At 39.6% G+C, this 144,179-nt stretch overlaps 5 protein-coding genes across 7 annotated transcripts in view; 4 read left to right on the top strand and 1 right to left on the bottom strand.

The window, feature by feature from the left end:
- The window catches only part of Ms4a7 (membrane spanning 4-domains A7), an 11,246-nt gene extending 6,610 nt beyond the window's left edge, over nt 1–4,636 (bottom strand). Inside the window, exons 1-2 of the mRNA XM_052760087.1 lie at nt 4,207–4,636; nt 336–470 (exon numbers count right to left, since the gene is read on the bottom strand). Of these exons, the coding sequence (XP_052616047.1) occupies nt 336–470; nt 4,207–4,305 (234 nt within the window). The 5' untranslated portion in view covers nt 4,306–4,636. The remainder of the gene's footprint in view (nt 1–335; nt 471–4,206) is intronic.
- Nucleotides 4,637–53,105: 48,469 nt separating this feature from the next.
- Nucleotides 53,106–72,692, top strand: LOC128095140 (membrane-spanning 4-domains subfamily A member 4A-like). Its single transcript, XM_052713873.1, has 7 exons — nt 53,106–53,252; nt 57,865–58,027; nt 62,228–62,356; nt 66,636–66,692; nt 68,072–68,230; nt 69,983–70,084; nt 71,909–72,692. Exons 2-7 carry the CDS (start codon nt 57,881–57,883, stop codon nt 71,969–71,971), a joined length of 657 nt encoding a protein of 218 aa, XP_052569833.1. The 5' UTR covers nt 53,106–53,252; nt 57,865–57,880; the 3' UTR covers nt 71,972–72,692.
- Nucleotides 72,693–77,567: 4,875 nt separating this feature from the next.
- Nucleotides 77,568–90,386, top strand: LOC128094906 (membrane-spanning 4-domains subfamily A member 4D-like). Of its 2 annotated transcripts, none has more exons than XM_052713506.1 (6): nt 77,568–77,702; nt 79,687–79,806; nt 81,815–81,871; nt 83,185–83,298; nt 88,470–88,571; nt 90,226–90,386. In XM_052713506.1, the coding sequence occupies exons 1-6, from the start codon at nt 77,568–77,570 to the stop codon at nt 90,370–90,372; spliced, it is 675 nt and encodes a 224-aa protein (XP_052569466.1). In that variant the 3' UTR covers nt 90,373–90,386. The 2 variants fall into 2 exon arrangements, with proteins under 2 accessions (XP_052569466.1, XP_052569465.1); XM_052713505.1 differs by having other exon boundaries at nt 83,185–83,307.
- A 7,012-nt stretch (nt 90,387–97,398) lies between these two features.
- Nucleotides 97,399–110,897, top strand: LOC128094423 (membrane-spanning 4-domains subfamily A member 6B-like). Of its 2 annotated transcripts, XM_052712801.1 has the most exons (7): nt 97,399–97,510; nt 99,512–99,674; nt 100,858–100,992; nt 104,783–104,839; nt 107,738–107,941; nt 109,479–109,580; nt 110,330–110,897. In XM_052712801.1, exons 2-7 carry the CDS (start codon nt 99,528–99,530, stop codon nt 110,423–110,425), a joined length of 741 nt encoding a protein of 246 aa, XP_052568761.1. In that variant the 5' UTR covers nt 97,399–97,510; nt 99,512–99,527; the 3' UTR covers nt 110,426–110,897. The 2 variants fall into 2 exon arrangements, with proteins under 2 accessions (XP_052568761.1, XP_052568762.1); XM_052712802.1 differs by lacking the exon at nt 100,858–100,992.
- A 29,074-nt stretch (nt 110,898–139,971) lies between these two features.
- The window catches only part of LOC128123779 (membrane-spanning 4-domains subfamily A member 4D-like), an 11,284-nt gene continuing 7,076 nt past the window's right edge, over nt 139,972–144,179 (top strand). Inside the window, exons 1-2 of the mRNA XM_052760086.1 lie at nt 139,972–140,106; nt 142,083–142,202. Of these exons, the coding sequence (XP_052616046.1) occupies nt 139,972–140,106; nt 142,083–142,202 (255 nt within the window). The remainder of the gene's footprint in view (nt 140,107–142,082; nt 142,203–144,179) is intronic.

The following is a 144,179-nucleotide window of genomic DNA, read 5'->3' as shown; positions in this document are numbered from 1 at the left end:
GTGGATTACTCTTAAAATGGGTAGAATCTAATGGCCTCTTCAAAGACCAAAAGAGGGCTGTAATAATATCCCTCCTGTCTAACAGGATGTGGTGTCAGATAAGAAATGTGCTGATATACTCAGTGTGTTGTCTTCTCCTCCTGCCTCCTGTCCTAATCAGATCCCTCCTGAGGTGCTGATTTTGAATAGGTGAGACAGGACATGAGATGATGACAGGAATGTTGAGCTGGCTCCCTCTTGCATTCTTTCCTCTTGAAGAGGAAGCTATTCTATGACTCAATGCCTGGTGTATATTTAGGAGGCATAAATGCTTTCGGAGATCAAACTTTACTTACACACAGGGATCCAACAAATGGGTACCCGGACATCAAAGTGGTGGAGGCTGCTGGGTTGAAGTAGGGAGAGTAGGAAACTGACACCAAAATGACCCCCAAGCCTGCAATCATCAGGGCACATAGTATCTGGATGGTCTGCAAAGGACAAGACATGGACCTCTAGAACATGTTTTTAAGTAGATGCAAAGAATTATTTGAATATACACTGACTTATAAGGAGTGTAAAATATGTTATGATTTCCTGTATTAAAAGGGGTAAACCCCACAAGTACCAAATATGCCTATTCTAAGAGAAAAATAATCCAAAATTTACCTCTTTTATTTTTTGAAAGGCTCATTAAACTCAGAAAGTGATCATGTGAATGTTGTAATTCTGAGAAAACTACTTCACAAAACATTTCTTTTTTGGGAAAAGTTGTTTGGACTAGAGCACAGTTAAGAAAATATGGAGAAGGAACTTCCCACTGGAGTGTCAGTGCAGGCCTCAACTTCAACTGAGAGTCGGCGAGCATCGTATTTCTAGTGCTGTCTCTCATCCTTTTTTATTTGTATTTTGAATTTAAAAATCACTCTGATTGTCACAGCACCAAGTATCAGACTAGTTAACATGTTTAAAGTGTTTGCATTCTCAGCAGTATTCATCACATCTGTGTTACAGATGAGGAGTTAAGTTGTACAAAATTGCACAAATGTCAAAGACCTGGTGGAATGTTTTTTGGACTCTCTAGTTTGAATTGGAATCCATATTCTTATTCACTGCTGGGTATGTGTTGTAATTTACACACAAACAAAGTAACTCAAAAGTACGAGATGTCATCTATTACCACAATTCATCATTGAATATCCACAATTCATCATTGAATACCCATGTACCAAGAGGCAGGCATGAAACAAATGAAAGTCACTGTGGTAGAATCTTACCTCTTACATGTACCATGTAAAGAGAAGTTTCATGGCAACTGGGATGAAGTATTACTGGAGCATGTTATCAAGGATGGGGCCATCAGGAATAGAGATTTGTGGATAAATAGATGGGAGACATTGTAATAGAATAGAAGATCCAGAAGAGAACACACATGGATATAGCCACCTAATATTTAACAAAGGTGTCTTCAACAAATGGTGTTGGGGAAACTGGAAACCCACATGTCAAAGAATGAAGCTAGAGCCCCATCTCTTACCTGCTCATAAATAATTCAAAATAGAACAAATATGTTAAGGTAAGATCTGAAGCTCAGAAACTGCCAGAGGCAAACATCAGGAAAACACTTCAAGATGAAGGGATTTTATGAAAGGGAACCCAATAATTCAGATAACAATGGGAAGAATCAACAAGATTACTTGGGATGGAAAAGTTTCTGCCTAGCAGTGGAAACAAACAGGAGAGTGAAATTACAGACTGAAAAATGGGAGAAAACCATTGATGACTATATATCCTATGAATAGGCCCCAAAGTTAAACACTAAGAAAACCAAAACAACCAATAAATAGGCTCGTGAGTGGAATAAACAATTCTCAAAACAAATAAAGATAGACTACAAATATTTTTAAATAACATTCAGCATCCTAATGACTAATTAGAGCAATGTAAATAAAAGCTGATTTCAGATTTCTTCTCATCCCAGTCAGACTGGCTATCATCCAGAAAACAAATGACCACACATCTGATGAGGATGTGAGGAAAGAGGAACTGTTAAATGCTGCTGATGGGAACATAAACCGGTGTGGCCACTGTGGAAATCAACATGGTGGTTCCTGGAACAACTAAAACTAAATTAGAACCAGCGTATGATCCAGAGGATGACTTCTGGGTATGTCCCCAAGGGAATCAAAGTCAGCATATCACAGAGAGGCCTGCACAGCCAAGCTCATTGCTGTACAATAGCCAAGGCATGGGACAATTTAGATGTCCATCAGCAGCTGAATAGAAAAACAAAATGTGGTCTTTACACACAATGTAATTTTATTCAACCATGAAGAAGAATAAAATAATGTCATGGAAATGTGTGGAACAAAGGATCATCGTACTAAATAAAATAAGACCAACTCAGAAAGACAAATAATGTCTTTTCTCTATCATGAAAAATATACATTTAAATATATATGTATGCATATATACATAAGCATGAGAATGGAAGAAGCACTACTAGGGAGGAGGGAGTGGTCCAAGAGGTGGGAGATAAGAGAAAACAATGAGAGGGAAAAGACAAGTGCCACGCTCTCCTTTCATATATAGAATCTGAAGTTGTGCACTGTAGGTACACACACACACACACACACACACACACACACACACACACACACACACACGCACACACACCTTTTCACACACGCTCATGGTAAAAAAGCAAAGAGAAAATATTTGGCAGAGAAAGAAAACCATCAAGAGGTGGGAAGCAATCAGGGATGTAATCAGCAGGCAAGTATGAGTATATATATATAATTCTATATATATTTCTATCTTTCCATACATCCTCTATCTACCTATATGTCTGTCTATCTATCTATCTATCTATCTATCTATCTATCTATCTATCTATCTATCTATCTATCTATCTTCTATCTGTTGAAAGCAGTGGGAGTGATATAAGGGCCAAGGTCTTGGTATGCAGGTAGTGAAATAATCGCCGAGTAGGATGACATGAGTTTCTAAAGTGGGAATTTCCAGGGGTGAGAAGACAGCTAAAAGATTGATCTCAGAGTCCTGAGAAGCAAAGACAGTGCTGACTTCCTTTCAATGACTTGGGGTGAGAATTGTTGACAGAGTGTCTTCTGGAAGCAATGTGCTGCTGACTCAACAAAGAAGAGGCATTTGGAGAAAAAAAAAAGATGGATAAAGAATCTAATGATTAATATTTAAGATGTGGTAAGGAATTATGCTGGTATAGCTAAGTAGCTATAGTAGATTATTTTCCTAAGACCCGTAACCTCACTAGTCTCAGGAGGCTGGCTAGGTTTCCCCTCCCAGGCACAATTTCCCTCCTGCTGAATTGGCCTTAAGTCCAATTAGATAGCTGTCGGTTGCCGCTGACTTGTGAGTGCCACTTATTTCACCTCTCTTCATATCTTGTTATGCTGGTTAGTTGTGGATCATAGTATTGCAGTTGGGTAGGACTGTTTGTTTCCTTTCCTTGGCATAGTATTTTCTGGAAGCATGGAAACTAAACCAAAGAAAAGATGCTTTTAGAACCAGCTTGAATCACCTGAGTCCTGTCTCCTAAGTCCACAGTGTCTTCAGCAGTAAGGACCCTCCCCCAAACCATGAGAAGCAACCAAGGGGCTACGTCAATTATCTATACTGTTTTGGGAGTCACTGAGTCTACCCTGCTCAACCCAAACCCCAGAAGACACACTTGGTAAGGTTTCTGAAAATGGGAAGGAATAGAGTTTGGGTCTTAATAGGAAGTATTTAGAACCCAATGATGAATAGGGTCCAGCTCATGAGGAATGTTGATACTTGGATGTCTTACAGCAGCTCATGTGGACACAGAGAAATGTGTGGATAAAGGCAATCTAGATGGTGTCATCTGAAAATGTTTGAGAACCAAACTTCAAGTAAGAAGACCTAATTTAATCAGACTAATAAAATCATGTGTCTAAGTCAGAAATCTGCACTAAAGACAAATGAGAAGAAACTAATTTCTTAATTATGCAGTTTTCTGGTGAAAAAGGCACGAGTGGGTTTAATTACTTAATTATTTAACTAAATGAAATCCCCTAGAAGAGTATAGTTTCTGGAACAGCTGTATTTCACATTCTGGTTAGCTTGTGGAGTCAGCCAGAAACAAGTCAAGGATGCTCCCAGACCCACTAAACCTCTGTAGTTTCTGTATATCTCTTCCGTGTTTTCCTTCCAACAAGATGGACTTACCCCAAGAACTGTGGCTTCCTTCGGCACACCAACCAGCAGGTCATCTCCTTTTTGGTATGTGTGTCCAGCTTTCTCTCTTTTGTGGATAACGATGTCCATTGGAAGGCAGGCACCCAAATCCCAAGCCGTAGAAGTGTGATGCTGATGAGGCTAGAAGAGGCACTGAACTCATTAGTTCCTAGGGCTTGACTGACAGACACTCACAGGTACCAGAGTCTGCAGGGAGTGAAGAAGGATCACTTTTCTTTAGATGAGAATTGGGTACATGTAGGGTCTGATGACCATAGACTGGCTTGTTTTCTACAAACAGAACTGGATCTGAGTTTCAGGGAGAGCATAGGAGAGCTAGTCGGTTGGCTGCACTTCATTCATGATGAAAAAGAAACATGCTATTGGGGAAAATTGCAAACATTTCAAGGAACCCCACAATTTGGAGGTTAGTAATTCAAACAGAATTTGCTCTGCAGCCCTGAATGTATTCACCTCACTGCTTGCCCTGCAAAGCCTTTAGTTTTAGGTCCCGTTCTCTACCTCTTGTACCCCTGCTTCTTTTATAGTACAATCCCCTGCCACATCTCCCAGAACCTTATACTGAAGCTACATTTATGCTGTCTAATCCTCCACTGTTCATTTTCTCTCCATTAAATGATTGGATGAGTGCTTTTCTGTCTATAAAAAAGAACACATCTAATCTAGAATGTGCATCACTTTTGTTTTTTAAAACTCACGTTGAATTCCAGGCACTGGAGCACCAAAGGTCTTACTCCTTCTAAGAGTCTTACATCCTAGATGTTAAGTCCATTTCATTACCAGCTCAGAACTACTAAGTTCATTTCATTAACTGAAAGACACAAAAAGCACTTACCTGCTGCATCACATGTGTTTAATACATTGGAGCAAATATAATTATCGTTAGTCTGTTGTTTGCCTAACTTGCATGTACCTGGGCTGTGTCTACTGGGCTCGGGATCTTAACAATATTTTCCTCTATGTGACAATAATTTCCTCTCTGTGACATTTCACCTTGCCTTTTCTTTCTTCCCGATATTGACAGTTCTGCCCCAGGAGAAAACAGTGCTCCACCAGGTCGACAGTACTGAAATGAACTCCAGACTCTTGTTATTCGTGGGGCAGGTGGAGATGGTACTGCAATGGAGGTCATATGCTGCTTGCTTCTGGAGCATTGGCTGTCACTCATGAGTTCAAAGTCTGCCCGTAGGAATGGCAGTGACCCTGGGGAAGTGTGTTAAAGGTGTCTCTTTCCTGAACTGTTCCCATATTGGGAAACCTGGATTTTGACTTGATTTTTGTTGTTAAATACATCAACGCAATCCCTTTCACCCAATCTAATAACTAATCTCTCTGGTTCTGATTTCTTTCCTGGGTTTGCCAGGTCTCCTATCCAAGAACTCTATCTCATACATTATTCTAAGCTCTATGTTAGGAACTGGAAGCCTAGTTGATTCTCTCTAGACTGTCAACATTGTATGCATTCGTTTTCTGTTATTCTTAAATTGACCGATTTGTTTTTTTTGTTTTTGGTTTGTTCTTTGTTTGTTTGTTTGTTTTTTAGAGAACATCAAACAACAATTTCAACTAAAAAGAAATAAAGTTTGCATGAATCTAAATATTTCTGACTCCCCAACAATTAATATGAAATTATCAGTTTCACAGTTTACTTTATGTTCCTTTTTCCTCACATCGCTTCTCTCTCCTCTTTGTGTATTATTTTACCCAAATTATAACACCATATAAATGGTCATTCCATCCATTTAGAACTTCTTTTCACTGATTTGTCGGTGGACATCCTTAATTAATATAAGAGCCTTAAGTATAAAAGCCAAATGCTAGATTCTGGCAAAACAAAATATGCAAAGTCATTCAGTCAGAGAAAGTCAGATGCTGTGTGGTTCTACTTATGAGGTACCCTGACTACTACTACTTAATTTTGGAGAAAGTAAAATGGTAGCTGCCAAGGACTGGGGAAGGGCTGAGGAGCAGCTGTTTAGTGGATATGGTTCCACTTTGTAAAGATGACCAAGTTCTGGAGTTGGATGGGAGTGAGGGTGTCACAACATGAATGAACTTGATGCCACTGAACTGCACACTTCCTGCAATTAGAATGCTACAATTGTGTAAGCAGTTTAACTCTAATTAAAAATTCAAATGAATGCATATTTCTGGATTCATTAAACCTGACACATGTCCATGAGCATTTTGGTTATTTCTTTTTTTACCACTATGAACAATGCTGTAAGAAACATCTGTGCACTTTAAAATATTGTAGAATTTGTTTATTTTATCTATTAAATTATATCCTTATGATAGCATGTAGAGGTGGGTTTTTTTAAAAATAGAATTGAAGCTATTGTATTTAAATTTGGATATATGTAGTTATTGTAGGAACAACTCTAAAAAATGAAGTGGGTTTTTTTGAGTTGCATATGTCTGCCAACTGACACCATCACCTCCAAATCCAACAATGGAGAGGGGATGCTTTGCCCTTTGGCATTCGTTATAACGAGGTGAATGGGAGTGGCCCACAGCTTTTGAAAAAGTTCAAAAATTCCTACTATTCAGGCAAACAGCTCTGCACAATACTTTTCTGTGTTACGATATTAGATTAGAACTATAGTTTTCAAATTCAACATTTGATCAAATCCCAGTCTTCCTCGAGAACATGTTTTTGTAAGACTGAGTGGCTACAGTGAGGAAATGCAGGCAGCTCTAGAAGGTCATCACTTCAAATCTCAAGTGAAATCAAAGGGTAGTTTGCCTTTTGGCAGCTAAGCAAGTGAAGGCCCCAAATGGGCATCTGACTCACCAGTTCATGCAGGTGGTCAGCAGAAAGGTCAGGATGTGAATCTAGTTCTTTGGTTGTCTATCCAGAGCTCAATCTCCCCCAGTGGTTACAATCCAAACCAGGGCACCAGGTGGTCAACAGAAAAGACAGGATGAGAATCCAGTTTCTGTTTGTCAGAAGCACAGTCTCCCCCAGGGGTTCTAACTCAAGCTGGTGTACCTACCTGTCCTCACAGCCCTGTGCTGTGTGCTCCTGTGCCTGCTCACTAGGTCCCGGGAGCTCTCAGGCACAACCTCCCACCAGCTCTTTCCTCCAGAAGTTTTGAAACTCAGGCGGTCTGTGTGCTTTCCCCAGAAGGTATTCATGATTACTCAGGATGTGAATTTGTGGTCATTACAAGCAGTTGGCAAATGAAAAGCTGCTCTGCTTCCCCTTTCTGAATTTTGAGGTTTGGGAAAATAACACAAAATGAAAGCATCTCATGAAACAAAGAGTTCTGTGGGAAATAACCCCCCGCGCTTCTATATGTAGTGAAGGAAGCACATTGGTGATAGTAAGTCTTTCTTCTTATCTGCTGAATGAAGGATGGATATTAGTAATTCTGCCATCTGGCTGTTGCAGAAATAATGAGAAAGGAAGAGTTTATAAAAGAGAATTATTGCTAATAACAATGGTACATTTGGATTTGAGAGAATTTCAAAATTTTCTTTGTGTAATCCTTCTAGACATTGAAGAAAGATATTGAAGAAGACACCAGAGGATAGAAGGAGCTCCCATGCTCACGGATCATTAATATTGTGAAAATGGCCATCCCACTAAAGGCAATCTATAGATTGAATGCAATCCCCATCAAAATTCCAGCACAATTCTTCAACTTCATATAGAAATATAAAACAAGTCAGTATAGCTAATACAATCCCGAATTTAAAAAAAAAAAACTACTAGAGGCGTCACCACCCCATATTCCAATTTGTTTTACAGAACTATAGTAATAAAAACAACATGGTATTGGCATGAAAATAGACATCTCAATCAATATAATAGAATTGAAGACACAGACATAACTCCACACAAGTATGGAATACCTGTTTTTTGACAAAGAAGCTCTCTCTCTATATATAAATTATATATTTATATATATATATATAAATTATATATATACAGCATCTTCAATATATGGTGATGATCAAACTGCATGACTTCATGTAGAAGAATGAAAATAGATCCAGATCTATTACCCTGCATGAAAGTCAACTCCAAATTGATCAAGGATCTCCAGTGAGCATGTGTATGTGTTTCCTGTGATTTTCTTTTTTATTTCTTCTGTTTCCTTTGTTTTATTCTGTTTGTTTTCTAAAGACAGAAAGAAGATGTGGAGTTGCATGAGTAAGGAGGTAGGGGAAATCTGGGAGAAAAAGGAGAGGAAACAGTGAATATATTGTAGGAAAGCAAAATTTTGTTTTCAATAAAATATTTTTAATAAAAAAGAAGTCCCCAAAATAAATAAAAACAAAAACAAATAAACAGAAAACCAAAACCACATCCATTTTGTTAGTCTAAAAGAGGACTGACTATAAAGCAGAAGAATACTGTAGAGATGAAGAGAAAGACGGAGATACCAATACCATGATCGATGTTCATACACTGCTAGTGTACTTGAAACTAAAACTGTTGTTACCATGGCCCTAAGACATTCTGAGCAGACAAAACCACTAATGGTCAGGCTTTATGTGGGCCCTTAGTATGACTTTGTTGCAAACATAAGCAAAATTAATTTGGTTTGTTTGTTTGGTTTTAATTTCATATGATAGCACACACCCTTAATCTGTAGTCTTGCTTTCTGTGGTTTCTTTACTCACAGTCCACTGTGGTTTAAAATGTTCATAGGTAACTGTAAAAACAAATATTCATTAGTTTTAAGTTTCTGTTCCCTGAAGTGTGGTGAAATTGTACCATAAGTGAGACAGACAGACAGACAGACTGACTGAGAATTTATGTTAACCACAGCATATTGTACTATATTGTATATGAAAAAATCTAGGTTATGTAGGACTAAGTCATGCAGTTTGAGAGCCCCCCCACACTGCTGATCGTGACATATATCTTCTGAGAACCAGGTTGGGTGGGAATGGGCCCGATGTTCCCGAAGTATCTAACAAACCTACACTTATAGCATTTTCTTTTTTAAAAATTCATCTATTTATTTTATATCCCCTTCCAGTCCCTTCCTCCTTACCCACCCCCACCCCGCTCCCAACCCCCAATCCCCTCTTCTCTATCCATCTAGGAAGGGGCAGGTCTCCTATGAGTATCAATAAAACATGGTATATCAAGTTGCAGTAAGACTAAACAACTCCCCATGTATTAACGCTGGATAAGGTGACCTAGTATAAGGAAGAGGGTCCCAAAAGTTAGTGCAAGAGTTGGAGACAGCCATAGAATAGGCATTTTCTAATAATAAAAAATAAGATAAGCAACTGTATAAGTATAACCAAATCTGCTTCACTTTGGTGACTGCCCTGTGAAAGCCCTACAAGGCCCCAGATGTTCCTTCAATGGGGCCACTGACCGTCTTTAATTTGGAGCTTCACAAATCATGACTACAATAAAATTCTCAAAATTTCATCATGCCTCAATTTACTTTAAAAGCATCCTTCATAAGTCACCCTCACTCCAGTAGAAGGCCATTGTAGGGTTAAAAGAGACAGTGAAAGAGCACCCTGGCTCTGAGACCAGAGACAAGGAAACACACCCTGCCCCTAACCAACTCAGGAAACAAAATCCAACCAATCCCTAAGCATAAAAACCAACCAGTCTTCAAGCACAAAATCCAACTAATCTCTGAGCTTGTCTCAAGCTCAGGAATTGATATCATACCGATCCCTACTGTTGTGAAATATTATTTTAACTGTGTAAAGGTGTGTTACATTTGTTTCTGCTGCTTTTGTTAATAATGCAAAAATGTTGCATTTTTTTGATTAAATAAAATACCTAGGGGCAGGAGGCTGAGTCAGCAACTAGCTGACAGGAAGTGGTAGGAAGGAACTAAGTGTAGCGAGGGTTCTTTAGTGGGGCCTGAGCAGGAGGACGCCCCTTTTTCTGGAGACAGGAGCAAGGACAGAAAGTTAGCTATTTGCTATTCAGCCTTTCTGAGCTAGGAGGATTTCACCTCAACCTTTGAATCCTAAGTTCTATAGAAGGATAGAGATTTAGACAGTTTCCTTTAGTGGCCATGATAGAGCTGGTGTCTGAGTGAATAGAATTCCTGCCTGACTGCAGCTCTTATGGCTGGCCAAACCACTGCTGGTAGCTGCGGAGTTGCAATTGCCCTTTGGGACAGCAGTTGCTTAAGGTACAGCCCCTGTATTGAATGCAACACAGCACCCCACCCTGAAAATCTCCACCTTAGAAAGCTCTGCCCCCAGGAAACCCAATATAAGCCCTGTACCTGTTCAGTTTGAGGCTGCCCTTTTCTACCTTTCAGAGGCAGCCACTCTCCTGCATTCCCCCCTCCCAATAAATCTCTTGTGTGAAGTTTGTTGTAATGTCTTTCTTTCACTGGAGTGGAGCAGAGATGTAACAATTTTAGCTGGAGTAGAACAGAGCTGTAATGACTCTTGCCAGAGTGGAGTGGAGCAGAGGTGGAGCAGAACAGAACTGTAACACTTTGGCTGGGGAAACTTTCCCTTACTAGAACAGAGTTGTTACACTCTGGGGAGCTGAGCCAAGCTTTAACACTTGTCCAGAGCAGAGCAGAGCAAAGCAGAGCTTTAACAACCAGGCTGGGGAAACCCTCCCCTGTTGCAGCAGAGTTGTTAGGCTTCATTGGGGGAAACTTTTCCCGGAGCAAGGACTGAAATACTTTGCTGGGGAAATTGTCTCTCACCCCGCCCCCCTCCCCGCCCACCAGAACAGAGCTGTAACACTTCTGCCAGGGTACCTTTCCCTTCAGAGCTATAGGTATTTCTTGGCTTCTAACTGCCAGGATACCTTTCCCTTCCAAGCTGTAGGTAGGTATTCCTTGGCTTCTGACTGCCAGGACACCTTTCCCTTCAGAGCTGTAACACTTACAGGTATTCCTTGGCTTCTGACTGCCAGGATACCTTTCCCTTCAGAGCTATAGGTATTTCTTGGTTTCCAATTGTGAGGATACCTTTCCCTTCAGAGTTATAGGTATTCTTTGGCTTCCAACTACCAGGATACCTTTTTCCTTTAGAGCTATAACACTTACAGCCATACGTTGAAGAATATTTGGGCAGCACAAATTGGATTTGTTTAGAAAAATAAACAAATGGGCACAAAGTTAGGTGGGAAGGGAGGTAGGGGTGGGTCTGGGAAGAGTTGGAGGAAGGTGAATGTGATCAAAACACATTGTATGAAGTTCTCAAAGAACTAATAATATATAGTAAAAGAAAGATGCTTCAGACTACATGCCACTGCAGACTAAATCCTAGTCCTCTGGATAGCACAAATAAGCTGTTTGAAACAAGAATATTGTCCAAAGTTTATTTCTCAGCTTCAGCATGTTGGATAGGGTGAAGTGAGACTGTCATCATATAGCCTTCATCCAGTAACTGATGGAAGCAGCTGCAGAGATTATGGCCGGGCGCCAGGCCGAGATCCAGGAGTTCAATCGATGAGAGAGAGGAGGGATTCTATGAGCAAGGAACATCGAGATCATGATGGGAAAATGTACAGTGATGGCCAGCCAAACTAGTGGAAACTCATGAACTGTGGACCAATAGCTGTGGAGCCCCCATGGTACTGGACTAGGCCCTCTGCATAGGTGGACAGTTGTTTAGCTTGAACTGTTTAGGGGGCCTCAAAACAGTGGGATCAGGATCCGTTCCTGGTGCATGAGCAGGCTTTTTTTTTTCTCATTTTTCTTTATTAAGAAATTTTCTACTCACTCCACATACCACCCACAGATCCCCCCTCCTCCCTCCTCCCACCCCCATCCCTCTCTCCCAAGCCATCCCGCATCCCCACATCCCCCAAATCAAGGTCTCCCATGGGGAGTCAACAGAGCCTGGCACACTGAGCCTAGACAGGTCCAAGCCCCTTCTCACTGCACCAAGGCTGTGCAAGGCATCACACCACAGGCACTGGATTCCCAGGCTTTTTGAAGCCCAGTGCCTGTGGTGGGACATGTTGTGCAGCTTTGGTGCAGGGGGAGGGGCTTGGACCTGCCTCAACTGAATGTACCAGGCTCTGCTGACTCCCCATGGGAGACCTTGCCTTGGAGGAGGTGGGGATGGGGGGGGGTTGGGGGGAAGGCTGGGAGGAAGAAGGAGAGAGGAAAGGGGGATCTGTGGTTGGTATGTAAAATGAATAGAAAATTTCTTAATAATAAAAATTTTTAAAAATGGGAAAAAAGGTTCAGGATTGAAAAAAGGGTGCAAAAACAGAAAAAAATGATGAAACAAATGTCACTGAGGTACATTTTGCATGTCATTGTTTTGGAAGGTAGATGTTGACCACACACAAGTAAAATTTTAAAACATTATAACTAAAACTCTCTCTCTCTCTCTCTCTCTCTCTCTCTCTCTCTCTCTCTCTCTGTGTGTGTGTGTGTGTGTCTCTCTCTCTCACACACACACACATATGGTGATATTTTATTTGTATTAAAATGTTATTTGTATGTTAATAAATAAAGTTGCCCGGGGGTCAGAGCTATTAGCAAGCCATAGGAAAGCAGGGCAGTGGTGTCATATGCTTGTAATCCCAGCACTTGGTAGGCAGAGCTGGGTAAGTCTCTGTGTGTTCAGGGATATAGCCATTATTGGATACACATGCCTTTAATCTCAATACCAATCATGGAAAACCTGGAGGCCTATACAGACAGGCCGTGACGAGGCAGTCATGTGGTTGGGTTTACAACCAATGAGAAGGCAGAACAGGAACTCTATATAAAGACTTTAACACAGGGGTAGCTCTGGTTCGGAGAGGTAGGACCACTGCAGGAGGAAGGGTAAGGTTTTAGCTCTTAGGTCTGACCTCTTGGCTTTCTTCTTTGCATTGGTTCTGTGTTTCTTATTTAATAAGAAGGTTGGTTACATCTACATATGGCGTCCAACGTGGTGGCAAGAGTTTCCACCTAAAAACTGAGAAAAAAGATTCTAAAATGGAGCTAAAAACAGCTTCCTAATTGTCTCTCTCAAATGAGCGGCAGCTGCCAGTTTGAGCTACTAGTGGGTTCCTGGTGTGCGCGCTCGATCTGCAGTATGGCGGGAATGAGGCCTCTGCAAGTGGCACATTAAGCTGCGTGGTGGATTTAGCCTTTGCTAGTGCAAAACAAAAAAAGAGGTTTCTGGGCTACACACTGCTTGGATAAAAGCATAGATAGACCCACGATAGCTCCCAGAGCTGGCGGTAAACTACCACTGCCATGTTGGGAAGCTGAAGTGGGCAGAGCCAGCAGCCACAGCTGCTACAGTTTAAAGCAATAGATTCACAATAAGACAGATTCAGATGTAATAGTTTACAATGTGTGTAAAATATATGTAGGCTTGAAAGAGACAAAAAAGGTGATATACACAGTTAAATAAACAAATACATAGTTTTAAAAAATAAAGTCTTTAAAGAGACAATAAAATTAATATAAAAAATAAGCCATGTAAAGATGAATATTACACAGAGAATCTGGATTGTGTTGTCTTTGGGATTTTTTTTTTTTTTTTTTTGGTTTTTCGAGACAGGGTTTCTTTGTGTAGCTTTGCGCCTTTCCTGGAACTCGCTTTGGAGACCAGGCTGGCCTTGAACTCACAGAGATCCACCTGGCTCTGCCTCCCGAGTGCTGGTCTTTGGGATTTTTAACTGCAGAAAAACATTTGATTGTAAAAGCTGTTGAGTTATGCCAAAATGTATATTTTAAAGGTACCTTGACTTCAAAATTTGGATATAAGGATATGTTGCTTTGGAAAGGAGACTCTGCTTTTGTTCCCACAGAAAGTCAGAGGCTATGGATTTGTTCCAGATTAAGATACATCAAGTTTGATCAGCCAAGACCCCCCTGAAAGGTCTCTGATGACACCAATACCCAGATGATCCAACATCCAGAATGGTTTGAAGGCATCTGGCTCAGACAATACAGCCTCATGGACTATTCCATAATCCTAAAATTTTCTTTGTGTCCCCATAAGATACAGCGCCCCCCTCCAGCAGGAAGTAGTAAGAGAAGCTACGCCCAAATTCCCAAATTATATGTAATTTTACTTTGTTAAGGTTAAAACCTTCCTTTTTGAAAAAAAAGGGGTGGAAGTGCTGTGGGATGGTCTGTATGTCAAGTGTGTTGCTGATTGGTCAATAAATAAATCACTGATTGGCCAGTGGCTAGGCAGGAAGTATAGGCGGGACAAGGAGGAGAATAAAGCTGGGAAGTAGAAGGCTGAGTCAGAGAGACACTGCCAGCCGCCAGGATGACAAACAGCATGTGAAGATGCCGGTAAGCCACGAGCCATGTGGCAAGGTATAGATTAATGGAAATAGATTAATTTAAGCTATAAGAACAGTTAGCAAGAAGCCTGCCACGGCCATACAGTTTGTAACCAATATAAGTCTCTGTGTTTACTTGGTCGGGTCTGAGCTGCTGTGGGACTGGTGGGTGACAGAGATTTGTCCTGACTGTGGGCCAGGCAGGAAAACTCTAGCTACACACACACACACACACACACACACACACACACACACACACACACACAAGCAAATGTTTTTAAAATGATGACATAAAGGGGCTGGAGAAGAAAGGGATCAACAGTTAAGACTGCTGTAATTGTAGAGGACTCAAATTCAGTTCTCAGCACTTATATCAGGTGTCTCACAACTGCCTGTAGCTACAGTTCCAGAGGGATTGATTCCTCCAGCCTCCAAGGGCATCTGAACTCAATGTACATATACTTACACACACATACATACATACACACACACATACACACACACATACTACAGATGATTAAAAATAATTAAATCTTTAAAAAGGAAGTCAATTAAAAATAATTAAAAACTGAAACATAAAATCAATCGATAAAATGATTTTTTAAAAATTTAGCCAAGAGCTAGAGAGATGGTTCAATGGCTAAGAGCACTAGCTGCTCTTCCAGAGAACTTGGGTTGAATTCCCAGCACCCACATGGTAGCTCACAATTGTCTGTGACTCCTGTGCCAGAAGCCAATACCCTCACACAGACATACATACAGGCAAAACACCAATGCACACAAAATACAAATAAATAAATTATTTTTAAAAATTAGCCAACATGAAAATCTCATCAGCTGTGTATTGAGTCAGAAGTTTCACAAAATTGTAACTCTATTCTGACAAGATTCCATGCTCAAGTCAAAGATTAAAATAAAAATCATTAGACTTTAAAATATATATGTTAAAAAGCTCAATTAATCTACTATAAATTAGCATTTCCCCTATTTGAACTTCAAAAAATCTTTGTGATTTATAGTGGAGTAATGCAGACTCAAAATATATGAAGAGACAACCTCATTCTCCCTGTAACTGTCCTTTTTGGACACATTTTAGTAGGGAATTCCTCACTCCTGTTAAAATCTAAAGTAAGTTCTTTTCAACCAGAGAACTAGTGTTCAGTCTTATATAAGAATCAAAACCAGCTATTACTTAAAGCCCTTCTTCTTTAATTGGATTTGCTTCAGACTGGATCCCTGGAGCGGGGACTAGAGAAGGATGGATGTTCTTTATCTTCTTCACCTCTTCTTCCTAGTTTTCTGAGTTCCTTACAGAGTCAAGAACAGGCATGAGAAGAGGGAAGAGGCAGTGAATATCTTCTCTAGTTGGTTCTTTCTGACTGGATGTCAGCATTCTCCAGGCTGTCAAAAGCATGTGTGGTGCCATCACTGAGGCTCTCTGCTAGAGGATTCTTGTTTCTTTTTCTTTTAGTAATTTTTTGAGAATTTCATACATGAGTACTATATTTACATTGCTTTTGCCCCTCCAATTCCTCCTTTGCCCCCTATACTCCCTCTCAAATTCCTAGTCTTCTCTTTAATCATTAAAATTATATATACAAATACATATATACAATGTGTTTTGTAATTTTATATGTATATAAAATATGCACAATGCAAGTATGTGCATATATAAATATAATCTACCAAGTCCATTTAGTGTCACTCATATGTACATGTGTTTAGGGCTGATCACTTGAGACTGGGTAGCCTACTGGGGACTCCTCCTTGGGGAAGACAGATTCTCCCTCTTTCAGAAACCATTAATTGTCCATAGCTCCTCATCTAGGAGTGGGGCCTTTTGAAATTTCCCCATGTTGGCATAACAACTGGTATTGTTATTGTGTTCATCTTCTGTAGGTGACCATATTGTGTAGCCAAATTTCTAAGCCATCTTATTAAATAAAAAATATGGAGCCAAATGTTGGGGTGAAAGCCTTAGAGATCAGGGAAATAGTGAGAGCCACCAGTCAACCTTACCTCACCAGCTCTGTAGCTTCCAAAATGCCACGACTTCCTGTCTACCCAGGCTTTTATTGCCTTGCTGTTCAGACCTCTCATTTGCTTTTAGCCCAGGTACCTCACTTCCTTGTCACTGCCTGTCTGTACAGACCTCTAGGTCTCTATGGTTGGTACTGGGATTAAAGGCCTGTGTCACCATGCTTGGCTCTGTTCCCTAGTGTGGCCTTGAACACACAGAGACCCTACCTGCCAAGTGATCGGATTAAGAGCATGTGATACCACTGTCTGGCTTTTGTTTTTACTTAAAACGGCTTGCTATTTCCTCTGATCTCCAGGCAAACTTTATTTATTAACATACAAATAAAATGTCACCATAATATTGTTGAGATTTAGCTACTCATATAGATGTTATCCTACCCCTTGGTGTGAGTCAGAAAAATTTCCAGCTTCATCCTTTCCAGCATTCAGCATATGCTTGCTCAGCCTTCATATTCTCTTTTCGAAAGTTCTAAGACCACTCAGGTGAAGGATCTTTCACACGGCCCACATGCAGAAGTAAACACTATCTTAAATATAATCTACTCCTCTTGCTCAGCCGTGGGAGACTCTAGGGTGGCTTTTCCTTACTAGTTAGTGTTCAGCTCATTTGCATTGTTAATAGAGGCAAGGCCTCTATGACTTGCTTGACAAGTATAAAGTGCTAGAATGTGTGTGATTGTGTATATGTGATTCCATGGTTTTATTAGAGACAGTTGCAGAGCTATATTCTATTGATAGATTCTCATTCTATCTCTTGCTACTTTGAAAACCCTGTCTGTCATGTCACAGTGCTTTACGTAGATGGGCAGCTGTTAGGAACTGAGTGTGCCTCTAGTCAATGGCCTATATGAACTTCCTGTCAACACCTAAAAGGAAATAAGGCTCTGTAGCTAGAGTTTTCCTGCCTGGCCCACAGTCAGGACAAATCTCTATCACCCACCAGTCCCACAGCCGCTCAGACCCAACCAAGTAAACACAGAGACTTATATTGCTTACAAACTGTATATAGCTTCTTGCTAACTGTTCTTATATCTTAAACTAATCCATTTCTATAAATCTATACCTTGCCACATGGCTCATGGCTTACCGGCATCTTCACATGCTACTTGTCATGATGGCGGCTGGCAGTGACTCCTTCCGCCTTCTTGTTCTTTCTTTTCTCCTCTCTGTTAGTTCCGCCTATACTTCCTGCCTAGCCACTGGTCAATCAGTGTTTTATTTATTGACCAATCAGAGCAATTTGACATACAGACCATCCCACAGCAAGGCTCTTTGTCCTACAAGTGCAATGAATTGAATTCTGTTAGTAGTGGTGCGACATTGGAAGTGGGACCTTCCCAAGGCTGGCATCATATTAGACCTCAATTCTCCAAGCATATTGATCACAGTCTAGTAAGGCCCTGAAGCTAAGCACCTCTCTGGCCATGTTCAGAGTCTGAAGCCACAACAATTTAATGAGAATTAATGTGTCAAACCTCTCTGGTTGTGATTATTTTTTGTACAACAATAAAAAAAAATGGACCACAGAGTAAAAGGCCCTGGTCTTGATTTCGTTTTGTTCTTAAGAGAATGTTGGGCATAAGTCTATCATTTCCACAAACTGGGAAGGATTCATGTCAATCTTCTCACTTGCTCCCACTATGGCCTCTTATCTTAGAGGTGGAGTTGAGGGGAGTTCTTCTATGGTAAGAGAAAAAAGAAAAATCACATACAACCTCAATAATTTTCTCATTTTGTTTGAGACAGAGTCTCTGTGCAGCCCATACTGGCCTTGAACTCTCAGAAATTCTCCTACCTCATCCTTCTGAATGCTGGGATTATAGAGATCTGTCACCAGACCAGGCTCAACAAGTTTCTTCTAAGGAAATTCTCCAGTAGCATTCTCAAATAACATTATGTCTCTAAAGAAGCTAGCTCCCAAATAATGACATAGAGATTTCTTATTAATAATGAAAGCTCAGCCTTAACTTAGGCTTGTTTCTAACTAGATCTTATAACTTAAATTAACTCATTTCTATTAATCTATATGCTGTCACATGGCTTGTGGTTTTTTACCATTCCTCCTGCCCATCCTGCTTCCTCTGCATCTGACTGGCAATTCTCCCTTTCTTCTTCCCAGAGCTCTCTCTGTTCAGAAGCTCTGCCTATACCTCCTGCCTAGCTATTGGCCATTTAGCTTTTTTCTTTTAAACCAATCACAGTGACATATCTTTACACAGTGTAATCAAATATCTCACAACATTTTCCCCTTTTTGTCTAAATAAAAAGGAAAGAGTTTTAACTCTAACATAGTAAAACTATATACAATAAGAACAATTATCAGGCAGTTTTATTTACAATATCTAGTCCATTTGTATTTTTCAAATTTGAAGCAATTACTCTATTAACTATATTATCTTGACAAGTTCAAAGTTTTATACCTAAAACATTTTAATCGCAACTTGTATTACTAACCCAAAACTATCTTCTTAGACTTCAAAACATTTCCTTAGATAAACAATTTAAGCTTTTATGTTTCTCAACCTCATACACTTTATACCTCTTTTGTGAGTTTCTTCTCTGATTTTGATAACAAAGGAAACTGGAACTATAACTATTAAATCTTCATCTCCATCAGAGACCTGAGAATGAGATAATATTACCTGAGTAAACAGGAAGTACAGAGCAAGCAACTGCCAAAACTATAGAAATGACAAAAACAGCTGGCGGACTGGACAGTCACACAAGGTTCCTCTGTAACATTGGGACGTCCATCTTCGGCTTGCAGGCCTAGAATATCTGACAGACTTTTCTCTGAAGCAGGAATTTTTAAGGACTGTCCTAACTTGTCTTGGCAAAGCTTTGCAGTTGCCTTCTTTTGTGTCCTGCTGGTCCAGTTTGGACAGCATACTATCAGCAGTTGAGACAAAGACAGTTTCTTGCCCAAATATGGCCAGCTTTGCCACATTGAAAGCCAATGCCATATGGGATTCTTTGATGCCCATCATCCTTTTTTAAAGTTAATTGGTGCTGCCAGGAACAGATGTGTCTCACTGCCATGAAAAGTCTTATGTTATTAAAACATTTTAAATGTCATATTCTTTAGGTCTTTGAAGTGTTTTAAAATCACCTATCTATCTAAAATATAGCTCTGTATGACCTTGAAAACATACCTAACATGACTACAAATTGATTGTTATAGATGCCTAACTACTAACCTGTATTCCTTTATTATCCCAAATAGCTTTTAAGGACTAGAACTATACATTACATTGTTAAATGAGGTGCATAGCTACAACACCTTAAACAAAAGTTTTGACATATATACATTATAACAAAAATAACCTTAAATTTGTATCAATATAAAAAAATCCATACCAATGTAAAATATTTGAGACTAGTGGTTGCTCAAAAGTAGACTCAGCAATTCATCCTTTCATTCCATCATTTCTATACTATATCCCCCCTTTTCCCTTCAGAAAGAGATCTCTGAATCTAATCCCCTTTGTTCAGCTTTTTTTCTGTGACCAAAAACAACTTGTAACCAACCCCCCTAAATGATGACAAATATCCATAACCCACTGAATGACCAAAAATCACCCACCCCATCTCCTGGGAATGTGAGCATCATGTTCTCTAGACTGCTTCCTGTTGTTTGGGGGTAACAGAATCTTTAGAGGACCCTGAGGAAATTGGGATAATGGTCAAGTCCTGGTAGAGGACTTTTTTGTTTAGTCTCTGTGTGATGGGAAAGTTCAGAACTTATCTGAAGTCTTGAATGGATAACCTGTCAGACTGGACCATCTCAGCTAGCAGCTTTGAAGTTGTTCCACATGTAGACTTTTGAGGAAACTGTAACACAGGCATTCCAAGGGACTATATCACCTAGACTACTTGTCTTTATTGGTGCCTGGTTCTTTTTTTCTGAAAATACATAAACTTTTAAAGGGATCATATATATCTGTATTAACACAAGTATGGAATGTGCAGTGTGCACAAGTCAGTTAAAGATAATTTTTGTTTTATGTTGAGCATGTAAGGACACCTGTCAACTTTATAAGTCTGTTTGGATTGTATAACCAAACTGTAATATAAATCTCTATCCAGCCATATGAAAGGATGGAATGTAATAGTAAGTCATGAGGACTATGTAGCCAACAATAGTTGGACTGACTCATCCAGTCTCAGAGCTGTTCCCATGCAGAGGGATCAGCATATATGTCACCTGTCCTGTAGTATTTTTTTACTTTCCCCCCATGTCTGTAGTCAAGATCTTCAGGAGCTCTTCCCCAGTCGAGTCTGATCTCGATTAACTTTGAAGGAATCCACAGTTTTTCATTTCCTTTGGAAACAAAGGCATAACCTCTCCCCCAACACCTTGTCAAATTTACATTTTGAAGCCTAGACATCCCTAAAGTGTATAGACTGGTTTTAATTCAGCAGTCCCTTCCACAGTCCAATGTCTTTCAGTAGCTGCTATTCTTTGTTCATTAGCATTCAAAATATTCAAAGTCAACAAAGCACCATTCAGAATCCAGATGTCCTGTGTATTTCCCATCTTTACATGACTTTAAAAAAATATTACTTTACTCTCTCTTTAAAGACTTTATTATTTTTTCTTTTCTTTTTTATTAAGAAATTTTTTATTCATTTTACATACCAGTCACACATCCCCCTCTTCCCTCCTCCTGTCCCTCCAGCCTCCCCCGCAACCCACCCCCCATTCCCTCCTACAAGAATACTTTATTATTTTAAAACTATTTTTTCTACAACTGTCTATACCCATTTTCTTTTCATTCTTCAGCATCTAAGCACATTTTTTAAGCATGCTGTACTGTTTTAGAGGTTTTCTATGTCTGGACCCGTCTTTACTAAGCACCTGCAGCATTCTCTGACCACATGAGACAAATCTTAAACTGTCATCAGCCATTGTGTGGCTCAGCTTAGTGCAAGGTGCTGGCACAAAGTGCTGGCAGCTGGCTCCAGTGCTCAGGCAGCAGTGAGGAGCTGTGTCTCTGTATGCTGTGACCTGTCTGAGAGATTGTGGGACTAGGAAGCTATGTCTGGCTCCATGTTTGTGTATTTGGAACTTTTCTTTTTAAGCTTTCTCAGTTCCTATGTGGAAATACGTGCCCCCATGTTGGACACCATATGTAACTAGTCTTTCTCTGTCCCACCAGCCAGGTCCTAAATAATGACAGACTTCTTATTAATTATGAAAGCTTGGCCTTAGCTTAGGCTTGTTTCTAACTGGCTCTTATAACTTAAATTAACCAATTTCCATTAATCTACGTGCTGCTACATGGCTTATGGCTTTTACCTCTCCTCTTGCATGTCCTGCTTCCTCTGTGTCTGGCTGGTGAGTCCCCCTTTCTTCTTCCCAGAGCTCTCTCTGTCCAGAAGTCCTAACTCTACTTCCTGCCTAGCTATTGGCCATTTAGTCTTATTAAACCAATCACAGTAATATATCTTCACACAATGCAATCAAATATCTCACAATAGTCTCTTAATCATTAAACTTTGTTTATAGGCAGATACAAAAAAATCATTATTTTGGTTATTTATTTTGTGTTTAATTTTTGTACATTTTTTTTGTTTTTTGTTTTTGTTTTGTAAATTACCATCTCTCTGCCTACTAATAACAAGAAATGTAGAATTGGTCCCTCAAGTTACAGAAGTAAGGGTCAGTACTAGATTCAGAAAATTTAAAACAAGCTATTTGCCTTTTAACATTCATATGTAGATGATTCTTAACAATACTGGTAATAACAGACTTCTCTCAGGAAAAAAAAAGTAATGTTCTGAATTGTAATTGTTTCAGTAGCAGATTCCACTCCTTCCTTGCCCAGTCCTGGTGCTAGCATGAGTTTCTGTTGTCTATTGTCCTTGAACCTCAGATAAAACTGAACAGCCTCCCGCCTATGCCCTATCTTAACTGGATGGACAGTCGGGCCTCTAGTTCTGTTTCCTTGTATGAATAAAGTAGAAATGGCTGTTTGGTACCAAGGCGCTTTGCTACCATCTGCTGGGTAATTGCTGTAAAGACTGCAACAATCCATGAAGGTTGTAAAAAAGCATATAAGGTCTCCGAGCTTTGGGGTATTGACCTGAGCACTCATGTGTTGTGGCACTCTGTGTGCATTTGTGTGTGTGTGTGTGTGTGTGTGTGTGTGTGTGTGTGTGTGTGTGTGCATGTGCATACACCATGAATACATCTGTGCATACAAAATTGATGAAATTACATATTATCAAAGATACAAAGAATCAGGGCCACATGTTTTGCACCATGCATTATTCTCCTTGTTTGATCTAACAAGAGTGTATGAAAAAGCTCTGTGAGTGACCTTGAGGATGCTTATTGTGCCTATTTATGGTGATGGGAGAGAGAGGGGAAGAGATACGAGTTTTCCTGTGTTGTATAGAGCTATGTGTATGCTTTCTTCATTCTATTCCTTGGAGAACTGCTATCCAGCTGTCTGCATTCTGTAGACATAGAGGAAGGCACTGAACAGTTAAGAACTCTACCCAGAAAGAAGCTTCATACATGTGGGTGATAGAATTATGTGGCTTCTGGGAGGAAGGGTGTGTATGCACCTGGTCTATAGGGTTGGACATCATGCTTATTTTCTCAGTGAGGATACGATAGACATCACTGTTGATGGTAACTTTACTCATATGGCTTAGGTAGTAGACATCAGGTTCCTCCAGTGTAAATCTGTTGATTTGAAAAAAAAATGAATGGTGGTATATCTTAAGATGCCAGAAAGGATTGTCCACAGAGAAAGGCTCTAAGCAGACCCTAAGGAGAACAATCAAGATGTGGAAGTTACTAGAGCTGACGAAGCCAGAACAAGACATGCAACACTGAGCCCTCTGCAAGATCAGCAGGAAGAGACTGGAATCCAAGTTCCAAAGGAGAAGATGTGATGTCTGTCACATCTGTGGTCAGTTTGGGGCCAGTGGTGAAACCCAGGCCCATCTGTGTGCTGTTTGTGCCTATTCAGTCACAGCAGTAACAGCTGTGCTGCAGGTTCCCAGCAGGGCATTGGTATCTTGCTTTCAGGGCTGGAGGATGCCCAGGACAATTGAGGAAGGCTGAATGATGAGGTGGGACTTCAGAGTCATATATCTAGAGATTCTCCATCAAAAGCATGTCCTGAAGACCCAGACCCAGAAAACCTCAACACAAGGGCTATCTTCTTCCTGGAATAGTAAAAAATAATTTTAAAAAAACCAATTTAGCTTTAATTTATGTGTAAATGTGTGCATGACACATGGGTGTGGATGCCCAGAGGCAGAAGAGGGAGTCCCATTCTTCAGAGCTAGATTTACAGGTAGTTGTGAGCTGCTTGATACTGGTGCTGTGAACGGAACTCTGGTCCTCTACAAGAACAAGTGTTTTTAACCACAGAGCCATTCTCCTAGCTCCTATTTTATCCTTCATTAATAGCTACTTTCTTAATTCTTATATGCCAGTATGCCGTCTATTATTAAATATTTATATAGTCACCGGAGCAGGTCAGTTCGGGCTGTCTCTTGACCACTGCCAGCAGTCTATTGTGGGGGCATCTTTGTGGATTTCTGTGGGCCTCTCTAACACTTTGCTTCTTCCTATTCTCATGTGGTCTTCATTTACCATGGTCTCCTATTCCTTGTTCTCCCTCTCTGTTCTTGATCCAGCTGGGATCTCCCACTCCCCCAAGCTCTCTTTCCCTCGACCCTCGCCCTTCATTACCCCAACTCACGTCCAGGCTGTTCATGTAGATCTCATCCATTTCTCCATCATTGGGTGTTCCCCGTGTCTTTCTTGGGGTCCTGTTTTCCAGGTAGCCTCCCTGGTGATGTGAGTAGCAGTCCAGTCATCCTTGTTCCACATCTAGTATCCTCCTATGAGTGAGTACATACCATGTTTGTCTTTCTGAGTCTGGGTTACCTCACTCAGGATGATTTTTTCTAGATCCATCCATTTGCCTGCAAACCTCATGATGTCATTGTTTTTGTCTGCTGAGTAGTATTCCATTGTGTATATGTACCACATTTTATTTATCCATTCTTCAGTTGAAGGGCATCTAGGTTGTTTCCAGGTTTTGGCTATTACAAACAATGCTGATATGAACATAGCTAAGCAAGTGCTCTTGTGGTATGATTGAGCATTCCTTGGGTATATGCCCAAGAGTGGTATAGCTGGATCTTGGGGGAGATTAATTCCCAATTTTCTAAGAAAGCACCATATTGATTTCCAAAGTGGCTGTACAAGTTTGCATTCCCACCAGCAGTGGAGGAGAGTTCCCCTAGCTCCACATCCTCTCCAGTATAAGGTATCTTCAGTGTTTTTGATCTTAGCCATTCTGACAGGCGTAAGGTGGTATCTCAGAGTTGTTTTGATTTGCATTTCCCTGATCATTAGGGACGTTAAGCAATTTCTTAAATGTCTTTTAGCCATTTGAGTTTCCTCTGTTGAGAATTCTCTGTTTAGTTCTATAGCCCATTTCTTAATTGGACTGTTGGGCATTTTGATGTCTAATTTCTTGAGTTCCTTATATATTCTGGGTATCAGTCCTCTGTCAGATGTGGGGTTGGTGAAGACCTTTTCCCATTCTGTAGCTGTCGCTTTGCCTTGTTGACTGTATCTTTGCTCTACAAAAGCTTCTCAGTTTCAAGAGGTCCCATTGATTGATTGTTTCTCTCAGTGTCTGTGCTACTGGTATTATATTTAGGAAGTGATCTCCTATGCCAATGCGTTCAAGACTACTTCCTACTTTCTCTTCTAGCAGGTTCAGAGTAGCTGGATTTATGTTGAGGTCTTTGATCCACTTGGACTTAAGTTTTGTGCACGGTGATAGATATGGATCTATTTGCAGCCTTCTACATGTTGATATCCAGTTTTGCCAGCACCATTTGTTGAAGATGCTTTCTTTTTTCCATTGTACACTTTTGGCTTCTTTGTCAAAAATTATATGTTCATAGGTGTGCGGATTAATGTCAGGGTCTTCAATTCGATTCCATTGGTCCACATGTCGGTTTTTATGCCAGTACCAAGCTGTTTTTATTACTGTAGCTCTATAGTAGAGCTTGAAGTCAGGGATCGTGATGCCTCCAGAAGTTGTGTTATTGTACAGGATTCCTTTGGCTATCCTGGGTTTTTTGTTTTTCCATATGAAGTTGAGTATTGTTCTTTCCAGGTCTGTGAAGAATTGTGTTGGTATTTTGATGGGGATTGCATTGAATCTGTAGATTGCCTTTGGTAAAATTGCCATTTTTACTATGTTAGTCCTGCCTATCCATGAGCATGTGAGATCTTTCCATTTTCTGATATCTTCTTCAATTTCTTTTTTCAGGGACTTAAAGTTCTTGTCATATAGGTCCTTCACTTGCTTGGTTAGTGTTACCCTAAGGTATTTTATATCATTAGTGGCTATTGTAAAGGGTGATGTATCTCTGATTTCCTTCTCAGCCTGTTTGTCAGTTGTATATAGAAGGGCTACTGATTTTTTTGAATTTATCTTGTATCCTGCTATATTGTTGAAGGTGTTTATAAGCTGTATCAGTCCCTTGGTTGAGTCTTTGGGGTCACTCAAGTATACTATCATGTCATCTGCAAATAGAGAAAGCTTGACTTCTTCCTTTCCAATTTGTATCCCCTTAATCTCCTTATGTTGTCTTATTGCTCTGGCTAGAACTTCAAGTACTATATTGAATAAGTATGGGGAGAGTGGACAGCCTTTCCTCATTCCTGATTTTAGTGGAATCACTTTGAGTTTCTCTCCATTTAATTTGGTGTTGGCTGTTGACATGCTGTAAATTGCCTTTATTATGTTTAGGTATGTTCCCTGTATTCCTGATCACTCCAAGACCTTTATCATGAAGGGGTGTTGGATTTTGTCAAATGCCTTTTCTGCATCTAGTGAGATGATCATGTGGTTTTTTTTTTTTGAATTTGTTTATATGGTGTATTACATTGACGGACTTTCGTATGTTGAACCACTCTTGCATCCCTGGGATGAAGCCTCCTGGAGTTGGGGGCTGGGATAAAGCAATGAGTGAGGGGAAGGGGGTTTGGAGGGAAAGATCTGTGTGACCCACTGGATGTGGGGGCAGAGTGGAAAGGGAGACTGCAGCAGAAGGTCTGCTACAGAGCTGGGGGTGACACTGGGGGATTAGATTTGGAGGAGAGAAGGGAGAGGTGAAGACCTGCAGCTAGCCCACTTGCTTCTCTGGCCAGAGTCTGATTGTGACTTTCAAAGGATGAGATGATAAAAATGGCTGTCATGGAACCCCGGTGTAAGCACTGGTGGGGTCCCCAGAGAACTAACACTCATCAAGGTTCACTGTTAGTCGTGAGTCACAGACTCTGTCCTGGGCTCTCTTCTTTTCTGAGTAGTACTGACGAAAAATGTTCTGCTTTTCTTTAGACCTTTACATTCTCGCCTTTCCTCTTGGCCTTCCTTCCTCAAATATTGCCTCACTAAACTCATGCTGGCTCAGCCTTTGCCATATTTTCAGAAGCATTACTCTAAGCCCTCTCTCCTTTGAGATATCTTGAAACTTACGGTTTTTTTAATTTAAAAATTTAATTTGAAGGATTTTATATAAGAGTACAATATTCATATCATTTCTAACTTCCTGCCCCCAACTTCTACCACGTTTTATCCACTCCTTCTTAATTCATGACCTCTTCCTTAATTAATATTATACACACACACACACACACACACACACACACACACACACACTCACACACACACACATACACAACCTATTGAGTCTATTGAGTGTGCTCATATGTATTTAGGGTTGGTCAGTTAGAACTGAATAACGTCTCAGGGAGCTTGTACCTGGAGAAGACTGAAACTCTCAGCAGTCATTGGTAGCCTATAGCGTTTACCTAAGGGTGGGGTCTTGTGAAATTTCCCCTATCCACTTTGGTATGTCAACTGGTACTGTCTTGTTGGCCTTGTTCAGGCACTCATAACATTGAAATTCATGGGTACAGCTTTCCTGTCACATCTAGAAGACACTATCTAGCAGAAAGTGTCTTGGTCTTCTGGCTCTTTCAATCTTTCTTTCCCCTCTTCCATAATGTTCCCCGAGCCTTCAGTATAGGGACTGGGTCATAGATATATCAGCTTGTGTTGGGTACTCTACAGCCAGTTGTTCTCTGCATTTTGACCGGTTGAAGATCTCTGTAATAGTCTCCATGTGCTGCAACAAGAAGCTTCTCTGATAAGGGATGAGAGGCACCCTTACCTATGGGCATAAGAATATGTATTTAGAATACAGTTAAAAATTAAAAGAGGCAGTTCTGTGTTAGTTTCTTTCAAGTTGCTTTTCTATAAGCTTAAAAAAGATAATCCAAATGAATGGAAACACATGAACTATGAACCAATGGCTGAGGGGTCCCCACTGGATCAGGCCCTCTGAATGGATGAGACAGTTGATTGGCTTGATCTGTTTGGGAGGCATCCAGGCAGTGGGACCAGATCTTGTGCTCATTGCATGAGTTGGCTGTTTGAAACCTGGGGCCTATGCAGGATTGTTTGGCTCGGCCTGGGAGGAGGGGACTAGACCTACCTGGACTGAGTCTACCAGGTTGACCTCAGTCTGTGGGGAAGGCTTTGCCCTGGAGGAGATGGGAATGGGGGGGGGGGGTTGGGGGGAAGGTGAGGGGGACGGGAGGGGGGAGAACAAGGGAATCCGTGGCTGATATGTAGAACTGAATTGTATTGCAAAATAAATTAATAAAAAAAAAAAGAAAAAAAAAAGATAATCATCATTATTGCCATTAACCAAATACTTCCTTGTGTCATTCATTAATCCTTATTATTCCACAGGATAATTATTGCTAAGTCAGTTGTATGACAGAACATTTATGATTTACATTGTATTAGTCAGGGCTTTCTAGAGCAGTAACAAACCCAACAGTAAATATATATATATATATTTCCCCCAAGGAAAGGAAACATCCTCAAGGGCCCTTGGTTGCCTTTCTTTGGGTATATGATGAACTGACAAACTTAGCATTGCATATATCTTCTCCTTTTCCTTTAGATGCAAAGCTAAAGTCATGAGGAAGCTCATTGAGGAGTTGTTTGAAACACACACACACACACACACACACACACACACACACACACACACACCCCTTATAATAAAGAGGTGCTAGGACTAGGTTGTATCTGAGAGATATAGAACAGTGGATGGGAGGAGGGGGAGGAGCTAATCTTTATATATTCTTTCTTACACTAAAACATGAGAAAGTATGACCCAAGGAAAGAGACTTGTGTGCTAGAAAGACAATGAATGCTTGTTTTCAAGCCACTGTGCCTGACTTTCTGTTTTCTGCTTCCTTTCCTTATACCTGACATTAACATGGTGTATTTAATTGATCCATAGGAGGGAGGTGGTGGGCAAGAATAGGTTCTCTGAATTCTCAGCTAACCTCTGGTGACATGGGAGGTTGTAGTGAGAGGCGTTAAGACACACAGCCCTGGCTCTGGACAGTGGCATTCTCATGTTTGGGTGGGAATATTATAGACATATTAATTCATTTAATTGAAACTCAGTTTTAAATGTATTGCTCATGTTAAAAGTTATTTGTAAGAACACTCGAGAATGATTAAATACTGATTATCAAGCTAAGTATGATGATGACAGACATAAATACAACCTTGAATTCCAAAGAGTGATTTTGGTTCCTTCCACCTCCATCCCATTCTGTACTCTTGGTAAAGATAAGGGAATCTACTGGGTTTTGTCTCTTATTTACCCTGTTTCCTTTCCCTTCTTTCATGTTCTTATGGCATAAGTGCCAGAAACTGAATTGTGGTCCTCTATAAGAGCAGCAAGTGCCCTAAGCACTGAACTATCTCTCTAATCCTAAATGTATTGATCGTATCCACTCTTCACTCCATCTTTCTGACTCATCCCCAGGTTCTCCCCAACACATCCCCCTTTCAACTTCATGTCTTTTTTTTTTTAATCTACTGTTTCCAATTGGGATGTAATACCTCCCAGCATTAGGAAAGCTAGCCAGCAGGGATGAAGCTTCCAGGTCATTAACAGCTTGACTTGGTCATGTTTTTAATTCAAGTGTGTTTTGTCTTCAGCAATAGGGTCTTACTGTCAAGTTTTGATATATAGTCAAGAAATATGGCAATAGCCTGCCCATATGCATAAGGATAAAGAGTCATCTACTGAAGCATGAAAACTACTAGTGGACACCCATCAAAGAAAAATTACTGTCCTTCCCCCAGCAGCCATGAATTGCTAATAGCTCCTCAGCTAGGGATGGGGCCTCAGGAGCCCCTTTCTACTGTATGCTGAAAATTTTAGCCTGATTGATCTTATGTAAGTCCCATGCAGGTAACTACAGATTTTATGATTTAATATGCATAACAGCTACATATGTCCAGAGCACAGCATTCCCCAGCACTCAATGCTATTTTTCATTCTGAGATTTAAGGTATTTTATCTAAGTTATAAAATCTGTGGGCAAAGCACATGTTAGGAAAGTATGAGGACCTGGATTTTGATCCCAGACCCTATGCAGAAATGTAATCTCAGTACTCTTGCCATGAGATAGGAAGTGGACACACAAGCCCCGAAGACTCGTGGGTCAGCTAGCCTGACATCTGCAGCAGGAAACAGGAGACCCTGTGTCAAGAAAGGTGGAAGGTGAGAACTGATGCCTGAGGTTGTCCTTTTACCTTCACATATGCTGTGGCATGTACATGTGCAAATTTACATACATTAACACATGCAATGCATCACACACACAAATAGAAAGAGCAAGGAATTGCTAGTAGTTAAATTCATTCTATAAGTTTAATTAAAAAAACCTCTAGAACAAATTAAACAGTATGAGCTAATTTTTTAAATGGGTAAAATTCTTACACTAATAAGGGAACTATATGTGGGCATTCCCACAAATTCAGAATGTAACTCAAGTTTAAAATATCAGGCTCCACTGACAAGTGGAAATGGGTAGGTTAGAATCAGAGATGTCTCTCAAGGGTGACAGATTCTATTTATCTGGAGATGGAGAAAGAGAATGTTTAGAGTTTCAATTTGATTTGCCTCACATTTACAGCAAGACTTGCCGTTTGAAGAACACAGATGGGGACCCACTTTGGGTAGTGGTGTACAACTATGTACCTATCAACACTAACGCTAAAACACTGAATCATGTTTTACCAAGTGTGTTGTGCTCTGGGCACTCTACTGAGCATTTTATTGTACAATTCCATCTCAAACAATCACTCAAGCTACCATCATGGTGTGAAGAATCTGGGGTTTCAAAGTGTAAAACACAGGAGCCCGGAACCACTCTGCCTCAAGAACAGGACCCTCACGAGCCTAACCACTTTGCTTTTCTGATCTTGTTTTCATTTCTCGTTTGTGACCACAGAATAGGGTGTCTACACAGTTCACAGCCACCCATATTGAATTCTTTCTCAGGAATCGAGAGAGCTCTGGGTGTCAACCACGGTGTCACTCAGGCTCTGACAGATGGGTACCACCCAAATGAGCCTTTCCTCAATTCTGAGAACTGTGCCAGCATTTTTTCTAACCACCGTCCCACTTAGTTTCCAGTCTTATCTGTAAAATGTCACCTTTCTCTCTTTGATGCAGCACAGCTACACCTGTGGCTTGTCCAATGAGCTTTGACTTACGTACTTTCCACCTTATAAGAAACCTGTAAAATACCTTCACAAGAGTCTGGTTTGTTTTTTTTCCTGGCTTCTCGTGTTTACTTTAGGTACTTGGAATATTTTTATTATGTATCCTTCACATTCTTAATGATAGACTTCTCAGATGCTTTCTATACATTTTGCTATTTTAATCAAGATTCTCTATTCAATTCTTAAAAAGTCAAATGCACATTAGCAATTTAAATATTTGCATAATTTCTTTATAAATTTTTTTGCTAGTTATCTTGCTTAGTTTCTAATAGCTTTAATTAGTTTTTAGTTAGTACTTTTTAGATGTTTGCCATATAAGTTTCACTTGTATTTAAATAATAGTAATTTCAAACATTTAGTTAAAATCTTTTCCTTAATGTTTTCAAAGTAGTATCATGGGATCTCTCCATTTTTATATTGATCTTAATTTTAGTAAAACACATTGACTATTTCTCTTTAATTATTTATGATAAAGGGTTTCAGACCAAGACATATGTCCACACAGCATGATTAATGTTCATCTATGTTTAGATGAACAATAATTTTGAATAATAGAGAAGCTTCATTAGCATTGTAAATATATCAAGTTGCACATAACTTTTCCCTTAATTTCTTTTTAAAAGATTTATTTTATTATTTTTAATTTATCTGTTGGTGTGTGTTTGTGTGTGTACATGTGCATGTCTGTAGAAGCCAGAAAAGGGCAGATCTGAGTTTACTGACATGGCTATTGGGAACTGAATTCTGGTCCTCTGCAAGAGCAGCAAACCCTCTTAACCTCTCAGCAAACCTCTCAAATCCCACTCTTAGTTTTATAAATTTCGATAGTATTTCCACATTACAAGTATTTGTATGTTTACACTTGCCAGTTTTACATTAGTATGGCGAATAGCCATGACAATTAACTTGTGAAGAGAGAAGTTTCAGTCATCCACTTCCCCTAACTCTTTCAACTTTTTTGCTTCTTCTTTCACAGTGATCCCTGAATCTTGGGAGAAGGACGTGTGATATAGATATCACATTTAGAGCTTGGAAAGTCTTCAGTCCCTTATCCTTTGCACACTGATCAGTTGTGGGTCTCTGTGTCAATCACTGTCTCATGGAAAAGGAAAAGGAAGCCTCTCTGATAAGGGTTGACATGAACTCTTTTCTCCTTTTGTGGTGAAACTACAGACATAAGAACAAGAACACAAAGATGGGGGTGTGGAGAAGAGGGAGTGGATCTGGGAGAAGTGGGGGCGTCTTTGTTTCCTTTAACTCCCAGTTTTGAGAGGCACCAGTCCATTGTGAAATGTTCCCATTCGGGGTGGGGAGGTCTGCACCCTGACAGCACCTCATGGCAGAGAGCCATCGTGGAGCAAACTGTTGACTCTGTGGTTGGCAGGTCAGAGAGAAGGAGGAAGGGTGTTAGTTGCTGTTCTCATTTTGAGGGCACACTACCAGTGGTCTCAGACATCTCACTAAAGCCACACTTCCTTAAAGTTTCACACCCATGTGATAGTACCACAGTGGGTGACAGGTTAACCCTAGGCAGCCTAGAAATTCCTGATGGAACTACATGGTTCTGTAGTATTTATTAAATTTTTTAAAGTTCATGTTCAACAGGAAGCAACCCCTTTACAGTCTTTGGTAATCTAAGTGTTCACCTTGATATTTCTAATTATTTGTAGCAATGGTTTCTCAACCTGTGGGTTGTGACCCCTTGGGCTGCATATCAGATATTTACATTATGATTCACAACAGTAGCAAAATTACAATTATAAAGTAGCAACAAAATAATTTTATGGTTGGGGGGGTCACCACAACATGAGGAACTGTGTTAAAGGATCTCAGCATTAGGAGAACCACTGTTTTATAGCAATAGAATTGCTGACTAAGCTGCTCTTGGTCACATTCTTAGATAACTTGGAAAAATACTGTATTCTCAGGACAATCTTTTTTATATTATATTATCTTGGCCAAAGATTTGACTGTAAGAGGTGGCAAGCTTCCAGACCCCAGGTTTGTGCCTTTTCTCTTCTTCTGAGGCAATTAATAGCAAGCGTTTGGAACCTGTGTCCTCTACTCTTCACAGTCCTCTGCTAGGAATATGTTTTCGGGGTCTGGATGGAAGGGTACTCACCTTATTTCTGTATTGCTGTGCTCCTCTCTGCCTTGTGATACAAAGTGATCTGTTACAACCCCATTTTTTTGAAGATGTCTGTTTTTGTTGCACTGTAATTAACTCTACAAACAGAGGCTAAAAGAAAGTGTTTCAAAAGCCTCTGTTTCTGTAGATCAAGACTCCGATTTTAGCTTAGCTGGGTCTTGGCTTAAGATCTGACAAGAATTTTCCCCTTGGGGTTGGCTCTGCTGTAGTCTCACTGCTTCTGATCCTTTTCCACGGTCATATGAGAAGATTCATTTTCTCTTTCATGTAGAAACTGTAACAATTTACTTTGACAAAGTAAACAAAGGGAATACAAAGCTATCAATTTTTTTTTGGATACTTTCCAAAAATTCCTGTGATTTGTGCTTGTTGATACAAAATCACTGAACAGTGGCTCACTCATAGAGGTGGTACCTACCCTCTCTTTATGTCCCACCCATTCATTATGCATAGCATAAAGAACAAATGAATAAAGAACAAATACTTTTCATGATTTCTGTTCTAAAGTGTGGTGATATTGTGTCCCCCAATATATTGTGCACCCTAATAAACTTATCTGGGGTCAGAGAACAGAACAGCCACTAGACAGACATAGAGGCCAGAAAATGGTGGCACACATGCCTTTAATCCTATCACTTGGAAGGCAGAGATTCGTGTGGATCTCTGTGAGTTCAAGGCCACACCAGGAACAGAGCCAGGTGTGGTGGCATACACCTTTAATCCCAGGACTTGAGATCTCATGTCTTGCTTGGGAAAGACACATGTCTTTAATCCCAGGAAGTGATTGCAGGAAGCAGAAAGGTATATAAGGCATGAGGACCAGGAACTAGAGTCTTTTTAAGCTTTTAGGCTTTTGAGCAGCAGTACAGCTGAAATCCATTCAGATGAGGACTCAGAGGCTTTCAGTCTGAGGAAACAAGACCAGCTGAAAAGTTGGCAGGGTGATGTTGGGTCTGGCTTGTTCTGTTTCTCTGATCTTTCAGCATTCACCTTAACACCTGGCTCCGGGTTTGCTTTTATTAATAAGATCTTTTAAGATTTGTGCTACACTAAAGGACATTCCACCCTTGAGTCCAGACCAGGGAGGAGTTCACATCTTAGAAGTCCCCAGAAAGTGCTGGACTTTTTTTCTATTTACCATAACTGTTCCTGGCTACTTAAGAAATGTTAGTGATTAAACTCCTTTATCAGTTTATGCACACCCATCTGTCCCTGAGACATCCAGCAGATTCTTATGACTGTTAAAAATAAATAATATTATACGCAGAAATAGAGAAGTGGAAATGGGAAGAGAGAAGAGACCAAAAAGTAGGTCATTGCAAAAATATGTCAGGTGTATTCTCCAAGCATTGCTGGTCCTAGGATGAGGAAGGGACTAGGAAAATCAGAGAGCTGCTCTTCAGTCTTGTTTCCCACAGAACCAGGGATAGACTTGACTCAGAGCCAATAATAAAATAATGGCATGAGAAGAGTGTTCAGCACCAACAACAGAAACAACAGAAAATTTGAAGCTGGAAGTTACTAAGCAGGGCGCATTATTGCATCAATTTGTACCTCTTTGCTTCTTCGGGGCTCTCAGACAGGACCATATACTGACCTGTCAGAGCAATACAGACAACACTACTTCCTGAAAACACATACAAAATATTTTCCTGATGTGATTGGGTTGTTGCACATATGAACTCATAGTGGTTGTCACAGCATGTACAAGACTCACACAAGATCAAGCCAAACAAAATTCCAGCATGGAAGTGGGAGGGGCTTATGAAGTCCCACCACTGGCTGAGGAGCTATTGGCAGTTGATGGCTTCTAGGGAGGGAGAGTCACTTTTCTTCAGAGGTAAGGACTCTGAGAGGCTGCCTATCCATTGCTCCAATAGATTGTTCTACACTCATGTACATACAGACAGTACTAGGTGGACTTGGTGGGTTTGAAAAGGAAAGAATGTGAGAAGTTTGGAGGGAAAAGTGATGGGGAGTTACAGAAAAATTGGAGGAGTGGCAAGGGGCCGTGGATTTAGTCAAAATGCATGTGTAGTAAGAAATTCTCAAATGACAGAAAATTTGAAGCTGGAAGTTAATAAGCATGGCACTTTATTGCTAAGGCTCAGAAAAATGATACCCTAAAATCTAGTGTCTTGACATTCTCGATAGATGTTTAATGTTTTTCCACTGATAATCTTTGGATGGAAAGCATTCTTTATATTTGATGGACAGTTTTCAGAAAACTTCGATCAACAAGTGTACACGAGTCATGTACATCCAGAATAGAGCAGTTTAAATGTTAGGCCTCAGAAATCTGAAAAACAGCAAAGAATGTGGGTTTGGAAAGTATGGTCTGGAATTGCCTCTCAGATTCTGAAGAATCCGTGTTTCAGCTTTGGATTACAAACCCCATTTATGATTTTTAAAATATACTTGAAATAAAATGATTAAAATGAATTTTGGTCCGGTGACATTACTTTGCACTTCAGTTTTTTTGTACACAATTTTAAAGTCTTAATTTATTGCCAAAATGTTGTGTGGCGCTACAGTGTATTTAAAGGTTATTAGAGAATTCCCCTTTTCTGTTCCCTGTACTGTGATCTGTGTTCCTCTGGTTTTATTCCTCCATTGGGGTTGGGGTAATTTAAGGCAGTTGAGCACCTGTCATAAATGTGATAGATATAAATACAGACCTTCTGGGGTATGCACAGCTTTAATGAATTAAATTTATTGGGCTCAGTTGAAATAAGGGGATTCAAAGTTGTTAAAATGAAGTTTGCCAAATTACCCTTTGGAATAGGGCCAAAATTGTAAAGTGTTGAGTTACTACATTTTCTTTCTTCCATAATATAACACAACAAAACAAATCTGTTGTGACATTCTGAACTAGACAAACTGTTTTAGAATTTGGGTCTCTTTGACCCACCTGTTTCCTCTTTATCTAAATCATGTCTGGGTTTTTTAGTTTTCCTTAGAAGCACAGAAAAGGCTTAGCTGACCATGGAAGTTATCTTCCCAGAAGGAAAATAGTTATTGTGAAAACTTATTAGCCAGCAAAGATAAGATGAAAATCAAATACTACATCTGCAGTTGAGAGGAAATTTTTTGGGGGGAGCTGTCTCTTCTTTGAGCCCATCTAACTCTCCTGAAATTCACTCAAGACCCTCAAAGTTACTTCCACTCTCCAAGTTCCCTCACCCTTGTGAAGAGTATATGAATTTCTTTTTTATATTAAAAAATTTTATCATTCATTTTACACATCAATCAAAGATCCACCTCTTTCCTCCTCCCAAACCCCAGCCTCCCCCTCCCAACCCACCCTCCGCTCCAACCCACAAGAAGGAAAGGCCTCTCATGGGGAGGCACATTCAGTAGAGGCAAGTCCAAGCCCTTCCCCCTGCCTCAAGGCTGCACAAGGTGTCCCATCATAGGTAGTAGGCTCCAAAAAGCCTGCTCATGCACCAGAGATGGATTCTGATCCTACCGCCAGGGGGCCCCCCAAGCAGATCAAGCTACACAACTGTCTCGCCATGCAGAGGACCTAGTCCAGTCCTATTTAGGTAGGCTCCACAGCCATTGACCCAACTTTCATGAGTTCCCTCTAGTTTGTTTTGGTCATCCCTGCATGTTTCCTCATCATGATCCTGATGTACTTGCTCATGGAATCCCTCTTCTCTCTCTTTGACTGGATTCCTGGAGCTCTGTCTGGTGATATCTGTGGATATCTGCATCTGCTTCCATCAGTCACTGGAGAAAAGCTCTGTGATGACAGTTAGAATATTTACTGGTCTTGTCTCTGGGGCAAGCCAGTTCAGTTCAGGGACCCTCTCCACTTTTGCTAATAGTTCAGGCTGGGTTCATCCTTGGGGATTCCTTGCAACTTCCCTAGCACCAGGTTTCTCTCTATCCCCATGATATCTCTCTATCATAGTATCTCTTTCATTGCTTTCCTCCTCCCTCCAAGTTCCAGCTCAACCATCCTATTCCCTTATGTTCTCATCTCCTATTCCCTGCCCTCCATTGCCCACCACTCATCCCTAGTTTACTCATGGAGATCTCATCTATTTCCCCTTCCCAGGGCAGTCCATGTGACCCTCTTTGGGTTTTCCCTGTTAGTTAGTGTCACTGGAGATGTGGGTTGTTGCCTGATTAACCTTTGCATTATATCTAGTATCCACTTATGAGTGGGTACATACCATGTTTGCCCTTCTGAGTCTGGGTTACCTCACTCAGGATGATATTTTCTAGTTCCATCCATTTGCCTGCAAATTTCATGATGTCATTGTTTTCCTTTGCTGTATATGTGTATATACTCCATTGTGTATATGTACCACATTTTCTTTATCCATTCTTCAGTTGAGGGGCGTCTAGGTTGTTTCCAGGTTCTGGCTATTACAAATAATGCTGCTATGAACATAGTTGAGCATATGTCCTTGTGGTATGATTGAGCATTTCCTTGGGTATATGCCCAAGAGTGGTATAGCTGGGTCTTGAGGAAGATTGATTCCCAGTTTTCTGAGAAACCGCCATATTGATTTCTAAAGTGGCTGTACAAGTTTGCATTCCCACCAACAGTGAAGGAGTGTTCCCCTTGCTCCACATCCTCTCCAACATAAGCTGTCTTTAGTGTTTTTGATCTTAGCCATTCTAACAGGTGTAAGATGGTATCTCAGAGTCGTTTTGATTTGCATTTCCCTGATGACTAAGGATGTCTTTCAGCCATTTGAGATTTTTCTGTTGAGAATTGTCTGTTTAGCTCTGTAGCCCATTTTTTAATTGAACTGTTAGGTATTTGGATGTCTAGTTTCTTGAGTTCTTTATATATTCTGGAGATCAACCCTCTGTCAGATGTGGGGTTGGTGAAGATCTTTTTCTATTCTGTAGGCTGTTGTTTTGTCTTATTGACCATGTCCTTTGCCCTACAAAAGCTTCTCAGTTTCAGAAGGTCCCATTTATTAATTGTTGCTCTCAGTGTCTGTGATACTGTTGTTATATTTAGGAAGTGATCTCCAGTGCCAATGAATTCAAGACTACTTCCTACTTTCTCTTCTATCAGGTTAAGAGTAACTAGATTTCCAAAGTGGTTGTACAAGCTTGCATTCCCACCAGCAGTGGAGGAGAGTTCCCCTAGCTCCACATCCTCTCCAGCATAAGGTGTCTTCAGTGTTTTTGATCTTAGCCATTCTGACAGGCGTAAGGTGGTATCTCAGAGTTGTTTTGATTTGCATTTCCCTGATGATTAGGGATGTTGAGCAATTCCTTAAATGTCTTTCGGCCATTTGAGTTTCCTCTGTTGAGAATTCTCTGTTTAGTTCTATAGCCCATTTCTTAATTGGACTGTTGGGCATTTTGATGTCTAATTTCTTGAGTTCCTTATATATTCTGGAAATCAATATGGCGCTTTCTTAGAAAATTGGGAATCAATCTCCCCCAAGATCCAGCTATACCACTCTTGGGCATATACCCAAGAAATGCTCAACCACACCATAAGAGCACTTGTTCAGCTATGTTCATATCAGCATTGTTTGTAATAGCCAGAACATGGAAACAACCCAGATGCCCTTCAACTGAAGAATGGATAAACAAAATGTGGTACATATACACAATGGAATACTACTCAGCAGAAAAAAACAATGGCATCATGAGGTTTGCAGACAAATGGATGGATCTAGAAAACATCATCCTGAGTGAGGTAACCCAGACTCAGAAAGACAAACATGGTATGTACTCACTCATAGCAGGATACTAGACATGAAACAAGGATGAATTGTCTGCTACTCACATCACCAGGGAGGCTACCCGGAAAACAGGACCCCAAGAAAGACACAGGGATCGCCCAATGACAGAGAAATGGAATGAGATCTACATGAACAGCCTGGACATGAGTGGGGGTAATGAAAGGCGAGGGTCGAGGGAAAGAGAGCTTGGGGGAGCGGGAGATCCCAGCTGGATCAACAACAGAGAGGGAGAACAAGGAATAGGAGACCATGGTAAATGAAGACCACATGAGAACAGGAAGAAGCAAAGTGCTAGAGAGGCCCACAGAAATCCACAAAGATACCCACACAACAGACTGCCGGCAATGGTCGAGAGACAGCCCGAACTGACCTACTCTGGTGATGGGATGGCCAAACACCCTAATTGTTGTGCTAGAAACCTCATCCAACTACTGAGGGATCTGGATGCAGAGATCCATGACTAGGCCCTGGGTGGATCTCTGGGAGTCCAATTAACGAGAATGAGGAGGGTTTATATGAGCGAGAATTGTTGAGACCAAGGTTGGATAAAGCACAGGGACAAATAGCCAAATGAATGGAAACACATGAACTATGAACCAATGGCTGAGGGGTCCACACTGGATCAGGCCCTCTGAATGGGTGAGACAGTTGATTGGCTTGATCTGTTTGGGAGGCATCCAGGCAGTGGGACCAGATCTTGTGCTCATTGCATGAGTTGGCTGTTTGAAACCTGGGGCCTATGCAGGATTGTTTGGCTCGGCCTGGGAGGAGGGGACTAGACCTACCTGGACTGAGTCTACCAGGTTGACCTCAGTCTGTGGGGAAGGCTTTGCCCTGGAGGAGATGGGAATGGTGGGGGGGGGGGCGTTGGGGGGAAGGTGAGGGGGACGGGAGGGGGGAGAACAAGGGAATCCGTGACCGATATGTAGAACTGAATTGTATTGCAAAATAAATTAAAATAAATTAAAAAAAAAAAAACCCAAAAAAAAAAAAAAAAAAAAAAAAGAGTAACTAGATTTATGTTGAGGTCTTTGATCCACTTGGACTTAAGTTTTGTGCATGGTAACAGATATGGATCCATTTGCATTCTTCTACATGTTGACATGCAGTTATGCCAGCACCATTTGTTTAAGATGCTTTCTTTTTTCCATTGTATAGTTTGGGCTTCTTTGTTAAAAATTAGGTGTTCATACGTGTGAGGATTAATGTCAGGGTCTTCAACTTGATTCCATTGGTTCACATGTCAGTTTTTATGCCAGTGCCAAGCTGTTTTTATTACTGTAGCTCTATAGTAGAGCTTGAAGTCAGGGATCGTGATGCCTCCAGAGGTTGATTTATTGTACAAGATTCTTTTAGCTATCCTGGGTTTATGTTTTTCCATATGAAGTTGAGTATTGTTCTTTCCAGGTCTGTGAAGAATTGTGTTGGGATTTTGATGGGGATTGCATTGAATCTGTAGATTGCTTTTGGCAAGATTGCCATTTTTACTGTGTTAATCCTAGCTACCCATGAGCATGGGAGATCTTTCCATTTTCTGATATCTTCTTCAATTTCTTTCTTCAGAGACTTAAAGTTCTCATCATACAGGTCCTTCACTTGCTTAGTTAGAGTTACCCAAGGTATTTTATATTATTTGTGGCTATTGTAAAGGGTGATGTTTCTCTGATTTCTTTCTCAATCCATTTATCATTTGTATATAGAAGGGCTACTGATTTTTTTGGGTTAATCTTTTTTTTTTTTTTTTGGTTTTTTGAGACAGGGTTTCTCTGTGTAGCTTTGCGCCTTTCCTGGATCTCGCTCTGTAGACCAGGCTGGCCTCGAACTCACAAAGATCCGCCTGCCTCTGCCTCCCGAGTGCTGGGATTAAAGGCGTGCGCCATCACCGCCCGGCTTTTTTGGGTTAATCTTGTGTCCTGCCACATCACTGAAGGTGTTTATCGGCTGTAGGAGTTCCCTGGTAGAATTTTTGGGGTCACTTATGTACACTATCATATCATATCACCAGCAAATGGTGAAAGTTTGACTTCTTCCTTTCCAATTTCTATCCTCTTGATCTCCTTGTGTTCTTATTGCTCTAGCTAGAACTTCAAGCATATCAAATAAATATGGGGAGAGTGGACAGCCTTGTCTTATTCCTGATTTTAGTGGAATTGCAATGAATTTCTCTCCATTTAATTTGATGTTGGCTGTTGGCTTGCTGTAAATTGCCTTTATTATGTTTATGTGTGTTCCTTTGTATTCCTGATCTCTCTAGGACCTTTATCATGAAGGGGTGTTGGATTTTGTGAAAGGCTTTTTCAGCATCTAATGAGATGATCATGTGATTTTTTTCTTTCAGTTTGTTTATATGGTGTATTACATAGACAGATTTTCATATGCTGAACCATCCTTGCATCTCTGGGATGAAGCCTACTTGATCATGGTGGATTATTTTCTTATGTGTTCTTGGATTTGATTTGCCAATATTTTATTGAGTATTTTTGCATCCATGTTCATGAGGGAGATTGGTCTGTAATTCTCTTTTTTTTTGTTGCATCTTTGTGTGGCTTGGGTATCAGGGTAACTGTAGCCTCATAAAAAGAGTTTGGTAATATTCCTTCTGTTTCTATTGTGTGGAACATTTTGAAGAGTATTGGAATTAGCTCTTCTTTAAAATTCTGGTAGAATTCTGCACTGAAACCATCTGGTCCTGCACTTTTTTTTTGTTTGGAAACTTTTGATGACTGTTTCTATTTCCTTAGTGGATATTGGCCTATTTAAATAATTTATCTGGTCTTGATTTAACTTTGGTAAGTGGTACCTATCCAGAAAATTGTCCATTTCTTTTAGATTTTCCAATTTTGTGGAGTACAGGTTTTTGAAGTATGACCAGATGATTCTCTGGATTTCCTCATTGTCTGTTGTTATGCTTCCCTTTTCATTTTGATTTTGTTGATTTGGATGCTCTCTCTCTGCCTTTTTGATAGTTTGGATAAGGGCTTGTCTGTCTTGTTGATTTTCTCAAAGAACCACTCTTTGTTTTATTGATTCTTTGTATTGTTCTCTTTGTTTTTATTTCATTGATTTCAGCCCTCAATTTGATTATTTCCTGATGTCAATTCCTGCTGGGTGAGTTTGCTTCTTTTTGTTCTAGAGCTTTCAGTTGTGCTGTTAAAGCACTAGTATAAGATTTCCCCAACTTCTTTATGTGCGCATTTAGGGCTATGAGTTTTCCTCTTACCACTGCTTTCATATTGTCTCATAAGTTTGGGTATGTTGTACATTCATTTTCATTGAACTCTAGGAAGTCTTTAATTTCTTTCTTTATTTCTTCCTTGACCCATTGGTGATTGATTCATTTGGGCATTGTTCAGTTTCCATGAAATTGTAGGCTTTCTGTAAATTTTGTTGTTGTTGAAATCTAACTTTAAGCCATAGTGGTCTGATAAAATACAGGAGGTTATTCCAATTTTTTTTGTATCTGTTGAGATTTGCTTTGTGACTGAGTATGTGGTCAATTTTAGAGACAGTTCCATGGAGTGCTGAGAAGAAGGTATATTCTTTTTTGTTAGGGTGGAATGTTCTGTAGATATCTATTAAGTCCATTTGAGTCATAACTCCTGTTAGGTCCCTTATTTCTCTGTTAAGGTTCTGTCTGACAGACAGATCTATCCAGTGGTGAGAGGGGGTGTTGAAGTCTCCCACTACTAGTGTGTGGGGTTTGATGTGCAATTTGAGCTTTAGTAGTATTTCTTTTACAAATGTGGGTATCCTTGTATTTGGGGCATAAATGTTCAGAATTGAGACTTCATCTTGGTGGATTTTCCCTGTGATAATTATGTAAAGTCCTTCCTGATCTCTTTTGGTTGATTTTAGTTTGAAGTCTATTTTATTAGATATTAGGATAGCTACACCAGCTTGCTTCTTAAGTCTTTTCCCAGCCTTTTTTTTTTTTTTTTTTTTTTTTTTTTGGTTTTTCGAGACAGGGTTTCTCTGTGTAGCTTTGCGCCTTTCCTGGGACTCACTTGGTAGCCCAGGCTGGCCTCGAACTCACAGAGATCCGCCTGGCTCTGCCTCCCGAGTGCTGGGATTAAAGGCGTGCGCCACCACCGCCCGGCTTTTCCCAGCCTTTTACTCTGAGGTAGTGTCTGGTTTAATGTTTAATGTTGAGGTGTGTTTCTTGTATGCAGCAGAAGGATGGGTCCTATTTTTGTATCCATTCAGTTAGCCTGTGTCTTTTTATGGTGAATTGAGATCATTGATATTAATGGATATTAATGACCAATGATTGTTAATTCCTGTTATTTTTTGTTGGTGATGTTGTGTGTTTCTTTTCTTTGGTATTTGTTGATGTGGGATTATCTATTGCCTATTATTTTCATGGTTGTATCTAACTTCCTTAGGTTGGAATTTTTCCTTCTAGTGCTTTCTGTAGGACTGGATTTGTGGATAGGTATTTTTTAAATCTTGTTTTTATCATGGAATATTATGTTTATTCCATCTATGGCAATTGAGAGTTTTGCTGGATATAATAGTCTCAGTTGGCATCCATGGTATCTTAGTGTCTGCATAACATCTGTCCAGGACCTTCTGGCTTTCAGGGTCTCCATAGAGATGTCAGGTATTATTCTAATGGGTCTGCCTTTATATGTTACTTGGCCTTTTATCTTTGCAGCTCTTAATATTTTTTTCTTTATTCTGTATGTTTAATGGTTTCATAATTATGTGGCGAGGGTTTTTTTTTGGATCCAGTCTATTTGGTGTTCTGTAAGCTTCTTGTACCTTCATAGGCATTTCCTTCTTTAAGTTGGGAAAGTTTTCTTCTATGATTTTGTTGAATATATTTTCTGTGCCTTTGAGCTGACATTTTTCTCCTTCTTCTATCCCTATTATTCTTAGGTTTGGTCTTTTCATGGTGTCCCAAATTTCCTGGACATTTTGTGTTATGACTTTTTTTGGCTTTAGTGTTTTCTTTAACTGATGATTCTATTTCCTTTGTTGTATCTTCAATTCCAGAGATTCTCTCTTCCATCTCTTGCATTCTGTTGGTTATGCTTGCATCTGTAGTTCCTGTTCATTTACTCAGATTTTCCATTTCCAGCTTTCCCTCAGTTTGTGTCTTATTTATTGCCTCTATTTCAGTTTTCAAATCTTGAACTTTTTCATTCACCTATGTAGTGGGTAGCCATTCCAACTTTGACCTGGAAGTGCCACCACCCATTGAGGCTTCGGTAATCTTCACACCAACAAGGCAGAGCCGAGGGAGGACCCCTGAAGACCTGAGATCCAGATGGGCTGGCTCTCTTGGTTCCTGGATCCTGGATGCTGGAGGTAGACCCAGCAGAGTTCTCCAGAGAACACTGCTGGACTGCGCTTCACATTTCTCAGACCCTGTTATCTATCCCTTCACTTGTAACTTACCCCACAAAATAAAACTCCCTTTTAATATCAAGGAGTTGCCTTAATATTTAAACCAATACACCTGTTTAATTGCTTTTTCTTGACTTTCTGTGAGGAATTTTTTTGATTTCTTTCAATTTTTGTTTTTCTTTTCTTTGAATTCTCTAAGGGTAGTTTTCATTTCCTTTTTAAAAGCTTCTATCATCTTCTTAAAGTCATTTTTAAAGTCTATTTCTTCTGCTTTTTATGCTTTGGGATATTCAGGTCTTGCTGATGTAGCACCACTAGGTTCTGATGGTGCCATATTGGTCTTTATGTTGTTGACTGTATTTTTTGCACTGGTGTCTACCCATCTCTTCCTCCACTCCATGCAAGTGCTGTCTGAGGGAGCCTCTTTTGGTCTGGTTGATACTTTTGGTCTAATGGGAGCTCTTGGTCTAATCCAGGCTCTTGGTCCAATCTGTTCCCAATTGGTGAAGGGTGTGCTTATGTCTCTGGTTTTCACTGGTATCACAAGTGTTTGTTTTCTTGGTGAGGAGGTGGGGGAAGGCACAGCTAGCTGATCCCAGGGCCTAGGGGCTAGGGACCTGGTCTGCCCAGTCTGGAGATTGTTTATCTGGCCTTGATTTAACTTTGGTATGTGATACCTATCCAGAAAATTGTCCATTTCTTTTAGATTTTCCAATTTTGTGGAGTACAGGTTTTTGAAGTATGACCTGATGATTCTCTGGATTTCCTCATTGTCTGTTGTTATATCTCTCTTTTCATTTCTGATTTTGTTGATTTGGATGCTCTCTCTCTGCCTTTTGGTTAGTCTGGATAAGGGTTTGTCTATCTTGTTGACTTTCTCAAAGAATCAACTCTTTGTTTCATTGATTCTTTGTATTGTTCTCTTTGTTTTTATTTCACTGATTTCAGCCTTCAATTTGATTATTTCCTGGCATCTATTCCTCCTGCGTGAGTTTACTTCTTCTTCTAGAACTTTCAGGTGTACTGTTAAGTCACTAGTATGAGATTTCTCCAACTTCTTTATGTGGGCAATTAGTACTATGAATTTTCCTCCACTGCTTTCATAATGTCTCATAAGTTTGGGTATGTTGTACATTCATTTTCATTGAACTCTAGGAAGTCTTTAATTTCGTTCTTTATTTCTTCCTTGACCCATTGGTGATTGATTCATTTGGGCATTGTTCAGTTTCCATGAAATTGTAGGCTTTCTGTAAATTTTGTTGTTGTTGACATCTAACTTTAAGTCATAGTGGTCTGATAAAATACAGGAGGTTATTCCAATTTTTTTTGTATCTGTTGAGATTTGCCTTGTCACTGAGTATGTGGTCGATTTTAGAGAAAGTTCCATGGGGTGCTGAAAAGAAGGTATATTATTTTTTTGTTAGGGTGGATTGTTCTGTAGATATCTATCAAGTCCATTTGAGTCCTAACTTCTGTTGGGTTCTTTATTTCTCTGTTAAGTTTCAATCTGGCAGATCTATCCAGTGGTGAGAGAGGGGTGTTGAAGTCTCCCACTGTTATTGTGTGGGGTTTTATGTGTGGTTTAGTAATGTTTCTTTTACAAATATGGGTGCCCTTGTATTTAGGGCATAAATGTTCAAAATTGAAACTTCATCTTCGTGGATCTTTTCTGTGATAAAGATCTTTCTCAATCTCTTTTGATTGATTTTAGTTTGAAGTCTATTTTATTAGATATTAGGATAGCTACACCAGCTTGCTTCTTAAGTCCATTTGATTGAAAAGTCTTTTCCCAGCCTTTTACTCAGAGGTAGTGTCTGTCTTTGAAGTTGAGGTGTGTTTCTTGTATGCAGCAGAAAGATGGGTCCTGTTTTTGTATCCATTCTGTTAGCCTGTGTCTTTTTATAGGTGAATTGAGACCATTGATATTAAGGGATATTAATGACCAGTGGTTGTTAATTACTGTTATCTTTTGGTGGTACTGTGTGTATATTTCTCTTCTTTGGGATTTACTGCTGTGGGGTTATCTATTGCCTGTGTTTTCGTGGGTGTATCTGACTTCCTTAGGTTGGAATTTTCCTTCTATTGCATTCTGTAGGTTTGGATTTGTGAATAGGTATTGTTTAAATCTGGTTTTGTCTTGCAATGTCTTGTTCACTCTGGTGAACTCTTGTTCACTATGGTGATTGAAACTTTTGCTGGGTATATTAGTTTAGGCTGGCATCCATGGTCTCTTAGTGTCTGCATTACATCTGTCCAGGACCTTCTGGCTTTCAAAGTCTCCATTGAGAATTCGGGTGTTATTCTGATGGGTCTGCCTTTATGAGTCACTTGGCCTTTTTCCTTTGCTGCTCTTAACATTCTTTCTTTATTCTATATGTTTATTGGTTTAATTATTATGTGGCAAGGGGACATTTTTTTTGGTCTAGTCTATTTAGTGTTCTATAAGCTTCTTGTATCTTCATAGGTATTTCCTTCTTTAAGTTGGGAAAGTTTTCTTCCACGATTTTTTTGAATATATTTTCTGTGCCTTTGAGTTGATATTCTGCTTCTTCTATCTCTATTATTCTTAGGTTTGGTCTTTTCATGGTGTTCCAGTTTTCCTGGACATTTTGTGTTATGACATTTTTGGCTTTAGAGTTTTCTTTGAGTGACGAATCTCTTTGCTCTATTGTGTCCTCTACACTAGAAATTCTGTCTTCCATCTCTTGCATTCTGTTGGTTATGCTTGCATCTATGTTTCCTGTTCATTTGCTCTTATTTTCTATTTCTATCATTTCCTCTGTTTGTGTTTTCTTCATTGTTTCTATTTCAATTTCAGATCTTGAACTGTTTCCTTCACATGTTTAATTGCTTTTTCATGGTTTTCTTGGCTTTCTTCAAGGGATTTATTGATTTCTTCCCATTTTTTGTTTGCCTTTTCCTCAATTTCTTTAAGGGAGTTTTTCATTTTTTCTTTAAAGGTCTCTAGCATCTTCATAAAGCTATTTTAAGGTCACTTTCTTCTGCTTCTTCTACATTGTAATGTTCAGGTCTTGCTATTGTAGGAGGGCTAGGCTTGGTGATGCCATATTGATCTTTATGTTGTTGTATGTATTTTTGCATTGATGTCTGCCCATCTCTTCCTCTAATAGGTGCAAGAGGTGCCTTGTCTGAGCAAGCTGCTATCGGTCTACTCTGTGCTCATTGTATCTGTGTCTCAGGGGGCCCATCTGGGTCCAATCTTAGCTCTTGGTCTAATTGGAGTTGGCATATTCTATATCTCAGGGAGCTGCTCTTGTCCCAATCCAAGCTAGCTGATTCTGTGACTCAGGGAGCCACTCTTGTTCTTATCAGGGCTCTTGATTCAGTCAGAGCTGACAGATTCTGTGTCTCAGGAAGCCACTCTTGGTCCAGTGAGAGCTGGTAGATTCCTTGTCTCAGGAAGTTACTGGGGTCACAGGTGGATGGGTAATGGGGTAGGGCATGGGTCTTGTAGATTGCAGAGTCTGATGAGGAGTTTTGGTGGGGGAGCCTGGCCACAGGAGTTTTCCCTGCTGGCCAGCAACTGAGGCAGAGTTGGGTGGGGGTTCCTAGGGACTGGCTGTGTCCCAGTGCCTGGGTCCTAGAGGCCGTATATGAATTTCTTAATCATAACAGGTCATCAGAAAATTACTTCTCCATTTCTCCTGTTTTTCTTGTGCAATAAAACAAAACATAGTTGCCAAAGCTTAAACTTTTCAACATATTTTTCTTCTTCTACTAATATTCCCAGACTCATAACTGGAGAAGGATTAGATATATTTAATGTAATCCTTGAGAGGTTTTTAAGACAGGATCTTCCTATGCAGATCACACTGGCCTTGAACTCATAATCCTCCTCCATCTACACCTGACAATATTGGGATTTTAAGTACAAATTTCTGCATATAGCTCAATCCTTAAGGTTTTTTTCTTGGTTGTATTTTGTCCAAGGATATAATACAACAATAACAAAAAGAAGATATAAAAATAATACAGGCTAAAATGATTCCATTATTAAAACATCAAACCTAGATGAAACATCATAGGTATTAGAAGCTGAGATTCTGTCCTTGATGGTATAGGAAAGAGCAAAAAATATTCATGTCTTCAGAGCATCAGGTATCTTCTAATTTATTTTTCAATATGGGAAGTAGACATGTACATGAAATTATTTTGTCATAATTGAGTTACACACTTACAATGTCTTTGCTTTACGTTTTCATCCAACTGAAATATTATCACTAAATCTATATCTCAGGCTTTGATCTTGTTTAAAGAAGAACCCAAACTGACCCAAAAATATGGCTCAGAAAGGTTTTCCACATTCCTATGAAAATCAATTACATAGTAAACACACTGATCTGTATGTAATACTTGCAGATTTTAAAAAGCATTAGTCATTCTTTCTATTATTTCTATTCAGGGACAAAACAATGCGCTGAAATTCAGGTTTTATTCCTAGCTAAACAGAAAGAGGCAAATAAGGTATCCACTGATGCAGAACTGAAATGATAATGAAGTTGAATATTACATATTTGTTCTTAACTTTGCCAAGTTCAAGAACTCCAGATGCATCCACTCCTATGCCAGACTTGTTTTGAACCTGTTAGAGTTCTGCTTTATCATAAGTCAGTTGAACACTGCTACATCTAAAGTTTACCAAATGTATATATGTTTGTCCTTCATGGGTTTATCAGATGACAGTAGGATGGTAGCTATTAATCTATACAGACAACACAGCCCATTTATACTGCTAAGTTATTTGTAAAGTAGTGACTCCAAGAGGATGGTTGACAAGAAGTTCTTAAAATTCATCTTTCTTACAAAAAAAAACCCTAAACAATGAATAAACAAATAAAAATTTTCATGGAAACAACTGAAAGAGAACACAGAGCTACAATACAAGGATATTGTAAGTCATACAGAGCACAATTACTCAGATGGCTATATTTTATTTTGGAGGGGGTGTTAATGAAACTAGGACCCTCATGACCTTTGTTGCTCTGCCTTCACAGGAAATGAGTATACACAGCCTTGCCTCTTAGGAGGTAGTTACAGAATTTCCCACTCTGGGATATGGAGTCTTGACAGAACGAAACAGTCAGTCATCCCTCCCTCCCAGTACCTGATAGACATGATGCCTTCTCTACTTGGGAAATAGTACAATTGTTGTGTCAAGCAGTTGCACTTCTAAGACCTTTTTCCTCCTGGAGAACTGTAGGGCTGGCTGAGATGTGTTTATTGCTCTCTGTGTTATAGTGAAGGCCCCTTAAGAGCGAACTCTTTCCTTCTGGTCAAGAGAAATGCAATCTCTGGCCTGGGTGGAGACCTAACATCTGAGTTGGGCAGGTCTATTTCCTGGCTAAGGGACTATTCCTCAGGAAGGTCTTAAGATATGCTAACCATCTTAAAACATGCTAACCAGATGAGATTAATTATTCTCTTAATGAGACAATGTATTTCTCCTTCCAAGAATTCCCGACCCCTGTGCAATGGCTGTAGAGCTGCCATAGGGTTCTGGTGAGTGCCCATCTCTCAGAAAAGCGGACCTTTGATTCTTCTTCTGTCTTTCCTTCAGTTGCTGGTCAGAGCCTAAGTGTACCTTTTCTGGTACTCTGGGCTCCCTTACTCATTCTCCAAATCCCTCATCTGCCTGTTTTTTTTTTTTTTTTTTTTTTTTTTTTTTTTTTTTTTTTTTTTTGTGCAATGAGCCTGCTTATTTTCCATGTGGTAGATGACCTCGGTGCTTAGCTCATTGGCATGGCTTGGGTGTCTCTGTTCCTCTTTTCTCTCTTCTTTCTTCAGGCAGCTGCTGAGATTTGCAGCTGCTGAGATTTGCAGCTTGCTTGCTTCAGAGTGCTGCTTTTGAAATGCTTGTAAAATTGTCCTCAAGCTTTCTTCTTTGTTCTTCAGTTCTTTTATTGGTTTCCCTTATAATATCAAGAGCAAACAGCCAACACACCTTGCCTTGCTATAACTAGAATAGCTGGAATCTGGGCTACAGTGGTCCTCTGCCCCCAGGTATTAAGCAGACATATCACTGAATCCCCTGTTTTCTTGAACAAAGTCATAACTATGTCATGCCTATCTTAAAAATTGGATTCCTGTGTATTTGATCTCACAGGTTTGAATCCCTGCCCTGTCAACCATAGCAGGACTGAGAGTCACCACTGAATGGTACAACATCCTAATGTGCTGCTATTGAGCCCTTATGACTCTCCAGATCCAAATTGCAATTGCATCTTGATGCCCTGAGCCCAAACTTCTTCATTTCCAGAGCCATGTGACTATTTTGCCCCTGCTTCCAAAGTCATAATTATGGATAAACTGTTTCCTGAGCTTTCAGGATGCTTCAGAGTGACAGATCCCGACTTTGTGTGTGGTTGTTAGCCACCATGACAGTTTCAGGTGAAGGCGTGACTGTCCTGCAAGAAAGGGGAATGTTTTAAAGAGATACTTGTACTATGCCCTTGGTAACTGTACTTTTGAAATGGTGGTCCCAAGAAATTGAAATTTTCCCCATGAATTTTGTGCTGTAAAAGGAAGGGGTGAAGTCCTGGCAGTAACAGAAGAGGATCTGTCTCCTGGAAGAGATTTCTCGAAGTTCTGAAAACTTGTCAGACCACCTTGCAGGGGAGAATGGAGTCAAACAATGATGAGTCAGTGCGGGAACCATACTTGGGCCAGGACTGCTTAGATGTGTGCTTTCTTTTATTTCAACTTAAACCTCATGTGGAGACCCAGACAAATCACTTAGGGGTGGGAGAGCTCATTGTACCTCTTGTTTTCTCAATGTAGCTACATGGAATAAATCTTCTTTCTCAAGTCTTTACTATTAGTTGTGTCTTTAATTCACTCATTGAGATGAATCTACCTTGTTAAGACCACGAGGGCTCTAACCTCAATGAGTCTAGTACTAAATGGAGCTTTAGAAACCCCTAAGCCCAAGGTTCAGGATCTGCAGTGACTCTGAGAGCACATGCTTTGTATTCTGCTACTGCTATGACTACAGGGGGTTGGGTCAGATCCAACCCTTAGAGGGGTCATTTCAGCTAGTTCTCACCATTATGGAGAAAGCGAGACTAAAACATCCCTCAAACCACTACTACTAAGAAAATCTTTGTTCCCCTGCCCCCAAACCTTGCTAATAATTTCTACAGCTTCAACCACGGAAGCACCCTCAGCCACTGATGACATTCACCACAACTGAAAAGCCATACAGAGCCTGCACCCCAGCATCCTCTGGAACCAGAGAACCATCACATTTCCTCCAGTCCATCTGCTGATGAAAGTTTTGTTTGGTTAAAGCCCCTTTGTAAAAGTTTGAAAGAATGACTACTGAATCAGTATGTAAGATCTCCCTCCATCCCCAACTCTGTTATGTCTGGTTATCTCATTCATCTGGTCTCCTTTTGGATGTCACCTCTGGAAACTTTCCTCTTTATTTCCAAAGCTGGGGTCACTGGGGTCCGATGAGGCCTCAGTTTGTTCTATGTTACCTTTTAGAGAACTGATTAGCCAGGATTTTAACATGTTTATTTGTGTGTTGACTTGTCTGAATTTTCTGGTAGCTTACAAACCCCTCAGTAGCTGAGTTTATTTATATCCTTCTACACCATCTTATTCATGGCATATTGCTTGGTATATGGAAATTTGTCTAAGAAATTATTGAATGAATAAAAATTGCCAACCACTTTCATTTTTGCTGTGATTTGGATGCAGCTGCCCTTCAAAGGTTCATGAGCTGAATCTATGATCTTCAGTGGGGAAGTGTGAAGGTAGTGGAAACTTTATGAGGTATGGCCTAGAGGTGAGTCAATACATCATCATCTTTCCACCTCTCCATGTGATCTCCACCTCTTAGCCACTTTCCCACCATTTCCCCATTTTTCTTGTTGTGTTATACCCAGAGAGCCCTAACAAAAACCAGCAAGAGCCAAGGTCGTGCTTTTGAGACTTCAAAACTATGAGTGAAGTAAATACATTTTTATATAAATTATACAATACCAACTATTTTGATGCAGTAATGGAAAACAGAATAATACTTCCTACATTAAGTCAAGGATTACTTTGTTTTATCAGTGAACAATCCTAGATTCTGGAGGATGACAAGATCATGTAGTAAATTGTTGCAATTGAATTTGTCTTAAATGCTTCTTTGGCTGAGAAAGGGGTTATTTACTTAATAATTGCAAAGCACTACTTATTTCTTTACAGCCAACATGCTGCCACTTGATGGACATTTATGGTAAATCCCAAACAGTGAGATTTTATAAAAACCCCACATGAAAAGTATGCATAGATAGTTTTCTAGGGAAAGAAAGGTAACATGAAAATGTGTGAAACTGTCATAAACAGGCATTTGTAGTTTTTGCTGTTTTGAGAGAGGTTGTCTCTATGAAGCTCTGGCTGGCTATGAGTCACAATCCTTCAAACTCAGACTCCTGGGTAATGGGACTCAAGGCATACACCACCAACCTTGTCTGAAATGGGCTTTTAAATGAGTTGAAGGGCTATGATGATGACTTTGGCTTGTTGAGTACACACACTGATAGGCTCAGAGAAAGCTGTGCTGTTGTGATCTGAAAGACTGTGACAGACACTGCTTTTTCAGTACATTCCCCCACCCCCCACCCCCCCAAAAAACAACACACACACACATCAAAGAGGCAGAATCATTGGATACTTCTGCTAATAAAAGGGGAACTAGTTGTGTTTCTTAGAGAACCTCCACAGGAACCTTTAGGATTCAGAAAAAGTACAGGACTTAATGCTGAGTGGCACATGGGCTGTGGGCAAGACATCACATCTGAACAAAGAACCTGAGGCTCATTCCTGGAGACTGGTCTTCACCTGATACACAACAGGCTTTCTAATTGAGGGACAAGGTAGGTGCAAACCTGCCTTTCACAGCTTTTTGTGATGATGGTTTTTCATTTCGGATGCTAGGACACCTGGGAGTAGAATAAGGGGGGAAAAAGAGGCCATGTCACATGGAACAAGCCACCGTTCTACATGAAGGGAGGGAAGAGTTCACGTTGACGTGTACTTGTGGGGCATTTGAGGAGCAATCTGTGTTGCAATGCTGGGGGGGCAAGAAAAAAATAAAGGCCTAGTAAAAGCCAAAAGTGGGTTCGGTATTGTTTTGGATGGCATCATCTCTGGAAAGTCTCCTCTTTATTTCCAAAACTGGGGTCATTGGGGTCTGATGAGGACTCAGTTTGTTCTGTGTTACCTTGTAGAGAACTGATTAGCCAGAATTTTAACATGTTTATTTGTGTGCTGACTTGTCTGAATTTTCCAGTAGCTTATAAACTCCCCAGTAGCTGAGTTTATTTATATTCTCCGCCACCATCTTTAAAATCTAAAAAGATCTAAAAGACCTAAAACCTATTTTTAGCTGTATTTGTTCTTCAAAACAGAAAGCAGTACCTTCACCTTTGATCATTTTATTCATTCTGAATGTCCCCTCTTCCACTGCATTTATTCTCTTCCAACATGTGTTATTTCTACGGTTCATCAGTTAAGAAACTACCTGCCACATGCAAAATGTGGTGGAGATGATCTAGGTGAAAGTTAAGACCCCAGTCTAACATACTTAGCCTGATCCTGAGATAGACTGTGAGCTGATGTAGGTTCCCACTAATCTTTGGCACTATTCATGCATGGGACACTCAGGTCATAAACTTAAGCTTCTTGTGGAAAATCTAGGAATGAAAGAAGCCTTGAAGATTGTTTATGACTCAGGTCATAAACTTAAGCTTCTTGTGGAAAATCTAGGAATGAAAGAAGCCTTGAAGATTGTTAGTGTGGCCATTGAAGATTTTTAGTGTGGTCATTGGTTAAGGGTCAGAGGAAACTGCAGAGACTTTCCTCAGATAGATGAATCATACTTGGAAGAAGAAAATGACTAAAAACTTCTATGAGCTTAAACTATAACCCACACTTACTGGATCTTAGTCCAGGACTGGCCCTGCCCAGGTCATCATTTTTCCCACATTACCACCATTATCTCGTACAAAGAACGATCCAGGTTTAGACTTCTTGTTGAATCTCCACTTTATTTATAATTTTGTCCTAGGAGAGGATGACCCTTCTTCTTCATCTTCTTCATGATTCCTTTTAGATCATTCTGACCCATGAAAGAGATGTTCATATAAAAGTGAGGAAACGTGACAGGTGCTGGTGCTGATCCACAAGGAGTTTGATGCTATTAGAAGGACTGGGGCTGCCCGTGTTTCTTCATCTCTCTACTATGGATAAAAAAAATAAAGACACTATATGTGCTAAAAGTCTCATAAATGTCTCATAGATAATGTAAAACCTTGGAAGATCCCTCCGTAGCCTGGAAAACTATCCTTCATGTCTGTGTAATATTCTTTGGCTTTTATGAAAGTTGGAGCACTGAACTCTAGACCATAAAAACACATTTTTTTGTCCTTGAGGAATTTATTTGCCTTGTGTCAAAAGTACATTTTTGTGGTGTGAATATAGGGAGCAGCTGCGTGAATTTACCTGCAGAGTTCCTTAGAAACAGCCAACATCAGCCTCAGATATCCAGAACATGACCCACTTTACCAGAGAATCATGGAAATACTGTAGGAGGCACTGTTGATACAGAGTCTATCCTGGAGAAGCTTCCAGTCTAACTGGAAAGGAGGCCACAAACTCAGAAGAATCCCCAGTTCTGTTTTGCACTATTGCCACACCCACATGCATTGCCAGACACTTGCAAAGGCCAGTGCTTGTAATATCAGTTGTCAGAACAAGAAACAAAGATTGATTTTGAAACTTGGCAGCTCAAGGTCACTGTTATCAACAAGGCCACCTTCTTATGGGTTACCCACACAGGCTTATACAGGGGATCTGTTTGCACATATAACATATGCAGGTGACAAGGAAGTTACAAATTTGGAGTGCTCTGCTTTGCTGATGCACAGGTGGCTGTTGCCTGAAGCTGTCTGATGTACTGGGCTTTGGAAATGTAAAGAAAATATACTGAGGGTTAAGCATTATGGTCGGGTCATTTTAGTTTTCCCGAATAACTAATCCTATAATGAATCATTAGGGTACAAAAAGCATCTCTCATCAAAAACTGGGAAAGTAGGAAAAGGCAACACTCCTCCCAAAATCCAGGGAAGGAAAAGACTGGCAATCTCCGCCTGAGAGCAGCTGCTAGCTCCTTAGAGAACTCCAGCAAGAGGTGAGATCTACTGCAGAGCTCTCAGGAGACTCGTACTGTACCTCTCAACTGTTTTTGCTTCAAACACAGTGATTTCCAAAATTAACCTGAAGCAAGTGGAGCTAGAGTATTTATTTAGTGTGTGTGTGTGCATGTGTGTGCATGCACAAGTGTGCATGTGGGTATAATGGTGATGTGTGCGTGGGTGAATATGTGTGTCCATGCTTACGGAGGCCAGCAGTCAGCCTTGGGTGTCGTTTCTCTGGTTATGTATACTTGTTTTCTTGATACAGGGTTTCTTTCTGGTCTGGAACTTGACAAGTAGGGTAGGCTAGTGGGTCAGCAAGCCCCAGGGATCCACCTGTCTCTGCCTTCCCAGCACGGAGATTACAAACTCATGCCACTGTGCTGGCTTTTTAATTTTTTTTAATGTGGGTACTGGGGATCAAATGAAGTGCTTGCAAGGCCTACTTAGGTTTTAATAGTTAAAATTAGGTAGAATCTACATTTTCTAAATCTTCTAAATGTGTGTCTAGAAAAATAAAGACAAAAAATAAGTGCTAAAAGCAAATAAACCAAAGCACATATTAAATTGGACTGAAAAGAAACATCCATTACTTTCACAACACCCTTTTCTTATATTGCTTATGAGGGAAGTCACACAGATTTCTTTAAACACTTCCTTACCATTGTTGGCTGAGTAACTCATGTGTGGTGGGGAGTTTTGTCCAAAGGAAGGCAGAGCACATGTGATACTATCAGTGCATGAGAAGAGATGAGAATGGACTTTTTGTTGTGGTGGCAAAGCAGAAAAGGGATGTGGTAGAAAAATACTGCAAGGTGGCTGAATGTGCAGTAAATTTGTTGATGTAGAAAAACTTAAATATATCCAATATATCTGACACTTCAAAAATCAAAAGGGGAAAAATAAAAATAATGTTAGAAATATAGATTGGGATTAAAATATGAATTTCTCTTAATAAGAAATTAAAATTGTTTTGCATTTTAAAATGACCAATGTGGTTATGAAGTAGGGTAAGATTAAATATACAAGGATCAAATGGACTCAGGGAATGCTTAAAGATTGTCAGATAGGATGAAGAATTCCTTTGATAAAGTGGAATAAATGTAGATTTGGAAAAATTATTTATTGGACATGGGGGGCAGGTAAGAAGCACTATTGATTTAAAAAAAAAAAGATCAGTTTTCTAACATGGTTGGCTGAGTTAATTGTTGGGTTTCCATGAAGGAAGGACACGTAGATTGCCACAGCACTCTTAGGGGGGACACTGCAAATGCAGTGATTTCCAAAATCAACCCGAAGCAAGTGAAGCTAGAGTATTTATTCAAAGTGTGTGAATTCAATGCAACAAGAAAATTCATGATACAAATAAAAATTTTGATGAAGATTCATATCACAAAAAATAAACAGAACATTTGAAGACCCCAATAAATAGAATTAAGATACAATAGTTTCAATATCAGACTACATCAAGCAGAAATTTAAAATCTGAGACTTAAAAAAATGATTCTTTTGAAATATTCCACAGCAAAAAAAAAAGAATTTTAAAAGTATGACAAGACCCTAAGATGCTATTAGGATGTTAATAACAAATAAATTTTCTTATTATAAAACTAGAAGGAGAAATGATAAAAAAATAAGAATAGAAGATTTAGTACATTAAACAGTTGGTGAGAACCAAGTCCTAAGAGAGACATAAAAATCTAGGTCCTGTTAGCACAAGTGTTCCAAATATATTTTCTCTTACTATAATGAAATTGTCCAAAGCAGAGACAGAAGAACTTTAGAGACATTGAGAGAAAAACATTTCACATACAAGGAAATCATGACCAGCCTTGTAGTGGATTTTTTTCAGCAAAATACCCTGTGGTCCAAGAGACGGTAGGTTGAGGTGCTCAAAGTACTGAAAAAAAAGAGTCCTTGACAGCCAAGACTGTTATAACCAGGAAAAAAGTTTTTCAGAATACAGGAAAAATAAAATCTTTTCCCAGACAGACGCAACCTGAAACTAACTATACAGAAAATATTAGATGGAGATATCCAGGCATAAAATAAGTAATGATAATTATGAGGAATATGAATGAAGAAAATTCACAAGTAGATGTGAGTATACATAATCAAGTTCAGAATACAGAACGTAGATTAGTACATCATCAACTAGAATTATAGCATGGGGTTTCCTTAATTTGCATGTCCTAGCACATTTAACTCAATTGGTATCTATGTGTCATATTGTATTTAGACTCCCTGCTCCCTGTTTCCAGGAAGACACCCTAAATTACATTTCTTCTTCTAGAACTGTTTCTACTGCCATGATAACCATACAAGGAATAGAACACACTGCATTGGAAGCTGGCTATGATGCCCAGAAGGTGGGACAACAGCCTTTATATGTGAACTCACTTTCGTGGAAAAGGATGACAGAGAAGTTCTTGAAGGGAGAACCCAAAATCCTTGGGGTATGTTGATTTTGAGAGAACAACAATGCTGTAAATGCTAAGATTACCAATTTAACACCAACCACAGTGTCCTGCTAGCCTCTTAATGCATCAAATGGTCTTGGAGTTTTTAGTGTTTAATTTGTAGAACTTAGCTTCTGAAAAAAAAGCATTATATTCTGTTAACTTATAGTCTCATTGTAAATCTGACTAAAAGCCAGCAAGCAATATCCATGTACATCCTGAGTGTATGTTGTCTTTTCTATGCTAAGTTAATTAGCCTGTTGCTTTTGTATCTAGCCTCACTCAAAATCTCAGGACATAGAGAAGTTGTCGATACATTTTCCCCAACACATAACACATGTGGCTTCTAGTCTAATTCCCAATACCCTAGGTCAAACCGCATGAGCCTGGTCTGCACTCTATGTTACCGTCAGTATTCTAAGCTCCTATCAGAACCATCAATTAAGCTTGGCGTACACAATGCTTAAGGCTTTTCCAAATTCCTCCTGTAAGCCAGTTCCAAAGGGAAAGTACTACCACGGCCAGGTTTAATCATTTCTCCGCTACCAATTTTGTGTGTTATTTTTGCATCACTATGACATGTGTCACTGGAAAAGCAACTTCAAGGATAAAAGATTTGTTTTGATCATGTTTCTGAGGGTCAGTCCATGGTTGTGTCACTCCACTTGCTTGACTCAAACCTCATGGCATCAGGAGCATATGACAAAAGAGCTTGTTTACCTAATGGTATACAAGGATGGTTTCTACCCTTAACCACTTGGACATACCCATCAGTGAGCGATCTACTTCTTCCAAGTAAGCCTCCCCTATAAAATTTCCAGAACTTCCCCAAATAGCATCCACATCTGAGGAAAGAAGCATTCAACACATGAGCCTGTGGGAGACATTTCATATTCAATCCATAGTTCCAACACTAATATCTTCCTTGCTGTCCTAGTCAGGGTTTCTATTGCTATGGCAAAACACCATGACCAAAAAGCAGGTTGGAGGAGGAAAGGGTTTATTTGGCTTACACTTCTACAATGTAGTCTATCAATGAAGGAAGCCAGGACAGGAACACAAACAGGATAGGAACCTGGAGGCAGAAACTGATGTAGAGTCGGTGGAGGAATGCTGCTTACTGGTTTGCTCCCCATGGCTTGTTCAGCCTGCTTTCTTATAGAGCCCAGGACACCCAGCCCAGGTACGGCACCAGCACAATGGACTGTGCCCTCCCCCATCAATCACTAATTCAGAAAATGCCCTACAGGTTTGCCTACAACACAATCTTATGAAGGCATTTCCTAAGGTTTTCTCTCCGATGTCTCTAGTTTGTGTCAAGATGATGTAAGTCTAGCCATCACACTTTAGTTTTAAAGTTTCCACTACCTCAACATTGCCATGCTGGGGACCAAGCTTTCTGTGGCTGAACCTCTGTGTTACAAACTTAATCTGAACACTGGCATTTTGCAAAACTATTTAGTTCCGAAGAAGATGCCTAATTACCCACCCTTCATGAGACTGTGCCATCTTGAGTATTTCAAATAGGAGTGATGAGAATTCCTGTGGTTCCACAATTGCTATGTACACTATGCTGGCCTGGAACTCACTATGTAATAGTTCACGCTGGGTATCAGCTTTAGAGAACTATAACAATTGAGGTAATTTTGAGTGTCATTAAATTTGTATATGAAGGTGAGGAGAGTTGTTATTTTTTACAATATTGTCTTTTTACCCATTAACATGGAGTCTAGTATATCCTCTCTCTTTGGTAACTTAAGCCATCAGAGGTTTACAATTTTCCTTATAGATGTTTCTATATACTTTGTTAGATTTACACATAACAAACACCAAATAGTACTTAAGTCTGTCATTTCCCTATTTTTATTATTTGACATCTTTTATACATTTATATGATGAATTTTAGCCATTTCCTTTTTCCCTTGTTTTTGAGATTATGATATAATTATATCATTTCCCTTCCCTTTCCCCCTCCAAACCCTCCCAGTATACCCCTCCTTGTTCGCTTTCAAATTCATGACCTCTTTTTTCATTTATTGTTGTTACATACGTATATGTATATAAATATATGTTCCTAAATATAAGCTGCTCAGTCTGAATGTTACTTGTATGTATGTTCTTGGGGTTGACCACTTGGTATTAGATAACCAATTGTTGTACTCCTCCCTGGGGAAAACTATTTTTGTCACTCTGAGCATTCCTTAGCTGTCTGTAGTTCTTTATGTAGTATTGAGGCCTCAGGGGCTTTTTCCTGTCCACTTTGGGATGTCTATTGTAGTCCTAGTTCAGCTCATGCTTGGGAAGACATATTAGGGAGACTTTACAGATGTATTAGATTTTGTCTAATGTTATTTCTGCATTTGTTGATATGTCCTATGATTTAAAGTTTTTATGTGGTAGATTAAATTGATTATTAAAGTTTTAACCAATTTTCAAAACGTGATATAAGCACTAACTGAGTCATAGTATATAGTTATTTTCATACATTGTTACTTTCAGCTTACTAATATTTATCTGAGTATTTTAGTGTATATGTTTATTAGAAATGTTGCTGGATAGTTTTTGTTAAAAGTATTTTGCCTATACTTTATTGAAGGGATAATAGAAAAATACATATTTTTTTTGTTGTCAAGCATTTGGTAGAATTCACTTCTGAAATCTTTGCCCCTGCCTGGTGCTTTCTATTTTAGAATATTACTAATTGCTAATTTATTTTATTTAATTACATTGGCCCATTCAGATTTTCTGTTTCTTGTTCTGAGTTTTGGCACATTGTGTTTTTAAGTTCTCCATTTCATCTGTGTTACCAAATTTGCAGATTCAGATTTCTCTAAGTATTTGTTTGTCTATCTTTTACTATCCATTGATTCTGTAATAATACCTTTTCAACCGTTTCTTTTCTTCCCATTTTTATTATTTTGTTACTTGACAGTTTCATACAAATATATAATATAGTGTGATCATTCTCTCTTTCCCACACTTTCATTTCCATTTTTCCTATCAACTCCACTTCCCATCTTACCAACATAATCTGTTTCCCGGGGCTGTGTCTTCTGTGACCCATTCTGTTTAGCCAGGGCCATCTGACTTGCACATACTACCTGGTATTACTAATGGATGACTTCAGTCTTTTTTTTTCTTATCTGGCCTGGTTAACAGATAATAGATTTTTATTGTGTCTCTTCAGTGAAAAACATAACTGTAGATTTTGTCTTAGTCCATTGGTTTCTTACCCTCACTTCCCAAGTTTGCAGATTAAGTAACACAGATTCACTTTCCCTTCTTCAGCTGCTTTTCTTTCTTGGGTTTCCAAAGACGAACACTTAGGTAGTTAATTTAGATCTGTCATCTTTTAAAAACTCATACATTGTGGTATTATACATTCTAACTTCCATGTATTCCCTTTCTTGAATCTCCCAAGTTTTATAATTTTCCATTCTTTTGTATTCTAATGTAATGAGACTATTTATTATATAGTAGCCATACTTTTAAAACAGATTTATTTTTACTTTGTAAGTGTGTGTGTGTGTGTGTGTGTGTGTATGTGTGTGTGTGTGTGTGTTGCTTGTGGAATCCAGAAGAGAGCATCAAGTTTCCACGAGCTAGAGTTACTGGTAGTTATGAGCCTTCAGAAGTGGGTCCCGGGAACAGAACTCTAGTCCTCTGCAAGAACTAGCAGTGTGTACACTTAACTGCTGAGCCACCTTGCCAGCCCTGGATTCTCCCATTTCAAGGCACTTTATTAACATTTCCCCCCTCAATGCTCCCAAGATCCTAAAGCTATTCATTCTTCTTTTTTTCACTCTATTTAACAAACACTAGTTGTATTTCTTCAAGTTACTTCCTTGCCCCTGCCTTCTGTAATTATTTTCTAATTCCTGGGTCACTCTTGTTTGAGCATGAGACTAAGGAGAACAGCTATGGAAGTAGCATCTTGAGTATCAGAAAATGTATCTTGGGAAAGGCTCGGGAATATTTCTTCTGGTTTTACTGGCATAATGATAGACGTTCTGTGGGGCATTTGGTAAGTTATTATATCCACAGCTACATGGACAAAAAAAAAAACAAAGACAAAATGATCCAGAACTTCACCTTAGTGTATCAAAGATGGAGAATGGGAGTAACTCAGTGGTGGTCTAAGTGTGACATGGCACACAGCTGTGGTCAATGATCTTATTTCTTTGCTGTCATCTCCAGGTTGTGCAGATTGTGATTGCCCTCATGAACCTCAGCATAGGAATCACGATGATAAGTGCTGTTGTGCCAGCCGATGAAATCCTCCCTGTCTCGGTGTATATAGGGTACCCAGTCTGGGGATCTCTGATGGTGAGCTGGATATCTTATACTATAAATGGGTCTAGCATAACATTGTTTATAAGATTCTGAATTTATTAATTTATTGGGGGGTCTTACCTCTTTTTCATTTAGTCATTTTTAAAAAATAGGTGATAAAATACTTGTATATAATACACTGTCCTTACACCTGCCCCCTCACTACCCTCTCAGCCCTCTCCCACCACTACCAACTACTGTCTCCTAACTAGTCTTCCTCCCACCTTCTTTCTTTCTGTCTCTCTCTCCCTTCTTTCCTCACTCCCTCCCTTTTTTCCTTCTTCCCAGGGCCTGTGTAAGCTTCTATATGTTCATGGTTTCAATGGCTGTGTTATATTGAAGATTATACCCCAGCACACTCCTTCCCACCCTTCAGCTCCTATAGCCTTCCATTCAGTCTTCTGTGATATTCACTGGGCTCTCTCTCTCTCTCTCTCTCTCTCTCTCTCTCTCTCTCTCTCTCTCTCTCTCTCTCTGTGTGTGTGTGTGTGACATAGATGTCCTTTTTGGGAGCCAAGCATTTACCAGTCACTTATTCTCAGAACTTTGGTCAGTTTCAGTACTTACCTTGACCATCCTGAACTGTGGAAAGAAGTTTCTATGATCAGGGCTGAGAACTTCACTAGAATGTTTACTCTGCCTTTGTATCTATAGTGTGTGATGTCGTCATCAATAGGCTTTTACTATCTAGTTCTGGTAGGTATCCAGAAACAATGGCAGTAGCCTGCATTGTTTTGGAAGCTTCTGTGGGCTCCCTGGACAACAACCCATGGAATAAGGTCTTATCAAGTATTTCTGCAACTTTGAGAAAAAAAAAGTCTTAAAATTTCCTTTGACTCATATATAACACAGCAATGACAATATAAATGCCACAAGTAGCTTAAAAATTTAGTATGTATCAATGAAGATATATTGCAGTAGTATGTAACCATGAACTCCGATCAGAATAAATTGGACATGTGTTAACATTAATTCTTTCACATGATGAAGGCCAGCAACTTATCATTTCCAGTGTTGTTTAGTTCAGCTGTGCAAACTACTCAATGAGTATTGCTGGTAGATCAATCTGACTTATTCATATATCTCATTTCTGATAGATATTTCAATGCATATTTTCAAAACAGCTGTTAACAAGGGTGAAGGATTTGCTATCAATAACTTGTGCCAATTGTTATTCACTTCTTTAGTTCTCCTTTTGTCAAATTCATGGAAGAATGAATAAAATGAATAGAATATATTCCCATGTGCCTTATTGAGTGCTTAGTTATTTATACTAGTTTTAAGTGATAGTCTTAGATGTTGGCACTGTAAGTTATATTAATATCTAAATAGTTATTTTTTCTGTTTCTTTTTTTAATTTAATTTAATTTTATTTTACAATACAATTCAGTTCTACATATCAGCCATGGATTCCCTTGTTCTCCCCGCTCCAGCCCCCCTCCCCTTCCCCCCAGCCTACCCCCCATTCCCACCTCCTCCAGGGCAAAGCCTCCACCAAGGACTGAGATTAACCTGGTAGACTCAGTCCAGACAGGTCCAGTCCCCTCCTCCCAGGCTGAGCCAAGCAACCCTGTATAAGCCCCAGGTTTCAAACAGCCAACTCATGCAATGAGCACAGGACCCGGTCCCACTGCCTCGATGCCTCCCAAACAGATCAAGTCAATCGACTATCTCACCCATTCAGAGGGCCTGATCCAGATGGGGGCCCCTCAGCCATTAGTTCATAGTTCATGTGTTTCCATTCGTTTGGCTATTTGTCCCTGTGCTTTATCCAACCTTGGCCTCAACAATTCTTGCTCATCACCCAGTGATGGACAAATGGATGAGATCTACATGAACAGCCTGGACATGAGTGGGGGTAATGAAGGGCGAGGGTCAAGGGAAAGAGAGCTTGGGGGAGTGGGAGATCCCAGCTGGATCAACAACAGAGAGGGAGAACAAGAAATAGGAGACCATGGTAAATGAAGACCACATGAGAATAGGAAGAAGCAAAGTGCTAGAGAGGCCCACAGAAATCCACAAGGATACCCCCACAATAGACTGCTGGCAATGGTCGAGAGACAGCCCGAACTGACCTACTCTGGTGATGGAATGACCAAATACCCTAATTGTCATGCTAGAATCCCCATCCAATGACTGAGGGAACTGGATGCAGAGATCCATGGCTAGGCCCCGGGTGGAGCTCCGGGAGTCCAATTAGCAAGAAAGAGGAGGGTTTATCTAAATAGTTATTTTAATAACCACATTCAAGTGTCTTTCTCAGATAATTATGTAGGTTGATACTGAAGTATCCATTATCTTGCTTTTGTTTATTTTCATTTAGTACTAAAGATACAAAATAATGGTCATCACATGGATACCACTGTTTATTGCTAATATTCACCACTACTACCCTTTTTACAGGCTTGCCTCTTAATCAGAAAACCTCTTTCTAAGTCTCACTTCTTAAAAGCACCACCACAATCAAGCAGCACATGATAAGGAGGAACCAAGCCTTTAACACAAAGGCCTTGAGAGACACTCAAGATCCAACCAACAGTACCATTTGGAAGACCATACCATATACTCATAACGTATTTTAGATACTGTGACAAATAGTCTCTGTGTTCACCTCCCACCAACTGTTGATTACATTTACATGAATCAGCTAACATCCTAACATTAGAAATGTGTTGAAGAATAAGTTTTTCAAACTATTTCATTAGTTCACCCATTTTGGAATGAAGACAATGTATTTAAATGTAAAATCAAATGTGAAAAGTTACCTTTGAAACCTATATAGGAGAACTGTGAAAGCAGGTGAGTCCAACTGTGTTGACACTAGCCATTTTAGGTAAACTGAAAACACTTGCCAAGTTGAAAGAACCCAAGTTGCTGAGAGGAGGAAATAATAACCCATGCCACCTGAGTTAAGTTGGCATGGGTGTCAGCCATGCAGTGCCAAGCAGGCACATGGTGGGAGGGATGTTTTAGAGAAAAAGCAATTAAGCCCAAAGTACCAAATAAAAAAGATACTTGGACTCTGGCCAGCATGCATGAAGGAGACAAAAAAGAAGAAAAAAGAAATAGTTAAGTCTTTTCTGAGTCAAGACTCAGACAAGTGGACAGACCTAGTTGAATAGGATTCTGGGAAAGAAAAGCACAGTATGTCATTAAAGGGATAATTATTTCTTCTATCTCTTTAGCATGATTTAAAGTGAGTCATAACTCCTGAGTGGTGTTCCTCTGGCTAGGTGACTGACCAAGTAGCTATTTAAATAAGTGTAATATTTAGTCCCTTTCTTTGTTTAATAAATCCTTAAATTTTGTTGCTATATGAACAGTAATTCACTTTAGAGATTTAGAATTTTTTTTTTTTTAGAAATTTATGTCGCAGGGCTCTTAAACAGTCTTAATAGCAATTTTGGTGTGTGTGTGTGTGTGTGTGTGTGTGTGTGTGTGTGTGTGTGTGTGTGTGTGTATGTGTTTATACTTAAAATTATTAGGAAGAAGAGCTTCAGTGGAAAAGAGTGAATGAGAGAGTGTAATGGGATGAGGAGGTGAAATGACCATCACTTAATATATACATGTATGAAATTGTCAAAGAATTTAAAACATTGATGAATTGTACCAGTGACCTGTATGGTAGAATTCTTCTGTTTTCTAGGAAAAGGGGGTGTTGTTGGTTGTTTTTGCTCTTTTGGGGGCCCACCACCCAGCTCCCAAATAAATCATATATGGAGGCTTATTCTTACTTATAAATGCTCAGCCTTAGCTTGGCTTGTTTCTTGTCAGCTTTTCTTAACTTAGCCTCAGGGCTTTCCCCATTCTCTTACTTCTGTAAATCTTACTCTACTCCATGGCTTGATGTGTAGCTGGGTGACTGGCCCCTGGAGTCCTCCTCCTTCTCTAGCTACTTCCTTTTTCCCTCCCAGATTTCTCCTTCTATTTATACTCTCTGCCTGCCAGTCCCACCTATTTCTATCTCCTGCTTCACTATTGGCCATTTAGCTCTTTATTTGACCACCAGGTGTTTTAGACAGGCCCAGTAACACAGCTTCATAGAGTTAAACAAATGCAACATAAACAAAAGTAGCACACCTTAAAATAATATTCTACAACCAAGTGGGGGGGGATGGGGGGATGGCGGATGGACACTTTCTTAACTTTTGTGGTTCTTTTAATATAGTTAATCTGTTTCACATATATATCAAATTTAGGAGTAGGTTCAATATGTTATAATTTCCAATAATGAATAAAATATTTTAACTTGAATTTTACCTCTTATTTCTAGTTTATTATTTCAGGATCATTCTCAATTGTAGCAGGAAGAAGAACTACAAAAGGTTTGGTGAGTATATATATATATATATTATGGTGTCAAAAGAGGAGGGATATAACAAAGCATCTGTTCTGCCAGGATGTAAAAAAAAATTTTTTCTTAACATCTAAGAAACAAAGGAGGAGTTAGTATTTCATCTAGAAGAATCTTCCTACTAAAATTTTTAGCCAAAAATTAGCCAAGTTCTGACATGAAGTTGAATATTGTGTCACAGTGATTTTTAAAGAGAATCTTGGTACAGGATGTAGAGAATTCAGGATAAGAAAAATCAAACATGATTAATCAAATGTACCTTGAAGTTTACTATCCACACCCATGACCATGACACTAAACATTTGAGTGACATAGCATTTATTGACTGATTGATCAAAATGTGTGTTCTGATTATATTCAGAAAAGATTTTTGAATAAAACAAATTTCACGATGAGTTATTTCTCAGGAAGAGACAAATTTAAAATATAACATGCCAGGATATCTGTCACAAAACCAAGGAAAAGGACTCAAACCAAGATCTCAACAAACGACGCTAGCTAGGACAATACTCGCATTCTCCTTACTCAAAAGAGACACCTCAAACTCTAGAGTGTGTTTAATACAACATTTCCAAATCTGTGCCCCTACACGTCCCTGAGCTGTGACCATCAGTATATAACTACCATGCTATATTCTCACCAAACCACTCACACTTTCCTGGGAAGTTTTGCTTCTTATAAAAAGCTGATATACTTTCAATACTAGAAGGGAATTGTGGAAAGAAATGAACAGCAGAGAAGGAAATATGCAAAGGGGGCAGGGCAATAAGAGGCCAGCAGCATTTATCCGAACAGAAGAAATCAGGGAATCTTGCAGCAGAGAATGGTAAGAGACCAACACATAGAGATCTCCTGCTTCTGCTAGAGTATAATAGACAGCCCAGCGAGATGACTTAGCAGGTGAACGTGCCGAGCCTGACAGCCTGAGGACACACAGGAGGCTAGCTGGGCTGCACAGCTTCATAAATAAAAAGAGACAGCCTACCCCAGCATGGTGGGAGGAGAGAGCTAGCTCCCAAAAGTTCTTTGACCTCTACAGGCACACTCATCCCAAATTAAATAAATAAACTTATTTTAAAAGTATAGTAGTTTTGAAATCCTTGGTAGGAGGAACTTGGAGTATGCTTCGTGTCTCTGTAGGAGTAATCTGGAAAGATTTAGTTGTAGACATGACATTCACATTTTTGTTTTGACAAGAGAGTTGAGTTGAAAATAATGGTAGAGGCAAATTAAGGTACTTTTGAATTAGTCAAAACAGTGAGGATGAAATGTATAAGGAAAGAATTAAAGAGTTTATGGTGATGGGTGGAGATAGACCTGAGGATATTGAATTAATCAATTTTATTCCTTTCTAGGTTCGAAGTAGCCTAGGCCTGAACATCACCAGCTCCGTGTTTGCGATCTCAGGGATCATAATCAGCTCACTGAGCCCAGGCATTTATTCTTTCCATTTCTACTACTGTACATATAGAAGCTCTTCAGAAAGCTGTCTCATGACCATGTCCATTTTAATTGTGAGTGGTTTCTGTTTTCATGGAATTATGGTTGAAGCAAGGCTGGGGCAAACTGACCCAACAAAACTAAGAGTAACACTCCTCAATTGTAGAACCACCATGAGAAGTTAGAAACCATGGAGAACTTGATCAAACCTTTATTTAGGAGTGAGAGTTACATCTCACACTCACACCCCTGGGTACAATGAGACCAAAAGAGAAAAAAAATGCAGGTAAATATAGGGAATCAACATTCTCACTCCCTATGCAGAATAAACTGCATTGTTTTCCAAGTTAAAGTCCATGAATCTTGGGCCCTATTTATTTACACAAAACAATTGCATGAGGGACATTGATAACTAATATCCCCCCTTGAACATTTTAAAAGTCCTTATAGTGAGCAATTCAATCTCTATGCACTCGACCAAAATGAGATACAAATGTTTAGAAGATGGAACAATTTTCCAAAGGCACTCAGAACTTGGCAAAGATAAGTTCTAGAATTCCCTGCCTATAACTCTCCTATTCTATGTAGTTATTCTGATTAATAGTCTTGCTTGCTATTTCTGTAGGCCTGTTACCTTGTAGACATCCAGGGTACAATGATACGAACACAGCTCTAGAACTGAAAGCTGTGTAAGGTACCTTCTTTGGCTATGGGCCCTGTGACCTCACACCATACTTCATGCTTAAAAGAGCTCTGGGCTTGTTATAAGTTCTGCAGTTGCTTTCTTCACATTATATAATGGAATCATCAATTCATCTCAATCAGCCATCTTCTTGTTAAAGTCACGAAGTCTTCTGAATTGTGTGGGTTTTATTTTATTCCTGTTTCATCTTATGTCAGGACCTCTACAAGGAAGGGCCTCATTAAGCTTGAAGTCAAGTATGTTCCTATCTGGGCACCAGGGACATTATTCCACAGACCTTGGAGCACATACACACTTTATTTTCATGTCTGTATTTTGTGTACTGTGCATGAATATATGTATGTATGTCCTCAGGAGTATATCTATGTGTGCCAGTGTGTGTGTGTGTGTGTGTGTGTGTGTGTGTGTGTGTGTGTGTGTAGGCCAAAGGTTGTCATCAGGTGTCTTTCATGATTGCGCTCCACTTTGAGGCAGGATGTAACACTTTAACCCACAGCTCTCAGATTCAGCTTGTCTGACTATTCTTTTTGCTCCAAGAATCCCCTGCCTGCATGTGGGGATTGAATGCAGGTCATCATGCCTACCTGGCACTTATGGGGTGCTATGGATCTGTTGTCTGGCCATCATGCTTGCATAGAAAACACCAGCTAAGCCATCTCCCAAGTCTCTGGAGCCCATAATTATGTAAGATCTCAGGGTTAATATTGGGAGAGTTCAGAAACAGCTCTCTTAGTTCAAGAAGTTCTCATATTCTTGGGGGAAAAGATACATTATGAAGCATGGAATTATAAGCAAAGAGGTCGGATTAGGTGAGTTCTTCATGAGAAAGAATAGGTAGATATCATACTGTGTGAGATAACTGGACTGTACCTCATGAAATTAGCAAGAATCAACTACAGGTGTCCTTGAAAGGCCACAGTTCCACAGGGGTTAAACTAATACATGTGCTTCAAAAAGTGACAGAATATGCAACATTTAAAATGCCAAGAACCAATTAAGGGTCAGGCTGTGCCAGGAGCTGTGTTCCTAGGCTCTTGGCCAGTGCCTCTCCTCTTTCAGTGCAGAAATGTTTGGACTGTGTGACTCCCACCACCCACATGCTTGCATTATGATTTATTGACAGGGTCTGGATATTGTGGTAGTCATTTTAAGTGTGCTGGAGTTCTGCATTGCTGTGTCTCTCTCTGCCTTTGGATGCAGAGTGATGTGTTGTAACCCTGGTGGGGTAAGTTTTGGCTTTCATTTGAATATGTGTCTTCATGTTTTTTGTCACTCTTTAATAAATCACACAAACACAGAAGCTGAACACAATTCTCACTCATTACCTCTCAGCTCCCATGGGTGAAGAATGGGCACAGCTCACCTGAGTTTTCTATTCAAGGACCCACAAGATCATGTTCATGCAGTTGGATGGTCTGTGGGATCCTTTGAAGCTTCAAAGCTTCAAGCTTCTCTTATATAGTCATGTGGTACAATTAATATCCTCTTTAGTATAGAAAGTAGGACAGTGCACTTCTTTGAAGATACTAAGGGAACCAATGTCTTAGGTTCCTTTGGTTCATACAAGTTGAACAGGTTCATTTAGAATATTAATTGACTCAAAGTCAACTGATCTATGGCCTACTCACAGGAATGATATGCTATTCTATTCTCATGTCTTATCCACACTAAAAGAGAGGGTCACTGAGAGACATCCAGGATTTTTGTTTTTATAATGGTCAAAGTAGTACAGTTTTACCATTCTTTTTCTTGCAAGTGACACCCCCTTAAAGTCCAGAACAGAGAACAATTCACATCTTAGAAGTCCACAGAGGGTACCAGATTTACTCCACTCTCTTATCATAGCAGCCTTCCCTGGATATAAAGAAGCACTGGGGAAAAGACTTCTCTGTCATTTGGTATCTACCTGGGCGTTGTCTTACCCTGATACATGTAGCAAATCCTTCTGGCTTCTGTTCAGAAAAATGATCTTACAGAGTGGGGAATGGAATAAGAGACAGAAGTAGGCAAGGACAAAAGTATGGCCATTGTGTTCTTTAAGTATTTTTTAAGTATTGAGAACACTAGCGTGAGTTAGAAGCTAGTAAAACCCTACAGCTGCTCAATAGTCTTGTTGCCCACAGGTCCAGTGATGGACAAAACTCATAGCCAATAATAAAGTGATAATAAAATGATGAGATCACTGGTTATTCATCTATATCCTTCCCTTCCTCTTTCTGGGAGCTCCCAAGAAACATTACATCTACATCTCCACAGGCTCAGTCTAAAGAAAAATATTGGACTAGATCACAGCAAAGCTTATGATGGGTTTGCAATTTAAGGCCTTAGAGTTGTAAGTTTCTTGGGTAGTGCTGAAGTTTTTGTGATTTCACTGAGTGATGAATTTTGGGATAGACAAATTCCTTCACACGTTTCAGACCTTAGTATTTACTAGATGAAAGTCTGTGCTTCTTGTGAACTCTGTAATAGTAGAAAAGCTGAGAAGAATTGCCCCAAAGAGCTCTGAGTCTAGATGTGTAATGGCATGTAACATATAATGCAAATCTAATATTCTCTGGGATCTTCAGCTATTCCTATCAAACTCTGTGTTACATGATTTGCAGAACAAGAACGAGATTTGCTCATGCTTTCAGGGTTCTTCCTGCCACTCCAGGCCAGTCTGATTATCATAGTACTTTACATATGGCAACCAAGTCATGATTTATGTATCCTGCTGCTATCAGCACTAGCAAATTATTTGGGAAAAGAGCTCTGTATTTTCCATAAAAGATCATTTTAAACCAATTCACTGGCACTCTCACTTATATCTCATACTATTCCACTCTGAGACTCAACAGCAGCCAGAAGCTTCTAAAGGGTAAAATTCTACAACTGAATGTATGTCCTAGATATAGCCTGATCTAAGGGATGCCTGAGAAATCCATCAGATTGATGTGAAATTCAGTTCTATAGTGACAGGGTGAACATTGGTGATGGTACAATATGTGGATAAAGAAAAGAATTCATGAGGGTCTGTGAATAATGTAACAACATCTGATTGACTTTACAGGTCGTGGTAATTATGCCATCAAGTCCTCCCACGAAAGAAACACCATGTCCTATATCACTTTAAGGAGGTTTGGTACCACTGGCATACCAAGAGAAAAATGTTCCAGAAAATCTGCAGTGAATTTTTTTTCAAGAACCACACATGGGGAAACACAAGACTTCAACTCTGATGTGGATGCCTCTGTGTGTGTGTGTGTGTGTGTGTGTGTGTGTGTGTGTGTGTGTGTGTGTGTGTGTGTGTGTACGTTTGGAATGACATTCTCATGTTTCCTCAGGAACTTGGCTGATCATTCCATTGGCTTTTCATAAGAATATCAGAATGGAATAAATAAACCATCCATTTACTAGCTAAATAGCACTTGACCATGTTTTATTCATACTTTAGACAATCTAAAAGTGCTTTAAATAAGCAAAGAAAGTTTTAAAGTAAACGGATGAAATGATTTTAATCACATGAGATTTTCACACTGACTACACATTTCTGCCACTTTGTGTAATGTTCTTCCTGTTTGTCTAACTTTGGTTTTTGATTTTGTTTAAAAACAATTTGGCGATGTGTTTTTTCCTTCAAGAAGTACAGAAACATGAATTTTGCTTCTTTTTGTCCTACTTCTCTTGTATGCCATAAAAATGTACCACAGCATAGCAAAGTCAATGTGTGCCAATGTCCAAGTGAGCGTATGTTGGGGCATGTAGATAAGATTCAACTTATTTTTATCTCCCCCTTCCTCTTCTTCCTACTAAGCAGGACAATACCTAATTAAACTTTTATCTTGTGCCATGTATTTCAGGACATGACTAGATATATTTATTAGATTTACATTAAACATGTTTTATTTTTGATTGCAGAACAAACAAGTTAGAAAGTGTTGCTTCCATGTGCTACTGACTACATTCACATGTGATATTAGAGAAAATAATCTAAACTATCAAGTTTGGAAATAGAGTAAAATGGAATAGAATAGGAGGTTTCTGGTATATCACACCATGAGTTTTCATCTTGAGAACCCCCTCTTTCTCACTTGTACCCATAAAAACCACAGAACTACAGCAAAATCTCCCTGTGCCTCACACCTTTTCAGAAGATGGATAAGAACACTACCCAGCCCACCGACCAGTAGCAATTACTTGACAGAACACAGGTAAAACAGCTTGTGCTCTGGCTGTCACATATTGTGCCTCAAAAGTTTATTTTATGCATTTCAATAATTTACATACAAGGTAATGGCTTTGTTATGGCACTTTACTACATACTTGGTTCTAATTTATCTTTCTCCCTGCTGTCCTCCCCTGGTCCCCGATCCTCCCCTCAGCCTTTTTCTTCCCCCCAATCTCTCCCATTCTGCTTTCATATCACATCTATTACCCTCTCCCCAACTTTTTGCAGTGTATGGTGATTAATGTAGATACCCAAAATTAGTCAAAGTGCAGAAAACAAATGTCTCTGGGGGTGCTCAGTAATAAATGGAGGATCTATATCACATCTCTCCCACCAGGGCTCAGGAAACGTGGAAATAGGAGATGGAGACTCTAAGAGCCAGAAGTCTGGGAGAACTGAGACAAAATAGAGTCTTCTAGACATGACAGGGCTATAGCACTCATGAGCACACAGCAACTGTGATTGCCTGCTGAAGACCTGCATGAAATCAAACCTGTCATCATTTCAGCATGGATTGGAAAGGGACCAAGCCACCACCCATAACAAAGAGCTGACAGCAACTGATAATAGTGGGAGAATTAGTTTTCCCCAGGGATGAGCCCCTGATTGGTTATCCAATACTAAGTGGTCAGCCCTGAAGCCATATACACACAAACAACACTACATGGAATTGACACATTATGTTTATATATTTATGCTTTATTGTTACAAAGATAAATTATTTATTTTTTTTTTTTTTTGGTTTTTCGAGACAGGGTTTCTCTGTGTAGCTTTGCGCCTTTCCTGGGACTCACTTGGTAGCCCAGGCTGGCCTCGAACTCACAGAGATCCGCCTGGCTCTGCCTCCCGAGTGCTGGGATTAAAGGCGTGCGCCACCACCGCCCAGCCTTGTTACAAAGATAATTATCAAAGAAAAAGACAGTGAATTAGAGAGAAAATGAGGGGCAGCAAGAAGATTGGAGAGAGGGGACACGGGATGGGTTGGGAGGAGAAAAGGGAAAATAACGTAATTAGATTTTAATTATAATATATATTTGAATGAGCAAATAAGATACTCTGGTGTGGAAATTCAAATGAGGAACAAAAAGTATTTACTTGCCAGGCAGTGGTGGTGCGTGCTTTTAATGCCAGCATTCAGGAAGCAGAGGCAGGTGAATCTCCAACACAGAGAAATCATGTCTCAAACAAACAAAAGGTATATATCTTGCACACAGTAAAAAGAGAGTGCTGGTGAAAATTAAAGACATTGATAATAGTCATTCTCCTCTAGGCCCAAGAAGATACACAGTTATACTAGTATCTGACTTGAACTGCCAGATCTAAGTAAGAAACTCTCACTATGGACTCAGCAGAATATATATGTATATACATAAATATATAGATTATATATATGTGTGTATATAATGTGTGTGTTTCACAATAATTAAAGAAGTCATAATTAGAGAGGGCATGGGAGGGACATGAGAGGACTTGGGATGGGGATACAAGGAGTGGAAATAATGTAAATGCAGTACTGATGTATAAAGTGCAAAAAATAAATTTAGATTACAAAAACCAAAGTAGCCCCAAAAAAGGTCATGGAATTCTTGACAATCTGATTGTAGTAGAAAAATGCTAATAAAGATATAATCTTAGGGATTTCTATGTGAGTTTAGATTTCAAATTTATGATCTTAATACCTGTGCTATTATTTCAACCAAGAAAAAATTACACAGATGTTCTGTCATCCCCACAGGGGACAGAGCAATGCCAATATTCCTATACATTAATTCTACTTTGAAATATGTTTATTTGACAACAAAAGTGGAGTTTCATGTACACTTAGCACATTTAAATTCTATATACACAATTCTGTAGAAAAACACAGTAGCAGCAATGTGTAAATTTTTGCAAATAGATTTTGAAAAGCCATCTAAATGACACTAGTCTGAGTATGTTAAGTATTTAAAATTGTATATTTGTTATATTTTGATATTTATGCTTTATTTAGTTTTGATTTTACTTTTTATTAATTTTAATATACAAAAATGGGTCATACAATTTAATATATCATAGCATTTTGTTTATATTCCTTTGACAGAGTTTTACAAAGAGTAAATCTTCATACTTATCACAATAAACATTCTCACTTTCTATGGAAAAGAAAACCAATTTGCCACTCTTTTTGAGTGTATTTCACAGTAAACTTACACACCCTAGTTGAGGAATCGAAAGTCAGTTAACAGCTTTTGTAGAAAGAGCAGGAAGTAGGTGTGCTTTTCAGAAATTCATACCACAGCCTTTATGATTTAGAAAGGTCATAGAAGCAGCATGCAAATTTCAGCTGAGTGTTGGGTGGGCACTGCATCTGAACAAAGACTCTGAGGAGCTATCCCAGAGCCTGCCCTTCATCAGACACAGACAGCAAGGCATTGCAGGCTGGAAGAAGGTAGGTGCAGGGTTTTGCATCAGTATGATGGCTTTTAATTTACTGGATGAATATAGAACATCTAGATGGTAAAATGAGATCACCTTTCACTACACACATTATTATTTTGAATTAGAGTTGAGTACACATTTAAATGTGCCTTGGGAGGCAGTTTTTTATGAAAATAATAAGGACAAAGAAAAGACAAAGGCTTGGTAAAGTGGCAGCAATATTTTTTCCTCCAGGTCCAGGACCTCACCAGCCATAGGCAGGTGGCTAGGTTGACAGTACCAGGCATGAATTTCCTCCTATTGAGTATTCTGTAAGGCCATTTAGACAGCTGTTGGCTATTCCCAAGATGTAAGTGTCACTATGGTACCCTTGAGGACATCTTGCCATATTTATCCTTAGATGAAGAACTTCAGACAATTACTGGCTATTAAGAGAGGCAGAATCAGTTTTCTCCAACAATGAGTTCCCTTTTGGGTTATCCAATCAATCTGGTTATCCCTAAATATATACATATGAGCAACACTAAATGGACCCCACAGGTTGTTTTATATATATATATTTATATTTATATATATATAGAGAGAGAGACAGAGAAAGACAGAGAGAGACAGACAGAGAGATTATATATAATAATATGCATATGTAACAATAATAATTAAGGAAAAAGAGGTCATGAATATGAAAGGAGTGGGGGAACATGGGAAAAGTTGGAGAGAGGAGAGGGTGCGATGGAAATGATGTAAATACAGTACTCAAGTATGAAATTCTCAAAAGTAAAATAATAACATAAAAAAAGTTTGAAAAAAGACAAAGGCCTCATCTGGACACTGTGTGGGGTTGTTTTGCTTTCTATTCTTTCTCTTTTCCCAGGGTATCAAAAACCTGAAAACAATATTTAAATTATTGACTGATCATTTTACACACTCTTAATAACCTTCTTCCATAATATTCATCTCTGTCTCCTACATATTATCTTGACAATCCATTAGTGAAGACAATATCTGATCCATGCAGGATTTGTAGAGAGGCAGAGGATGGAGCCTGAGTGCCCAGCCTGATAGGCTTATAGTCTGCTTCTGAGATGGACTGTGATCTGAAATAAGTCTCCAAGCATCTTTGGCTTCATTTAGGAGACACACAGGCCATGAGCTAGGCAGACTTTTAGCAGTGTGAAGATCAAAAACAATCTTGAAAGCAATTGTGCCCAATGCACTCTTTCACAGATGCTGCCAAAGTAATCCAGAGAATGTTTAATCAGAAATTCACATCTTAATGAAAGAACTAGGTGTGAACTCCATATTATTGGATCTTAGGCCAGGCTTTGCCCTGCTTAGATTTCATTTCTCTATCATCATCTATTACTAACAAACTCTTGAAATTTAGGCTTTTTGTGTGTGCATCTCTATTTTGTATTTAACGAAAAAGAAACTCACCCTACAGATTCCTCTTTGGTAATTGACTCACAAGGGGAATGTTAATAGACAATCAAGGTCTGAAGGTATTTCTGAGAGGCATGGCAGAGGCCCTTTGTAAAAAGTGAAAAAGTTGTGCATTGGAGTGGATTACACCTTTCATCTTGGGATCCCTTAAGGACATCTTTGCCTACTGGAGTGTGAAAGGGAAGTACCAAATACTGTTTGAATCCTGTCTTGCATTTCAGGTTGAGTAGTACACAGTGGGGTGGGGGGTTGGGGATGTTGTATCTGATGGAAGCCAGAGACTGTGTGAGGAGAGTGAATTTGGGAGCAGATAGTGAGTTGGGGGTCAAACCTCCCGAAAATGAAGTCAACTTGTACAAATGCTTCAACAAGATTTGAAAATGAATTCCAAAATATTTGTTGCTATCTAAAGAAAACATATAAGCATTCAAAATAAGGCTAAGAAAATAGAAATAGAAGAGCTTCTCTTACTAAGAGAATAAAACTATTTTTGTAGCTTATCTAGGCTGGATTTTTTTATTGTAACATAGGAGGGTTTAGTTTGGAATTAATCATTAAGCAGGAACCTGGCATTGAGTCATTTCCAGAAGTTCATCCAAAATTTCATTCTTATTTCAGGACTGTTTCTGCTGCCATGACAACTATGCAAGGAATAGAACAGACCATCATAGAGGTGGTCCCTGGAGATGTTCAGCCCTCAGAGAAGTCTGTTATAAGGTCACAACTGTGGAAAGAGAGCACAGAGAAATTCTTGAAGGGGGAACCCAAAGTCCTAGGGGTAAGATGTGTTTGTATCTGAGCAGAGTATGATTTTGTAAATATCTAAATGATTAAAAAAATAAAAAAGCTAACACCAGGACTATGTCCCACTTGCCTTAGGAGTCATCAACACATCTCAAGATCACTGACATTTGATTTTCAAATCTATCATTTGCAAATGAATATGTTATTCTATCACATCAGACTTCAAATTTAATTATGCTTAAAATATAGGAACTTCAGGTCTGTTCTAAGCTGTGGGTCATCTAAGATGATCATATGTACTTCAGTGCAGAGAAAAAGTTATGCAAGCTGCTGCTGGGATTCAGGCCCATGCTTACCCACTGGTTGATAAACCCATACTGTTCTTATCCGTTTCCAGTGCCTTTCTTTTGCCTGCTACTCAGATGAGAAATCCTCTATTTTCCACATACTTCTGTCTGCAGAAGAGTGTGCCTAAAAAAAATAGAGAACTTCAAAAGAATAACATCCTGGGCAAGTTAAAGGTCACTAAATTCAGAAGGTACTCACTAGCCCAACCTTACAACCACTGGGTAGCTGCCATTAGGCAGACAGCTGTTTCAAATAGTCATTTTTCATGATATACGTTTTGTGTCAGCAGGGAATTTGTATATCTAAATATATCAATAAGAATTTATCAGTTGAGAGCAGTTTTACATTTACAGAAAAACTGAAGGAGAGATAAAGGTAGACACTCCCCAGTGTTGTGAACTCTGAGCTTAGTGTTCTGTGTTCTATTAATTCCTTTAAATATCAATTAGGCGAAATCATAATATTATCAGGCAATATTAATTCTTTTTAAAATGACATAAGACTATTCATAGTGGCTATTTCTTTTTCTGAGACTTGTTTGGTACATTGTATTTTCAGGCAATTCCTCTAAGTGTATTGAATTGGTTGGCCTCTTCTTTTGGTTTTCCACAGTGCTATCCCCTGCATGGTTTCTGAGAGTATTAATCACTTGTCTTCTCAGTTACTTTGCCTAGAAAGTCATTGATTTTATCTATCTTTAAAAGAAAGTAAACCTAGGTTTTGTAAGTTTTATCCATTGATTCACTGTTTTGAATTCCAGTGGTTTTCACTCTATTTTTATTTTTTCCTGTTGATTAAATTTCTATCCATTTTGGGAGTTCCCATAAATTAAAGTGCAGGAAGTTGACTTGGTTTAGATCTATCCTTTTTTTATTTTAAAAAATTAATTAAAATAGGATTATAAGCTTTCCCTCCACCCTTTCTTCCACCCACCCTCCCATGCTGCCCATCCTTTCCATATCCATAACTTCTTTATCTTTAAAGATTATTGCTACAAATACACATACATATGAAATATATATATATATACATAAATATGTAAATGTCTTTTCCAGTCTCTTCCTATAGCCTATACATTTCCTTCTATGCACTGTTCTCATTTCCTCCCACATAACTTCATAAGTAGTTTTCATCTTGTCTAGTCTTTACTAAGGGAGTTCCCCCAATTTTCAGGTCACCGTATTCACATTCCTTCCTCATGCTCCGAGTCCCCAAAGAAGATCGTGTGTGCTGTTCATATTTTCTTCACTCTGCATCTAATTTTGTTTCTTCAAGTGGCTTCTTGCTGGAATAACTTCTTCCTAATTCCCGAGTCTTTCTTATGTAAGCACGTGACAAAGGATAAAACAGTAGTAGAGATGCACAATGGGTATCATATAAGTGCCTCTGGGAAGAACTTTACAAATTCCCAAGTGTGAAATTACTGAAATATGTGTGTGCGTATGTGTATGTGTGTGCATACATGTGTGTGTATGTGTGTGAGAGATATTCCAAGGGAAATTTACAAGTTAGTGCATCCCCCCTGTTTATGAAGACTACTGACAAGAGAATCACATTTCAAAATTCATCTGTGAATATTAAAGGTGGAGATGAAGGGAACTTAGTGGTTTGATAGTACTTAGCATGGACATCATTTTTTGGTGGATAATGTTTCACTTTTTTGTGTCTAGGTTGTACAAGTTATGATTGCTCTCATAAACCTCAGCTTGGGTGTGATAATGATGAATTCAGAACATTCCCTGCAAATCCTTTCAGTGTACATATGGGCCCCAGTTTGGGGGTCAATCCCGGTAAGTGACATATCATCTTATGTAACTGAAGATAATAACACTGTGTAGTAACTCCACTAACTTTGGGTGGAATCCTCTCTCTACTCTTTCAAGTAGTCTATAAGTTTGAGAAGAGTGTATCTAAACCTTATTCAGTTTTTTTCCTTGTTCATGTTGCACTATCAACATATCATTCACATAAACTAGGTGGACTGTTTATTTAATATGTCATTTAGAATACTGTGACAGCATGCAGTCCTGTACACCCACAAGAGTTACTTAAGCATGGGCACAACTAATTCCCTCAGGAGTCCAGAGGCTAGTCATTCCTAGGGTTGGTTATTCCGTGATACAAGAATGTCATCACCTCTTGATCACAGAGCAATTGGACATGTTGATGTATCTATTTCATTACTCATAAATAGTTTACAAGTATACTCTTAAGCCCAAGGACAACCAGCTTGCATCTTTATTTGGGGAAACTGAGACCCATGTCTCTAGCTGGGAAGGGATCACTGAACTCTGAAGCTCCTCAAAGAAGGAGTGAAACGAGGGGGCGGGGTTAGCAAGACAGAGGAGACAGAACTGAGCAGATGATTCACAGAGTCTGCCTAATCAACTCTCAGCGAATTTTTAAAAGTTAAACAAGCTTCCTCTAAGTAAAACTGAAGAGATTGTTTTGTAGTTCAGTGTCAGTTAAGTATAAAATATCAAACATTTTCTTGTATGGTATGAGCTGACAAGTGAAAAATAAAGTTCATAAACTTGGTTATTTTTCAACTAAGAATCCCATTCAAGTGTTGTAAGGTTTCCATTTATTGATAACCTTGAGAATGAGAAAATTTAGTTGTTTTGTAAACCTGATACTTTAATTTTCCCTTCCTATTTGCAACAGGTGTTCAATATTTGAGGAGTGCAAAAAATTTGAGGAATGCCACCAGCTCCCATACTTTTCAAAGTTGCATGGCACTTTACCTATCAATAATAATACCAATGATTATGTGATAATAATATATAATAATATTAATATGATAATAATACTACCCATAACACCAGTAATAGCTTTCATCGCATTATAATCTGGGCCTATTACTAAATGTTTTTGTATGTAATGTTCTTCTTCAACCAATCACTCCAATTTCTGAGAGATTTGCTTTCATCATCATTTATAAATAAAAAAATGAGACTAGGAAAGGGGAATATACTCAAAATCTATTCAGTCCATGAATGAGGACTCAGAATCTCATACATCTCCTCACTATGGTTTTCAGCATCCATCTTTATTTCCTATTCATTATCATCTTGGCAACCAACTCTCATAGTTCATGATGGAGGGTCAAACTCAAGGGGTCAGGCCTGCAGGGGAAGCAATTGACTGACAGCCATCTCCCCAAACTTACATCTACATCTTGATTTTAGTTTCAATGGTGTGATCCTACTGATTCTCTGATTAACTTTAAATCTTCTAAACCAAAATTTGGAAAGCAAATGCAGACATCTGTATATTTAGCTAAATAGTTTAAAGAGGTCAATTCAATCAAGTTGACAGCAGTCATTTAGAATAAATTGAAAATAATTGCCACATTGCTAGACTCAAATGAGCTGCAGTATTCTAGTGATTGTCTAATATAGAATTCAATTTTTGCCATTGTTTTATTTACAGCTTCAAATATATATTTCCAGCAAGAATAATTTCTGGTCTGTTTTTTGGGGGCGGGGGCTAACTTCTTCAGTTTGAGGGTCATGAGGGAAAAATCTTGTTATACAGACTGGGAGTTCTAGTATTCATTGCTTTTAAACAATTTTGGTAGGATGATAATTGCATAGTTAAAAAAGAAAACCTTGATTCTTCAAATGTCTCCCTCTTATTCCCCTGTTGCTGTGGGTAAGGGTGTGTGTGTGACAACTAATACTGCTTTGTAGACAATTGATCACTTTAATAGACCTAGTTGAGTTAGAAGGGAGTGTCAGCATGCTATGATTTATAACTGTATAAAGTTTTAACCTGAATTTTTCCTCTTATGACCAGTTCATGCTGTCCGGGTCCTTGTCCATTGCAGCAGCAGTGAGAACTACAAAGGGACTGGTATGTGTTTGTTTTGTTTTGCCATAAAATGTGAGTGATTTTATCAAGTATGCATTCTGCTAAAATGTAAAGGGGATTGATTCTATTTTCCTAAGGCCAAGGCAAGACTATGAGTTTTAGAAGGATCTTGCTTTCAAAAGTGTAGCTGAGCTACAGGTTCATAACAGGTCTCAACACGTCTGAGTGGATATTGTGTCAAGGCAGATGCTGGGAGAATCTTGGTCCTGGTGCAGTGAATTCTGGAGAAGGAATGCCAGGTAGGGTTAGACAGATGAACCTTGAAACTTCAGATCCAGCCCGTGACAATGAAATCAAATATTTGCAGTGGCAATAACATCATTGACTGACAGGTTAAAATGGCTTCTACAAATGTATCCAAAATGATAGATTTAAAAAAAATTAACAGCGGCCATAGAGATAGCTCAGCAAATAAGAGCACTTATTGTTCTTAGAGAGGACCTGGATTTGATTCCAAGCACCCACATGATGGCTCACAGACCTCCAGTCCCAGGGGATCTGAAGCCTTCTTCTGATTTATGTGGGCACCAGGCATATACATACATGCAGACAAAATTTGTACATATAAAAAAATAATGATTTTAAAAAGACATTTACAGCAGGATTTCTGTCATAAAACTGATAAAAGGCAACAGCCAAGAGTCCAGCAATTATTTCACTAACTAAAAGCTGCGTTTGAGTTTTCCTTCCTGCAATAGGTAAACATCAACTTCTGTAGCACGATCAAGGTGACCTTGCTACACCTGGGCTCCTATCTACCTCCTTAGCATCTTTAACCAGCTTTGACCAGTAAAATGTACCTCATAGTAGAGGCGCAGCAGACTTTCAGTTTCCTGAGTAGTTTTACTTCATACAAAAACTAGTTGTGCTGAACCATGAGAAGAGAATTGTGGAGCCAAATCTACAGCATAGGAGGAACTATGCAAGAGGGAGATGGGCATGAGTGACTGTCAGCATTCACATAAGAATAGTCAGGCGTTTGTAGCAGAGTGTGGTGGGAAATGACAGCCAGGGCTTTCCAGATAACGTGTCAAAGACTGAAATTTTCACTGTGAAATTTGAAGAGTATCTTGTGCCCTTGAAAATCATCTGGAGAATTTAGTCTTAGGAAAAACAATACAAAGCTTTTTCTTTGGCATGGGATTTTAGAAGTAAAGACATCATAAGGAAAGACACAGATTCTACTTTTGGCAAAAAGACGATGAAATGCATTAATAAAGTCATGGTGTATTTCAAATATCGATGGAGCTATACCAAGAATGCGACTGAATTAACTGATTCCTATTTCTTTCTAGGTCATCAGCAGTATAACTTTGAACACCACTAGCTCTGTGGTGGCTGCAGCAACAAGTATAATAGGTTTCATTAGTGTGCTTTCGAGTGCATTTCGTATTCCTTATACAATCAGAGTTCTTGTGGTGAGTATTTCATCACTGATGGGATGCCCCAGTGGAGGCAAGGGTTCACTGACTCTCGCAAAATCAACCATCAACCCTTTGATTGTAAACCACATTGGGGAGGTAGGGATGATTGGGAAGTAGAACAGTTATTTATTTAGGGATCAGGTGACATCAGATTATTTCCCTTCTGTCTATAACTAAGTAAAAAGGAAACCAGTAATGTGGCTAGTTCACAGACATAGGGGCCCATATGTCATGTCAGATCTTGAGTTGGCACTCCAGAGAGATACAAAATAAAACCAAGTTCCTAATAGTGGGGGGTTCCAAACCCCTTGGGAGGAAAGATATATTGTATACCTTATGATTTTACAAAGCAGATTTAAAAGGGTGAGCTCCTTGTAAGAAAGAAGAGATATAGTACTTGTTACCTGGAACCATCAGAATAAGCCACATGGAATTGCCAATGACCAGCCAAAGTGACTTAGAAAAATAACAATCCCTACATCTTAAAGTAGTTTATTATAAACACATATACACCTGCTACTTATGTTGAAAATCTTTCTTTCGTTTTGTTTATATTGCTGTTTTCAGTTTGTGTGTTTGTTTAATATCTCTGGATTTGGGAGTCTTGCTATATGGCCTGGGCTGTCCTTGGATTAAAAATCACCATCTCATCTCTGTGTTGGGATTTTAGTTGTTTAGTTGAGCTACCAGTCCCAGCCTGTTCTTGTTTATGTAAATTAAATTATGTTATGTGAGACTGCTTATGAATCACATAAGAGTGATTAAATATCTGTAAGGGAGAATATGAGGCATACAGACCTAACTTCTGCACTCTCTGACCCTCAAAGAAACATTTAATCTACCTATCTAGATGGTCACATTTCTGAGGACAAGGCTACCATCTCTCCTGCTTGCTGTTCTATCGGGGACTGTGGGGGTCCAGGCCCTGGATAGTCCTCTCCTAGGGTCCGGGAAGAATCTACAACCAGCTGCTAATTAATCTTTGATGAAAAAAAATGAATCTATGTACACGAAACTCCTTAGTCCATATACTTTATTATTTTGTGTCTGTTCTCTCTCTACAAGCTTATACTCTGCTCTCAGTTTTAGCTCCTTTCCTGCCAAATTTCTCCTACACTTATCTGTTGTCCCCTCTAGGTTCTATCTTAATTCCTTCTTTTAGTTCTGCCCCTTCTAGGTTCTCAGCCATCTAGTTCTTGCCCATCTCAGCTCCTCTCCCATCTCCTTCTCTTTCATCTTGTTCTTCCTCATCTTGTTCTTCCCCATCTGGCTCTTCCTCATCTTCCATCTCATTCCTCTAGTACTCTCTTCTAGCCCTTCAATCTAGTTCTTCCCTATCTCAGTTTGTTCCTCTCAAGTTCTTACCCATCTAGTTCTTCCATTCTCTTTTCTCTTCTCCGTCCTGTCGTGCCCTGGAAGTCCTGGTATATATACACTTACAAGCAGTAATCTCTTGGCAGTGCAAAGCCAGGTTTCCAGGGTCAAAAAGAGGGTTGATGAGAATTCCATAGAGGGGCAATACCCATTAATTATCATTTGCAACCACAAAGGGAAGTGACCAATGGGAAATGAATTAACTAAAGGCTAAATTCAGGTAATATGTAAGAAGATGGATCTTATGTGCTCAACTATAGTCTTAAGCGTGATTGGTAGAAAATGTTAAAAATCGATAAATTGCTAGGTCAATGGGAGAAAATAAAACTGCCTTCTTTTTTACTGTGGCTCCTATCTGTCCAAGCTATCTATCATTTTTCTGCAGGGTGGGGGATAGTGTACTCAGTCGCTAGGCAACCTGTGTACAGCTAGATGCCTCTGGTGATAGTTAAAGGGAGATCTGGAACTAGAGGTAAGGTTTGGGAAAGGAGGAAGTAAAGCTTAATTGGCACATCCACCAGGCTTTCTCAAACAGGTAGCCTGGATGCTTAAGTCTGTTCTTAGAGAGTACTGAGTAATCTCTGATAAAGTACTTTCCTCCATCTGGGGATGGACCTGGCCGGATGCTGCCAATGATGATAATTACAGGGAGGCTTGAACTGGGGTTCTGGCTGAGCATAGCTGTCAGCACATTAGGTTATCTAAATATTCCTAGAAGTGGTTAGGTAAGGAGTTAGAGGTCTACAAAGTTAGTAAGGCAGTAAGAAAGGAGGGTCCTATTCTCATGTGGTCTTCATTTACCATGGTCTCCTATTCCTTGTTCTCCCTCTCTGTTCTTGATCCAGCTGGGATCTCCCGCTCCCCCAAGCTCTCTTTCCCTCAACCCTCGCCTTTCATTTCCCCCCACTCATGTCCAGGCTGTTCATGTAGATCTCATTCCATTTCTCTGTCATTGGGCGATCCCTGTGTCTTTCTTGGGGTCCTGTTTTCCAGGTAGCCTCCCTGGTGATGTGAGTAGCAGACAAGTCATCCTTGTTTCATGTCTAGTATCCTGCTATGAGTGAGTACATACCATGTTTGTCTTTCTGAGTCTGGGTTACCTCACTCAGGATGATTTTTTCTAGATCCATCCATTTGCCTGCAAACCTCATGATGTCATTGTTTTTGTCTGCTGAGTAGTATTCCATTGTGTATATGTACCACATTTTATTTATCCATTCTTCAGTTAAAGGGCATCTGGGTTGTTTCCATGTTCTGGCTATTACAAACAATGCTGATATGAACATAGCTGAACAAGTGCTCTTATGGTGTGGTTGAGCATTTCTTGGGTATATGCCCAAGAGTGGTATAGCTGGATCTTGGGGGAGATTGATTCCCAATTTTCTAAGAAAGCGCCATATTGATTTCCAAAGTGGTTGTACAAGCTTGCATTCCCACCAGCAGTGGAGGAGAGTTCCCCTAGCTCCACATCCTCTCCAGCATAAGGTGTCTTCAGTGTTTTTGATCTTAGCCATTCTGACAGGCGTAACAGGCTGGCCTTGAACTCTTGATCGCCAGGCCTCCATGTCCCAAGGACTGGGATTACAGGAAGCAAAGTGCTAGAGAGGCCCACAGAAATCCACAAAGATACCCACACAACAGACTGCTGGCAATGGTCGAGAGACAGCCCGAACTGACCTACTCTGGTGATGGGATGGCCAAACACCCTAATTGTTGTGCTAGAAACCTCATCCAACTACTGAGGGATCTGGATGCAGAGATCCATGACTAGGCCCCGGGTGGATCTCTGCGAGTCCAATTAGCGAGAATGAGGAGGGTTTATATGAGCGAGAATTGTTGAGACCAAGGTTGGATAAAGCACAGGGACAAATAGCCAAATGAATGGAAACACATGAACTATGAACCAATGGCTGAGGGGTCCCCACTGGATCAGGCCCTCTGAATGGGTGAGACAGTTGATTGGCTTGATCTGTTTGGGAGGCATCCAGGCAGTGGGACCAGATCTTGTGCTCATTGCATGAGTTGGCTGTTTGAAACCTGGGGCCTATGCAGGATTGTTTGGCTCGGCCTGGGAGGAGGGGACGAGACCTACCTGGACTGAGTCTACCAGGTTGACCTCAGTCTGTGGGGAAGGCTTTGCCCTGGAGGAGATGGGAATGGGGGGGTTGGGGGGAAGGTGAGGGGAACGGAAGGGGGGAGAACAAGGAAATCTGTGGCTGATATGTAGAACTGAATTGTATTGCAAAATAAATTAAAATAAATTAAAAAAAAAAAGAAAGGAGGGTCCAAGCTAAATTGAGTAAAGCTATTACTCAACATCCACCTAACCTAGGCAGTGACTCCTTGTGGGATTTACATTAAGTCAGGAGACTTGTATGTGGACTGTGATTACTGTTAGTCCTTAAAAGTGGCTAAGGGAGATATCTGATTCCAGAGAAAGCCTTTCCTGAGGCTGTTCTCCAAATACCTGGAATGTGTATGTCTAGAGAGTGATCAGTCTACACTGTTAGCCCTTCTTAGGGAAAAGTCAATTGGAAAAACTGTGAAAGCACACATGATTTTCATAACAGAAGACAGCTGATATTATAACAAGCCAAATAACACCAAAAGCTCCTTGGAATTTGGCTTCCTCTAGAGGAATTCCCTGATCCCTCCAGGTAGTGACTTTGCCATAACCAGCTGAGTTCTTATGATATGTTCCTGCGGCCTGCAGCACTGTTCTGCCCTTGTGCCTGCCACAATGCCTGAAACACAGAGACTACTGGATCTGTTGAGGCAGGAGCAAGGATTAAAACAACAAATGCATATATTCTCAAGGCCCACTGAATCAGTATTTCCATGTGCCAAGCTCCTCATCTATTGACTAATTCACAGCAGAGAGAGCATTTCTGATCACTGAGAGAAAAAGACAGAATATCCAAACCCAGCAGTTCTAGGCACCAGTACAAGGCAAGAGAATTCAGAACAAATGTACTACCTTTGTTCCTCCATTTTGATCCTGTGGTCTGGTGAAGAATCAGACAAAGTCAAGTGCCTTGAATACTAAGGGATATGCTGTTCAACACAAATCAGTTATCATAGCTGTGATGATTGCTACCAATGGAGTGCATAATCCAGATATATTACAGGATGACAGAAGTTCAAAATGAGTCTCAATTGCATAAAATCAAAATGTTGACAGGGCTGTTGTTCTGCCTGGGAGATTTAGGGAAAGGTAATTTTCTTGGCTTTTGTGTTTCTACATTCTGTCTCCATCCCTCGGCTCATCATTCTGTCCTCTGTTTTGAAGGCAAGTACTGCAGCCTCCTCAGGCTCTAGGACTTTGATTCTTCAGCATCTTGCTTCTACTTGTGAAGATGTTGTAATAACTTGGACACCTTGCACAGGCCAGGATAGTCTGCCTATATTATCTAATAAACAACCTTCCTTCCCACTGAAAACTAGTATCTCCCCATTCCAGGGCTTGGTTAGAAAGCCAACCTGAAAGACCATTCTCTTCAAATGTGGAATAATATTATGATTTTTCTCCATGTGAAATTTTTAGCACCAGAGCATAGCAGACTCTGGGGTCTCGAAAATTTTTAATAATAAAAAATTGATAAAATAAATGACATTCAGGAGGCCAAGAAATTGTCTAAGGGTTGGGCCATATCAAAAGCTGGATTTCCAAATCCCTGGCTAGGGTCTTTCCACTTTGGGCATGGTAGTCAAGGGGGAGGACATATTTCAAACTTATAATCTCCACTCACTCTTCACATTCGTTTGTATGAATCTGTTTTTAGGGTATGGATGCTTTGATGTTCATTTTAAATGTGCTAGGATTCTGCATTACCGTGTCCATTGCTGCCTTTGGGTGTAAGGCATCCTGTTGTACCTCCAGTGAGGTAAGTATCAGTCCTTGTTAAATGATGTTCAGTAGATCTCTATTGCTCTGTAATCAGTCACATAAATCTAGCAGCTAGCAAGGACACATCTTCATTGTCTCTCACCTTCCTCAAGTCAAGACCATCAGCTGGGTCCTCTGCTCAGACTTCAAAGGCTTACCAGAGGAACTGAGGTTCCCTTTGGGGTTTTTAGCTTCATTAATAAAAGAGTTTAGAACCAGACTCAGAAGGAAGCTCAGGAACATTTTTATGACATTTTGGGGGAGGGAAAACAACCGGACAGACAAGCTGAAAATATCTGCAGCCTTCAGGCAGAGGGGAGATGGAGAGAAAGATCTAGAAAACACAGAGAGCCTGGGAAAATATGTTTATGATTGCCAAGCCATGGATCTGAGTTCAGAGGTTACACAATTCCAAATCTGTGTGTTTCAGAGAAAAGGACTGTACCAGGGACTTGTGCTTAGAAATAGAAATAGAGACAATTTATTAAGAAAAAGAAAAGTATTCCTAAAAATGGAACTGGGTTTGTAAGGTGTAGAAAGAATCCAAAAGGCTTCCAGCCACAGAATGTAGCACCCTTTACAGGACTGTGAGAGATCCTGCCTCTTCTGTTTGTGTCTCACAGATTCACCGCCAACCATCCCCACCTAGCAAGCTCTGTTCCTTAGATGAAACCCAGGTGGAAAAGTCTTTCCAGTCTTCTTCTGTGTACTGGTTTCTTTCACATGCTAATCTTTATTGTTTGAGAATGTCATAACTATAGATAGTGCGCTTTGATCAAATCCAACTCCTTTTCCTCTACTCTAATCCCTCCTTTCAAGACCCTGTTGTCTTGCATTAAATGTGCTCAGGAAGTTGACTGGGCTATTGTTTATGAGAAACTTTCAGTTCATGCACACATGGCCATTGTCTTTCCCCAAGAACTGATGCAGATGATCTTGAGCCATGAGGAGGAAGAGGGTTACATAGAGATAAGAAAGTGACAGACTTATGAGGAGAAAAAAAGACCAGGAAGTAGACCATGAGGATTATATGCCAGGAGTGTCCTCAAAGCTGCAAGGCTTCAAGTAGAGAAAGGAGCCAGTGAAACCTAGCAATTGCTCCCTAGAGCTGAGCGATGCTGTTCCTGCTGACCTCCTGTGTTAACCCACAAAAGCAGTGGCCTAGGGGCATGTGATGCTTAAGCATGTACATCTTCTTCATTCTACCACTGCCCCACATCACTTGAGTTTGTGAAGGACAGGATTTTCCCAAGTCTCATGACGCTTCTGCCATTCTGGGCCACTGTCGGTGTGGAGAACTTTGTTTGTGTCTGTCAGGTTACAGTATGGATGTGCTGCTGTCAACAGGAGTACACTTGTTTGGAAGAACACCATTGTCATTTTCCACAACACCTTGAATCTTAAGCCATTTACATGGAAAATTCATGCTCCAAGATGTGCTGCAAACTCCAGCTTCTCTGGTGAAACTCTGCTGTAGAATGAGCATCCTATGTGTGCAACACCTGACCTATGCCTGAGACACCAACCAGGGTGATGTAGGATTCAACTCAGTAGCAACAGTGTAGACACTGGTAAAGGTGACATTGTAGGGTAAGGAGAAGGAAGCTCTGAATATACTGGGTGACTCAGTGACATTGTGATTCATTTCACAGGTTGTGGTAGTTCTGCCAGCAAATCCTGCTGTGTCAGCAGCGGCACCTCCCATGTCACTACAACCATTGGTACCACCAGTATACCAACAACGAGATGTTCCAGAAAATCTATACAAGAATCCCACTGGAGGAAGAGTCCAATTCTGATGTGTGTGTGTGTGTGTGTGTGTGTGTGTGTGTGTGTGTGTGTGTGTGTGCATGCCTGCATGCATGTATGTGATTTCAGAATCATGTTCTCATTGTGTGTTTACCTGGGGAATTAATGCTTCATTGTACTGGCTTTTGGTGGGAGTATCAGACCTGTTATAATTAAATAAACCCAAGCATTTACTAGGCCAACAACACCTGAGTATCTTCCATTCATTGTATGTACATGGGTATTGAATTGGCAAAGAAGTTTCAAATGCAAACTGAAAAAAAATGTGTTAGTAAAATGAGGTCTCTGAGAAGTGAAGACTACAGTTCACACTTTATTTGAGGCTTTTGTTAAATAAGTAGATTTAGTTACTCATGATCATGTAAAGACACATAAATTATGTAAGACAATAGGCAAATTAAACCATTAACTATAGCAACCAATTTTAATCTCTATGTGCATGTGCATGACATAATACCATAGTGTATACTTTAATTAATATGGCGAAAAACTACAGTGAAGACAAGTGGTTGAAATCAGGATACCTGATTCCTAAATACACACACACACACACACACACAAACACACACACCTTCACGCATACACTGTGCATCTCTCTCTATACCTCTGTCTCTCTGTCTGTCTGTCTGTCTCTCTCTCTATATATATACATATATATATATACATGTATATCATATGTATGTGAGTATGTATGTATAGTATATGTGTAGTGTAGATACAGGGAGCAGATACACACATATGTATGTATGTATTATATAAAATCTAAAAAAGGCAGTTTCTTATTGTTGTGAATTGAATCTGCAATGTCCCCTACAGATTCACTTGTTTGAACACTTGGTCCCTAAGTGGTGCCACTCTTTTGAGAGATTGCTGAATCTTTCAGATATGAGGCCTACCTTGTGAAAGTGAGTCACTAAAGGTTGGCTTTGAAGGTTCTGCTGCCTTCCAGTTTCTTCATGAGCTTTCTGCTTCTGGGCAAGCCTCACTGAGAGACTCTGCCACATGTGATTGCAGCAACAGCCATGCCCCACCATTCCCCCCTCTACAGACCATACCTGCAGAAGCCATTAACTAAAGTAATTAATATACTTATATAACCTCATTAGTAGTAGTACATTCCAAAGATTATAAACATAATCTAGTATAAAATTCCTACTAAACTTTCTACCACTGTCCACAAAGTATATATTTTTATATGTAAACAAATTACACAAAATTTGTCTAGAATACGATATCCTACATTTATACATACATTCAAATAAATCTTGTTGGCTTATAAATATAGCTGCCTTTCCAGTCTTTTAAGAGTGCTATCATCTAGATGCTTAGGTCAGCTCCCACACTGGTTTCATTTGTGATCTGTTCCTATATTGTTTTGTAATTTATGGAGTTAGTCTAGATTGATTGTTTTGTAAAAATTGCATGTCCTTGAAATTCTTCCTCAAATTCAGATGTTGGAATCCTAACTTGCAGTGTTACAGGGCATTTGTGGGGTGTCTTAGGTAGGAGAGCAGGTCACTCATGAATGATCTCAGTGCCCACAGATGCAGATCCCAGAGAGTTCCCACAGTCCCTTCTACCATGTAGACACAGCAGAAGGCAGTAGATTTTTAGGTGTGCTCTGTAGATTAAAGATGTGCTCTCATTGGACATGAGACTGTGTCAGTGCCTTGATCTTGAAGTCTCAGACTCCAGAACTGTGAGAGATAACCATTCCATGTAAGAAAAGTGTTCTCTACTGGCTGTCATCATGATAAAGATTTATTTGCAAATTCATTGCTGAGAAGTTACCAGTAGACAGATTGTTTAGGCACATGTGGATATTATGTTTTCCAACAAGTTTTACTAAATGATCTTAGCATTCTTAAAATTTTCCAGGGCATTCTTACTTCAGTTACTGTTTGTTGAATGTTGGTGTTAAATTTCTGGTTGGAAGCAAAGTACAGGCTATCAGGCTAAATTTCCCTGAAAGAAATAAGTGTAAATAAATTCTTAGCCAAAATGATTCTAAATATGTGTCAATATTTACAGTTCATTATGGCATAAGTCTAAAGCCTGTGTTAGTTTGGCATAGCATAGTTTAAATTATTTGCATATCTCCAAGCAGCCAGGATACAAACCTCAGGTACTGATGTGTCCCAAAAGGCAAAAACTTACCAAAACCACAAACCTACTGCTATTTCTTTACTTATAATCTTAAATTAACTTTTTAATATAGTATATCAAGAGAGTTCTCAGAAATAAAACCCTAAAAACATAACAAATGGGACTAGAGACATGGCTCAGCACATAAGAGCCCTTGTTGTTCTTGGAGGGGACCTGGTTTCAGTTCCCAGCACCACGTGGTGGTTCACAACCCTCTTCTGACTTCTAGAGGCACCAGGCACACAAGAGGTGCACATATACACATCACACAAAACAACATGTAAAATGAAATAAATTTATCTATAAAAATAATACATTGGACAAAAATGCAAAGCAATTGATTCAAGACCAGTACCAATAAGAAAATGATTGGTCTAAAGCTGTTTCAAGCAAGAAAAATGAGACACTTTCCCTTAGTGGGGTTACTCAAATGCTAGAGAGTCAGACAAAGCCACAGGCGTGCTTCCAGTAGGTAATCTGTCACACTCAGGACAAATCCTAACACTTTGCCCAATTCTGTTGACTTTCAAGTGGTTCTTTCTTGGTTCTTCGGGTTACTTCCTTGTTCTCATTATGGGAACTGAGTTCTCAGCTAAGGATGAGATGTCTCAGTCAGATCATGAAAGTGCTTATGTTACACTCTCACCCTTTGTTCTCTGAATCTGCTCGACGCTGGAGCAGATGGCCAGGCTGCATTCACAACTTTCCTATTTCCCAATCGCAATTTAGTCACGAGACATTATGAACAAGACCAATACTATTGCAAAACAATGCATCTTTTTCTTCTCCATTTGAAGCACTTGGGAATTTTTTTCAGTTCTTTTCTTACCAAGAGAATAGAAAAGAATAACAGAAAATGTAAGTAGAGGAAAGGAAAACATTTTTCCTCTAACTACAAGGTTTCATTTACTAAACTGTAAAGAATTTGTTCAATGTTCTTATTCTGTCTCCAGAATAAGAACTCTTACTCCAGAAGTGTACTTGGGAGAAAACACAATTCTGAGCTTCTCTCTTGAAAGGACAAGATGCTTTGCCTCTAGTGAGGTGATCTACAAGACTGTTTTCTGTCTCATTTGACACAGAAAGATGACAGAAGATAGCACAGCTTCCATATTTTATTGGAACCTGTCTTAGGGAACCCTACTGTCTCCCCACAGGGGCGATTGCAGCTCTACAGTGAAAAGGGCAGACAGTGATACTGAGATCTAAAGGACAAACAGTGCACTGGTTTAACCAGGAAATTACACACATGCGCCAGAGAAGATGCATCTCAAAAATGTTTGGGCGTAGTTCCAGAATCTACTCCCAGTTTCTTGTTTTGTGTCACAGTCTCACACACATTCCTTCTGGAAAGTCATCGAGGAATAAGTTAGCTTTTATTGTATGTCTACAATCATGAAAACAAGGAGGAAGCTATTGGTGAAATTATTAAGGCCACTCCATGTAGTTAAAAGGAAGATTTATTTAGTGGGTAGCTTATAAATGAAGGGATAGTTAGGTTGTGGGGTCTGGGGAAGGTGTATCCCAGTCCAGCAGTGTTCTCTGGAGCTCTGCTTGGTCAACCTCCACCATCCAGGGCCCAGGAACTGAGAGAGAGCTGGCCCATCTGGATCTCGGGTCTGCAGGGGTCCTCCCTTGGCCTTACCTTGTAGGCTTGACAGTTGCTGAAACCTCAATGGGGGTTGGAACTTCCAGATCAAAGCTGGAATGGCTACCCATACAGGAAGCAGACTGGGAATTTAACAAACATAATCGGGCAATATTTGGCTCATAGTTCTTTTTAAAATCTCCAACAACTATAGTTAGGCATTATGTACATCCACCAAATCTACCTCTCTCTCTGTGTCTCTCTCTTTCTCTCCATATACATATATATATATATATATATATATATATATATAGATAGATAGATAGATAGATAGATAGATAGATAATTTTTTAACTTTCTTTTTTTTGTTTTTTAATAAATATTTTTATTTTATAGTTAATTTAATTTTACATATCAGCCATGGATTCCCCTTTCCTCACTCTTCCCACCTCCAGCCTTACCCCCCCCCAACCCTTCCCCCTATTCCCACCTCCTCCAAGGCAAGGTCTCCCCTGGAAAGTCAGTCCAGCCTGGTAGATTCAGTTGAGGCAGGTCCAGGCCCCTCCTCCCTGCACCAAGGCTGAGCAAATTGTCTCTCCATAGGCCCTAGGTTCCAAAAAACAAGCACATGCACCATGGACAGGTCGTGGTCCCACTCCCTGGGGGCCTCCTAAACAGTTCCCTCTGGATAAGTGACACAATTTTCTAATGTTCTATGTGGAAATATTTTGCATCATCACTGATAATGGTTTTTCAAAGACATAAAGTTTTACCAAAAAGATGCATCCTGTTGATTCATCAGTACATTCACTGACACAGTTATTGTTCAGTGGTGATTACCAATTGGTGACTAGTAGGTATTAAGTCACTCAGTCTATTGAGTTGGATAGGTAAAATCAGAGAACCTATGAGTATATCTGTGATTCAGAAAGACATGTGTGATGAATGAATAATAAACTGATGATGAATAAATTGATGAATATGAATTTAAAGGCAGTCAATGGAAATGACAAGAAATGATCATATATAACACATGTAGATAAACATCTACTCCACATTTGGTAGCTCTGGGCATGTGTGCCTAGATCCCAGCACAAGAACAGTCTCCATTACATAGAGAGTTAGAAGCCAACCTGGGCTACACAGGATCCTACATCAAAAGACCAAAGAGGAAATTGGTTCAAGCTGTTAACACCTTAAAAGATAGTTAAACAGACAACAGTTTGACTGATATACTGAGTGTTTGAGTCTTTAATAAAGCTAAATATTGATAACATTGTGGAGGAGGGAAGCAGTGATATAGGAATCTGAATGGTGAAGAGTATGAGAGACTAAATATAGAAGCTTAGTTTTAGATTTTTATTCTGAGATGGTTATGAGATGTGATTATTACATGAAGAAGATTAAGATGCTAGGAGAATTATTTTGAGATAGAATTAAGGCAAGTTAAACTCCACATGCCTATACTTAGAAAGGGAAAATAAGGATCAAATCCAGAAAGCATAGCAACTAGAAAAGCATATTACAAAACATCAGACAGCAGGTAGTCTATGGTGGAGAAGAGTTAAGCAAAGAGAAAATGATTAATCACCAGAGACGGTACATGTTGGCTTGGGAAAAAAGAGAAAACAGCAATCCTAAATGAAGGCAGAATGTGAAGAGGCGTTTCCCATTGGGGGTGATGGGCAGAGGAGCAGAACATTTGCTAAGGTGCTTAGAGAGAATAGGAGATTGTGAATAGTGGAGCCTAGATGACTAAACAGAACATGTTATTGCTAATGATTTTCTTATCTCCAGGTACAGGTGCTGGATTCTGAGGGTATAAGGGCAGGATGGAACTAAGCTGAGACTAGAGAGAGCAGCTTTTTGTCCAGAGTGTAAAAGTCCCCTCTCCAAATAAAGCACAAAAGCCCTAGGATGGGGAGAAGAGGAGATTGATGGTGGAAATGGATGGATGGGGAAAATGTCCTTATGTACACTTAAAATTGTGAGAGCATGGAGATGAAAAATAGACTGGAGAGGAATCTTGAGTAGACAGATTTAACTAGTTTATTAGCAAATTCTCCTGCAAACCAAAGTGGGTGTTTTTGCCCCCAAGAGGCCACACTTCTACTTTGTCAAAGCTCCGAAGAGTAGCTGTATCTCACCAATTAACTGGGTCCTGGGACAGTGAGGAGGGCACAGGGCATGATGGGTAAAGGACAGTGGCCACAGGCTTCCTGGGAAAGGAGAATAAACACCAGCTCAGAAAGCCCCTTTCTACAGATTTCTTAGAGAATCCAGTCTCCCAATCTTCTCTAGAATTGAAGCAGGACTTATTCAGAAGAGTTCGTACAGGTACTTCAGGATCCACAACCCTCTGATGTGACAGTGACAGCTCATACTGGATCCCTGGGTTCTTTCTGGAAGTTTCCAGAATGTGGCTGTAAAGTTGCTGCATCTGGCTCTGGTTCCCCTGTACAATTAATTACTGTCAAAGTCAGCTTCTGAACTGTGCCTGAAAGCCACAAGGACATCTGTCTTCATGACAGCATCCTGAGTGTGGGATTGCTGAAGTCATTCATGGTGTGTTGAAACTTTCCCACTTGCTCCTGTCCTGATATGTTACTTTCCTAATAGTGTCCAGTTATTCCCTGGGCACCTCCACAGTCAGAGAAGTCCAGTGGTCTAGAAGTAAGTTAGAAGATGAAAATTAGAAGAGCTCTAAAGTGGGTAGCAATCAATGAGTACTGCAAGGTTGCTTGTAGCTTTTTCAGAGGCTGAGGAATTAGTAAATATATATATGTAAAAAAGTACCGAAAGTATTGTAATATGTTCAACTTTTACCATTGATTATATATTATTAAATATTCTTTCAAAGCCTAAGGTCATGATTACTATTATCATTATACTTTATTGTATATTGTGAAATGTTTCATTTATCAATATTACTATGTCTGGAAATATCATTAGTAATCACTACAGTTCATTAAATACTACTTAGAAGCAAGACAGGCCTTTCAAAGACACTTTCTCTCATCTCATGGGTTTCCCCAGCTTGTTGTTGTTCTCTCTTTAACTCTTCGACAACTAAAGTTCAAGAACGTAGACTTGGGCATTACCTGGAGCTGGTGGGTTTGGAGCTCACCACCCCACACGCTTCCAGCACTGTTTAGATTGGTGATTTTTCTGAAGTTCTGGGGAATTTCAGAAACAGGAAGTGCAGCTACATTCGCATGGCCACAGTCTGTAAGCATCACATCCTGTGTGGTAGTTAACACTGAAAGAGGAAGCACTGGAGAGAGTCAGAACTTCACGAGTAAGAACCAAGGATCAGACTGAGAGAACCCAGCACTAAAATCTCTTGGGAATCCTGAGAGCCCTGAGGGGGCAGACAGAGAGGCACACAGGCTCAGGTAGGCAACCCTGAAGAGGCTTTCTCCTGTGCAGCACTCTCTTTCTGGGTCCTCATTAGGGGAAATTGTTGATGCTTATGAAAGAGATTGAGACCCCGGGGCACTTCAGAACTAAATGGGTAAAGGGACAGGGCATCTGACTTACCTCTGTCCCTGCTGTTTCAAGCCTCATGATCTTGCTGGTCACTGCCCTAAGACCATGTGATTAATGGGAGCAGAACTCCTGTACCTGCAAAGGCTCTGAGGCCATTCACTAACTGGGCAGCCTAAGGGCTGAGAATGGCACAGAGAAAAGAGAGCCAAGCTGATGTTTTTCTGTTGGCTTAGTGGCTACAATGAATCTACGGATATTTTAATTACCATCTGCCACCACACAGCCCCTCAGTCAGCACCCTGCTGGCCACTCAGGTCATGGCCTGGCAGGACTTCTGGTCCCATGGCCATGGCTCTGCTGCAGCCGCCATATGTAGGTTTGATTTAAGTCGCTATCATTGTATTTACCAATAAGAGGCAGAAATCAAAGGCTGGCCTGAAAACCTGCTAGTCAGAGAGGCTGATTAGCAAATAGCTGACCTTGCTTTTTGGCCAGAAACTCCACAATAGACACGTCTTTTCCCTCGTCCCAGAACTAAGAGGAAGCTCAAACTACAGTCGCTACTCTTTCCTCCCTGTACATCTTCACTATCCAAATTCCTGGCTTCTCTATGGCCAATTCCAGTCAGCTAGTCACTGGCTCTGGCCCCTGATTCAAGGTATAACTTTATTGGGCAGGCTTAGGAGGGTAAGAGTGCGATCAAAATATCCCACAACACCAAGCTGAGCTTAGAAACCAATTCCACAGGCAACTCGGTCCTTTCAGTTAACAAGGACATGGTTCTAACCTTGAACCTCAGGTTATTATGACTTTAGGACCCCACACCACTGCATCCAGATGCTTCTTCACACTAAAGAGAATCAGACACAGGATGCTGTTGACAGATGAGAAAATAGGGAGAGGAACCAGAGTCAAAGACAGCTGGGGTCCAGCACCCAACTGTGTGTAGGCAACTGATTAATAATAAGAACTTCAAATATTTGTTTAACATTGATTTTATGTCACCATACAAAGCGTGAATTACTTCCACATGTACATCAAAACTTTGACTCTGCATTTTCTTACTGATTATGATTTTATTCATCTACAATAAGGATTATTTCGAGGACTGAAAACATTGCAAGATCACTTCTACTAAAATATGATAAAATATGAAGTGCTAATTCTAAAAATGGTACTATTAGACTCACAAAATACACAAATGGGATTAAGTATTTTGAGTACTATTAAGCATGAATTGGAAAACATTGAAGGTTGAATTTTAATATCTTATGATGAGCTTAGTAACTTGAGGGTAAAAGTAATTGAATAAAGAAAATGCACTTGAACTAGGTAGAATTGAGGAAAGAGCTGGAGCTACATTTTGCAAATTTTTTGTGAACATTTAGGTATGGACATAGGAACCTCTGGGGATTCATGCTGTCCCATCCTTATGTTCATTATCTAAAATAAAAAAAAATCAGTGGGCTGTGTCTACCTCTATGGGAAAAGACCTCAGGAACCCAAGGTATGGTGGTTTTTCATTTCTCTATACCACCAGCTTCTTCTGACAGAGAACAGGTCCAAGAATCCAGGGAGGTGCACAGTCTGGGAGTTGGCAGTATAACCTGGGAGCATGGTTTGTTTCTTGTTTTGTTTCATTGGTTGGTTGGATTTTTTTTGTATTCAGAGTAAAGTATTTAATTTTTTATTGAAAATTCATGCAATATATTCTGGTCCTCCCTTCCCATTAATCTTCAAACCCTCTCTCTCTCTCCCTCTCATTCTCAAACAAATAGGCAAATAAAAGCAAACAACCGAACATAAAACAAAACCAATCAACCAACCAACCAAACAAACCAAAACAACAACAAACTCCTACAATGATCACAGTTCTTTTAAAGAGCTCAGTGCATTTTCTCTTCCAGCCCTGGAAGCTCCATCATGATCCCACAAATTGTGACCAATGAGACTGTCACAGTGATTTCACCAAATGGAGCCAACTTTCCCCAAACAGACAAGCCCCAGCCTACCGAGCAGAAGCAAGACAGCCTGAAGAAACATCTAAGGGCAGAGGTCAAAGTGATTGCGGTAAATCCAGCTCAGAATGCTCTGGGGTGGGTGGAGGGCAGAAAGAGGAGACACTGTGTCTTGGGACTAGAAATAGATTTGGGGTATGGAAAGCCTTTGGGTTTTTTTGTTTTTGGTTTTTTTTGTGGTTTTTTGAGACAGGGTTTCTCTGTGTAGCTTGGCGCCTTTGTAGACTAGTAGAAAGCCTTTGGCAAGCTGCTTATACCTCCAAGACTTTCCAAAAAATGACAAGTATTTCCCCTTATTGCAAATATGTGTCTCTGAGATTTTGTTATTTAAATCATTTTTTGTTTTCATTTTTGGAGAGTACTTGCTAGTATTTTATTTATAAAAATAATTTGTAGATACATTATCGGTGCTCACTGAGTGTAGAATACCCTTCTCCTCTTTAGAGAGAAGAGATGGCACAAAACACCATTGGCTTGCCTCTCTGTGCTCATCCCAGACTAACTAAAGGGACATTTTTGGGTAAAGGGAAGATATGAGAAAGAACATATTTTACGTGCTGTTTTTCAGTGTTGTCTGTCCTAACACTATCTTCATGGGCCTCTGTGTCACCCAGTTTCAGAACTTAATGGAACTGATGGCTTTACCTTGGGCATACCATCATCTGGATTCCTTTGAACTACATGTAACAAAACTTTAAAAATTGCTTAACCAAACTTATAGGGCTGTGAGTCTATGAGGGAAAGGAGGATGTCAGGAAGACAAACTTGCCCTTTTAGTACAGAGCTCTAGGGACCCCCAGACACATGGACGGAAACCTCTGTGGAGCTGGGCAGATAGGCTGGTTGTATGATGTGTTCTATGGGCTCTGGGTGAGGAGGAAGAGGTTTCCACCAGAAAGTGCTCAGGGTGGAAGGACTTTCAGATCACTCTTCTTCCCACTAGAGGGAGCAGGAGACTAGCTAACTGGGGACTCAAAGCTCAGCCCCAGCCAAGAGATGCTAGGAAGGGTCTTGAGCATGCAAGGGGGGTGTGGACAAAAATACCTTAAGGTGGCCTGAGGCTGTGGCAGAACCACATGCCCTACAGAATGAAATTTCCTCTCTCACACCCCAGAGCTTTTACAGTGCTAACAGTGATGTTGTAGAAGGTGAAAATACATCAGCACCATGGGAGGAGTGGAGAGGTTCTGCTTGTCATTGCTGGCTTTAATCTCCCATCTCTCTTCCTTCAACAGGCGATCCAGATCATGTGTGGTGTGATGGTGTTGAGTCTCGGCATCATTTTGGCATCTGTCCCCACAGTCCCACACTTTACCCCAGTGTTTTCTGTCCTGTTAAAATCTGGCTATCCATTTGTAGGAGCCTTGTTTGTAAGTAGAGTTTTATGGGGAGCCAGCTGGGGAGAACAGAGGAAGGAGAGGTCACCTATCTCAATTTCTGTTTACTTTGAGAACGAGGTCGATGGTAGATTTTGTTCTTCTGTATATCACCCACAGACAATCCTGGTGTATTGGGGCAGAGGTTATACCATTCTGAAGATTCTATTCATCTACTTCAAATAAGCATTTCTGTTAATATCACCTTTTCATCTCAACCTGTTGAGCTATGATGAGTATAGAGGCTGAGTAGGTTTAGGGAAAAGTCCAGAGAGTGGAATCCACATGGTCTAGAGCTTTCTGTATAGTGCAGTGACACCCAGTGGACCACCCTGCAGGAAGAATCATTTTTAGAATCTGGCTCTGTTGGAGGCACTTGAGGTGATAGACTAGAAATTCTTCAGAGACTGCTCTATGTCTGGGGTCAGGAGAACACGAAGATCCTTGTCTCAGAGGACAGCTCTCCTCTAGATTGATTTGGATGAGTCTCAGGCACAAGTGAGGTTTCCTGTCCCTGTGGCTTCCCATCTGCTTACTGCCGCTCAGAAATGTTTTTTTTTCCTCCTTTCCTATGTTTCTTTCTTTGATGCATCCACAGCTCCACCTTTCCTTCTGTTGTGCCGATGATTTTTGCGTTAGTCATCTCAGGCCAATACAACGTCTGATTCCACCAGTTTTTCATGAATGTCCTCTGTCCCAGGTTCCATTCAAAGACACTGCATTCCACTAGTTGTTCCAGAGTCTCCACTAGACTTCCTCATTTGGATCTTCTCAGGCTTTCCCTATCCTTGGTGACTTTGACAGTTTCTGAGTTGTGCTGGTTAGGATTTTGTGAAATATTTCTACGTTTGAATTTGTCTGATATCTTCTTAATCTTTAAGTGAGCACAGAATGGTGACTGTTCAGGTGACAGCAGTGATATGCCATACTGTCTGGTTCTATGAAGGGTGCATACTGTTTACATCATTTCACTGTTGACTTAACCTGGATCATGGGGCTGATGTGGTGATTCCTAGGTCAGGCTGTTACTTTATTTTTTCCTCCTCTCCATATTGTGCTCTTTACATATCACTAGCATCCGTTGCATTAATAGAGGCACTTGGTAACTGTTAGTTTTATTTATTTTTTAATAAATAAAAGAGTCATATTGAAAGACTCTGCATGTGAGGCTGTGGATGTAGCTCAGCAGTTGAACACATGCATAGAACGCACAGACCCTAGCATCACAGAGATAAAGACTCAGCATTCAACACAATATTTTATAATATACACCATTTACATTATATTAGCTTTCACAAGTTATGTAGAAACAAATTAAATCATAAAGTAGAATATTCATATTCATATGTATCTGCTGATTACATATGAATAATAGGGATAATTATGCAATAATATTATTACATAATAGGGAACTAAGTAACTACAGACATTGGTAACACAGGGTTCTAACACTAACATCCACAAACTCCAATGGTTAATGATGAGAGGATTAGGAAATGCATGAGTGCTTCCAGCTAAAATTCACTATGGGTCAGTAGGACTTTTAAAAAGTAGATATGAGGTATTAAAAGACAGTTATTTCTATATAAACCTAGAAGAAATAGCTGCCATAATGACATTTGTCCTTACCCAAATAAAGAATACACCTTCTGTTTGCAATGAGAGTATATAAGACAATTTTCTGCAGTTCAAGAAATGACATTACCAGACAACTGCCAGCACATTGTTTGACTTCTAGGACTTCAGAATTGTTTATGTTTCTTTTCTAAATCACCTCACGAAGATATGTTACATCAGTTCCAAGAATCCAAGATGGTAAGCATGAGTAGATGTACATAGTATTGAAATTTCATGTAGTTTATTATTGAAGAATAAGGTAGAAAGTGTACACTGTCATTTTCTTTGTAGATCCATTAATATTTTTTAGCTAAGAGCATAACAAAAAATCATCAGTAAATTTTCAGTACAATTATAATAATTTTCCATATGTATTTTAGTCTGTGAATGGCTGAGTTTAGATGTAAAATTCACCAGTATGAAAGGTTCACTCTATTCATATTTCTTATAAATACTCTACAATTTTAATCCTCATATCATTTATTATAATTTTTAAGTTTCCAGTATGTATTTAGTCAGCTATTTTATTAAATGAAAGCAGCAACTAAATGATAATTAAAATTAAGGGTAACTTTTTTCCTTCTATGTCAGGGAGCATAGATTCAAAACGAGGAAACGGTTAGTTACTTCCTTTGGGAAGACATACTAGTCCAGGCTATTGCAACCTGTCCTAGCCTCTGGTGCCTCCAGACTTCACTCATCTCAGGGGCTTGTAGATACAGGACTCTAATATCTTTATTGATTGTTTTCCCACAACCACATTAATACTTCATGCCTCATTCCTTCTCATTATACTCTTCCTCATTTCTCTTTCCTATTCAAATACAGAAACACACTTCTTTAGTATGACCACTTTTTAAACTTCAGTAATTGTGCCTGTAATGATCCTGTTTTCAAATATTGTTGCTTGTTGATTTATAGAGATAGAAACCTCAACATCTTAGGTGACACAAAAATGAGAGAAAATGTTGAGGATGCCATACTATGTAAGGTGGCTCCCCACTTTCTGAGTTGGTTTCTCTGTTTCTACACACTTCCCTCACTACTACCTCTTACACAGCTCCGGGGCACTGATAATGACTCTGTCTCTCTAAACTGCAATTTTCCCATATGTCCTATGAAAATAATAGTTCCAACCTTGAGGCACTCTGTGAAGACCAAAGTGTATTAACATGAATAAATTTAAAGCAGTGGAATTAAAAAAAAAAAGACTCAGCATTCATTTATGTGGATAAGCTACTTAACTTTGGAGAATAGAAATCATAAAATTTCTAGCTTTTTTTAACATTTCTAAAGATTGTTTGCTACTTGATTTCCTTTAATTTATTGGACGAGAGAACTATTTCTTGATTTTCTGAATCATGTTAAGGGTTTCTCATCATCCAACCTTATGCTTCCTTTTGTTCTCATTTCGCATAGTCTCTAGGACCAGCCACTGAAAGTTCTATTTCTTTTCTTCTGTGCTTGTTAATATCTTCCCTTATTCAAAACAAAACAACAACAACAAAACTAGTGCAAGTTGATCTCGAACTATCACAAAAATCTGAAGAAAGATGTACTCTCCCAAACTCATTTTAGGACACCAGCCTTGTCTTGACACTAGGATAATGGTGTAATGCCAGCCAAGAGCATGACCGGAAATGGATAGTGGGCCAACATTCTAAAGGATGGTAGCTGCAAAACTCCTCGAGAAAATACTAGCACATTGAAAACTGCATGTTAAAAAGATACTGCAACATGTTCAAATGAGATTTACTGAGAGAAGTTTGCATAGTTTATACAGAGTGGCATAGCTCTTTTAATGAAAGAGGGGACAAAAATCCCATAGCTGTTTTCCATTCTCTCTCCCCGTAGGCCAATGCCTCAGGATCTAAAAAGCATCTGATTCTGAAATTTTCCTTTCAAATTAACAAAATATGTTTTTATTACCTCTTAAAGTTTTTTTTTATCAATTTTAATGGGATAGATTTCTGTTCTAATCTACCTAGTCTTGTGTTTTCTGAATAGTACATGGGCAAAGATACTCCTCTGGGAACCCAAGTTTATCATTGGTCATTTGTTCTTTGAGGATTTCCCATGGAAGTTTGTCATAAAACCCAGAGAGTAATGCTATAGTCACTTTGTACATAGAAATTGATGTGATAATACTTTTCTCTTGTCTGAGCAGTTTATCATCTCTGGAATTCTGTCAGTTATCACGAAGACAAAGTCAACCAAGTCTTTGGTGAGTACAAGAGTCACAACCCTCACCGATGGTGATGAAACCCAGACCCTTCACGGTCAAGCTTTCCACGTTGAAATTACAAACTGGGAATCCGTGGCTGATATGTAAAATTAAATTAAATTATAAAATTTAAAAAAAATAAAAAAATGAAAAAATAATAATTACTTGTTCTCTACATGGGCTAATTCTGGGTTCTCCATATCCCTGTATAGAGCATATTCTTCCTGTCATGGTGACCAAAATTATAGTGTGCCTTATGCCCGAGACCAGTGCCAAGGAATCTCATGTAAAACTCCTGCTTTCTTATGATCCCATTGTGTAGGCAGCAGGCTCTGATAATTAACCTTGATCATCAACTTGACCTGATTGAGGAGCACCTAGGAGATTAATAAAGACCTCCCAGGCTGTTCTATTTCCAAAATGTGATACTGTCATTCCTTAGCATAAATACCCAGATGGAATAAACAGGGGGAGTTGAAATGTGCTTAGCATAGATATCCTCTCACTCTGCTTCCACGACCACCATGGCAACCATGACTACCATGCTGTGAGCTGTTCTGTTCTGCCACACCAACCCCACAATGATGGGCTGAGACTCTGAACCTGTGAACAAAATATATTTTGGTGCTTAAGTTGTTTATATGAGGCATTTTGTCATAGCAATGAAAAGTCTAACATAAAAGCTTTCAAATTTTACTCTTTAGTAATGAAGCTAATGTCCTTGTTTTTAAAGAGTTGTATTTGTTGTGGGTATACTATATAATCTCACCACTTAAAATCCATGAAAAGTCCCAGACAAAATGTTCACATGAGAATCATCTCTCATTTATATCTCCATAAAGGTAATGTTTTTGCTGGGATTGAGTATACATTTTTGAACAGAATATTTGAATTCAGAAAGTCTCAGTAGTTATGTGTTTTGGCTAATAATTCGGCTTTACTGACTTTTAACTTTTTCCAGGGTCAAACTGAAGTCACTGAGGGAAGAAAGACGGACTATAGGAAGAATTTTTTGAGATATGTAAAGATACACTTAGTCATCAGTCAACTCACATTCCTCAAGGAGTTGATTCAGGAAGTCATGGAAGAGAATACCATGTAATGCAACATCTTGGGGATTCAGTAGTTAAGATCTGACTAAACCAGTCTCTCAAATATACAGAGTACTACTTACTTTTCTGTTGCTGTGGTAAAATACCACATCTAAAACAATGGAGGATATAGGTGGTCTCTAGGTAGAATAAGGCTCATGAAAGACATTTAAGCTATGCTGGAGAATGTTCTTTTCATCCTATGTATGGAAACTAAAGAAGAATGTCAGCTAGAATAAACCTAGTTTGTTCTAAGAACATACATACGATCAGCATCCTGATATCAACCATTGTTAGAGGAGTCCAAGAGTTTGACTTTAGTCACTATTTGTGGAAAGTAGCACTCAAAAGCATCAAATCATGAGTGATTTGTACAATCAGTCTAAAATATAAGTATCCTGAAATTAAATCACACTCCAGTGCAAGATACCTTGGTACACCCTGGAAATACTTACCTGTAACCATAGCTTTCAGACAGGTCTTAGCTCAACTTTCATTTTCTGTAAGTTAAGGAAGAAAGGAAGCCACTATTGAGAAAAGTTTATTTATTTTGCTGACACTATGAACATTGTAGAGATGAGATACAAAGTGAACATTGGGACTGAGTACTCAAGAACAATGAAAGACCGTGGAACTCTGGCACTGTGGCCTCAATTTACCAACATCTAATTCCAAATCTGTTTCTTTCTGTCTCGCACTGTGTCCACAAATAACAATATCCTTAGTCACATGTCTAGATTTCTATCTACATCCACCTACACATGGCCCTGGTTATAGCCGATCATAAGCCTTTCCAGACTTTCAAAGCCTACTTGACACTGAGAACAAAGTCCCCACACTCAACATTCGTCATATGAGCTTCTGAGGTAGTATTCAGGAATGAACTGCTTTACCTGCCTTTTCTGTGTGGTTGATGCATCCATGTGTGGGGTGTGGTCAGAGTATGTTATTCTGAGTATATTAGGTGGTATTAGGTGTGTCCAAGTTCAACTCTTGGGATAACTCAAATCCAAAAGAGGAATGCTTTGTTTGGGCTCAAAATTTGGAGGTTCAATAGTGCATGCTTTTGGTGGATCCATTTGTTCTGAGCTTGGAGATAGGCAGTGAGTGTCTCATGCTGAGAGAGCAAAGCTGTGTGCCACACGGCAGCAAGGAAGAAAAGAGAGATTAAGATGAAGGTACCGTTTCTGATATACCCCCTTTGTAGGCTCTTCTCTGATGACCAACCTCTGATCAGGAGGTGAGGCCCAGTACTTCCTAGAGGTTCTGACATCTCACAGTAACATTTACCTGGGGACCAGGTCTTTAATACGTGGGTCTCAGGCTGCAAGAATTCCAAACTGTAGCACTGAGGATGTGGAGGGACAGGAAACACAGCTGGTGTCTGCACCACCTCCTTTGCTCACACTGTCTTGAGAATTTTCCAGTTTTTCATTGTGGGGTTCCATTAAAAGTCATGGGTGAAGATTTTCCAGGGGAATATATTCTTTCTCTTCATTGAAATCCTGTTTGCCCACCCAACTGCCATTTATGCTTTGGGTTGGTGTGTTCCTAGACATTCTTTGGGCCAGATACATGTGGTAGAGGTTGGGTAAAGTGGTCTGAGCAAATATTATCTAGGAAATGGAGCCTAGGGAACATAAGGATGGAAAAGCAGGGCCTCTCCTCTTTCTAGTGATCACAATTACGACTTAGGGAGAATAGGGAAATAAATTATTAATCTCTCAGCTGCTAATGAAGACAAATGAAGAATTGTGGTGCAACATCTTGGAAAAGAGGTGTAAGTGTAACCTGTTGCTCGTTTCAGGTGGATGGCAGCCTGACTATGAACATCCTGAGTGTTTTATTTGCTTTCATCGGTATCATTATCCTCTCTGTCAGCCTGGCTGGTTTGCATCCTGCCTCAGAGCAGTGTGAGCAGAACAAGCCACCTAAACCAACTCAACAGTTTTACTACCATCGTTCCTTCGAAGTCAGCAATGACTGCTCTACCCCCAAGGCTGTTTTGACTGTAAGTATTTCTAAAGACTGCATTGAAAGTTTTTAGTTTTTACAAAATAGTGATCTTTTTCCTATCTTTGAAAATCTTTCACTCTGTCTGGTTGGAGATCTTAGGGGAAAGTCAGGGCTGAATAAAGTAAAGGTAAAGAAGAGCATGGGATTAAAAGTCTAGAATAAGGGTTTACGTGGTAATAGCGAGAAGTTGTGGGAAAATTGCCAAATAATGTAGGGGATGAAACCATAAAGGTTGTTATTGGAGCTTCTTAAGAATTGAAAAAAAAGTTTCAACTTTAGAAGCATGAATTATGAGAGCTGAAACCAAGAACTTTGACCCATTCCATTTTATTACAAGCAAGCAATGCAGTATGACTAATAGTAATAATATACCTTCTATCAGAACATCCAGTGACACACATTTGGCCCCCAACACGTAGAGAGAAAATCTGGAAAGACAACAGTGAAGATACTGCAGAATATTTATTCCCTTAGGACAATAAAAGTAAGAAAAAGCAATCTGGAAAGTGGCCAGATGGTCAAGTCTGGTCATCCTCAGGCTTTCTCAGTTCCTTGCAGAGTTGGACTCAGTGAGTCTTCCTTATTAAGAAACCACAATAAGAAAGGGTATATTCAAATTAGATACAGAACAATGGGAGTAAATTACCATCTGAAATAACTAAGCCTGACTTTAGAAACCTGAAGCATTGAGGAGGAATCTGCATGGACCACAAAGCATGAGAACATGTTGGGATAATTTCACATTGTAAGTCAGAGAGAGTGGGTTGAGTGTATTTGCTGGGACAGTGTCTAGGTAATGGAGGCATGCTCTATCTCCTCTCTGCCTGTGTGTGCACAAATGAAGAGTGTAAAGTATGACATTCATCTTCCTTCCTATCAAGCAGCCTTCATAAAGACAGAAGTCAAGGACTGTGTTTTCTTAACCTAAGCACTTTTGGGGCTGATTTGTGATGTTACAAACTACAGAAATTGGGTTGTTTTTCTGCATTTTACCATTGCAAAAAGGCCAAAGAATTATAACCCAAAGAAGAAGGTTCTATCAGTGATGACTTTTAAAAACAGCTGGCACAGTCAGAACATCACTTGCCCTCACAAGTCTCTGTGGAAGAAATATACACATATATGATAAGTGAGCTGCCAGAAGCCAGAGAAGCAGAGACTTGCTCAGCTTCCCACTAAGGGAATCAAGAGCAGGAACTGCTGACTGTCCTGGCAGTCTCTAGTCCTCTCTTCTCCCTCATTGATGTGAACAGGGTAGTCAGGGATCCCTTCCCAAGGTGAGAAGGTGAGAAGAAGTGGCATGAAACAGCTTCATTGACTTAGTTTGTCTTTTTCACCCACTTCTCCTCAAGGAATGAAGAGACTAGGCATCGATTTAAGCCTAGTTTTGGGGAATCCATTTCACTTCTTCATGGTGTCCTTTTCTTCACTCTCTGATAGTGGAGATGGTTTCATCTCTACAGTCACTTCCCACCAAGGCATGCAGGCTTTAGCTGACACAGTTACTCCAAACTCTCTTCTCCTGAATTTAGGGAGCCCTCTTGTTGATGCTGATCTGCAGTGTGTTGGAACTTGGTATGGCTGTGCTCACTACCATGTTGTGGTGGGAACAGGATCACTCTGACTTCTCTCGGGTGAGTATGTTACAGGCCTCCCAGAATCTTGTCTGGTGTTCCTCTGGGATGTGCTGATCTATGCCATGAATGCAGATAGAATAATCAATTACCATGATGTGAACATTTCATTTGGACAGGAAGGTAGGATAGCAGGTGAAGGGGTAGAAGGTAATTGTGTAGATGATGTGGATTATCTGGACATGAAAACAGGTGACCCTAGCACATTACCTGGTTCTTTCCTTCCCTTTTGCAAACAAAGGAACTGAGGCTCTAAGAAGTTAAATTTGTCTCCTGGGATTATGTTGTTTGCTGGAGCCGATGCCTCCCTTCTAAGTAGGAATACTTTCTCCTACAGAGACAAGTCTCATTAAAATCCTTGACTTGGTAAAGACCAATTGCACACTTGAATTTTTCCTACATCAAAGATACTAAGGCAATGACGTTTAATAATTGAGTATAACCCTTCTCAGCCAGCTCTCAGAGTGCATGTCTTCAGTAACTGAACCAAAGAGGTTTACTCTAACCAGATCCTTAGCTAGAGTATAGAATGAAGATTAGATGATATGCATTAAATATGTGCATAACTTAATGAGGTGGTATTCTCATCTTGGAACAGCTAAAAATTCTATGTACAACACTGAATGAAATTCTATCATGTATCTACATGTGTCTATGTATCTATCTACCTTCCTAAGTGTATACACATATATACATTTCTGTATATATATTCATTTGTAATCTGAAATCACATATGCTCTTTATTCTAGAATGTGATTTTCCTGTCTCGTAACTCAAATAATGGATCCAACATGGAATCAAAGTCACTTTGTAACCCTGCATATGAGAAACAATTAGTTTCTTAAGAATAAAAAAAAATTGGAGCTCTACAGCAGAGAGTCCATCTTCATGCTAATGCAGAAAATCCAGCCATCACAAGGCAGCAATGCTTAAGGTTCCTAAAATGTGGCTGTTTAAAAAGTGAATACCAGTAATGTGTTGAATGGGTGTGTTCAGTGACTCACTCTTGATTTTCATGATCTTGGATCATCCAAAGCTCAGACTTGCAAATAGTGGCCAAAGAGACACAGGTATTTCTTGGAAATCTAAAATAATGTTTCAGGGGATTGTGGTAGAACAAAGGAGTAACATTTTCTTGTCCCCTAATAGTGAACAACAATTGTTAACCATTTGGTCCCTGTGTTCAGAATCTCTGTGTTGGCATGGGTCTTTCATCATATCAAATTTATTCATTAGTACATAGAAACAAGTGACCTGCAATAAAGTCTCAAGATCTATACATGCTGTTTGTTTCAAAATAAAGTATTTCTGTGATTATATGGTCTATTTGTAACAGTTTTTGTTGTTGTTTTGCCTTTAAGCACAGATAAAGCCCCCTGTGATACATAAACCCATCATTTTGATATCCCTCTGTTGTCTATCAATAAAAAAAAGACATGGAAAGACAACTTGGAATATAACTCTGTCGTGTGTGTGTGTGTGTGTGTGTGTGTGTGTGTGTGTGTGTGTGTGTGTTAAACTGAATCTGAATGAACATTCAAAGGTTAGCAATATATTTTTTAGGTGTCATATAACATACCTATTTCTAGGATTACCAGGACAAATAAGAAACATTTCTTCAGTTCTTATAGGAGGCTTGAGAGATGTCTCAGCAGTTAAGGGCACTATTTGGTCCTGTAGAAGACCTGAGTTTAGTGCTCACCACCCAAATGGCATCTCATAAACATATGTAACTTCAGTTCCAGGTTATTTGACCCCCTCCTCTGATCTTTGTGGGTACTAGACATGCATGTGGTGCACAGCCAAACATCCATGTAACATATGCATACAACATAAAAACATATTTAAAAAGAAATTTGTAGTAAAATATGGAAAGTGGAAAATGACAATATAATTAGGATCATATTGTGTAAGTCATTAATGTCTATTTGAGTCCACAACAAAGTATTCTGATTCTTGTTTTCTGCCTAAAATCATTTATAGAACAGGAGAGCCTTTCTTTGAGACATGTTCCCCAGCCCTTGCCTACTGCCAATCATGTGACTTATCTTGCTTCAGGAGAAGAAGGAAGGCCTACCACCTAGGAATCATAGCTGGTGTTTTCATCATTGCATCCCCACTCTAGCTCAGCCGTCACTGTTAGCATCAAAGATTCCAGACAGCTCATGAGCAAGGAGACATCATTACCAACACTACAGAAACTGAAAGGACCTAAAGTCACATAGTGAACACCATTGTGCAAACAGTTTATACAATTAAATGAAATGAGAACAAATAGTAGGAAGATAAAAAAATAATAAAAAGCAACTCAAAAATAACTACTACAGAAGAATTTAAAATATGAATGGTCACATAACAAGTGAAGGAATGGGAGCAATAGTCATAAGAGAGTGTTTCACTGGTGAATTAATTTCAATATTTAAAACAAAATACACCAATCTGAAGGTACATTGGTTCTGTTGGACCTTATAGACAGGTATGGAGAGAAAAGCATTTACAGGATCAGTTGCTGCATGCAGTACCAGGAGATAACTTATCTGACAAATAAATAAATAAATAAATAAATAAATAAATAAATAAATAAATAAATAAATAAGGAATTCACATTGTATAGCAGCAGCAATTTGATCCACCACCTAATTAGACAAAACTGTCATGCTCTAAGGTTTGTCTGTCTTCTGCACAGGCCAAACAGGATAGTTAAACAGAGATGTGGTTGAAACCATTACCTTGCATCTTTCAAATTATTAATGGTGGCATCTCTCTGTAACTTTTCCAAGGACATGATTACTGACCTTGACTCACTATTTTCTCAAGTAGAAGCACATATAACAGCTTCTACTGGCCTTTCTAACCACAATATACCTCACTCCACAGGCCAGGAAACCAATGTGGAGATTCTACCAATTTCTCAGTATATTTACTCCAATTATGCACAGTAATTGAGGATGTAACCACTGGATGCATTTGGGGACACACACACTAGTCTGGTTATATATTTAGAAACAAAATTGAGTTGAAGTCTCATCCTTTCATCAGGACCCCCTCTCACATTTCTGCACCAATTTACAGAAAAATACCACTCATTTTTAATCAGTGCCTTCACTTTGATTACAGACCCCCTTCAAGGCTGAGACACAGCCAATCATATAGTAAGTGATTGTTAGGGACGAATAGGGTATGAATTAATGAAATAGAGAACTAAAATTACCTACCACCATAGTTTAGCCAGGAAGCAGTCTTTTCCCCAGTCGTATGTACTGTTCTCATGCTCACTTAACCCCAGGACCCTTCAGAAAGATGAGCAGCTTCTGCTGTTCCAGGAGGGCAGGACCCAACCACCAGCTGGCCTAGCTGGAAGTCTTTCTCACTCCTTGGGAAGTTCATGGTCAGTAGTATGCTGTCTGTGTAATCCTTGTGTGTCCAACTGCTACTTTTGGTACCAGAGAAAAAAACAGAACACTTTCAAATCTGTTACCATCAGTGCCAATATCAAGCCACAAGGGATTCATGGTTTCTGAGAATAGATAGAAACATATCCAATTTCTGTCTGTTTTAACTAAAGACTCACTGTAGATCTCCTTATAGTCCAAGGAACCAGTTCAAATAAATCATGATGTTTTACAACTGACCTCAGCAATGTGGACAGTGTTAGTGATGTTAAAGCAATGATCCTCAGCCAAAGAAATCTGGGTGATTTCCTCTCAGATTAAAAAGGAAAATGCTAATTGATAACTCATGGCAAGACTTTAGGCATGGCGTTTTCCACTCCTGCCTTTCCTTTAGCTTTATATACACTGACCTTCCCATAGCTCAGTTCCTCTCATTCTCCTCACTGGGCTCCTTCTCAGAGACAAAATAAGAACCTAGGATGAGGTATGGTTTCTTCTTAAATTTGCATATTTTCAGAGAAAAATCACAACAGTTATTGTCCTTTCTACTACATAGACTGTACAGTTCTCATAAAGACTGACTTGCTCTGATGTGGGCATGTGACAGAAACATCACCAAGAGTCCTGTGTTGGCCATCTGCTTCCTGTTGTTTACCTCACTCAACCTCACAGAGGACCATCTGAGGGATTGCAATCATAGTACTCTATCTGTAAGACACCAATCTCTCCCTGCTTTTTACATGCTAATGATATGGACTCAGCCCAAAAGTCCATCAACTAGTGAGTAGATAAGGAATTAATGGCATATATACAGAATCAAGTAATACTTGGCCATAAAGAAAAGTGGAATCCTCTCATTTTCAGAAAAAAATATATATAGAATATGGAGGCATCAAGTCAATAAAATAAGAAAGACACAAGAACACAGTGTTCTCTCATACGTAGAAACAAACAAAGAAACTAAGAGCCCCAATGACGAGAAGAAACCATGGGCCAGCTAGGCACCATTAGGACAGGATGGTTGGAGATGGACACACACATGCTTGCCCAGGGGCTTTGCCCTAGGTGGAAGGAAGAAACCATGGGCCTGTCTAACACCAATAGGACTGGGTGGTTGGATGCCATTGTGGCAAGCAAATATGTGGCGGGGTATTGAAGAATAAGAGGGGCAGAATTGTTCATGTTGTATGGAGAGAGTCAGATCTGAGAGGTAAAGGCATGGAGGAATGGGCTGATGTGGGAGGCCTGCTTGCCACCCAAGGCCAAGGTCATATCCAGTCCTGGGCTGTTACCAAGGTATTGGTGAAATTATTAAGGCCACTCCACGTAGTTAAAGGGAGATTTATTTAATGGCATAACTTACAAATTAAGGGATAGGTAGGTCGCGGAGTCTGGGGAAGGTGTATCACAGTCCAGCGGTGTCCTCTGGAGCTCTGCTTGGTCCACCTCCACTATCCAGGGTCCCGCAACAGAGAGAGCACCCACCGATCCAGATCTCGGGTCCCCAGGCGCCTCCCTTGGCCCCGCCTTGTAGGCATGACAGTTGCCGAAGTCTCAATGTGGGTTGGAACTTCCAGATCAAAGCTGGAATGGCTACCCACTACATCTCCCCCTTTTTGTCTAAATAAGAAAATTCTAATCTAATACAAGACTATATACAAAGGAATGGTTATCAAATATTGTCCAGGAATAATGAGGGATAATGACCTAGATAAGATGGAAGTACAACCAATGCAAACAATATCAAGCAAGAAGCACATACTAAAACCTAGAGAAGTATAGAGCATAGGTAAATGGCATGTTACAAAGATCATTCCAAAAGGTGTCCTATCCTAAAGAACCTGAATCTAATACTTAATATGTTCTATCTACTAAGTTGTAACTATAACTGCTAGTCTTCAATCCCATCAAAGACCTGAGAAGGAATATAATGGTACCTGAGAAATGGTAGATGGATGCAAGCAACTTTCGGGAATCTTGCGAGAGTAGACCAAGACAGCTGGCAGCCTGGACAGTCACCTAATGTTTCTCAGCATTGTTGGTGCATTCAAATTGGCTACAGGCCTAAAGTATCTGACAGACCATTTTCAGAAGCAGGAATTCTGAAAGACCATCTTACCCTGTCTTGGCAGAGTACAGTGGTCGCTTTCCTGGTGTCCCTCTTGTCCAGAAAGGATAGCATTGCATTTGTACTGTCAGTCATCGAGGCAAGGGCAGTTCTTTGCCCAGTAGGCCATTTTGTGCCAAGAAGTCAAACTTCCAAATGGAAATGTTTTAGAAGCCCACCATTCTCTCGGGATCAAATTGGTGCAGCCAGGAGCAATTGTGTCTCACATCAACAGAATTCTAAGTTATTAAATGCCATATTCTCTAGGTCTATGAAGTGTTTGAAGATTACCTGTCCATCTGACCTATGTATCTGTAAATCTGGATAACCTAACTAACATAACTATAGAGATGACAAGCATAGGTGACTATAAATCTATAAGTCTTATCTACCGAAATAACCTAAGGACTAAGGCTTTACGTAAACAAGGTAAACAGTCTATAAGCAAGTGTATGGTAAAGAACGATGACTTCAAAATTGTGACAATACATAAGATGTTATAACAGAGGTAGGAGTATATAGTGCGATATACAATATGACAATAATCTTAAATATATATCGATATTTATAACAGAGGTAGGAGTATGTAGTGTGATATGCAATATGACAATAATCTTAAATATATATCAATATACCGAATATCCTAAACAGAAGTAGAACCTACATAAAGTATGACAGATATAAATTTACATTTGTATCAATATACAAATATTTCAAATAAGAGTAGAAATATATGTACATTATAACAAATATAGTTCTGTATTTGTATCAATATACAAATTATCTTAAACAGGAATATAAAAATAGTTTATGTAGCTGGAGTTTTCCTGCCTGGCCCACAGTCAGGACAAATCTCTGTCACCCGCCAGTCCCACAGCCACTCAGACCCGACCAAGTAAACACAGAGACTTATACTGGTTACAAACTGTATGGCCGTGGCAGGCTTCTTGCTAACTGTTCTTACAGCTTAAATTAATCCATTTCCATTAATCTATACTTTGCCACGTGGCTTGTGGCTTACCGGTACTTTACATCTTCCTTGTCCTGATGGTGGCTGGCAGTGTCTCTCTGACTCAGCCTTCCACTTCCCAGCTTTATTCTCCTCCTTGTCCCGCCTACACTTCCTGCCTAGCCAATGGCCAATCAGTATTTTATTTATTGACTAATCAGCAACACATTTGCCATACAGAACATCCCACAGCACTTCCCCCATTTTTTTTTCAAAAAGGAAGGTTTTAACCTTAACAAAGTAAAATTACATGTAATTTGGGAATTTGGGCGTAGCTTCTCTTACTACTTCCTACTGGAGGGGGGCGCTGTATCTTCTGGGGACATAAAGAAAATTTTAGGATTATGGAATAGTCCATGAGGGTGTATCGTCTGAGCCAGTTGCCTTGAAACCATTCCGGATGTTGGGTCATCTGGGCCATGGTGTCATCGGAGACCTTTCAGGGGGTCTTGGCTGGTCAAACCTGATGTATCTTAATCTGGAACAAATTCATAGCCTCTGGCTTTCTGTGGGAACAAAAGCAGAGACTCTTTTCCAAAGCAACATATCCTTATATCCAAATTTTGAAGTCAAGGTACCTTTAAAATATACATTTTGGCATAACTCAACAGCTTTTACAATCAAATGTTTTTCTGCAGTTAAAAATCCCAAAGACAACACAATCCAGATTCTCTGTGTTACATTCATCTTTACGTGGCTTATTTTCTATATTAATTTTACTGTCTCTTTAAAGACTTTATTTTTTTAAAACTATGTATTTGCTTCTATAACTCTATATATCACCTTTTTTGTCTCTTTCAAGCCTACGTATCTTTTACACACATTGTAAGCTATTGCATCTGAATCTGTCTTATTGTGAATCTATTGCCTTAAACTGCAGCAGCTGTGGCTGCTGGCTCCACCCACCTCAGCTTCCCAACATGGCGGTGGTTTACCACCAGCTCTGGGAGCTATCGTGGGTCTATGCTTTTAGCCAAGCAGCGTGTAGCCCAGAAACCTCTTTTTTTGTTTTGTACTAGCAAAGTCTAAATCCACCATGCAGCTTAATGTGCCACTTGCAGAGGTCTTATTCCCGCCATACTGCAGGTTGAGCGCACACTCCAGGAACCCACCAGTAGCTCAAACTGGCAGCTGCCGCTCATTTGAGAGAGACAATTAGGAAGCTGTGTTTAGCTCCGTTTTAGAATCTTTTCTCAGGTTTTAGGTGGAAACTCTTGCCACCACGTTGGACACCAATTGTTGTTGGAATTTTCCTGCCTGGCCCACAGTCAGGACAAATCTCTGTCACCCGCCAGTCCCACAGCCACTCAGACCCGACCAAATAAACACAGAGACTTATATTGGTTACAAACTGTATGGCCGTGGCAGGCTTCTTGCTAACTGTTCTTACAGCTTAAATTAATCCATTTCCATTAATCTATACTTTGCCACGTGGCTTGTGGCTTACCGGTACTTTACATCTTCCTTGTCCTGATGGTGGCTGGCAGTGTCTCTCTGACTCAGCCTTCCACTTCCCAGCTTTATTCTCCTCCTTGTCCCGCCTACACTTCCTGCCTAGCCAATGGCCAATCAGTATTTTATTTATTGACTAATCAGCAACACATTTGCCATACAGAACATCCCACAGCAAGTTTACATTTGTATCAACATATAAGAATCCATAACAGTGCAAATTACAGTGCAAATTATTTAAGGCTACTATTTTACTAAATTTGTTTACTAGTATACATAATAATCTACCAAAATATCTTATACCTATCCATTCCATTTCTTCTTTTCATTTTTTTTCTTTTTTTTTTTAGAATACTGAGTTTAATATTTCCTTCCACCCCCAACCCTATAACCATCATCCATAACCCTGAGAATTATGAAACCTAAGGGAGAAGGGGCGTCGTTTTCTTAGAATTGCTTCCTGCTGTTTAAGGGGTGATGTTATCTCTGTTGGGTACTGTGAGAAAGCTCAGATAGTTAAATCTCAGTTAGACTAACTGTAGGTTCTGCAGCAAGTCTTAGAGTAATGGGTAAGATTGTCTGAAATTCTGGTAAGAAGTGTAGTATGATGATGATTACCATGGCATCATTCTGGGTTGGGTAGAGTTGATGTTGGGGCCCCATCTTCCTTCTGGAGACTTCTGAGATTGCTATTAGAAAAACTTATTTGTTATCAAAATGGAAGATTTGGATTTAAAGAGGACATAGCATGTAAGAAAGGATTCTGAGAAATCAAGAGTAAGCATGGGGAGAATTAGAATCTAGAAGACAATGGTCCCTTTTTATTGGTTTCCTTCTGTCCCACACCAGAGGGCTCTTCTGATATGGGACTGAAGAATCTCTCAAACTTTTCTTTTAGCAATGTGCTTGGGTTTAGAGAAGGAGTGAGCCAATTCCATCTCCAAAGCCAGCTTGGCTTATAATTGAATTGGAACCACAACTTTTCTAGATTGATAGAGAGATAGATGTTAGACAGTGAGATTTTACCGTGTGTAGATTGGTACCAATAGATTCTTTCTTTCTGCTGTAAAAATCTGGATATCCAAGGCCTTATGATTTTTGGAAGATGGGTATTTCCATTATCCTGGAAAGACAAAAACAGAACCCTACCCCAACCTTGATTGTTAAATTTTTCTTACAACTTGTAGAGATGTCACATTGGAGGATGATCTTTTACTTCACCTCATCAAGGGGTTGTTCCTGTTCAAATCGCATTTTTATTAATTTTGTTGGTATCCATAGCTTTTCTTCTCCTGCAGAAACAAAGGCAAAACCCCTTCTCCAACGTAGAACATATCCAGGTTTCCATTCTGAGGTCAGCACATCCTTGAAATAAACCGGTTGGTTTAGCTCAGGAGTTTTGTCTGTCGTCCAATGTCTCTCCGCAGCTGTTCTTCCTTTCTCATCAGCATTGAGAAAATTCAAGGTTAATAAAGCACTATGCAATCTATTTCTAGGAGTCATTGTTACCTGTTGCTATTTATTTAGCATATCCTTTAAATTTCGATTGGATCTTTCTATGACTGCTTGGCCTGTGGGATTGTGTGGTATACCTGTAACATGCTTTATATTGTAATAAGCAAAGAATTGTCTCATTTTATTGGAGACATAAGCTGGGGCATTGTCTGTCTTAATTTGTACAGGTATTCCCATGATGGCCATAACTTCTAATAGGTGTGTAATCACAGAATCAGCCTTTTCAGAACTCATAGGAGTTGCCCATTGAAATCCTGAATAGGTGTCAATGGTATGATGTACATACTTTAATCTTCCAAATTCTGCAAAATGAAACACATCCATCTGCCAAATTTCATTTCTTTGTATACCTTTTGGATTGCTCCCTGCAGGTAATGGAATTTGGTTATAGATGGAACAAGTAGGACATTTTTTCACAATATCCTTAGCCTGTTGCCAAGTGATGGAGAAATCCTTCTTCAAACCTTTGCTATTTACATGGTATTTCTTATGAAATTCTGAAGCTTCTAGCACATTACCTATTAGTAACTGATCAATCTCATCATTACCTTGTGCTAGAGGTCCTGGCAGACCTGTATGGGATCTGATATGTGTTATATATATATAGGATGTTCCCTTTTTCTGATGATTTCCTGCAATTGTATGAATAATGAAGTTAATTCTGTATTATCAGGAATAAATTCAGCAGTTTCAATATGTAAAACAACTCTCTCTGCATATTGAGAGTCAGTGACTATATTGAGGGGTTCTGTGAAGTCCATCAGTACCATAAGAATGGCATACAGTTCTGCCTTTTGTACAGAGCTGTATGGACTTTGTACCACTTTACTTAAGTCTCCTGATTTATATTCTGCTTTCCCTGATTTATTTGCATCAGTATAGAATGTGAGGACTCCAGAAATTGGCTTTTGTCGTACAATGTGAGGAAGGACCCATTTGGGCTTCTTTATGAATTCTATTCTCTTGCTTTTGGGATAGTGGTTGTTAATCTCTCCCAAAAAGTTACTGCAGGCTCTCTGCCAGTATTCATTATCTTTCCATAGTGATGAAATTTCTTCATTAGTTAAAGGTACTACAATTTCTGCTGGGTCCATTCCTGTCAACTGGCGAAGTCTTAGTTTACCTTTTTGAATCAAATCAGAGATCTTTTCTATATAAGTCTTTAATTTCTTATTTGGTTTACGTGGTAGAAATATCCATTCCAATATAATATCTTCCCTCTGCATCAAAATACCTGTTGGGGAATGTCTGGAGGGGAATATGACAAGAATGCATTTAAGTTCTGGATCCACACGATCCACATGTGCTTCTCGAATTGTCTTTTCTACTAGAGCCAATTTCTTCTCAGCTTCGGCTGATAGTTCTCTTGGACTATTTAATTCTTTGTCCCCTTCTAGAGTATTAGCCAAATTTTGTAGTCCATCTTGGGGTATTCCCATGATACCCAGTAAGTTGGAAATGCTTCCTAATAACTTTTGAAAATCATTAAGAGTCTTCAATCGATCTCTCCTTAGCTGTACCTTTTGGGGTCTAATTTTTTGTAGCTCTATCTTATATCCTAAGTAGTTAATAGAATCTCCTCTTTGTATTTTTTCAGGAGCAATTTGCAGTCCCCAGCGAGGCAAAACTTTTTTTACTTCTACAAACATGCTTTCTAATGTATCTAACTTTGGATCAGCTAATAGGATATCATCCATATAGTGATAAATTATGGATTGTGGAAACTTTACACAAATTATCTCCAATGGTTTCTGCACAAAGTATTGGCACAAAGTAGGACTGTTTAACATTCCCTGTGGGAGGCCCTTCCATTGATATCTCTTGACTGGCTGAGAATTGTTATAATTAGGTACTGTGAAGGCAAATTTTTCTCTATCATTTTCTTGTAAGAGTATGGTAAAGAAACAGTCTTTTAAGTCGATAACTATTATAGGCCATTCTTTAGGTAGCAGAGAGGGCAAGGGCATCCCAGTCTGTAGGTAGCCCATTGGCTGAATTACTTTATTAATAGCTCTTAGATCTGTCAGCATTCTCCAATTACCAGACTTTTTTTTAATAACAAATACAGGAGAATTCCAAGGGCTGGTAGATTTTTCAATGTGTTGAGCATTTAACTGCTCTTGAACCAGCTGTTCTAAAGCTTGTAGCTTGTCTTTTGTCAAAGGCCATTGTCCAACCCAGAGAGGTGTATTAGTTAGCCATTTTAAAGTTAAGGCAGTTGGTACTTCTGAGAGTTCAACAGCAGTTGTGCTCTGTTTGTGAACAGCCTGAATGGTTGGAGACTGATTTTTATAGCATGTGATGATATTATTCCTAGAAACATGCATTGGTCTGTATTCTTTTTCTGAAAGTGTAGGAATTTTAATCTGGGTATTCCACTGTTGTAACAGATCTCGGCCCCAAAGATTTACTGCTACATTTGCTACATATGGCTTCAGCCTTCCTCTCTGTCCTTCTGGCCCTATGCATTCAACCCATCTCGAACTCTGTTTTATCTGAGATAGGGTGCCAATCCCTAAAAGCTGGACATCTACCTCTTGAAGAGGCCAATTTGGATGCCATGATTTTGGTGTAATTATAGTCACATCTGCACCTGTGTCTACCAGTCCCTCCATAACCAGGCCATTAATTCGAATTCTAAGCTTTGGTCTTTGATCATTTATGGAAGTCTGCCAAAATACTTGTTTTATAGTGTTCTTTGTAAACTGTGATCCACCCATCAGAGCTGTTTTATCATCCATTGCAGTATCAATTTTTACATTAGGCATTGGTTTATTCAGTTGTCTTGGAGAGGAATTTCTTCCACAGTGGCTGGGAATGTTTGTACTACATTTGATTTGGGGGCCTGCAAGAGGCCTCCTGAGGCATTTCCCGCCAGTAAAGGGTTACCTCGTATATCTATTTTAGATCTGCACTCACTGGTCCAATGTTGGCCTTTGCCACACCTTCTACATAATCCGGGAGGTGGTTGGGGTCTCCTGTTTAGGCTATTCCTAAAAGGAGTATTACTCCTAGGAGTACCCCATGTACAGTTTTTACTTATATGACCTAGTGTACCACATTTAAAACATTTGGTAACACGGGGCCTTCTTTCACCTCTGGGATTTGTCTCTCCTATCCAAGCCTCATTACTGTAGTTACGAGACTCAACACCATTAGTATACTGAATCCACTCTTCCAAAGGAGCTGATCTGATCTTTAATGGTGTAAGTATTCTTCTGCATTCTGCATTAGCATTGTCGAACACCAAGGACTCAGTTAATACTTTTCTTAATTCTTTATCTGATACAGCTCTTGTTATAGCTGTGTTCAGTCTTTGTAAAAAACCAGTGAAGGGTTCGTGCTGTCCCTGAAATATCTTTGTGTATACCTCAGTTGGTTTTCCAGGTTCTGGAATTTTTTCCCAAGCATTTAGAGCTGCTGTACGGCATAGGGATATTGTACGTTCATCATAAATGGCTTGTACATTCCTGTCAGCGAAACATCCCTCACCAAGTATTTGATCTTGGGAGATCACAAAACCTCTGAGTTTACCTTGTTGTTCTAAATTTTTTGCCTCTTCTCTCAACCAGCTTTTCCACTGTAGCTGCTGACTATATTCTAGAACAGCTGAAATTAACTGATGCCAGTCATCTGGGATGATTCTATGTGAGGTAGACCATGAATTTAACAATTGTTTTACATATGTGGAGTGTATCCCATACGTAACTACTGCTTCCTTTATATTTTTAAAGTCCCTTGTTGAAATTGGTTGTAATGTATATGTATTATATGGCTCGGGATGTGTGTCATCTGCTGGCTTCTCATGGATGATAACAGGTTAAGCCATTGTGTGAGAGCCATTTGGAGATGTTACAACCTCTATGGTCTTGCCCTTCTGCTTATTAGGTCCCTTGTCATGTTTACTGAGAGTTTCTTCTAAGGCCTGCAAACGAGCACCTAGAGTCTGTTCTATGGAGTGAACCTCCTCTCTGGCAAGGGATTCCAGATTTCTCATGGAATCATAGAAGTTTTTATGTTCCTCAGAAACACATGATTCCATGGACCTTATCTTATCAATTAATGATAATCTTTCTTCCTTATATAGTGTCTGGAGAGTTAGTGTTCTGTCCATTAAATATTCACATTTATTATCAATAAGATCAATTTTTGGTACAAGCCTGTTTTGTAAATCCTGATCAGCAGATTCCAGAGAAAGAATCCTTTTCTCTAAGGTCTCATTGCTATCCGTTAAAGCAGATTCCAGAGATAGAATCTTTTTCTGTAAGCCTTCATTGTTAGTTTTGAAAGCCTGTAAATCCTGGTTAGCAGATTCCAGAGAAAGAATCTTTTTCTCTAAGGGTGCCAGATATTGGTGAAATTATTAAGGCCACTCCACGTAGTTAAAGGGAGATTTATTTAATGGCATAACTTACAAATTAAGGGATAGGTAGGTCGCGGAGTCTGGGGAAGGTGTATCACAGTCCAGCGGTGTTCTCTGAAGCTCTGCTTGGTCCACCTCCACTATCCAGGGTCCCGCAACAGAGAGAGCGCCCGCCGATCCAGATCTCGGGTCCCCAGGCGCCTCCCTTGGCCCCGCCTTGTAGGTGTGACAGTTGCCGAAGTCTCAATGGGGGTTGGAACTTCCAGATCAAAGCTGGAATGGCTACCCACTACACCAAGGACCATGTCTAGGTGTGTGAACCTGCTGCAGCCAAGGCCTGTGTTGAGGTCCATGGCTCCTGTTACCATCAAAGGCCATGCTTCTGCCTGTGGTCTGGGCCACCACCTGGGACCATGTTGAAGTCCAGGGACCATGTTGTTTCTGGTCCCATGCCAATCTGAGAGGCCTGTGCTGCCACTCAGGGCCATAGTAACACCTGGGTCCAAGCTAGTGCTGCTGGCCATGTCGGATTCCAGGATCCATGGTCCTGCCACAGCTGGGGTCTGTGTTTCAGACTGACACCACCCCTCACTGGCCCTGGGATAATGGAACCTGATAACCCTGGCACTGGAGAGCTGGCCTTACCCCTAATAGAAGATCTGCCCCCTTCCTTCCTCCACTTGGGAAAGCTGGGATCATCCCTCACCAGGAGTGTGAGAGAGCTGTCCCTGATTCTCACTCTGAGGGGAGTGGTCACAGCAGCCCAGTGTGGTGATATATTATTTGTGTGCCCTAATAAAGCTTATCTGGAGATCAGAGGACAGAGCCAGCCACTATATTAAACATAGAGGTTAGGCAGTGGTAGTACACGCCTTTAATCCTAGCATTCAGGAGGCAGAGATCCATTCAGATCTCTGTGAGTTCAAGGCCACACTGGGAACACAGCCAGGCATGGTGGTACATGCCTTTAATCCCAGCACTAACCACAGAGGTCTGGAGGTCTGTACAGACAAACAGAAAATGATAGAACTGGGCAGAGAGAGGAAGTGATGTAGCTGGATGTGGAAAGGAAGTAAGATTGCAGAGCACACAAGGCATATATGCATGGGTATACAGGAAGTAGCTTTCTCTGGAGGCTGAGGAGTTGGTGAGGTGAGGTTAGCTGGCTTTTTCTGTTTCTCTGGTCTATCAGCTTTCACCCCAATATCAGGCTCTGGGTTTTTTATTAATAAGACCATTTAGCAATTCGAATAACAGCCTACTCAGACCAACTCAGCTACCACACAGACACACATTCAGGGCTTTGAGTTGGCCCATCATCTACCTCATCTATGACCTGCTGGAGTGCATGAAGGGACCACTCTGAGGATCTCCATGACTAGGGGTAACAGCAGGATATCCGAGAGGAGTTCAGTTAGGGTCCGGTATTGATGGTATACCAGAAGCTAGAGGCCTTGAACCTGACCAACAACACATTACACAATGAACATTTGCAAGTAAAGCTGTTTGGACAAAAGGGTACACTGTGTGATACACAGTGTTAGAATTCCTAGCCACTCCCCCATGACTGATCATGTGCTGGCAAGAAGCTTAGTCATCTCAGGGCCTTAGTTCCTATGTAATCCATGCACTGTGTGATCACGTAATCTTTGCTCATGTGTGGCGTAGCTACATAAGCCCATATACACATGTGCAGGAAGAATCTTTGAAAGCAGATTCCACATATCCCTTCCTCTCTTCCTGCATGATCTTTCCATAGGCCTAAGCACATCCCTTCTATTTCTTCCCCTTAATAAACCCTTATAGTGGGTTTTGTTGTGCCTTGTGACTTTCCTCACACAGTAAACAGTGATTCTTAATGAATAACATTGTGCTGCTTAATAAGTAACAGACAGCAGCTCCCAGTGCTACTAAGATAGACGAAGAGGTGATGGAGAAGTGGGCAGATGGAGGAGCGATGTGGTTTTCTGTTTGTTTGCTTGCTTTTTTTTGTTTTTGTCTTTTAATTTTTTGTTTATTTTTTTCATTAATATTCTTATTTGTATTTTGTATTTTTGCCCTATTTTTATTATTTCTTTTTTAGTTTTCCTTTGGAGGACACTACAAGGGTGAAGGGCAGAAATTAGTGGGATTGGGGTACATGATGTAAAATTTCCAAAGAATCAATAAAAATAATTATGTTCAAAAAAGACCCAATGAGATGAATGAATGTAGGATGAAACAATTAGAGACTGGGAAGGAGGAGGCTGGGAGAAAGAGGAGTGGGGGGAGGAGAGTGGATTGATATTGTCCTAGTTAGGGTTCTGTTGCTGTGATAAATATCATCACCAAAAGCGCCTTGAGGAGCAAAGGGTTTATTTTAACTTACAGTTGTAGGCCATCATGAAGTTAAGTCAAGGCAGGAAATGGAGGCAGAAATTGAAGCTCAGACCATGGAAGAACACAGCTTACTAGTTTGTGCCGCATGGCTTGCTCAACCTGCTTTCTTATATCCAGAACCACCCGACCAATGGTAGCACTGCCCACAGTGGGAGAGGCCCTTTACATCAATTGTCAATCAAGAAAGTGCTCCATAGGCCTGCCCACAGTCCAATCTGATAGACATTTTCTCAGTTGAGGTTTCTCTTGCCATGTAACTCTAGCTCTTATTAACAACAACAACAAACAGTAACAACAGGACAGACACAGACAACATACAGTGTATGGATATATCACATTGAATCCCATTAACCTGTATAATAGTTAATGTTTAAAATACCAGCATAAAGCTAAAATTCATACTCATAGAAGAAAGACCAGATCTCCACAAAACTAGAAAATCTAAAAGAAATGGATAATTTTCTGGATAAGTACCACATACCTAAGTTAAATCAAGACCAGATAAACTATTTAAATAGTCCAATAACCCCTAAGGAAATAGAAACCGTCATTAAAAGTCTTCCAACCAAAAAAAGCCCAGGACCAGATGGTTTCAGCGCAGAATTCTACCAGATCTTCAAAGAAGAGTTAATACCAATACTCTTTAAATTGTTCCATACAATAGAAACAGAAGGAACATTACCAAACTCCTTCTATGAGGCTACAGTTATGCTGATTCCTAAACCAAACAAGGATACAACAAAGAGAGAGAACTACAGACCTATCTCCCTCATGAACATTGATGCAAGATGCAAAAATACTCAATAAAATACTGGCAAACAGACTCCAAGAACACATCAAAACAATTATCCACCATGATCAAGTAGGCTTCATCCCAGGGATGCAAGGATGGTTCAACATACGAACGTCCGTCAATGTAATACACCATATAAACAAACTCAAAGAAAAAAAACCACATGATCATCTCACTAGATGCAGAAAAGGCATTTGACAAAATCCAACACCCCTTCATGATAAAGGTCTTAGAGCAATCAGGAATACAGGGAACATACCTAAACATAATAAAGGCAATTTACAGCAAGCCAACAGCCAACACCAAATTAAATGGAGAGAAACTCAAAGTGATTCCACTAAAATCAGGAATGAGGAAAGGCTGTCCACTCTCCCCATACTTATTCAATATAGTACTTGAAGTTCTAGCCAGAGCAATAAGACAACATAAGGAGATTAAGGGGATACAAATTGGAAAGGAAGAAGTCAAGCTTTCCCTATTTGCAGATGACATGATAGTATACTTGAGTGACCCCAAAGACTCAACCAAGGGACTGATGCAGCTTATAAACACCTTCAGCAACATAGCAGGATACAAGATAAACTCAAAAAAATCAGTAGCCCTCCTATATACAATTGACAAACAGGCTGAGAAGGAAATCAGGGATACATCACCCTTTTCAATAGCCACTAATGATATAAAATACCTTGGGGTAACACTAACCAAGCAAGTGAAGGACCTATATGACAAGAACTTTAAGTCCCTGAAAAAAGAAATTGAAGAGGATATCAGAAAATGGAAAGATCTCACATGCTCATGGATAGGCAGGACTAACATAGTAAAAATGGCAATTTCACCAAAGGCAATCTACAGATTCAATGCAATCCCCATCAAAATACCAACACAATTCTTCACACACCTGGAAAGAATAATACTCAACTTCATATGAAAAAACAAAAAACCCAGGATAGCCAAAAGAATCCTGTACAATAAAACAACCTCTGGAGGCATCATGATCCCTGACTTCAAGCTCTACTATAGAGCTACAGTAATAAAAACAGCTTGATACTGACATAAAAACTGACATGTGGACCAATGGAATCGAATTGAAGACCCTGACATTAATCCGCACACCTATGAACATATAATTTTTGACAAAGAAGCCAAAAGTGTACAATGGAAAAAAGAAAGCATCTTCAACAAATGGTGCTGGCATAACTGGATATCAACATGTAGAAGGCTGCAAATAGATCCATATCTATCACCGTGCACAAAACTTAAATCCAAGTGGATCAAAGACCTCAACATAAATCTAGCTACTCTGAACCTGCTAGAAGAGAAAGTAGGAAGTAGTCTTGAACGCCTTGGCATAGGAGATCACTTCCTAAATATAACACCAGTAGCACAGACACTGAGAGAAACAATCAATCCATGGGACCTCTTGAAACTGAGAAGCTTTTGTAGAGCAAAGATACAGTCAACAAGGCAAAGCGACAGCCTACAGAATGGGAAAAGGTCTTCACCAACCCTACATCTGACAGAGGACTGATATCCAGAATATATAAGGAACTTAAGAAATTAGACATCAAAATGCCCAACAGTCCAATTACGAAATGGGCTATAGAACTAAACAGAGAATTCTCAACAGAGGAAACTCAAATGGCTAAAAGACATTTAAGGAATTGCTTAACATCCCTAATTTTCAGGGAAATGCAAATCAAAACGACTCTGAGATACCACCTTACGCCTGTCAGAATGGCTAAGATAAAAAACATTCAAGATACCTTATGCTGGAGAGGATGTGGAGCTAGGGGAACTCTCCTCCACTGCTGGTGGGAATGCAAACTTGTACAACCACTTTGGAAATCAATATGGCGCTTTCTCAGAAAATTGGGAATTAATCTCCCCCAAGATCCAGCTATACCACTCTTGGGCATATACCCAAGGAATGCTCAATCATACCACAAGAGCACTTGCTCAGCTATGTTCATATCAGCATTGTTTGTAATAGCCAAAACCTGGAAACAACCTAGATGCCCTTCAACTGAGGAATGGATAAATAAAATGTGGTACATATACACAATGGAATACTACTCAGCAGAGAAAAACAATGACATCATGAGGTTTGCAGACAAATGGATGGATCTAGAAAAAATTATCCTGAGTGAGGTAACCCAGACTCAGAAAGACAAACATGGTATGTACTCACTCATAGGAGGATACTAGATGTGGAACAAGGATGACTGGACTGCTACTCACATCACCAGGGAGGCTACCTGGAAAACAGGACCCCAAGAAAGACACGGGGATCACCCAATGACGGAGAAGTGGATGAGATCTACATGAACAGCCTGGACGTGAGTTGGGGTAATGAAGGGCAAGGGTCGAGGGAAAGAGAGTTTGGGGGAGTAGGAGATCCCAGCTGGATCAAGAACAGAGAGGGAGAACAAGGAATAGGAGACCATGGTAAATGAAGACCACATGAGAATAGGAAGAAGCAAAGTGCTAGAGAGGCCCACAGAAATCCACAAAGATGCCCCCACAATAGACTGCTGGCAATGGTCAAGAGACGGCCCAAACTGACCTGCTCCAGTGATAGGATGGCCAAACACCCTAATTGTCGTGCTAGAAACCCCATCCAATGACTGAGGGAACTGGATACAGAGATCCATGGCTAGGCCCCGGGTGGAGCTCCAGGAGTCCAATTAGCGAGAAAGAGGAGGGTTTATATGGGCAAGAATTGTTGAGACCAAGGTTGGATTAAAACACAGGGACAATTAGCCAAACGAATGGAAACACATGAACTATGAACCAATGGCTGAGGGGCTCCCAACTGGATCAGGCCCTCTGAATAAGTGAGACAGTTGATTGGCTTGATCTGTTTGGGAGGCATCCAGGCAGTGGGAACAGGTCCTGTGCTCAGTGCATGAGTTGGCTGTTTGAAACCTGGGGCTTATGCAGGGATGCTTAACTCAGCCTGGGAGGAGAGGACGGAACCTGCCTGGACTGAGTCTGCCAGGTTGATCTCAATCCTCGGGGGAGTCTTTGCCCTGGAGGAGATGGGAATGGGGGGTGGGCTGGGGGCAAGGGGAGGGGGCGGGAGGGGGGAGAACAAGGGAATCCATGGCTGATATGTAGAATTAAATTATATTGTAAAATAAAATTAAATTAAATTAAAAAAAAAACAAGAGTGTGGTTTCAACAAGGGTTTTTCCTTGTTCCGATTTCCCTGACTACAACACCTACATCACAGCTCTACTAATTCACATAATCAGCCTGGTTCATTGCATCCTATGCCATTTAAGCTACACAGTCCATATTTCATGTTATTCCATGACTGTATAGAAAACTTACAATAATATGATTTGGGGCGGTTTAAAGCAACTTAATCACGAAGCTTTTAATGGACATTTCATTGGCTTTCCGCCGCCCCCCCCCCCACCTGCAACAAAATACATTTTTATTCTCAAGTGTTCACATTTGGCAGTTATAAATCTTCACGGAAACAGTAAATTCTAGGTGTCATGAAAATAGATCAGGCTTGAGGAGACACGGGTCTATTGGCAACTGACATTATGTGGACATACCCTCCAGTGAGCAGGACCTCTCTATACATGGCCCATATCATGGCTATTGTAAGGTGGCTTTACTACCTTCTTCAGTGCTTGCCATAACAGTGTAATGTGACAACCTGCCCTTTGTCCACTTTAATACCTAGTGGGGCTGTGTTTGGCTGTAGTGTCTTACGTCTTCTCATGATAAATGCAATGGATTTGTTGGTGTTGATGTTTCTCCATCCTCTTTCTCTACCTTTAAAGATGATTAACCTCCAACCCAGCAAATGAAGCATTTATCAGAATAAAACTAGGTAGAGGACAGATACAGAAGATGAAATCACCAAGGGTGGTTCCTGGGTAATCTTCCCTGAAACAGGAAGTCAGCAACATTTGACTGACAATGGAGAAATGCCTTAAAGAAGGATCTTTCCCTCTCTGTCTCTCCCTGTCTCTGCTTCTCTGTCTTTCTGTTTCTCTCTGTGTGTCTCTTTACATCTCTTCCTCTCTTACTCCCTCTCACCCCCTCATCCTCCTCTTTCCCTGTTTCCTACTTTTTGTAGGAAGAATAAAAGAGACTTCATTCTAGACTAAGATTGAATGAATGTCCTGTACAATACAATCCTAAGTTTTCTGTTAACTCCATTTCCCATATTTGACTATGAATGGCTTGAAGCCAAGAATATTATCGTGTTAACTCTGGTGATCCCAGAATCAAGTATCCTACCTGTTACCCAATGTTGCTAAATATTGAATGTCCATTCAGATTCATTTTAATCCACATTTTTACCTTGATGTCATTTCTTCCAGTTTTGTAGATAGGATTTGCAACAGAAAGAGAAATATGAGAAATATGCATGAGCAGAACAAACAAGTGCATGAGCACGGGGAAAACGTTAAAAATATACAACTATTCTTTCTAATTTTGAAATCAGAAAAAATTGATATGCTGATTCTTTCTTAGTAAATGATGAGTATTCTTGCTTAGCTTTTCTGTGAAACTTTTGGTTGTACTTGGTGGGGAATATAGCAAATTTATATTGATATCTCTATTACTGATGATATACTGTGTGCTACAAAGCAAAAACAAAACCATACAAGTGAAATTTGCAATTACATAAAGACTTTATTTGGAGTACAATAGCATATGTCTCCTTTGAGACATCATAGCACTTATGAATAAAATAGATATGATAAAATTCCATGCCACATACATAGATTAGATCACAGGAATAAATGGGTAGCTATTTCAGTCAAGTGCAAGGGTAAGAAAAAATGTTGCCCCTTTGGCCCACCATGAACCTCTGAAACATTCTGCTACTTATCTGAGAAATATCTCAGGCTCTTTCACCAGTCCATAAAATTGGAACTTGAAAGTCTGAGCTTTGTTTGAAGCAAAATCAAGAGCATGCTACTGAACTCAGCCATTCAACACATTTTTCATAGTTGCTGAATAACCAACACATATTTTAAGATTTTTAAGCATTGCTGTCATGCAATAGATGGTGTTCTAAATTATATTAAAGACTGATCTTCTGCTATATAATTTCTATTTAATTCTTATAAAGCCAGTACTTTCTCATATTCAGATTACAAAGTAACTCCAAGGATACATTGGATTTATTCTTTGAGTCCTGAAACAGGAAAATCACATTCTAGAAAAAAGAAAATATATCAAATTTTAGAATTTACTCAGAATGAACTGAATGTATGTGCACCTGTCTATCTTTACCTATGGATAAGTAGCTACAGATATAAATACAATTTTCTTTTAAGTTTTTCATAGATTTCGTCTCTATTCAAAGATGAGAATTGTTAAGATGGTCAGAGGATAGCCATTCCTAGAGAAAGTGTTCCTGATTCGAAGTGAGGCAACTGAGCTCTGGCATTCTGAGCACAGGCAAACTCATTGTAATGCCAGGAGATACATTTAACTTCCCCAAACTTCTGATTGTTTTTCTGGAAAAGAAAGAATCACCAACTATATGCAATGTACAGCTATTTCCAGTCCAGGTCTCCCTCATCATCTATACATCTCTCTCCATTATTTAATGAGATTCCCTCACTGTGAAAACCACATGATGTACATTTCAAAATAACTGATTATTCTGCCTGACCTTCTTTTTTTTTTTTTTTTAAATTTATTTTAATTTATTTTGCAATACAATTCAGTTCTACATATCGGTCACGGATTCCCTTGTTCTCCCCCCTCCCGTCCCCCTCACCTTCCCCCCAACGCGCCCCCCCCATTCCCATCTCCTCCAGGGCAAAGCCTTCCCCACAGACTGAGGTCAACCTGGTAGACTCAGTCCAGGTAGGTCTAGTCCCCTCCTCCCAGGCAAGCCAAACAATCCTGCATAGGCCCCAGGTTTCAAACAGCCAACTCATGCAATGAGCACAAGATCTGGTCCCACTGCTTGGATGCCTCCCAAACAGATCAAGCCAATCAACTGTCTCACCCATTCGGAGGGCCTGATCCAGTGGGGACCCCTCAGCCATTGGTTCATAGTTCATGTGTTTCCATTCATTTGGCTATTTGTCCCTGTGCTTTATCCAACCTTGGGCTGGAGAGATGGCTCAGCCGTTAAAGGCTAGGCTCACAACCAAAAATATAAGAGTTCTGCCTGACCTTCTTAGTGGCATTGATTAATACAGCCTAGGGGAACACCAGGTGAGATTCTGGGAGGCCCCTAGCATACTCACTCGAGAGAAGTCAGAGTCATCCTGCTGTCAGCACAACATGGTAGTGAGCACAGCCAGGCCAAATTCCAACACACTGCAGATCGGCATCAACAAAAAAAAGGCTCTTTAACTTCAGGAGAAGAGAGGTTGAAGTGACTGAGTCAGCTGAAGCCCACATGCCTTGGTGGGAAGTGACTATAGAGATGAAACATCTTAGAAGTCCACAGAGGGTACCAGAGTTACTCCACTCTCTTATCATAGCAGCCTTCCCTGGATATAAAAAAAGCACTGGGGATAAGACTTCTCTGTCATTTGGTATCCACCTAGGCATTGTCTTACTCTGATATTTGTAGCAAATCCTTCTGGCTTCTGTTCAGAAAAATGATCTTACAGAGTGGAGAATGGAAGAAGAGACAGAAGTAGGCAAGGACAAGAGTATGACCATTGTGTTCTTTAAGTATTGAGGACTCTAGAGTGAGTTAGAAGCTGGTAAAACCCCACAGCTGCTGAATAATCTCATTGCCCACAGGCCCAGTGATGTACAGAACTCACAGCTAATAATAAAGTGATAATAAAATGGTGAGATCCCTGGGTATTCATCTATATCCTTCCCTTCCTCTTTTTGGGAGCTCCCAAGAAACACCACATCTACATCGCCACAGGCTCAGCCTAAAGTAGAACATTGGACTAGATCATGGCAAAGCTTATGATGGGTTTGCAATTTAAGGCCTTAGAGTTGTAAGTTTCTTGGGTAGTGCTGAAGTTTTTGTGATTTCACTGAGTGATGAAGCATTTTGGGATAGACAAATTCCTTCACACCTTTCAGACCTTAGTATTTACTAGATGGAAGTCTGTGCTTCTTGTGAACTAAATAATAGTAGTAAAGCTGAAAAGCATTGCCCTCAAGCTCTCTGAGTCTAGATGTGTAATGGCATGTAACATGTAATGCAAATCTAATATTCTCTGGGATCTTCAGCTATTCCTATCAAACTCTATGTTATGTAACTTTGCAGAACAAGAACGAGATTTGCCCATGCTTTCAGGGTTCTTCCTGCCACTCCGGGCCAGTCTGATTATCATAGTACTTGACATATGGCAACCAAGTCATGATTTATGTATCCTGCTGCTATCAGCACTAGCAAATTAGTTTGAGAAAAGAGCTCTGTATTTTCTATAAAATACCATTTTAAACAAATTCACTGGCATTCTCCTTTATATCTCATACTATTCCACTCTAAGACTCAATAGCAGCCAGAAGCTTCTAAAGGGTAAAATTCTACAACTAAATGTATGTCCTAGATATAGCCTCATCTAAAGGATGTAGCTGGAGCCCACCAAGTCCCACCAGTCCCGGAGCCCACTTATAAAATAAACACACAGACTCTTATATTATTTAAACTGCTAGGCCATTAGCTCAGGCCTACCATTGTCTATCTCTTACTCTTATATTTAGCCCATTTCTATTAATCTATACTTTGCTACGTGGCTCGTGGCTTATTGCTACCTTACATCTTCCTTGTCCTGGCGGTGGCTGCAGGCAGTCTCTCCCGCTGCCTTCCTGTTCCCTCAATTCTCCTCTCTGTTAGTTCCACCTATACTTCCTGTCTGGCTACTGGCCAATCAGTGTTTATTTATACAGAGCGATATCCACAGCAAAAGGATGCCTGAGAAATCCTTCAGATTGAAGTGAGATCCAGTTTGTAGTGACAGGGTGAACATTGGTGATGGTACAATATGTGGGTAAAGAAGAGAATCCCTGAGGGTCTGTGAATAATGTAACAACATCTGATTGACTTTACAGGTCGTGGTAATTACGCCATCAAGTCCTCCCACAAAAGAAACAGCGTGTCCTATATCACTTTAAGGAGGTTTGGTACCACCGGCACACCAAGAGAAAAATGTTCCAGAAAATCTGCAGTGATTTTTTTTTCAAGAACCACACATGGGGAAACACAAGACTTCAACTCTGATATGGATGTGTGCGTGTGTGTGTGTGTGTGTGTGTGTAAGTTTGGAATGACATTCTCATGTTTCCTCAGGAACTTGGCTGATCAGTCCATTGGCTTTTCATAAGAATATCAGAATGGAATAAACCGTCCATTTACTAGTTAAATAGCACTTGACCATGTTTATTCATACTTTAGAAAATCTAAAAGTGCTTTAAATAAGCCAAGAAGGTTTTAAAATAAACAGATGAAATGATTTTAATCACATGAGATTTTCACACTGACTACACATGTCTACCACTTTGTGTAATTAATGTTCTTCCTGTTTGTCTAACTTTGGTTTTTGATTTTGTTTAAAAACAATTTAGAGATGTGTTTTTCCTTCAAGAAGTACAGAAACATGAATTTTGCTTCTTTTTGTCCTACTTCTCTTGTATGCCATAAAAATGTACCACAGCATAGCAAAGTCAATGTGTGCCAATGTCCAAGTGAGCGTATGTTGGGGCATGTAGATAAGATTCAACTTAATTTTATCTCCCCCTGCCTCTTCTTCCTACTAAGCACGACATTACCTAATAAAACTCTAAAAGCCAGAGGTTTAGGAGAACTGAGACAAAATAGAGTCTTCTAGACATAACAAGGCTGTAGCACTCATGAGTACACAGCAACTAGGATTGCCTGCTGAAGAACTACATGAAGTCACACCTGTCATCATTCCAGCATGGATTGGGAAGGGACCAAGTCACCACCCATGACAAAGAGCTAACAGCAACTGATACTGACAACAGTGGGAGAATTACTTTTCCTCAGGGATGAGCCCCTCATTGGTTATCCAATACTAAGTGGTCAGCCCTGAAGCCATATACACACAAACAACACTAAATGGACTTGACACATTATGTTTATATATTTATGTTATAGTGTTATAAAGATAATTATCAAAGAAAAAAGACAGTGAATTAGAGAGAGAATGAAGGGCAGCAAGAAGATTGGAGAGATGGTACACAGGGTAGGTTGGGAGGAGAAAAAGGGAAAATGATGTAATTAGATTTTAATTATAACATACATATGAATGAAAAAATAAGATACTCTGATGTGGAAATTCAAATAAGGAACAAAAAAGTATATACTTGCCAGGCAGTGGTGGTGCATGCTTTTAATGCCAGCATTCAGGAAGCAGAGGCAGGTGAATCTCCAACACAGAGAAACCATATCTCAAACAAACAAAAGGTGTTGCACAAAGGAAATGCAGAGTGCTGCTGAAAATTAAGGACATCGATAATTTCATTCTCCTCTAGGCCCAAGAAGATATACAGCTATATTAGTATCTGAATTGAATTGTCAGATCTAAGTGAGAAACCCTCACTATGGACTCAGCAGAATATATATGTATATAAATAAATATATACATTATATATATATATATATATGTGTGTGTGTGTGTGTGTGTATAATGTGTGTGTTTCACAATAATTGAAGAATTCATAATTAGAGAGGGCATGGGAGGGACATGAGAGGACTTGGGGTGGGGATACAAGGAGTGGAAATAATGTAAATGCAGTACTGATGGATGAAGTGCAAAAAACAAATTTAGATTAAAAAAATTAAAATAGCCAAAGAAAAAGGTCATGGAATTCTTGACAATCTGATTGTAGTAGAAAAACACTAATAAAGATATAATCTTAGGGATTCCCATGTGAGTTTAGATTTCAAATTTATGATCTTAATACCTGTGCTATTATTTCAACCAAGAAAAAATTACACAGATGTTCTGTCATCCCCACAGGGGACAGAGCTTTGCCAATATTCCTATACATCAATTCTACTTTGAAATATGTTTATTTGACAACAAAAGTGGAGTTTCATGTACACTTAGCACATTTAAATTCTATATACACAATTCTGTAGAAAAACAGTGACAGCAATGTGTAAATTTTTGCAAATAGACTTTGAAAAGCCATCTAAATGACATTAGTCTGAGTATATTAAGTATTTAAAATTGTATATTTGTTATATTTTGATATTTCTGCTTTATTTAGTTTTGATTTTGCTTTTTATTAATTTTAATATACAAAAATGGGTCATACAATTTTATATATCATAGCATTTTGTTTATATTCCTTTGTCAGAGTTTTACAAAGAGTAAATCTTCACACTTATTACAATAAACATTCTCGTTTTCTGTGAAAAAGAAACCTATTTGCCACTCTTTTTCAATGTATTTCACAGTAAACTTACACACCCTAGTTGAGGAATCGAAAGTCAGTTAACAGCTTTTGTAGAAAGAGCAGGAAGTAGGTGTGCTTTTCAGAAATTCATACCACAGCCTTTATGATTTAGAAAGGTCATAGAAGCAGCATGCAAATTTCAGCTGAGTGAGTGCTGAGTGTTGGGTGGGCACTGGATCTGAACAAAGACTCTGAGGAGCTATCCCAGAGCCTGCCCTTCATCAGACACAGACAGCAGGCATTGCAGGCTGGAAGAAGGTAGGTGCAGGGTTTTGCCTTCCTAGGCTTTCAGTATGATGGCTTTTAATTTACTGGATGAATATAGAACATCTAGATGGAAAAATGAGATCATCTTTCACTACACACATTATTATTTTGAATTAGAGTTGAGTACACATTTAAATGTGCCTTGGGAGTTAGTTTTTCATGCAAATAATAAGGACAAAGAAAAGACAAAGGCTTGGTAAAGTGGCAGCAATATTTTTTCCTCCAGGTCCAGGACCTCACCAGCCACAGGCAGATGGCTAGGTTGACAGTACCAGGCATGAATTTCCTCCTATTGAGTATTCTGTAAGGCCAATTTGACGGTTCTTGGCTATTATCACTATGGTACCCTTGTGGATATCTTGCCATGTTTATCCTTAGAGGAAGAACTTCAATTACTGGCTATTAAAAAAGGCAGAATCAGTCTTCTCCAACAATGAGTTCCCTTTTGGGTTATACAATCGAGCTGGTTATCCCTAAATATATACATATGAGCAACACTAAATGGACCCCAAGGTTGTTTTATATATATATATATATAGAGAGAGAGAGAGAGAGTCTGAGAGAGAGTATATATAATAATATGCATATGTAACAATAATAAAGAAAAAGAGGTCATGAAGGTGAAAGGGAGTGGGGGAACATGGGAAAAGTTGGAGGGAGGAGAGGGTGCGATGGAAATGATGTAAATACAGTACTCAAGTATGAAATTCTCAAAAATAAAGTAATAACATTAAAAAAGAAAGTTTAAATAAAAGACAAAGACCTCATCTGGACACTATGTGGGGTTGTTTTGCTTTCTAGTCTTTCTATTCCCAGGGTATCAAAAACCTGAAAACAATATTTAAATTATTGACTGATCATTATACACACTCTTTTTTTTTGTTTGTTTGTTTTGTTTTTTTTTTTGTTTTTCCAGACAGGGTTTCTCTGTGTAGCTTTGCGCCTTTCCTGGAACTTGCTTTGGAGACCAGGCTGGCCTCGAACTCACAGAGATCTGCCTGCCTCTGCCTCCCGAGTGCTGGGATTGAAGGCTTGCGCCACCACTGCCTGGCCATTTTACACACTCTTAATAAACTTCTTCCATAATATTCATCTCTGTCTCCTACATATTATCTTGACAATCCATTAGTTAAGACAATATCTGATCCATGCAGGATTTGGTAGAGATGCAGAGGATGGAGCCTGAGTGCCCAGCCTGATAGGCTTATAGTCTGCTTCTGAGATGGACTGTGACCTGAAATAGGTCTCCAAGCATCTTTGGTTTCATTTAGGAGACACACAGGCCATGAGCTGGGCAGACTTTTAGCAGTGTGAAGATCAGAAACAATCTTGAAAGCAATTGTGCCCAATGCACTCTTTCACAGGTGCTGTCAAAGTAATCCAGAGAATGTTTAATCAGAAATTCACATTTTAATGAAAGAGCTAGGTGTGAACTCCATATTATTGGATCTTAGGCCAGGCTTTTCCCTGCTTAGATTTCATTTCTCTATCATCATCTATTACTAACAAACTCTTGAAATTTAGGCTTTTTGTGTATGTATCTCTATTTTCTATTTAATAAAAAAGAAACTCACTCTACAGATTTCTCTTTAGTAAATGACTCACGAGGGGAATGTTAATAGACAAGGAAAATGTTAATAGACAATCAAGGTCTGAAGGTATTTCTGAGAGGCGTGGCAGAAGCCCTTTGTAAAAAGTGAAAAAGTTGTGCATTGGAATGGATTACACCCTTCATCTTGGGTTCCCTTAAGAACATCTTTGTCTACCGGAGTGTGAAAGGGAAGTACCAAATAGTGTTTGAATCCTGTCTTGCATTGCAGGTTGAGTAGTAAACAGCAGGGGGTGGGGGGATGTTGTATCTGATGGAAGCCAGAGACTGTGTGAGAAGAGTGAATTTGGGAGCAGATAGTGAGTTGGGGGTCAAACCTCCCGAAAATGAAGTCAACTTGTACAAATGCTTCAACAAGATTTGAAAATGAAGTCCAAAATATTTGTTGCTATCTAAAGAAAGCATATAAGCATTCAAAATAAGGCTAAGAAAATAGAAATAGAAGAGCTTCTCTTACTAAGAGAATAAAACTATTTTTGTAGCTTATCTATGTAGCAGGAATCTTAGAAGGTCTTATTAATAAATGAAACCTGAGGCCAGTTATTGGGGTGAATGCTAGAAGATCAGAGAAGCAGAACAAGCCACAGCTACCTCACCTTGCCAATTCCTCAGCTGATCCTGTTTCCTCAGACTGGAAGCCTCTGAGTCCTCTTCCAGAATGAATCTCAGCTGAACTGCTGCTCGAAAGCCTGAAAGCTTAACCAGCCAAATCCTTAACCAGTCAAATGCTTCAGGTTCCTGGTCTTCATGTCTTATATACCTTTCTGCTATCTGCCATCTGCCTGGCTGTTTCCAGTGTGGCCTTTAACTCACAGAGATCCAGAGGGATTTCTGCCTCTGGAATGCTAGGATTAAAGGCGTGTGCTACCACTGCCTATCCTCTATGTTTAATATTGTGGCTGTCCTGTTCTCTGACCCCAGATAAGTTTATTAGCATGCACAATATTTTGGGGAACAAAATACCACCACATATCTAGGCTAGATTTTTTTTATTATAACATGGGAGGGTTTAGTTTGGAATTTACCCTTAAGCAGAAACCTGGCATTGAGTCATTTCCAGAAGTTCATCCAAAATTTCGTTCTTATTTCAGCACTGTTTCTGCTGCCATGACAACCATGCAAGGAACAGAACAGACCATCATAGAGGTGATCCCTGGAGATGTTCAGCCCTCAAAAAAGTCTATTATAAGGTCACAACTGTGGAAAGAGAGTACAGAGAAATTCTTGAAGGGGGAACCCAAAGTCCTAGGGGTAAGATGTTTTTGGATCTGAGGGGAGTGTGATTTTGTAAATATCTAAATGATCAAAAAAAAAAAGCTAACACCAGGACTCAGTCCCACTTAGCTTAGGATTCATTAACACGTCTCAAGATCATTGGCATTAGATTTTCAAATCTATCATTTGCAAATGAATATGTTATTCTATCACATCAGACTTTAAATTTAATTATGCTTAAAATATAGGAACTTCAGGTCTGTTCTAAGCTGTGGGTCATCTAAGATGATCATATGTACTTCAGTGCAGAGAAAAAGCTATGCAAGTTGTTGCTGGGATTCAGGCCCAGGACTACCCACTGGTTGATAAACCCATACTGTTCTTATCCGTTTCCAGTGCCTTTCTTTTGCCTGCTACTCAGATGAGAAATCCTCTATTTTCCACATACTTCTATCTGCAGAAGAGTGTGCCTAAAAAAAAAATAGAGAACTTCAAAAGAATAACATCCTGGGCAAGTTAAAGGTCATTAAATGCAGAAGGTACTCACTAGCCCAACCTAACATCCACTGGGTAGCTGCCATTAGGCAGACAACTGTTTCAAATAGTCATTATTCATGATATACATTTTATGTCAACAGGGAATTTGTATATCTAAATATATCAATAAGAATTTATCAGTTGAGAGCAGTTTTACATTTACAGAAAAACTGAAGGAGAGATAAAGTTAGACACTCCCCAGTGCTGTGAACTCTGAGCTTAGTGCTCTGTGTTTTATGAATTCCTTTAAATATCAGTTAGGAAAAATCATAATGTTATCAGGCAACATTAATTCTTTTCATATGACATAAGACTATTCATAGTGGCTATTTCTTTTTCTGAGATTTGCTACAGTGTATTCTCGGGCAATTCCTCTAAGTGTATTGGATTTGTTGGCCTCTTCTTTTGGTTTTCCACAGTGCTATCCCCTGTATGATTTCTGAGAGTATTAATCACTTGTCTTCTCAGTTACTTTGCCTAGAAAGTCATTGATTTTATCTATCTCTAAAGGAAAATAAACCTAGGTTTTGTAAGTTTTATCCATTGATTCACTGTTTTGAATTCCAGTGGTTTTCACTCTATTTTTATTTTTTCCTGTTGATTAAATTTCTGTCTATTTTGGGAGTTCCCATAAATTAAAGTGCAGGAAGTTGACTTGGTTTAGATCTATCCTTTTTTTATTTTAAAAAATTAATTAAAATAGGATTATAAGCTTTCCCTCCACCCTTTCTTCCACCCACCCTCCCATGCTGCCCGTCCTTTCCATATCCATAACTTCTTTATCTTTAAAGATTATTGCTACAAATACACATACATATGAAATATATATATATACATAAATATGTAAATGTCTTTTCCAGTCTCTTCCTGTAGCCTACACATTTCCTTCTATGCACTGTTCTCATTTCCTCCCACATAACTTCATAAGTAGTTTTCATCTTGTCTAGTCTTTACTAAGGGAGTTCCCCCAATTTTCAGGTCACCGTATTCACATTCCTTCCTCATGCTCCGAGTCCCCAAAGAAGATCGTGTGTGCTGTTCATATTTTCTTCACTCTGCATCTAATTTTGTTTCTTCAAGTGGCTTCTTGCTGGAATAACTTCTTCCTAATTCCCGAGTCTTTCTTGTGTAAGCACGTGACAAAGGATAAAACAGTAGTAGAGATGCACAATGGGTATCATAAAAGTGCCTCTGGGAAGAACTTCACAAATTCCCAAGTGTGAAATTACTGAAATATGTGTGTGCGTATGTGTATGTGTGTGCATACATGTGTGTGTATGTGTGTGAGAGATATTCCAAGGGAAATTTACAAGTTAGTGCATCCCCCCTGTTTATGAAGACTACTGACAAGAGAATCACATTTCAAAATTCATCTGTGAATATTAAAGGTGGAGATGAAGGGAACTTAGTGGTTTGATAGTACTTAGCATGGACATCATTTTTTGGTGGATAATGTTTCACTTTTTTGTGTCTAGGTTGTACAAGTTATGATTGCTCTCATAAACCTCAGCTTGGGTGTGATAATGATGAATTCAGAACATTCCCTGCAAATCCTTTCAGTGTACATATGGGCCCCAGTTTGGGGGTCAATCCCGGTAAGTGACATATCATCTTATGTAACTGAAGATAATAACACTGTGTAGTAACTCCACTAACTTTGGGTGGAATCCTCTCTCTACTCTTTCAAGTAGTCTATAAGTTTGAGAAGAGTGTATCTAAACCTTATTCAGTTTTTTTCCTTCTTCATGTTGCACTATCAACATATCATTCACATAAACTAGGTGGACTGTTTATTTAATATGTCATTTAGAATACTGTGACAGCATGCAGTCCTGTACACCCACAAGAGTTACTTAAGCATGGGCACAACTAATTCCCTCAGGAGTCCAGAGGCTAGTCATTCCTAGGGTTGGTTATTCCGTGATACAAGAATGTCATCACCTCTTGATCAGAGAGCAATTGGACATGTTGATGTATCTATTTCATTACTCATAAATAGTTTACAAGTATACTCTTAAGCCCAAGGACAACCAGCTTGCATCTTTATTTGGGGAAACTGAGACCCATGTCTCTAGCTGGGAAGGGATCACTGAACTCTGAAGCTCCTCAAAGAAGGAGTGAAACGAGGGGGCGGGGTTAGCAAGAGAGAGGAGACAGAACCGAGCAGGTGATTCACAGAGTCTGCCTAATCAACTCTCAGTGAATTTTTAAAAGTTAAACAAGCTTCCTCTAAGTAAAACTGAAGAGATTGTTTTGTAGTTCAGTGTCAGTTAAGTATAAAATATCAAACATTTTCTTGGTATGAGCTGACAAGTGAAAAATAAAGTTCATAAACTTGGTTATTTTTCAACTAAGAATCCCATTCAAGTGTTGTAAGGTTTCCATTTATTGATAACCTTGAGAATGAGAAAATTTAGTTGTTTTGTAAACCTGATACTTTAATTTTCCCTTCCTATTTGCAACAGGTGTTCAATATTTGAGGAGTGCAAAAAATTTGAGGAATGCCACCAGCTCCCATACTTTTCAAAGTTGCATGGCACTTTACCTATCAATAATAATACCAATGATTATGTGATAATAATATATAATAATATTAATATGATAATAATACTACCGATAACACCAGTAATAGCTTTCATCGCATTATAATCTGGGCCTATTACTAAATGTTTTTGTATGTAATGTTCTTCTTCAACCAATCACTCCAATTTCTGAGAGATTTGCTTTCATCATCATTTATAAATAAAAAAATGAGACTAGGAAAGGGGAATATACTCAAAATCTATTCAGTCCATGAATGAGGACTCAGAATCTCATACATCTCCTCACTATGGTTTTCAGCATCCATCTTTATTTCCTATTCATTATCATCTTGGCAACCAACTCTCATAGTTCATGATGGAGGGTCAAACTCAAGGGGTCAGGCCTGCAGGGGAAGCAATTGACTGACAGCCATCTCCCCAAACTTACAACTACATCTTGATTTTAGTTTCAATGGTGTGATCCTACTGATTCTCTGATTAACTTTAAATCTTCTAAACCAAAATTTGGAAAGCAAATGCAGACATCTGTATATTTAGCTAAATAGTTTAAAGAGGTCAATTCAATCAAGTTGACAGCAGTCATTTAGAATAAATTGAAAATAATTGCCACATTGCTAGACTCAAATGAGCTGCAGTATTCTAGTGATTGTCTAATATAGAATTCAATTTTTGCCATTGTTTTATTTACAGCTTCAAATATATATTTCCAGCAAGAATAATTTCTGGTCTGTTTTTTGGGGGCGGGGGCTAACTTCTTCAGTTTGAGGGTCATGAGGGGAAAATCTTGTTATACAGACTGGGAGTTCTAGTATTCATTGCTTTTAAACAATTTTGGTAGGATGATAATTGCATAGTTAAAAAAGAAAACCTTGATTCTTCAAATGTCTCCCTCTTATTCCCCTGTTGCTGTGGCTAAGGGTGTGTGTGTGACAACTAATACTGCTTTGTAGACAATTGATCACTTTAATAGACCTAGTTGAGTTAGAAGGGAGTGTCAGCATGCTATGATTTATAACTGTATAAAGTTTT

The sequence above is a fragment of the Peromyscus californicus genome, unplaced genomic scaffold (assembly GCF_007827085.1).
Source record: "Peromyscus californicus insignis strain IS unplaced genomic scaffold, ASM782708v3 Scaffold_4__1_contigs__length_199733344, whole genome shotgun sequence".
Classification (NCBI taxonomy): domain Eukaryota; kingdom Metazoa; phylum Chordata; class Mammalia; order Rodentia; family Cricetidae; genus Peromyscus; species Peromyscus californicus.
This window is presented reverse-complemented; position numbering and strand designations above follow the sequence as displayed.

Excerpts from the sequence above, each read along its gene's own strand:
- LOC128095140 (XM_052713873.1), top strand. The coding sequence starts at position 57,881 with ATGATAACCATACAAGGAATAGAACACACTGCATTGGAAGCTGGCTAT. Across the intron at positions 62,357-66,635 it reads CAGTCTGGGGATCTCTGATG|TTTATTATTTCAGGATCATT; the intron begins GTGAGCTGGATA and ends TCTTATTTCTAG. Across the intron at positions 70,085-71,908 it reads TGTGTTGTAACCCTGGTGGG|GTCGTGGTAATTATGCCATC; the intron begins GTAAGTTTTGGC and ends TTGACTTTACAG.
- LOC128094906 (XM_052713505.1), top strand. The coding sequence starts at position 77,568 with ATGCAAGGAATAGAACAGACCATCATAGAGGTGGTCCCTGGAGATGTT. Across the intron at positions 77,703-79,686 it reads GGGAACCCAAAGTCCTAGGG|GTTGTACAAGTTATGATTGC; the intron begins GTAAGATGTGTT and ends TTTTGTGTCTAG. Across the intron at positions 83,308-88,469 it reads ATACAATCAGAGTTCTTGTG|GGTATGGATGCTTTGATGTT; the intron begins GTGAGTATTTCA and ends ATCTGTTTTTAG.
- LOC128094423 (XM_052712801.1), top strand. The coding sequence starts at position 99,528 with ATGATCCCACAAATTGTGACCAATGAGACTGTCACAGTGATTTCACCA. Across the intron at positions 99,675-100,857 it reads CAGAGGTCAAAGTGATTGCG|GCGATCCAGATCATGTGTGG; the intron begins GTAAATCCAGCT and ends TTCCTTCAACAG. Across the intron at positions 109,581-110,329 it reads ATCACTCTGACTTCTCTCGG|AATGTGATTTTCCTGTCTCG; the intron begins GTGAGTATGTTA and ends TCTTTATTCTAG.